Below are 125,348 nucleotides of genomic sequence, written 5' to 3'. Positions count from 1 at the left end.
CAGACTGAACGTTCACCCAATCATACTCAGAGTGTTTTTTCAAAGCCTCTGCCTTTTTCCAAACATTTCCTATTGAAGCTTTGGATGTGTGAAACAAATCCATCTGGCGTGTCAGGTTATGCTTTCATTACATCCCGACTTGATTACTGCAATAGCATCCTTTACGGCACATCCTCAACAGTCCTCAATAAACTTCAGTACATCCAGAATTCTGCTCACCCACACCTGCTCCCTTGAACACATCAGTCCCATCCTTCAAGACCTCCACTGGCTCCCTGTCTCATATCACATCAAATTCAAAATCCTCCTCCTCACCCATAAAGCCATAAACCAACAGCCCCCCTAGTCCATGTTAAAACTCTATCATTATCTCCTTAGACCCTGCATGCACATGAGGACATATGACATATTGGCTTTTCTACAACATAGTAATAATGTTTGCCATAGGATTTTATTTTTTTAATAATCTGGAATATCCATTGAGGTTTGAGTAATTTTTTTTGAAAAGTTGGGTGAATTTGCTTTGGTGGATATATAAAATTTATATGGATGTTTGGGGAAATTTATTTGGACATTTTCAGACATCACACTTTTGTATAAATTTAGGAAATGCACTGTAAGTTTTGAGAATTCTATTGAAATTTTGGGGGGGTTGGGGTGGTTAACTGTGAATTTAATTTAGTTTCAATTTGGGGGATTTGACTGGGAGTGTGTGTGTGTGTGGGTGGGTTATTTTTCATGGACATTTAAGGGAATTTGTGTGGATGTTTAGAATTTTACACAATTTTCGTGGAATTTGGGGAATGAATTTGTACATTTTTAGGAACATAAGAAATTTTTTTTGGGGGGGGGGTTGTATGGAATATCTGGGGACTTTTTATCAGATACTTTGAAAAATATAGTTAAGAATTTTCAATGAATTTATCCTAAATAAGAGGAGAACTAAAGGTGCATTCCAAACAAAAGCTCAGGTCTCAGGAGGATATGGCAGAAATGGGATGATATGAGATGTGAAAGAACGTACAGGAATGAAAACCTTTCTGCTAAATTAAAGTAGACTACTCTTACCTACAGATGGGTATTTTTTAACCATCTCAGTGCTAGGAGATAGTGATTGCTAAATCAGAAAAACAGAGAACAGAAACATTTCGTGTAAAAGCAGAGATAATGGTGCCACTCACTCAGAAAAACAGAGAAACATTTTCTTTCCTCATATGAATGCACTACGCCTCCGTACATGACCAGCTGAACTGACTGTAATTTATGACTAAAATGTCAGACTTACAATGCACAATACTACCAGCTGGAGGTGTAACTGAGCCGTCACACAGTTTTTCATTTTCACTGGAATCTGAGGAAACAATGACCTAGTCAGCCCTCTTTGTTTCAAGTCTGAGATAGTATGCCTTAGTTTTTATGGAGCCACAAAATAAATAGTAAGAGCAAAAACAGAATGTGGACTTGAGTCTAAACTAAACTGAGTTATGAGTAGTTCTGAGTAAATATTTGCTAGACCAGAGATCTTTATGCTTTTTATAAGGCACACAAAAGAGAAAGAGATGATAAAAAGTGGAACATTTAGGGAATACATCATCTGTTCAGTCCATGAAAGCAGGTTCAGGTTTATTATCCAGCCTTACTTCTACTTGTGGACTAGAAAAGAGGGAATGGAAAAGCTGATTCCTACGACAGAAAGCTTCTACATGTCAGCTATTATCATAGTGTTGCTGATGCTTTCCTATGTTGTATGGGAAGATTACGTAGAATTAAAATAATAGTGTCAATTTACTACCCAAAATCCTGAGTAATGCTTGGTAATAAAGATCTTAATTATTTGACATTTGAAGATAAAAAATGTCTCATTTGTAGTCACAGCTGTTGATTGTGCTACTCTAAATAACCATCCACTGATGCTCGATAGTACGTCAATCTGAAGTCTGAAAGCTTTGTACTCTGTCAAACCACTCTACAAGTTTGTCAAGCACAACCTTGTGCAAATAATTTGTATTATGTTTTTTAATACGCTGAATTGTCTTCCATGACACATAATGGCTGTCTAGATAGTTCTCTTTGTTATGTTATTTGAAGGTAGGGGATTTTGTTTTTTTTTAATTGTAAATTGTATTCATAAGGTTAAAGCTGTCGCTCTAATGATATTATTGGAATTAAGATTAGTCTCTTCCTTTTCATCATGCCTCTGTCTTTCACATGGTAAGACCTTCTGGGAAATTGAAGATTTTATTATTTAAAGCAAATAAAAAATGTAACTCAAAAGGGGAAAGGATGGCACTTTGCTTTTGCCTGTAGCTGTTGGTAGATTTAAGGTTCTGGGAGAAGTTTGCCCTCAGGCCTTGTTTCTGCTGGCAGAAAGGAACAACTGGAGCCATTACAGAAGCTCTGTGGGTCAAATTTAAGAATGAGCCCTAAAACAAGAGTGAACATGACAGTACAGCTGCAAAACTACACCGGGTTCGCAAATTTGTTTTTAGTGTCATAAACATTCAATTTTTTTTGTTTTTCAGTTAAACTCATGGATGGTGTTGTGTCCCAGGGCTCTTGGATCACTGAAATCAATCTAGGACACCTGTGATAATTAGTTTGCCACAGGTTTCAGCAATATTGGGGGGGGGGGGGGGGGGGATTTTAGCATTATCATCATACTGTGAAGAAATTTGTGGCTGATTTAGAGCACAGACGGGTTTGTGCTGATAAACACATAATGAGGAAGGTTTCTGCCTGACAAATTTATCAGATTAAGAGAGCAGATGCTAAAATGCCATTACAAAGCAGCAAACAGGTATTTGAAGCTGCTGGTGCCTCTGGAGTCCCACCAACCTCAAGGTGTGGGATCCTCCAGAGGCTTGTGGTCATGTATAAACCTACTATTCAGCCACCCCTAACCAATGCACACAAGCAGAAACAGTTGCAGAGGGCCCAGAAATACATGAAGACTCATTTTCAAACAGTCTTGTTTATTGCTGAGTGCCATGCAACCCTGGATGGTCCAGATGGAGGAGTAGTGGATGGTTGGTGGATGGCCACCATGTCCCAACAAGGCTGCAATGTCAGCAAGGAGGTGATGGAGTCATGTTTGGACCAGAATCATGACAAGAGAGCTGATAGGCCCCTTTAGGGTCCCTGAAGGTATGAAAATTACCTCGGAAAAGTATATAGAGTTTCTGACAAAAAGAAGAACAGTGCCTTCCATAGCAAAATTATCTACATGCATGACAATGCACCATCTTACATGGTGTTCAAAGTCCAGTGTAAAGTTCAGTTTCCACAATTAGTGATTGTTTGAAGTGTCATGTCATCTGCTGCTGTTGGTCCTCTGTGCTTTATCAAGTCCAGAGTCAAAACTGTGAGCTGTCTATCATGAGATTTTAAAGACTTTCATGCTTCCATCTGATGAGAAGCTTTGTGGAGATACTGGTTTCCTTTTCCAGGTGGACTTGGCACCTGTCGACACAGAAGCCCAAACTACCAGAAACTGGTTTGCTGATTATGATAATACTGTGCTGGACTGGGCAGCCAACTGACCTGACCTAAGCCCTGTAGAGCACAGGTGTCAAACTCAAGGCCCAGGGGCCAAATCCGGCCTGTGGAACAGTTAAATCCAGCCTGCAAGATGATCTCATATTTCTGTTATAACTGGCCCATCAGTATGAGGTCTGCAGATTTCCTCAAGTATAAAAATGTGAACATATCCTTGATGATTTAAGATATCCTTGATGAGTCACAAAATCTGAAAAAGTGAGGAGTAAAAATATTTAGATAGGGAGTCAGGAATGTGGGAAAAGAAATTAATTTGTGTTTTAATTTCACATTTTCAATTTTGTATCTCACAATTAGGACTCAAACTTAGGATTTTAACTTCTATTTTCATACTTTGAGAAATTCAACTCATAATTTTGACTTCTCATATATTTTGATCCTTAAGATTAATTTTTCCAATTTTTAAGTGATATTTTGACCTTTTTAACCAATTATTTTGTATTTTACTTCATATTTTTAACTCCAAATTTGATATCATAATCCCATAATTTGACATTTTAGACTCACAATTTAAAATTTTAATCATATTTTGACTTTTAATTTCATGATTACAAATTTTATTTCATATTTTGACCGTTAAACTCATGATTTTGACTTTCTTTCTAATATATTTGTCTTCAAAAAACCATTATTTTTCAATTTCAATTTCATGTTTTGACCTTTTTAAACTAATAAATTTACTTTTCTCTGATTGTGAGCCTTTAAACTTATATTTTTAACTTTTTAAATGTCAAAATCTTTTATCATCAGTGCTAAGTTTTTTTTTTTTTTTTTCATATTTTATTACTGGTGAAACAAGGTTGACAGTTTATGGTTGAAAAGGTTAACGTTAGGCCCTCAGGTTAGTCCTGAACCCAGGCCGGTCCCTGCTGTGATTGTGTTTGACACCCCTGCTGTAGAGAATCTCTGTGCAAATGTTAAGAGGAAGATGAGAGACAGCAGACTCAACAATACAGAAGAGCTGAAGGCTGCTATCAGAGAAACACCCCAGCAGTGCCACAGACTGACTGGCATCATGCCACATTGCATAAATGCAGTAGTTGGTGAACATACATAAAGAGGGCCAAAATTTCTGTTAATAAATCATTCATTCTGATGTTCCATGATATTGTAATATTATGAGATTGTGGATTTTGATTGTTAAGGTTTGTTTTTTCATGCTAATTTATCTTTCTGGAAAAAAGAACATTTTCATGCTATTCTGATTTTTGAGATGCACCTGTACCGTGCATTTAAATATCAAAGATGTAACATGGATTAATTCACACAGCAAACATTTTCATCACAGTTAAGATTTATTTCATTCAACATTTCACATTACAAATATTTAAAAATTATGCATACTGTTATAAATAGTTGGCTGCAAACAATTAAATAACATTAGATTTTTCTTTTTCATTTCACTAGCACTTCTACAGACCAACTCCTAGAAATATGGACATATCCGTATTACATAACTTAATTAGAAAGGAAAATACAAAAATAGGAACTTATAAAGTGAAATGACAATAAAAATTAAGGTGATATCTTAAGTAAAAAATGCTATTAATAAATACAACAACCTTCCCATACACAGTTAAAAACTATTGAAATCTTGCCATTAAGTAACATCATTAACAGACAAATATTTAAATATTTATTTTCCTTCAGAAAATGTGAACCATATATTGTGGAGCACAATATAGCAATTAGTAAAAACTAGACACTTTAACATATTAAAAGCTTCACCTCAAAAATATAACAAAAATCTGATCAAAATTATAAAAATCAATTATACATTCCAATTAAAAATATACCAATAAACAGCTAAATACATTGTTGACCTAATAATTACAATGCAATCAATCACAGTAGCTTAAAATAAACAAAATAAGCAAATGAGCACAAAACCTTTAATGTTTTAAAAATAACTTCAATTATTTATATTAGTACAAATAGTTTGATTTCTTTTCTTTTTTACAAACACCAGCATGAAAAGGATTACAATAACAGTAGAAAATGACTGTGAAAAACATATTAACATCTTCTTTAATTAAATGTCTGCAATTAAAAATGGCATTAAAGAATTACATTGCAAAGAGTCTTTATCTGGAAAAAGGTTCAAAAGAAGTATTGCACATAACAACTTGAAGTTAACTTGCAACATTTACCACATTCAAGTCTTTAAGCTCCCCTTCCTCCAGATAGGTCTATATAAGATCACCTCGACAGAGAGAGGGGATGAGTTCTCAAGTCTTTTTAAAACAGTGTTTTAAAGGATGCTCAAAAGTCCTGCACTGCCAAAAATGGATTTTTAACTTAGTTTCTCTCTTGTTTCTCGTCTTAGCTCTCTGTCATGTGCATCCTGCAGAGGTCTGCGAATGGGGAAGCGAGGAGATCAACACGTGGGGGAGGGGAGGTGTTGGGAGGGGGTTAGGTGAGGTGAGGTGAGATAGAGTGGGTTTGGGGTTTGTCCTTAACAAGTTAATAGTTTAGAAACATTTGGTGCACACCACAACAATTAATTTTAATAGCTAATTCATGTACTTGTCATTTTCTCTTTTTATGTCATGCATGCTAAGGATTACAATAGGTGCTAGTTGGCAAGTTCAAGAATATATATATATATATATACTTTTTTTCAATATTAAAATATCTAAACACCAAACATCCATTCTTGTGATAAGAGATTCAGCATTAAGCATGAACCAAATTTTGCATTCTCCTTATAATAAGTTATACTCCATCTATGGAGAGGAAACCAAGACAGAAGTATAGCCATGTTTAGAGACATTAACATCAAATTCAAATTACAACTTGTTTTTTTTTTTTCCTTTTCTTTTTTTTTTTTTTTAATTCTCGCCATGCTGTTATTGACCAGATTGACTGGAAACATCTAGTGTACGAGAAGCCAAGACCAAGAGAGCGATACACTTTGGTCTCTCCTCTGCAGATCTGAAGTCGCATCAACACAAGTGCACACTTAGTTGTAAAATTTCCTCAGCACTGAAATGTATAAAAAGCATAATTGAAAATAATATATATTGAAATCACTCATCTTTTTTTTCTTAAAATGAACATTTCCATATATGCAGATCTCTCAGTAACAAAAGTACAAAAGCTACCTTTCACAATGTGAAAAATTGAGGTATTGCAAAAAGGAGTTTCCCCATTTGTGAAAAATGTGCCTAAAATGACTGTTGGAAAAAGAAAAAATATTTAGAAAAGTAGTGCATAATAAATGTTTATATGTGCATGACAAAATAATTTAGCTAGAAAACACTGTACCAAAAATCAGCAGGCCATGTATAAAATAATCTTTTTTTCATCTCATTTAACAGCAAATTCTTCACAAAGTGTTTTAACTTCTAAAATGCTCACCCAACGCACCCACAAAACTGTCCAGGGTGCAAAAACTGGTGCAACGACACCCGTCGATATGAGGATACGTTTTCTCACTAGTGTGTAGAATCAAGTTTCTGTACTAACTCCCTGACATATTTAAATGCTCAGCTAGTAGGTTACCACTGAGTGACTGAAAATGTCAAACAAATGAGGATTAGTTTCAATTTTGCTGTGAATGTGCACTTTATGTTGAATTTTTCCAAAACACACAGACCTATCAGAGATTAAAACAACTAGTGGCTACCAGCGCGCTTTCATTTTTGAGCTATGGAGAGTGTGAGGCCTCAAATGTGAGTGTGCGTTCCTTCAAGCCCTGTAGTTCTTCCACTGGTGGTCTAATGGGTTTTGACTGCACTGTCAGATATATATATGTATATATATAAATATATTATGTTCAAGGCCAATCTTTGGTTTGCTGGGCTTGACAGTTAAGCAAAACTGGGTAGAAGTGACAGATCTTAAAAAATATATATATAAAAAATGTCCTTGAAAAAATGAGAAAGGAAAGTAAGAGTAAAAAAACCGAAATAAGAAATGAGCTACAGTATGACCCACTACTGCACAGCCATCTTTGGTTCCCAAGCACCACTGGGTACAACCAACTGTTAGAAAGAGCAAACTGCATGTGGGTAACAAGTGTGGAGTAGTAGAGCACACTGCAGAGACTATCTTCATTTATGCTTCAAAAACACTGGATGCTGAGTTGGATTAGCTTGGCAGGAGAAAAAGATAGAAGGGGTTCGCCGAAAGGGCAGATCCCTCCGTGACTCAAATGTGTGCTGACAATTCGGAAAGCAGACAAACTTTAATTGCTTCTTTCGGTAAATGTAGCTGACTCGGATGCGAAGCTTTTTTCCATTCAAGACTTGGGAGAATTGCACAAATGCATTAGAAAATAAACTATCAAAGACAGGCGTTACCTGTTGGTGATAGGAAAAACTGCAATAAAAGGCAGCGTTTGAGCAGCCTTCTCTCGAGGAGTTACCTTCACCTCAGTCCTGAAAAATCTGGATCCAAGGCCTACTGTGCGCAGGCTTTAATCCATAAATGAGGCCCCGCCTTCTGTTAGCTGCTAGCTTAGCAGCAGAAGGCTGCAGGCAGACATGAGGAGGGGGATCGGGGCTGGATTTATCTCTGTAGCAGTTGGCCTGTCTCTCTCTCATACAGCCTCCCTACACCATACATTCCCCGAATACACTTTATACTGTACGATACTCCGCTCTGTCCCCGGCACAACCCTGGGTTTGAGTACAAAAATAAGGAGGTGATGGAGCAAGTGAGTACAAAACTGTGCCAGTCACATCACACTCGGCTTGTTGCATCACTTCCCTTTGATTAGAGTTCTAAGGAAAGGAGAACACCAGCGGTGATAATGTTTCTGTCTTTCTTTCTCTCTTTTTAAACTGTATTCGGCACATTAGCAGCTGAGTTTGAGGTATTAGTTTTTGCATGTCAAAATGGAGATCAAAACCCAAATATGTGTTGCTAAAAATTTTGTTGTGGTTTTCAAGTAACATCAAAACATTTGTATGATCAGGGAAATCATAAAGAGAGAGGTTCAAACAATTTGATCTGGGAGGGAAAGAATTCATTTCTCTCTGCAGCGGGTCCTCTCTGTTCCTCAAAGTAAATAGAGATTCAGCTTTGGTTAACTACAACGGGTCTCATAAACTGGATCTGCACTCTTTGAATTGGAAATAAGTGCACTCTTCTTTAGCAACATCTTTTTCAATTCACATTTGCTCTTGAGCCTCTTAATTCAATAATTTAAAAAAAAAAAAACGTAGTCACACCTCTCAGGAACAAAAAGCCAATGAGACACTTTTTCAGCAGCATTTGCTCTGGAGACTTGATAGAAAATAAAAAGCAACAGCTCTGCTACAAAAAAAGTCAATCAAATGTCAAATGAAGTGTGTTTTCTGGGGCTTTCATATCAAAAGTAAAATTAAAGTCATACTTTAGAATAAGCCAATTGGATAGCAGAGTACCATATCACACCTCAAACTTTCCTATATATGTATCTTTTGAGAACTAATAAAAATATTTCAAAAATCAAACACATAAATAAAATTATGTTACACATCTTTTTTCCTTGCTGGACATATTTGGATATAATTCCAGTTTTCTTTTCTTTCTTCAAAATATAGATATATATTAACTTAAAAAATGAGAAAAAAGTTTCAGTGAAAATTAGAGCAAAAAGGAACCAGCAACAGAAAAGTGCATTTATTTGTACAATGATTTGCGACTCCTGCACTACCTGCTCCCCTGTTGCCTCTCCCTCTCCACCGACCGCTCAGTTCCAGCGGAAGGAGATGTGACGGGGTCTGTCACCGCCCTCCTTCACCAGGGGTTTGTGAAACTCTCGACCGGCGCGGGAGTGGATGGCAGCCCAACAGTACTCGCAGTAGTACTGCAGACAGGTGACGTTGGCGCAGAAGAACGGCGCAAACTTCCCGCCGCAGCGAGTTCCCTGGCACTCATCGCACAGCTGGTCATCCAGCACATATGGCTTCACTTCCACCTGCAACCAGAGAGGAGGATGATTTTAATTTTAAAAAGTTACTTTTTTCATCGTTTCTCTTTTTCCACCTGATAAAATAGAGAAAACCTGCAGAAACAAAACAAAGATGGTAACATAGAGACACTAAACGTGTACCTGAAAACATTAGTTATAGGTAACACTTTATTAGTGAGCCCTAATCACCTAGTAATAAAGTGTTACATTTTACCATGTTATGACTTTGAAATATGGTGATATTAAGGAAGTATTTATAGAAATAATGTATTAATTATTAAGTAGTTCCTTGTAATATTGTGGCAATGCTCTGTAATTAGGTGGAGGTTCACTTAGTAATTTCTTAGAAATAAGAAAATTTATCTATACAAAGTACTTGATAATTCTCATGTTTCTTCTTTATTTTTCAATTGAATAATTTCGAAGTATTTTTTAGGTAATTTTTGAATGAATTCAAAATTTATTTAAAGACTTCCGCTGTTCTCACATCATTTCTAGGTCTATTTTGTATATCAGTCTACTAAATTAGAATGATTCCTTCTCCCATAATTCCAAAGGACTGACTTATTAACACATGGAAACCTACTATTTTTTACCTTTTCACTCAAGCTGACCATTCTGACCATCGTGAACATAATTAAGATGTTATTATTGAAATGATGGCACTTTTCACCTAAAATAAAGCTCTTCTAAAACTTCCTACTGATTTCTGTCACCAGTACAAACCTTCTGATGCTGAGTGGCTTCAACTGCAGTGACCCACGCTGACTGTGGCATGACATTCATAACTTCTATTGCCATTTTGTCTTTCCACCAAGAAACAGAAAAGTATCAGTGGAAGTACTGCTTAGGATTAGGATGTTAAGAAGTATCAATAAGGGTATCAATATCAATAAAGATGAAGAATTCCCATCCTTAGTAACAATATTTAATAAGCTAAAGAACATGAAATCGGCTTATACAGTTAGAGAGCAGTATCACTGTATGTTCCTATTATCAGGCTTTGTTCTCTTCACTGCTGTTACACATGATCCTACAGTCTTCTTTTATCCTAGTCATAGACTGTAGAAAATACTGGATGCAGCTGAAGCGACACCAGCCATTTGCTCACTTTAGAGTCCAATCCACAGCGGACACAGTTTTGAAAACACTATCAACGTTAGCTCACCCTAGTAACAAGACAACAAGGGGGAACTGAGGAGGATCTTAAGCTTCTTAAAACAGCTATGCTGTGCTGGAATCCTTTTTAGACCAAAACGGACAAGCTCTAAAAGAATCCACTCCCTGTAAAGTGTGTGCCCTTAAAGGAATTACCAGTACCAAAATTGTTCTTAGAATTAGGCTGTAACATTTATTTCTGATTTAAAAGCAGCTATTCAAATAGGTATTTGTACATGCAGTGTCTATGTGACCTATGGTGCTTTTGCAGCAGTCTCAAGTGGACACTAGAGGAACTGCATTTTTTTTTTTTTTTGCACTTCCACAGCATGGAGGTTGCCTCTTAATCCTGCTGTAAACCTTTTCTTTGGTCAATCAACTTCTCTATAAGCTACCCCCACTCATGTCAAAGCTCTAACTTGAGAATTCATGCTGTGCTTATGCGGTGTTTATGTGATATTACATGAAAGATTTCAGCTTGCATAATGTGGAGGTTATTATTGCAGCTACAGGAACTGCATTTTATAGCAGAAGTTTGTATTGACCACAGTGACTCATTAAAACTGTATCCACAAAACAATGTCTTTGTAGATTCACACACTGCATAGTGTCAGAGAAGGAGAAGGAACAGCCATGGTGAGCTGTTCAATCAAGATTTGAAAGCAATTTTGTGGATTTTAAACTCCCTATTCAGATTGTATTGTTCACCATTCACTAGCATTTCCAACGGCTCAGTATTGAGGGATTGTGCTATTAGCAAGTGAATGTCACTAAGGCACTCAGTGTACAAAATTTGCACACCAATTATGCAAATGAGAAAGCAGCTTACTATTATCGTAGCAATTTATATTATGATGGTTTCTCCTCACTTGATATTTCTGTTCAGTTTCTGCTCTTTTTACTTCTTCATTTCCCTCTATTGTGCCAATAATGTTTGAGTTGATTACAGGCCACCAAAAGCGGTGTAACTGTGATTCTGACAACAGTGGATAAGTCCCAGATAGCTTTAGCTTCAAAGTTTAAACACATGACAATGATACAGCATGTAAATGAGTGTTAAGACATAAAATATAGTAAAAGAGTTAAGAGGTCATAGTGGACTGCTGTTTGACATCTTCAGGCTGCTGAACACAACAAAAGTAACATTAAAAGCTGATCATTTTTGTTGGTCGAAACATCCACTTCTTTGAACTAAATTCGCTTATTGGCTCCTTGGTTCAAGAATAAGAAGAAGCATAAAAGCTACATGTATCTGCCTATTTTTACAGTATTTTCTCCTCCACTCCCTTGTAATTAAACTCATTTTAAACCAGTGAAAACCCTCTTCTTGAAGCTTGGATTCAGCACAAATGTTGCCATAATAACCGATCTTCTACATGAGTGAACAATGATTTGCATTGTGCATCCCTCCCACACATCATCTTCCACTAAACACAAACAATCTGAAGACAGTGCTACATTTTGGACTCCTTAATTGTATCTGTGAAGACCTCCCTCTTATAGCACAACTCAGAAATGGGGCAAAGGGGAGGAGAGAGTGAGGGAAACAGAACAGGAAGTGAGGCAAGTGGAGACAAATGAAGAAAGATGGGGACCCAGAGGGGAGGTCGAAAAACACTGAGCTCTCTTTTTCTCCCCCACTCACCCGTTTATCGATTTCTCCATGCTGCAGCTGTACAAAGCGAGCACTGATAGCAGCAATGTAACTCTGCTGATTAGAGAAGGCGACCCGCCCCGCTCCCTTGGGGTACTTCAGCTCAGGGTCTGTGTCAATGCCAGCGTAGCAAACCCCACCGTATAGACGGTCCATGATCATGGCCAGCTCCACTGCAGAGAGGGAAAAAACACAGATGAAGAAAAACTGAATCATAAAAAAAATTAAAGCTTACTGGAACAAGGCCTAAACAGAAAAAAAACATTTTGGAAACTTTGAGTGATTGCACGAGAGCAAACTCAAGTTTAGAGCATGAGCTTGTGAACTTGCAGTCAGTGAATATAAACACAGAGATGATGAGAGTTGTTGGATCTGAGAGCTTAAAGCTGTAAATACAGATGCATTTAAGTTCATCCGAGTTTGATGGGGTAAATCTGAGAGCAAAGTTTATTTAGTGTTTATAGCAGAATTTTTAACAGCAGTTAACAAGGGTGCAAATTAGGGTGGGAAAACCCAGAAAATTTACAATGCTGCTTTGCTCAGTAAACATAAAAAATGTCAAATTAATATGTAGATTTAAAGCATGTTTTTTTATATCCAAAAATTAAAGAGGGTGATAAAACATTTAATGCACCACAGGGCCTTACGACCTTGGTCATTACACTAACAACAGCTCTAAATACAGGCATCAGAGGAGCTGTAAACAAGTCAACACAGCACACACAACATTAAAATCAGGATAAAAAGGAATTTTATATTCTACACAGCACAGCATGCCATAGAGGCTTGTTCCTGACAGAGCAAGTGTAGGTCAAAATTAACCAACATAGAGCCACTTTTAGCTCAACATGCTAGCAAACAAAAGCAGATAACAATGCAGTGTCTCGCAAAAGGTGTTTTTGTTTAAAGGCATCACTTCAAAGATTGGAAAGAAATAAGATATAAAGGAAGGCTACTTAGTGTCTCTTATTTGTTATTTACAATACTCCCTAAAGTTAGAGACAATAAAATAAAGCGCAAAAATGTGTTTAACCTTTTTGGAAAGTGCGTACTTCCAATACGAGTTCTGTCGGTTGTCTTGGTTAAAAATACATTAGAATCTGTGGAAAAACTTTCCCCAGTGTATAAGCCGTGGTCTGTTTCTGAAATCTAACAGCAGGGAAAAAGTTTGAACCATCCTCCAGCGTGATGATTTCCATTTCATTAGGCAAACTCCGGAATGTGCAATATCTGTGCAGCTGTGTTGCTCTTTTCTTACCATCTGTTTTGGCAGTATGGAGTTTGTGCATCTACTAGCTATAATACGGTAGATGAGCTTCAGCCTGCAGTGATCAAACAGACTCACAGTCTGTAAGTCATCATGACCTCCTCCTCCAAACCAGCACTCCACACTGTTTATTTACTCAACAGTATATTTACCGTTTAGACCTAATGAGGGGAAACGTAGCTCAGAAGTAGCACAAACCCCCACGTCGAATGCCTTTCAAAGTGCAGAAGTATCAGTACCATGCAATGGACTTTTGGATAAATTCATCTGGCTAGATGATGGTACACTGATGATGCAAGGCAACTTTTTTTTTTTGTAAAGTGTAAAATTCAATTCATATCCAAATGTTCAGATGATAATTGCAGTGTAGAGACTCATTATACCTGTACACAGTAAAAAGAGTGAATTCTCAGTCACATTAGGTCTAATACACCATGTGACAGTGGCAGCTGCATGCACTTGAGGTGATGACATTGCATCTTAGCACTTTAAACCAGTACAGGGTATATACAGAACATCTGACATTGTATTTAATTCTCTTTAAAACCTTTCAAATACCCTCTTCATATATTCCCAGAACTATCACATCTTTAATTCCAATTCAGCAACATTAAAGACCCATTTGCATAAATTTTGTGTTAATAGTAAGACAAGAATATGACATATTAAATATGAATATGAAAATATTGAATATTGAATATGAAAATGTTGGTTTCATTGTAGTATGAAAATTACACTTTCTTGGAGCATTTTGAGATTAGACTATGAGAAAAAAGAACCAGATACAATAAGCTAGCTGAATGGAAGGTCTTATTTTAATGTAGTGTCTTAAAAGAGCCTGTCTTAAAATATAGACGCATATATTTATAGGTGCTACTGTTAAAGCCAAAAAAAGAAGAAAAAAAAAAAACACTTTACGAAAAGATATTAAGAAAAAAACAACAAAAAAAGTTACAACTTCCAATTTCAGGATGCTTATAATCATTCGATGTGTATTCATTTTAATCATTTATCTCCTTAAGTCTGGGAAGATTTTGTCAGATATGACAGAATTTTAAAAAATAATGTGTGTTTAAATCTAAATGTAAAAAAACACAAGCAGAATAACTAGCCTACAACCTCTGAATAGGCTATAAGAAATTAAATAAAAAACACAAAATTTAAGAGCTACCAGTCTTGCCTTCATGACTTTGAAAAAGGCTTTATTTAAAATGAATGGATTTATCAACTTTTAATACTTTTTAGACCCTGCTGACACCCTGTGGTATAAACGTCGTCCAGGTATTTAAGCTGCAACCAACTTTCATGAAGGACTTTGAAATAAGATGAGGAAGATGAAAAACAGATTCCAGATTTTACAGTACCTGCACGGAGTGGACGAGGGACTCCTCCCACAAAGATGGTTTTCCTTGGGTCCAGAGGCTGAGATCCATCCATCACAAAATCGCTGTCATTTAGGTTCCAGGGTCGGATCTGAACCTGTCACACAAACAAAACCAACAGATTTCAGCTCTAGAAATAACAGATATCATGCAAGCTGTAAAACAAGCTGCTTGTTGGAGCATGCGTGTGCATGTGTGTGCTCCCACTGACCGGCTTGTCTTTGATGGTGGGGCTGGACACACAGAGGTACAGTTTGCCATCCTCCTCGATACAGGCATCGATCAAAGCCTGCACAGAGCTCTCATCCTGGAACAGCAGGAAGGCGTAGCCTACATAAAATACAACAGGGTTATTCATGCTGTCTGGGACGCACAGTATTGACAAAAGAGTCATGTTGGAATTTAGTGTGATGATTACTGTGACTGTATGTTTGATCACGACATTCTGTGTTTCATAGCAGGAGGGCATAAGCTTTCACAAATAGATGGAGAAACAGACAAACAGGCCTGGCATGGTTATAATTCTTCACATAAAAGTCGAAACACAAAAGCAGACTGCACCAACACTCACACATCAATAGTACGCCAATACAGGGCTGCACCAAAAGCCATTTCAGCCTCTTTTTAACCCAGAGAACCAAAGACATCAAAGTGAAACTTATCTTTTGATGTATTAAATTGAATTGGTAATGATAAAAAAAAAAAAAATCAAAAAGGCACTACAGCCTCCCTTACAGGACTGTAAATAATTACAAGAAATGAAGCACAGTTTAGGAGGCTGTGATGATGATTTGACATACCTTTGGGGGGAAAATAGGATTTGCTCTCTGCTTTGTGAGGCCAGTCCACAAACAGGTGTCCAAAACGACGGAAACTGGCTGTAATCTCATCTGAAAAAAAGCAGACAGAATACAAACTCACTGGCAGTCCTCAGGCTTATGTTGCAGGTTTAACTCTCTTATTGCATTCCCTCAAGGTCATATCTTCTAAGTTTTACTCGATTAAATTGAGTGAAATGGCAGCACAATTTAAGCAATTTGATGTAAGTGAACTGTTTTACCTTCATCTATGTCCGGGGGCAGTCCTCCCACAAAGACCTTGCGCGAGTAGCGTTCAACACGCTCTCCGTTCTGGTGTGGGAAGCAGTGTGGAGAGCCCAGACCTGCGAGACCCTGATCGCCACGCTCATCGTCAGGGAAACCATCCTCCATGGGGAAGAGAGAAGAGTGACCTGAGACAAAGAGAAGAGGAGGAGATGGAGAGCAGGAAAGGTTTATTTCAAGAGGAGAGAACCACCAGCAAAGGTTGAGAAGGGGGTTACTGTTGGCATAGTTACTGCACTAGGGCAGTAACAAAAATTGTGCATTAGCACGTTTGCCAGCACTCAGTATTTCAGCAGGCACCAGGCATTTCTTTTCAGAGTCTTTGTCCTTATCTGAGTATCATATCATGCTTATTATTAGGGGTGTATTGAAATGATTAGAGAAGCTATGAAGGTAGGTTAGCCTGAATAAGGTGAACATCATAAAAGCAATCCAAACAAAGTGCAAGAATACACAAGACCAGCAACAACAATGCGTATGGAGAACCAATAAAGCATGCAGGATCTTTAGAATTAAAGGCAGTGGCCCTCTCAGTCTAAACAGTTTCACGGAGCACTGTGCATCGTTGTGTGAGTGTGTTGTAGAGGTTAAGCCTTCCCTGGCCTATCTCTGCTCCCTTACAAACCTGCCCTGAGCTGCTTTATAAAGATTTATGCAAGGGAGTTAGCCTGAGCTTACAGTATGTGCTGTGTGCGAGTGTCTGTATGTGTGGGGGTGAGCCTGTGTGTGTCGTTCCGGCCATGTGCCTGGGCATGTGTCAGTGCTTCTGTTGCTGTGAGTGTAAAACAAACTGCACTTTTTCTTGTCTCTTTGCCTCAATAACTTCAGCTGAAAGCGACAAAAAAAAAAAGAGTCAAGCATTACAAAAGAAAGAAATGTCAAAAGGATAAGAGATGGATAAAGGTCAATTCACAGGCTTGTTTGCAAGGCTTAACACTCAAGACAATCATGCAGACAGACGTCACTGTACAGACACAATGTAAAGAGTCATTCAAAACCTATGTGAGCATTCATTAAAACAACCAGCGCCTCTGAACTAAAAAAAAATTAACCACAACAGCATGGCTTAACACCATAACATGAAGAGCCCTATAAAGTTTAAATAACGCAAGAAATGTGTCATAATATCCAGGATTATATTTTACCTCGTCTCCTGCTATAATTCCTCGCTGCATGTGGAATAAACCAAAGAAGAGGGTGATTATAAAAGATGCACGATACACTCAAGGTGCCAAGTGGTTCGTGACAATAGGGATGTTAAGCCTGTCCTCTTTTTTTATTTGTCAGCCTGTGGAAATGGATCATCTACAGCAAATCAGCAAAGCTCAGTGCATAGGCTTAACAGCTCTGAAACTTTTCCACTTTATTCAGTTTTACTGAGAGAACAATCTCCATGATTATGCTCCAGAAATCAAAGTGTCCAAGGACTGAACCTTGAGGGCAGAGGATGTGCTGAACTTTTTTGTTGTCCGTCATTTTGATGGAAAGGGTCGTAAAAATTCCGTCATGCCATTTTACAATCCATCATCATAATTTCCTCTTTAATATCTGTAATATAATATAATTCAATTATTTTTTTGTAGTGTTGAATTAATGAAGCACCATTTCTAAACTTATATTCAAAAAACAATCTTTGAGGTTCTGCATTTTAATGGCACTGAGAGAAAGATGAACACAGCAGCACGAGGTTTACTCCTCGTCCTTTTTACGCAGTGACGGTGGAGCAACAATCCCTGTCTTTAAGCAAGCAACTATGAACTGTGCCATTTAAGATATCACGCACAGTTTTTTGGATATTTTTAATATCAATATGTTGTAGTTTGACGACCACAGCTTACAAGTTGTTAAAAGGCTACACTGTGGAGCTGTGTGCATTTGTCTGCTCCACAGGAGTCGTAATCCGAAAAAACATCACGCACTCAGGTCTTGCACACTGAGTCCGTTGCATTTGTATTTGCCTTCACTGCCAAAATTTGTCGAATGTGGCAAATTGTTTCGTACTGCGAGCCTGTGGCTCTGTCACTCCTTTAAAATCCCGCTGGATCCATCCTGACACAGAGCTTCATACAGCACCCATTCGTGCGTCATAGCACAGAGACAAGTTGGAGAGATGGAGAACAACTTTTTTAATTCTGTCTCTGTTATGATCTGTGAGTAGGCTACGAACATATGCCTTCATCGGTTATATTTCCATGACTTATATCCACATAATACACAGGAAAACTACAGTGTTAAAAGTGAGATTTTTAGGGGGGGGGGGGGTCGGGCAGCGGTGAGCAAGCAAGAGAGAATAAAGAAACAGGTGCTGATCTGAATCGATATTCACCCGTCTCTTTGATATATTTCCATGGTTGATATCCGCATGATAAATGAGCAAATTTTGGTGTTTAAAGTGAGGTTTCGGTGGTGAGCAAGCGAGGTGGAATCAGCAGCAACTGTTTTGAATCATCAGTCACCTTGGACACATATGAAATTTTGCAAAAAAATCAAACCTGTTGCAAAAAACGGGAAATAAAATGACAATTTCGGCATCAGTGTGCAGACATGATTAGAACAACATGAAACGGGTTCATTGTGCAAAGGCCTTAACACTCTGCGTGCCGACCTGTGTACTGAGACACCTGCGGTAACCTCTCAGTGCGCTGTCAGCACAGAGACCGACGTGCTTTCATTAATCTACGATGTTGACGAAAATGGAAAGGGTCTATGCACCTGTGTGTGTGTGTGTGCAGGCTCATCCTCATTATTCCAGCCCATCAAAATGACGGACAGCCTTCAAAATTCTCCGTCATCCTTCCAAAAAATCCGCCAATGGCGGAGAATATTCAGTTAATGCGACCTCTGCTTGAGGGATACCTTGTCTAATCAGGGACAGTGATAAGACTATAAGATAGTCTACTCAACACATTACTTGAGCTAGTGAACCCAAATATGAGCCAATACAGCGCCAACGCTTCATTAAGGTCAAGAAGCACTTAGATATGACACTTAACCCTGATAACAGCAGCAGATTCAGTGTGGTCTCACTAAAAAACACAAGAATTTACATAAAAATGCAGCAATACCTCATATTACAATAAAAATAGATTCAAATACAGACATTTTAAATCCATTTAACAAAAATATATATTGCATTCATATGGAAGCCAGCAGGAACAGAATTACTTTTCTTCTAAATTATTTAGACTTATGGCCATCCTAAAAAAAACACACTGTAAAACTTGACTGTGGTTTTGAAAAGAGCTCCCAAAACTTGAGGGTGTTCTGAGAAACTGCACAGAATTTCAATATTTATTAAACTCTTTATTTCTCTGTCTCTGTAGTAGATAGAAACCTGAAATAAAAGCAACTAGGAAGCTCAAACTCTTGACTAACGGTAGACTAACTACTTACATAGTTATTCTTGTCTGGTCATGACTCAAACATACATTTAGCAGCACGTCATATTGAATATTCATGCATGTTAATAATGTGTCACATCCTCATTTCTTCACTTCCTATTGCTAGAGTTCCAATGAAAATAAAGATAACAGAAGCAGTTTGATAAGTCTGAATTATCTAAAGTGGGAGTAAAACAGACTGAAAATTAAAAAGCTCCATTAACTTAATCTAACAATTTTTTTTATCCTCTATCAGGAACACCTAAACACCTGCTTGCTAATAACACATCTGATATATAATGTAAGATACTTATTGTCTGAAACCATTTTGTATTCATTTCACATCTTTTCAGTAACTAAATGAATAATACTTAAAATTATAAAGAAAAACAATTCAAGGTACATTTTGTATTTTCACTGTAAGATTTTTTGTAAAATAATCTAAAATTGACTCTAATCTAATGTATCCTCTACTATGATAATAGTATGGCATCATGGATCATGACTAGAGTGTGTTTATTTATCCCGACCCTAACTATATATTTCACCATAATCAGAGCACTCCCAGTTGCAATGTTACTATCATTAATTCAATATCTGTGGGGACACAGGAGTTTGCCAACCATGAGGAAGCAGAAGAACCTCCAACCACATTACCAAGTGGAAGTGCCATAGCTAATAACATACCAGTCAGTGTCTCTGGAAATGGCCAGCCATTTCACAACATGTGTTTTGCCCTCCTTCAGTCATGCTTAGGACTCAAAAACAAGTTGCATCCATGACAGCGGGCGGTTACCGTTGCAACCACCATTGTTTCCAAACAGTGACAGTGCAGTAGTAGCAACACCAATGAAGGAGGCCACTATCTGCCTATTTTACACAAGTTGGCAATTCTTAAACTTTTCCAGGTAGCTGCTAATTTATATCTGTGTGACCATGGCAACCATAGAAAACACATCCATGGAACAACACAGTAGCATCCTCTCAGTCCTGATAGCATTGAATCTAAGAGCATAAATTTAACCTTCCGCATGTCCGTCAGTTGTCAGTGCTGCTTTAAAAAGTAATTCCTCACATTTTAAACTTTCTTTTGAAAAGGTGTGAATACATCCCAAAGACACATTGCCTGGTAGTAGGCTGGGAATGATTTAAAGTCCTATTCTGTCTTAAAATATGTCTATCTATCAGGTCCAGCAGCCCTTAATACAGTTCACTGTCAGATGTTAAGCAAAGAAATCGCTCTTTTTCCTCATTTTATCTAATGTGCTCTATGGGAAATAATGTTTCTTTGCACAGAGCTGAGATGAAATGAATTAAAACGTGCACACTGGAGAGACTGAAGCATCGACCCATCTAACAGTGTAAGGACACGGGGGGGGGGGGGGGGGGACGAAGGGGCCAGAACACACAGGCAATAATCCTCAACTCCCTCAGTGGACTTTCCAACCCAGATGGACATTAACTCTGGGGGGGAGGAGGTCAGAGGGAGCTAGAAAGATAGAGGAGAGAGAGAAACAGGGAAGCAGATTGAAAGAGAGCAGAGAGTTCTATAAAAAGACGTGTTTGTGTGCGTGTGAGAAAGAGAGTGAAAAATAGATTGGAAGAGATAGAGAAACAAGCTGATAAAAAAGCGGTGTGGGGGAGAGAGAAAATGAGAGTGAGAGAGAGAGCGATCAGGAGAATGAGGAATGCAATCTGTGTACGCTTATGAGACAAAGAGCAAAGAGAGAGAGAGAGAGGTGGTGTGCAACCTCTGAATCCTGCCTATCCGCTGGCACCATCTGTCTCAGGGCTTGATGACAGCTCCTGACCATGTGATCTAACCATGTGACTCAGAGATCTTGTGAAGAAACTGCTGGCCTCTCCTGTTCTACATCCTGGCCCTAGACCACAACAACACACTTACACAATGATGACGAGAGTGAGAGTGTGCAAGGGCAAAGGAGAGGTTGCTGAATATTAAACTGATGCTGTGGAAACTGCAGCATGTCAAAGGGATTTGTGAGGTTTATTCAACCGTTAGAGAGAGGCGCAGTTACTCAGAAAGCACGCTTCTTCTTCAGTCAAAGACTAAAATATCTCTGACATAGTTAACCATAAAGGCACTGGAAATTAAATCTCAGTTGCAGGGTATCTTTATGGTGCATTTCACAAAAAGGGGGCAAGGCTGCCCATAAGGGAGGATAAAGGGGGGAATTTCAGGGCCCAGCCAACCTAGAGGAGCATGGAGGTCAGCAAAATCATGGACCACTGAAAAGTGGAAAGTTTTTCAAAATGTAAACCACTTTTGTTGAAACAGAATTACGGTATCACTGGTAATGTCAACAACATGGATGGGCACACTGAACTAAACGATTAGGAAAGTAATGTCAGACTCCGAAGCTGAGGCATGACGTACACAAATGTCAGGATGCCATAGTAGACAAAACTAAGAAAACTTAAATTTAAATGAAAAGAGTCAAAAAGCAGCAAAAATGGAGGAATAGCAGCAAAAATGAGTAAAAACTGGCATTAATGGGCAAAAAAGAGCAAAAATTGGCAAAAAGCAGCAAAAATTGATAAAAAAAAATGGCAGAAGTGGAAAAAATGAGCAGAAGAGCCAAAGGATTTTAACAGAAGCCAAAAAAACATGACAAAATGGGCAAATAGGCAGCAAAAGTGCATTGAAGTGCCTAAAATAAGTAGAAAATCAGAGGCAAATGGGCAATCGAAGGCAATGAAGTGGATAAAAACCAGCGAAAATCAGTGAAAGGAGGCAAAAAGAAGTTGGAAAAAAACAGACTTTCAGCCCCGAAAATTGGTAAAAAAAAGTTGCAAAAAAGTTACGAAACTAACAGATAGCAGCAAAAAGGGTTAAAAGTGGCCAAAGACTGACAAAAGTAGGCAAAAAGAGGCCAAAGTGTGATAAATTGCTAAAACAGGTGGCAAAACAGTGGCAAAAATGGGTTAAGTGTGGCAAAGTGGTATTAAACAACAAAAAATGATTAACAGTGCTAAAAAGTAGCAAAATTGGGTGGAAAAAGTGGTGAGAATGGGTTTACAATACCTAGCAGAATAGTCTCCTAGAGAGAAAATGGAGTGAAATGTCCTTATGTGAAACAATTTACATTAAGCATGCAGTTTCTATATAGCTTTATACCTCTTTCTGATTAAAAAAACACAGTAACAGTAACACTTATAGCAGTGAAGTATGATTTTTAATGAGAAATCGTTTCCTCCAATCAGCACTTTATAAGATGCATTTACTTGACAGTACACCACTGAATATTCTTTAAATGCAAATGAGCGAGAAAAGTCTTTAAAATGTGGCCCCACCAGCCTGGTCTGCATCATTATGAATCCCAATCACAACAGGTCATGTACAAAGTGTGATGGAGGTGGCTGCACATATGGTAATGAAAGTGTGTCTCAGCATTTTACACTGGTTTATTAGTTACGCTGCTGTATGTATGTAGAAAGATGCCTTTCTAAATAATTCATGGGCATCTAATATGCTGGATTTTAAATTTAATGGTTAAATCCAGTGGGCATCCCCCACTATTTCTTGTCAGTTACTCCACATTATCCACCAAACAGAAGGAAAAAAACACTTGACCTTGAAAACTTTATCAAGTACAGACAGTTTTAATGTAACAAAGTTTATCTGGCCCACATTTTGCTCCAACACCATTGTTCAATCTTATTCTATCCCTCAATTGTCCTTCAATTACATGGTGTCAAAAACCTGTACATCCTCTCTACATCCACTCATCCCCATAACAGCCCTCTTTATCTTCCTGTTTATTTGAGCCACTACATGAAAGGTCATAAACAGAACTGCGTGTTTGTTGAAAACTACAGTCAGAAGGGCGAGCGTTGAAATGGCAGCTATGTTTCATGTTAACATTTCCAAATCAGAGAGGGCACGAGGACTGATCCAAAACTTTTTGGATGGATTCAACCCCAGACCACTGAGGGCACACAAGGATTCAAAGTCATCAGACATGAGCACTCATGGTCAAACTTTCAAGACCTGCAGTTTTGGTGTCACCTCGTGGAAAAAGGGTGAAAAAAGTGGCTACTTGTTTACTTACTGACTAAAAATCTATCTTGATACTTGTAATGAGATTAACTCAAATTCATGTTCAAAGACAAAACCATCTAAAAGTGTGATTTCAGATAGACAATATTATTTTAGAAGATTCCAGATTCTTCTTTCAGTTATTGTGCCTTTCAATTATTGCCTTTTTACTCACATTCTGCTAATAACTGACCCTAGTTTATAATGTTGTGGGCCCTTGAAACCCTGAGTAGGTATACATACCATTGAGGGGCAGAGGATTGTCCGCACCTTGATGGGGGAACCCAAGACGACCTGGACAGGGAGACACAGAACAGAACTACTAAACATTATGAGGGCTACAAATTTTTTAAAAATCCATAAGATTACTCCAATGTCAGCCCTTCTACAAATACTGTACAGAGGGCTGAAAATAAGCAGCAAATGATGAACGTTTAGAGTCATTATTCTCCATGCAACACCAAGATTCTGTGGGAACAAGGTCACCCTGGGAAAATATACCCACCATAGATTTTTGAATGAGTTTGATGGTCACTGTTTTAAGGTTGGAGTTAAAGGTCCGTTATCAGATAAAACAGTTAAAGGGGGCCACACACTACGAGATAATTGTGCCAACTGACATGCTAAATCCCTCCTTCTGACCAAAGTCAGCAAAGGCCTGATTATTGGATGGTTTTTAAGGCTATCTTGCCAAGTGTGTGATGTGTTTTGAATGTATTTTCTCTCTTCAACCTGATGGGAGACACTTCGACTCAAGATTATAAATAATAATTATGTTCAAAATTAATGACCAAAATTCCTGTTGTGTGACTGGAGCACTAAGGACAGCCGAGCAGACACAATCATCAAACGGAGCGAGAACCAAACAGGAAGCGAGCTGACTGAAGGAGGGAGTAAAACAAAAACCCAGCCATGGCTACAATAGCAAGAGGACAGCATAAAGTTGGAACGGACGTCAGACATGGAGGAGCAACTTTTTGACGACAAAACAAGTGCTCTGAAAAGGTAGGGAGCAGGACTGAAATGGCAACTACAATGGAATTAGCATGAAGCTAACCGCAGTAGTGTCTTCACTCTAAAGTCACATTTGACCACACCAGATTTTGTGTTTTGAGAGATGAAACCAGGCTGCGACTCTGGCGGTCCATGAACAGAATCTGTTAGTTTGTGAGTGTGCTTAGCTGATCCTCTTGTTCTACATCACACACTATACAACAACATGGGAAAAGCTGTGATTATTTGTTGCCATGTGTGGGTCTCTCACACTGAAAAACAGTATGTGTATGGCAGGGAGAATCGACAGATTTACAGATGTACTAGAGGTGTAATCCCATGGTAATATATGATACAAGGCCTATAAAATAGCAATATTACAATTCAGCTTTTCTGCTTGGTACTTTAAAATAATGATACGAAATCAAATCACAATATGTGGTTGAGTGAAGAAAAAAATCCTCCTCATAATGGTTGAGTAATGTTTAAAAACTGCAATTTGGTGTCAGTCTAACTTCTTATCAGCACTATCCAACATTATCTCACTCTCCATTATTCTTCTTTATCTATTCTGTTGTCAGCCTCCTCTTTGGCAAGTTAACTTCCATCCCTGTTACACTCATTCATGTCAAAAACATCACCATGACAAGTCATGAATATAGTAAGTCAAGTTGCCAGAGAAATCTGTTTAAAGTTGTGTATTTTTTTAATTCAAATACCAGTTTTTGGAACAAGGGGTTTGCTAATTATATCATAAGAATCAGGATGAGGGTACAATGCCATATTGAACATTTTCTTAACCACAGGGGAAAGCTAGTCCGCTATCAATTTGTAATTCTACAAAAGGCTGTGACCTTGACATCTTTGATTATTATTACTACTTGTGCAGAGATTCCCTTTTATTAACAATTCTGAAGACAATGTTGGACATATTCCAGATGAAAGGAGAAGGGTTTGGTTTGAAAAGTGGACTGATTATAGGCAGAGGATCACAATTAACAGTGGTTGTTTGAGACAGTTCATTAAGAGTGTGTGTACCAAATAGACTACAACAGATATGAGCATACTGAGAGTTGCTGCCACATCAATCTCATTAGAGAGTACATCTGTGGGACTCCAACTATCTCTCTCCCTCTTCTCCTCAACCTCCATTTCCCTATGTGTGCCTCCCTCTGTCTTTCTCTGAGCTTCATATCATACATTTTATATTGAGCCATTTGCCAGGCCCGCCTCGCACGCACAACACACCCGCACCCACACACAAATACATGTTATGATGCCAAACAAGCTTCAAAGTTATGCAAGGCCTCGCTCCCTGCAGCAGGATAATGAGATGAAAGAGCTGAAATAGTACAACCATTGTTGTATGGGTACGGACCGCCCTGTGATTGGTGCATTCCGATGCCTCGGTCACATGGAAATGTGCTGGCCCCTCCCCCATAGCTCGCCTATTGAGCACGACAGTTCTCAGTAGATGTGGCGCATGAAACAGAACTAGGACTCTGACCACAGAAACTGGAATGGCAACTCGTGGCTTTCACAATCCATAAAACTATATTATACTCAACTATATTATAATGTAAATTCTTCAACATTAAAACGTGAGCTTATATACTTAAAAGAAACATGAAATCAGCTTTTTAAAACTATTGGTAAAACACTCAGTTTAATCATACTAAAATCAGAGGTTCAAAACAAAACCAGGTCACTCAGACAAGCTCAGCTCCTCCGGACTGCACTGCAGAATTCAGCCTCTCTCTCCCTGTAATTTGGCTTGGTATCATTCAGACTGTGCTCATAGGTGCACCACCCAAAATCAAAGTACATCTGAGCACAACCCGTCACGTTGGGCTTTAAAAGCCTTTAATGGTCTCTGTGGAGCAAGTGTGCAGGCTCGTCAGCACACCACATCCCTGTGTTTCTGCCGGCTTGTGTGTGCCCGCTCCATGAACCTTATTTGCATGCTGCTGGCTGCCTACATGGACAGCACAGTAATAGTTAAGGCACACGCATGCACAAGGACACACAAGGCAGTGGTGTGTGTGCTTATGTGCATGTGCCAGTATGTGTGTGTGTTTGTGTGGTAGCTGAACAGAGAGATCCTTTCTGTCAGTCAGGACAATGCTGGAAGCGATTCAAAGCCACTTTCTACAGTAGACATTTTGCCTCGCCTGTTCCCGGCTTCACTTTGTTCAATATGTTGTGCTGGAGTAAGAAATTTGTGCTCTGCTTATGTGTGGCTAAATGTTCTTGTGTATGCATGCTGCCTGTGTTAATTATATTTTTATGTACATATGCATGAATGTTCATGTTTGTTGGGGAGCAGGAGAGAGCAAGAGACAGTTAGCCTGAAGAAGAGTCAGTGCTTAAGGAAAATGTGCTGTAATTATGTTTCTCCTTTACTTTGCTTTAAGGGAAAAGGAGAGGAGTCACTCCAGTCATGGTTACACTCACTGTGCACTGTACAAGCCCAGAACATAGTTATGACAACAAGGAATAAACATGCCATTATTTCATAGCAGGCCAAGGGCTGCAGGTCAAAAAAATAAGATATGGGATTATGGGATGGAAATGATGTGAAGCCTCATGTGAAAGGAGTCAAGGATGTTTAGAAAAAGTCTTTAGGGGAGTAAGATGAATTAAAAAGACAGCAGGCTTCTTTTTCTCTAAGCCTAACATATGCTAGAGCATTGATAACTTTACTGTTACTGAAATAAACTGTATTTAAATGATGAAGGAAGGGAGGGTTAACAACACCTCTGCTTCACTGTATATAATAAACTAGGGCTGACAACAGATTTAAAACTGTAAACGCGATTAATTTCTGAATTTCTGTTGTTTATTGTGATTAATAGCATCTCATTGCATATCAAAATCCACTTTTTTGCATACAAAACTGTTTTGTGGCAATTCAAAATTTTTCTATTGTCTTAAACTAAGGGTAATTGACTTCCTGTTTAGATACAGACCTGCTTTTATAGGTATATCAATCATTTTAACATAAACTTTACCACAAACAAGGAAGTTGTTATGGGCTGAAAAGGAAATGTACAGGATTTTTAATTGCACTACTTTTAAAGGGGACATACTTTACCTTTTCAAGACAAGTTTATATTGGTCTCAAAGGTCCCCAAAACATGCCTGTGAAGTCTGTTGCTGAATAAACACTCCAGTATGCGACTTTTGTATGTCTAATAACCCCCTCTGTTCTCTGTCTGTGTCTGTGGCTTTAAATGTTACTGAGTTGTCTGATTCCAACCCTCTCAGTAAATGGACGTGGCTTAATGGATGTGGCTCTCCTGATCCTCTTCTCAGCAGGCAGCTGAGGGGAGGATCAGGAAAGGAGGACGGAACTTTCTTCCAAGCAGGGAGGGCCAACCAAAGCTGGGGGAAGCTCTAACTCCCCACATGACATCATGAGGGGAAATCTGAGAATGGATTGCTTTAGCACAAATTCTCTGAAAGGTTGGGGGGGGGGTTCCTGTTACTTGAGGGGATTGTGGACAGGCCAGGGGTACATATTTTGTTAGAAAAGCCTGAAAAAGTTATTTTTGCATAATACATCCCCTTTGAACCTCTTTTCACCATGTTTTATGCCAAATTGTGATAGTTTTTCCTCTTTTTACCCATTTTAGCTACTTCTTGTTGCCACACATAACCTATTTTTGCCACTTTTAAGCCATTTATGCTATAAATAACCCCATTACCAATTTCTGCCCATTTTTATCACTTTTTTGCCACTTTAACCTATCTTTGCTGCTTTTACCCCATATGTGCCCCTGTCTTGCTGTTTTTTATATCAATTTTTGCTCATTTTTGCTGTTTTTGGTCAATTTTTGCCACTTTTAACCCATTTTGCCAGCATTTGACTCTTTTCACATCTATTTAGTAATTTCCATTAAAGCTGTCTCAGGTTTTCTACTTTATTTTATCTCATTCTGACATTTGTGCACATTATGGCTTACCTGTGAAGTCTGACATTACCTTCCTAATCATTTACTTCGATGTGCACATCCACATTGTTAACATCACAAATAAAAAGGTAATTCTGTTTCAAGAAAAGGGGTTTACATTTTGAAAAAGGCTATAATACCCTACAACATAAATTATACGACTCATTTTTGTTGCTTTGATAGGAGTGGTTATTATTCTCGCTTAAAATAAAATATGGTTATCAAAGCTTAGGTTTTCAGTGAACCTTGATTTTGCTGACCTCCATGGGTCCCCAGTTTGGCTGGGCCCCAAAAAGCTCTCCTCTTTATCCCCCACATGGGCGGCCTTGCTGTGGGAGACACTGCAATGGCTTAACCAAAGTGTGTTGAAAGGGACAATAAATCATGTGAATAATCAGGATTTCAGAAAAATTAGTGCACCAATTGAGTTCCTTAATTATTTTTGATTAATACAATTAATCTTGACAGCCCTATTATGTACTTCTGTCAAAAGCCTTCATAGAAGCCTTACATTTTTAATTTAGCAGAAAACTCATTTGTTCATCTGGTACCCAGCTTTTGAATCCAACAGATGCAGGAATCTGTGCCAGCATGGCTGGAGCTAAGACACCAAAATGTGCTTAATGAGGTAACCTTCCAGTCCTCCTCTCTTATTATTGAGGAAAGATTTACTAAAGCTTGACAGCAGAACATTAGATCACAGCTGGATGTGGCTGAACCCAGTGGGTGTGAGGCTGAAATAAATATGAGGTGATAGTGGAGTGTCTGGAGCTCAGACTTTTCACTCCTCTCGTTATTCTGGTACTGAGACTAGTGAGAGAGTGTGTGAGCATGTGAGTGTGTGGGTCTATGTGCCTGTGAATGTGTGTACTACATGGCTAGGTTTCATTTTGCAGCACTGCATCAAAGATAACAGATTTGGATCTATATATCCTGTTTCATCAGCCTATTATGCACATCAAATCCTTAAGTTTGCATTCCAGTGTCTTTGACCCTGGATATACAATGCACAAAGACTGTCCATTTTGTCTTTGTTTGTTTTAAAATCTGTTGCTCCAGCATTTAGGTTCATACAGAAACACAAGATAATCAGGTTCTTGTTCTTGGCCTACACAGACGGAGCTCAATTAACTCCTGCCCACACAGAAGGGTTAGAACAATCCATGGTCTCTTATTGACTTTGTGTTGCGCGAAGGTGCCTCCTCTTCATTTTCGTCTGCTTGCTAATGACAGAAACCTGCTGAGAAAACTGTGGGATACTGACACTCAGTTATTTGGTCAGGCAGACTGTAGTGGTTGAAGCTTAGCCAAGCATGGCCTGGATGTGATCTTATTGAGATGTAATGATTCACATTTCAAGGTGATTCAATCAAACAGTGATACATACCAAACTAAGTATCTCCACATGATTAAGTGAGATCATTTCAATGAATAAGGTAGAGAGGTGAAGCAAAAATATAAGCCTGTAAATGTATTATTTCTTCCAAACAGAAGGGACTTAGAGGATTATAATCCAGTTAAAAACATTACAATTTCATTTTAATGCTAGTCAAAAACTGTCCAAGTTATAATGCTGCCACTTGCCACTGGCTGAGACTGTAGCATCAATTAATGGGTCTTCTCTGTTTGTTCTACTGTACTGATGTAAGGCAGCACAGTTGATGAATGTCAACTCATAGCACTGAGTATTTTGATGTAGAAAATTGAGATAATTTTGTGTATCTCTGTGTCACATTCATTTGTGTTTAAGGTAATTTAAAAATAGTCACCTAGGAACATCCCCAGTTTGCTGCAATCATTTATTTTATGCTACAGGATTGATCAACAACAATGGCTTAAAAAGGATATACAGGTCTTAGTATCTACATTAAGCCTTGAAATGTGACAAAAAGTGTGACAACTTAAACTGCAGTCTGTAGCCAATCAAGTCCCAGCATTTTGTTTTAAATAATGAATATTAAGAGAAGTCCTCCTTTAACCTGCTCCTTCCAGATCAATGTCTTATAAAGGCCAAAGGCCTTTTTGTTATCTTTGCTCTCCCTGTCCATAAAAAATATGAGGGACAGCTCTCAAACAGTAAACAAAACAGAATACCTGCTTTATTCAGTTACTTATTTATGGGTTACCATTCAGCAAAGACCTTTCAGCCAATAACAGACATCCGCTTGTCTCTATAAATCAATAACAGGTGTCAGTTCAATCCAATTTCCAATTGATGATTGTATTTTGTTGGTTCGTTAACAGCTCCAACTGTGTATAGTAATGAAAACAAGCTTTTTACCCAAACATTATGCCCACATCAATCATTTTGTTCAACCTGTTTATTTAAAATACAGGAGTACTACACAAACCATTGCCTCCAAGACCAGAGGTCAAGAAAGTTTTAACAAATACTGAACATTGAACTGAGTTGTTACTGTTTTTAGAAAATGATTATTATCCTTCAAAATGGGTCACTCTGCAGCTGTGATCATTATCCACTAATGATCACCAACATATTCACTTCAGATCAGTGGGAGTCCTTCCATCTCCCGTTCAAATCCCCCCCTTGAATACAAAGCCTAAGCCTCCATCGGCCCCGTATTTTCTACTCTGCATCTCTTTCTTAAAACACTTGAGAAAAAGAGGTCAGACTTACTGCACTACACTTTGGCACACAACCTAAAAAATGAATTTTCTCATGAGTACAAAAACCTTTCTTTTCTTTCAAAGTGAAAAAGAGAGAAAGAGAATAGGAGTTGTGAGTTGCCTGCTACACACACTAACCTTTCTTATAATTTTTTATCATAACACCAAAGAAGACACAATGTCTGGTTGTCTGACCTGCGGAGGAAGTGAAACTCCACTGCTAAAAACTGAGGTGTTGAATTGTAAATGACTGTGCTTTTTATGCCATAGCTTAACATAGAGATATAATTACAACAAATATATCTTAAATAATACATGTTTTGTCTTGATTTATAAAAGAGTAGTATAACACTATGCCATCTATTATAATGATGCTTTAAACTTTTGGAGGATTAATCTTTATTTTGGAGATACAAGTCAATGTATTAAACCTGCATATAAATCATGTTGGCCTTGTTTGCTGATCCAACAATCGCTAATAATATGGGTTAAATAAGGTTCTACTAAAAGTAACATATGCCACATCTTTCAGTTCAAAAGACATAACTACCCTATCACACTTTTGCTTAAAATACACCCAGAGAATCCCTGCCAATAGTCGAGTGTGAAATGAAAACGGATGTACTGCTAGTTTGGGGCTTAGTGTTTCATGCTCTTGATTGACAGCTGGCATTTTCACCTTTCAGGGTGTCCTGCTCGGCCCTCATGATGTCGATCAGGGAGCTCTCCAGCTGGTTCATGTTGAAGCTGTCAAAGGATCTGGTACGTTCCTAAAGAGGGGAAAGAAAGATAAAGAAATGACTTTTACTTTCTTTTTTTCTTATTTAAAAGGTTTCACTGTTGACTTCAGTGGTGGGCAAAGAAGGGGTCAGGAGCAATTAGATTTTCAACATCAATTAACCCAAGATGACCAAAGAGAACACACTGAGCGCTTTGCTGTGGAATTACACAAGAAAATGTACTATAATGCGAACAATCAGGGCTAGGGCTGTCAGGATGTCAGAGCTATCAGGATATTTTTCATTTGAAAAGAAAAAAAAAACAAAACACTTGCGTGTATTTTAAAATGTAAGAAATTTGGGTCACGTTCAGTCAGTAAGGACTAGAGTGGGTCCTGACACTAGACCAGTTGAACATCACTGCCCTAAACACCCAATATTAAGTACTATCTTTTTTATCACTGAAATTTTTCTAATAAGATACACTGACCACATTTAAGACCCAAGAAATGGTCAACATATCTATGCTACTTAGACCAGTGGTTCCCAACCATTTTCCTTGATGCCCTCCCTGCTTGTGTCAGAGAGAAGCTGAGCCCACCCAAGACCAACAGAAAAAAGAAAATGAACACATTGTTGCCAAATATCAACATCCATTCAAGAATTTTCTGAATTTTATAGGTGTTTGTCTTGATAATAGTACCATTTAAAACAAAGATTGCATCATTTTAAACTTGGGGTATCATATTGAGAATCTGACAATCTTATCAGGACAAAAGCACATGTTAAATAAAAATGCAAAAACACTTTCACAGTTATTAAATGTGATTTACTTTATTCTTTATTTAAGTTAAATTCAGAGGAAAACACATAAGAAATGACTGATTCCCTCATTAAAAAACTTTTTACTGACTTACCTATTCAAATGCAATGCCACCTTATTGTTACAATTTAATCCTCAGAGGTTCATTTATTTAATACTGACACTTCTGGCATTTGCCTTCACAGACAGATTCACAAACTCAACAAATAGGCCCAAGTTTGCATACAGATCACCCCACTCTTGTGTGAATCAATAACATATTCTGTCAACTCAAGAGGAAAAGATAAACAAGAGGCATCGTCCTCATTTACAACGTTTTACCTCCGCCAAGGAGGTTATGTGATCGACAGGGTTTGTTAGTTTGTTAGTTTGTTAGCAACATAACTCAAAACATTCTGGATGGATTTTCATGAAATTTTCAGGTAATGTCAGAAATGGCACAAGGAAGAACTGATTAGATTTTGGGAGTGATCCGGATCACCATCTGAATCCAGGAATTTTTAAAAGGATTCTTTACTACTGGGAGATAGGGCTAATGGCAGAGGTCTGCGCTCTCCAAGTGCTTTTCTAGTTGATTCTGGGGAAATATTTTTTCTCTGCTTGTGTTTTCCAGACGTTCTGCTTTGAAAGATTAGCCACAAACAAAAGTGAAAAAAGCCTGATAACCATAGTACTGCTGTGTGATCAAACTGAGCAAAAATGAATATAAAATTCATCCTTTTTGTTTCTTTAACCTTAGTTCTCTATCATTTCTCACCACAGTCACCACCTTTTAATTGTTTAATACGCAGTTAAACTTCTTTGTTAATTGCCGAGTTAAGTGAATGACTTAGTAAGTTGTAAACTCCCTCAGTCAATGAGGCAGATTGATGGCAGTCAACAGTAAAATGAGCAGAGGAACCCAGCAGAAGCTGAGCCAATTCTTGAGACAGCTTTGTCACTTACAAACAAGGGCAATCCTTGGCATACCAACCATACTGGAAATGTCTGTATGCACAAACACAAACACACACCCATGCAATGTGTACACACAAAATATGTCAAGGCATCAGAAACATTTGCACACACACAAACACACAAGCATATTCCGAGTGCCACGCTGATAAGGCTTCTGTTTTGACTCCACCTCAGCCAAACAAAATACGCAACATCTGACAACCACTCAGTAACAAACTGAAAAACTCCTCTGGCTTCCTTCTGTCCAAATAAACACTTCAGACTGACAAAAGCCCATGAGGACAATCACAAAATCATTCTAAGATGAAGGTCACAACATCATGTGATTGACATTGTCTCATTTCTTACTTGGGTTTTTCCCCAAAATTGTTTCCTTGATGTTCTCCAATTCATGCCTCCTAAAAAGCAGAAATACTGAAAAAAGGGTTCTATTCCTTCTTTATGTGTCAGAGATCTCACACAGCACACTGCTAATGACTCTGCACAACATGACTAAAATTTTCAGTCACGATTCTTTTTTCCTTAACTGTCTGGTCATGACTAAAATAAACTTTTTTTCCTTTCTGCATCATATCTATCATACCAACCACTTGGTCTTTTTAGGTACAATAGCAGAACAAATACAATGAAACATTTGTCTATTAATTGAAGAAACCACAACCAAAGTATGTATAATGTGAAAGAAGTACTCTTAAATATCTGTAATACACACAACTGATCAATCTGAACACCACAGTATAAATACTAAGCACAGGCATCAAAAGCCGTACTGTGAAAAATGTGCTTGTAATATTAGAATACATCTCTCAGGCTCGTAGATTTAAGTCTGCAGATCATTCTATAGTTGACTGAGCCTGACAGGATGCTGACAGACCAATCAGTGAGTTTTTAGACAATTTGATGACTCATAGCCTCCTCAGCTTCACAACTCTTTGAAATTACTGTTTCAAAGTATCAGCCAATCAGCACTTCAGCCTGGGGCTGACACTGTGAGTGTATGCCATTATTTTCAGTTTTCCTGCTGCTATCATGTTACTATATGCCATTTCTCATGCTGATAGAGCTAAGGCTAGAGTGTTTAGTTTCCTTCATTTTGTGATGATGCAATTTCATTTTTGCCACATTAAGTACATTTTGCACTTCATAATAAATGCATATCAGTGCCAAATCTCACTTATTGATCTCACAACCAACTAATAAGTGGCATCAACTCTGAAATACCCAAATTAACCCTGAAATACCCAAATAAAAAAATAAATCAGTACGATAAACAGAACAACCAGCTGACAGTGACTGAAAGTTACAACTACTGGTCGACAAGGAAACACTTAGCATATCAGAAACCTGAATATCAAAGAAAGATCAATCATTTTATGCAGACTAGCAATGCTAACAGCTATAGATTAAGTTGATTTATATTTTTCAGTATTAGTTTGCACACTTCATGTCAAAAAAGGTCAAAAAATTGCATGGCACAGCACTTTTCTTTTCCTCTTCAGTGCAGGCTTAAGATAGAGTTAGACTTGATGTTGAAAATAAAAAAGACTTTATAATCGTAAGATTCAGCATTTATTTGTCTATGTTTAAGTCTGATGAAAAACAGCATTTCCTTCTATTTTTTAGCCTTGATACATAGAATTACCAACAGCATTAGCAGTTTCATTTCTATTTGACCCTGTTGAAAATTTTGAAAAGCTTTCTGACATCAGCACACATGATCAGCTCTGCCCTCCACATGACTGATAATGGAAAGGCCTTGCACAAGAAGAATTACCCAACAAGTCTGTCAACTTGCAAGTAAACTGTAGTTACTCTTCGTCTTTCCAACACATGCAAATATGCCTAACCTATCTTATTATCCACAACCAAAGTTACATCCCTTTCATGGATTATTTTTTAAATGCTGTTGGTCAATGAAAAGAAAATGTGAAAACAGAGCCTCCTAGCCAGAAAATCTTAGAGTATGTTATATTACACAATGAACTCTAAAGGGGTCAAATGCTAAAGGGTTCAGAAAAACAAACCTGCTACAGTAAACCGTATGATCAAGGGTCAGGCAGGCAGGCAGGCAACTCACTTTTTCATCTACAGTCTGCTGTCTACTGCAGCATCCAAAATTCAATACCTACTTTTATTATCTGATCAGCCAAAGCGCGTGGTTGGATGTCTGCCACACTTGCTGATGAAAGCGCCAAACTTCACAGCTGTAGCCAAACATTTTTACCAGCATTCTGGCTGGTGTAGATTTCCCACACTGACTGAAGCAAGGCACATACAAAACAGAAATGACATGGTAAGAGGAACACACCCAGTGCACACGCTCTCCCTCAAAACAAATATCAACACAGGGATGTAGGCCAGACTATGTGGACTATTTTTCTCATATCCGCCTCAGTACTGTATCTTATGTGGACTTAGGCTTCAGGACAAATAAACTAAACATTAAGGGCAGGTGAACACGAGTAGGGTTGGGACAAAATAATGATATGGCAATAAATTTTCTTCCTGTCTTGTGTGATACAATTATCAAGTCTCTGGTGCCAAATATAGATATCTTAATCATAAAGTAAGCACAGCATTCATAAGAGATTTCCCTGCCCATTTTCTGTCACTGTCTTACTCCTGAGGACTCTTCACAGAAGCATTTTTGACTCGAGAGAGGGAAATGTGAGGTTAAGAGGCCAAAGTTGACAGTTGATAGCTGGATAAGGAAAAAAGTTAGAGGATCAACATGGTAAGAATTGAAACTGACAGAAACTGTAGTAGATAAATACATTAATCCTGTAAGTTACCTTTAGGGGATTTTATATTTTTTGGTTAACTTGATGTTTTTGATTGTAAAAAGACTATTATTTCAGAATCAATGTGTTGTGATATTGATACAGTGTGCCCCAAATCACATATGGCACATTGTATCATATCCCATTGTATCCCATGTCCTATCCTGTATTGTATGGTGAAAGAAGGTAGCCTGTGATTCTCACTTCTACTGATGAGTGTTTGCAAGCCTTGCACTGTACAAAACCTAGATAGTAGTGGTGGGTAGTAAATAGGTATCAGCACTGTCCCCAGCCAGGTAGCAGGTAAAACATTAATGTCTGTGTCAGTGTAATCAACATGAAGCACAGCAATGAGGTAAAATTACTTTTTATTCCTCTCCAAGTTTAATGTATAAAACAATAGACACATTAAACTTAACAAATACAGTAACAGCAACATACAGCAAGTGTGCTCGCTCTGCAAAGCGTCTCTGTCAGCCGGTCTACAAATGTAACACAAGCTGTGAGCTGCAATGGATTGACTAAGTTTGTCTCCAGCCCAGTGCTGCAGCAGTATTTATAATAACAGCTTAAACTACTGTTCAAAGATGTATTGTAACTAGGGATGCACCGAAAATTCGGCCACCGAAAATTTTCGGCCGAAAATGGCTCAACAGTGCATTTTCGGTTTTCGGCCGAAAGACGACATTGTGATGACGCAAGCAAAAAACCACGGCCAGCACACGCTTGGTGCAGTGGTTCTCAAACAGGGGTACGTATACGTGAAGGCACTCCAGGGGGTACGCAAGATTTTAAATACATGCCGGCTATTTAAGAAAAATAGCGCCTTTCTTTGCACGGCAGGAGCGACACGTTTTTGCGAGTATATTACGTAGATTCTAAAATCACATTCGTGCTGCGAACGTCTGCGGTGTGTTTTCTCTCTCCTCTGATAAACAGTGATATTTACTGAAGCGGAAGATAAAAGGAGGTTTGTCCCTCTCTGTCCTTCACTCTGTGCGTAACGCGGTACTTTTACGTACAGCCAGGACGTCAGTGCCGTTTTTTTTCACGGTTTCATTCACTGTGCCAGCCAAGTTTGTAAGAGGAGGGACTGACTTTTCATTCATTCTATGTCAAGTATGATCAGTAAGAGTTATAATATTGCACAGCTGAGGAGAGGAGTTAACTCTCTCCACAGCACACAGACTGGCTCACCTGTTTGTGTTCAAGACTGTCCAGAGGAGTCATTTAGCTGGTTGATCTAGAGCTTTTATAAGTCGTATGTCTGAGGTCAGAGGAGACTGTGTTGGTAAATATTTCACTAAAGTCCCGTTAGTTTAGAAACAGCTCCAGCTGTGTGAGTTTTGCTCCGACGAGCGCACATAGTGGTGGTGGTGCCCATTTTTAAGGTAGACAGAGGAACAAAAACGTCCTCCTCTCCAACACCACCTGATGTTTGATATCTCCTCATATTTGTCTGTATCAGTGCTTGTGTTTTTGCCTCTTTTTCTTAGCCTGGTAGAGAGGGAGGCAGGCAGCAGGCAGCCCAACATGTCCACATGAGAGCAAATTCGCTACTTAAATAAGTGCAGCAATGTCGCACTGCGAAATGGTGTTGCAGGTGAGGAAGCTTGCTTTGATTCGCTACAGGTTCTAAATGTAAATATTTTGTGTAAATAATTTGCATGAAAAAATTGCGTATAGGGTGTAAGGACCTTAAGTTTATAAACCCGAGTTAATATTTTGTAGGCTCTTAAATTTAATCACCCTAAAACCCCCTGAGTCTCCCCCATGGCAGAATGGTTTGACCCACACTGGCACATGCTTGTCAATCACTGTATTCACAATCACTCCATTCGTGAAAAGGTTTATGATTTATTTTTTGTGAAGAAATGCTGATCTATAACTAAGTTCATGATTTCAATTTGAGAAAAGAGAAGTCTTTTTAATAATTTGTTTATTATTTACAGATTTTTAGTTCTTTCTAAGTCTATGTTTTTATTTCCAAATTGCTCCAGAGAGACCGCTGCAGCCAAGGAGAGTTGTGCACACTTCTGGGTTTAAAACCTTTCCAGTCACTGTTTTCAATAGCTACATTAATTTGAATTCCCACATTTAGAAATGAGAAGATGTACCATGACTTTAGTCATGCATTTTTAACATTTAAAATGTATGAAAAAAAAATCTAATATTTGTATTTTGAAAGTGTTTATCAGTTACAAAGTTTGATAAATCAGACGGCTATCACAGCACTCTTTAATGTCTTTCTTTTTGACCAAAAAGCTTTGCGCTGTTTAGGGGGTACCTGGCTGAAAAAATACTTCACAGGGGTACATGAATGAAAAAAGGTTGAGAACCACTGATGTAATGTATACATGAGTGGGGTCAAGTTAAACATTTTATTTTGTATTTTATTTTATCTTATATTGTGTATTGTTGGAATGAAGTGCTTAATAAATATTTACATAATTTTGTAATTGATTTATTCTTTGAAGCATTAATATTAATTTTTGCAATTGCAATTGATTTTAGTGAGGTTAATACACAGTCATAGCCATAAATGCAATGGTACTAATAACTGGCAAAATAATTTCTTTCGGTGTTTCGGTTTTCGGCCTTGTTTCCTCATCTTCGGTTTTCGGTTTCGGCCGAGAATTTTCATTTCGGTGCATCCCTAATTGTAACCCATTACTTGCTGGTTTGAAATCTGTGGTGATTCAATAAAAATGGGCTGTGGTGTTAAACCAGGTTGGAAAGGCAGCCTTTAGCATGTTAGCCCCACACGCACACCTGCACTTCTGCTAAGGCAAGTTAAATCAGTGATAAGCAGGATATTTCAAAAAAATTCTTCACATTAAGTGTCTGTTATTGCCATTTTGTTTGAGTATTATCATTGTCAACGCGCACATCAGGAAGTATGCTACTGTCATGAGCATTTTGACAAAACTCAACAGGAGAGAAATGAAACTTACACTATATGTGTGGTTTCAAAGAAGTTTCATTTTTCTGTTGTCTAACGCTCAGACATGAGTTCAGGATGCAATCATGGGCTTGTTTAAGGGAGGAGCAGGAGTTTGCAACTAGGGGTAGACCGATTATCTGCCTGGATGATAACTGATGCCAATATCTGGCTTTGATCCAATTAGTAAGAAGGTTGCTGGTTCGCTTCCCGGTCAGGACCTTTCTGTGCAGAGTTTGCATGTTCTCCCCGTGCATGAGTGGGTTCTCTCCGGGTACTCCGGCTTCCTCCCACCAGCAAAAGCATGCTCATTAGGTCGACTGATCACTCTAAATTGGCCGTAGGTGGTTGTCTGTCTCTATATGTCAGCCCTGCCATTGACTGGTGACCAGTCCAGGGCCACAGCTGCCCTAAATTAACAGCATTGGTGATTACCAAAATCATTTTTTATGTTTCTGCAATGGTTAATATACAAATATGTAGAAGCTCTTTAACCCAAATGATATTTTTAATGCTAAAATATAATTATTATTGTTATCCATGAATTTTCAAATCTACTGATTACAAAAAAACTGAAAAAAATAGTAAAGCACATTATAATTTCTTGATTAATATGTCAAATTATAGTTATTTACTTGCATTCCTGAACAGAAAAAATAGTTTTAGTGGTTGAATTTTATGCTTGATTCATTTCTGACTTCTCAGAGAAGCCCAGTGAGCCGGCTCAAATTTGGGTAAAAAAAAGGTGAATTCAGTTTGAAATTCCTCATTCCTGTGCAAAATGGAAAAACGTGGAGAGCTCACTGCAAATGAAAGAGTCCGCATTAAAGCACTTCATGATGGTCTCTGAGACAAATATGACAGGTGGTCTAATAAATTTGTTAAGCACATATATATATATTCTTGGCCATAAGATACTCATGCTTTCATTTAATGTAATTATACTTCATTGTAACATTTCCTTGCTGCAGTATATTTTAGCAACATTTTAATTATGGTGCAATTTACGATAATTGTTTCACAAAAATAGGGTTTCTTTATGTAGCTATGATGGACTTGTACGGCAGACACGAGGCTGGATGGTGCTCTGCTGTTGCTAAGGGTTAGCCTGGAGAGGTGCAAGCTGTGATTAATCATCAGATTCGTGCTTCCTTCTCTCTCTCTCTCTCTCTCTCTCTCTCTCTCTCTCTCTCTCTCTCTCAGCAACTGGCCAGCTGACCAGAGAAGTACTCATCCCTGACAGATTGCAGGGCGTGCACTGATAAACATGCTCTCACAAACACAGTTATGGTCTCTTGTGACATTCAGGGACTAACACACACATACACACACAAATTTGCTGCAAGCAAGACACACACAATTTAATGTGTAGCCCATGTCTGTGCATCTATGTTACCTTGCCCACACTTACCCAAGGCCATAGGTATAAACATAGCAGACATGGCTTGACAGACGCTAGTGTTTGTAGACAGCAGTGAAATGTAGCTCAGTGCTCCTGGAATAACAGCTAAAGTTTGACAACAGAGCTTGCAGTCAGAGATCAAATGTGAGACACACCCCTCTTCACCATGACTGTTGATGAAAAAGGCCAGCATGATTGATTTATTTGCGCCAAACTGTATGGCCTCTACACAACCTTGTTGCTGTTTCTGACCCTGAATCAACAGTTGTGTTTTGAACTGATCTGCATGCTGAACTAGAAAAGCACTCATCAAGCACAGACCTCTGCCATTAGCCCTATCTCCCAATAGTGAAGAATCCTTTGAAAACATTCCTGGATCCAGACGGTGATCCGGATCACTCCCAAAATCTAATTCACCGTTACTCCCTCCACGGTGGGGTAAAGATACAGTAAGGCAAAGTATTGGCTTTGCTATGTGTGGAAGTCATGGCAGAGGGTGAATATTCCTCTATTCCTCCCAGCATTATGAGTATTCTTGTTACAATTCGCTGTCTTTCTCTCTGTTATGCTCCGACTCAACCGGGCGTGCGTCTTTCAAACTCTATAAACTCCAAAACTTTCAATAAGTTACTCATGTCCGCCACCTCTTGGTGTAAAGTGGTAACAGCACAGACCTCCACCATTAGCCCCATCTCCCAATAGTACAGAATCCTTTAAAAAATTCCTGGGTCCAGATGGTGATCCGGATCACTCCCAAAATCTAATCAGTTCTTCCTCATGCCATTTCTGATATTTCCTAAAAAAATTCATGAAAATCTGTCCATGACTTTTTGAGTTATGTTGCAGACAAACAAACAAACAAATCCACCCGATCACATAACCTCCTTGGCGGAGGTAATAATTCTAAGAATGACACATTAAAAAATATTAAAATCCTTTTTCTAAAATGTCAAAATTCAAAAGGGAAATTACTTCAGTATATTTTCTCACAATAAGAGTTCTTGAGATGTATAACACAGATATAATACCTTTTTAATGACATAAACTACTCTAACTGGACTTAGTAGATGTCAATCTGCAGATTTAGAAAAAAAAAACACTGAACTCTAAGAGATATCTTTGTCTAACATGAGTGGTGTGGGTGTTTTTGGTCAAAACCTAGACTAGGCTGTACTTTCGTACAGAATACATCATAATAATACAATCATAGCATAGTCTGCCTACGTCATATTGAAAGAAGAAGTGGGCAAAATGCTGTGCAATGTGCTGATCTGGTGGGAGATAATTATCACAATAGTGGAATTTTCAAGTCTAGAAGATAATTAGTGATATTATCAGTGTTTGTTACCAGGATAAAAAAGTAGATGTCCTGGGCACCCAAAATTTGTTAATTTCCTTTTATTAATTACCAAATACACAGACAAACTTGTCGTCACATTGTCTAAACAGCAAAATTTCATTTCCAAGAGCCATAGATGTAACTTTAGTATCAGTATTGGGTAAAATAAAAGTGACTGCAGAGCTACAGTTTTTAATCTTCTGTACTTTCAATCGGTTCTTTACTGATGACGTCACACAGCAGCAGAGAATGTGCTTTGGGGGCAAGAAGTAACTTCTTCATAAAGAAAGCTACCAAAAAGGCCATGTTTTGAGCAATTTATGACAATGTGAAAGCATTCAACGTGCAAAAAATAGAAACATTCTAAATTATAAGGTTACTTTTGTTACCAAAAAGTAGTAAAAGATTCAGACAAAACAAAAACAAAAAAGCCTCTGTCTAAAGCCTGGGCAAGCAGTGTCACACAACACTCGTGTATGGTCTGTTCTCACAAAGTGGTCTGGCTTGGCTAAGTAGAGTTTTTGTCATGGTTTAGCTCATTAAACTCTGATCTTACTCATGTTTCCTTAGCTGAAGTTTGTCTCACCAAACTCCAACCTCACAAGTTGTGTCAGAAATCCATCTCTTTAAAGAAATCTCAATTATTTGGCTGGACTCAGTAGAGCTTGTTGTTTGACGGCTCTTTATTTAGTGACAGTTTGGCTGTGTAAATGTTTTATAAATAACACCAAAGGATGGAGGAAAGGAAACTGGCACTCAAATGGGAGCTAACAAAAAAAGCCTTTTTATTGCATATGTGATATTGATCACCTCCACACCAGGTAATGTGTTAAACTGTGGTAATCCTTTTTTAGTTAGTGTGGGGATCGTATTCCCCACACTAGGGCCCTATGACTTCTGTGTGAGCGGAATCGCGGACAGAATTGCGGAATTGGCCGATAAAAATGGAATTTACAATTTCACGAGGAAATCGCGGAAGTTGAATGAATTCGACTGTAAATGCTGTGATTTTTAGAAAGAAGAACATATTTCTGAGGAATATGTTCCGGGGGATCACTAAAGTGTGGCACAACTTGTGCCTCACTTCAGAAACGCTCACCCTGCCCCCTCCTAAACAATGCAAAGCATGTCAAAGCAGCCGCACGAAACACCGGCAAACATCACGTAGCTCAACATGGGGCAGTACAATGCGACATAATGTTGCACCTAAGAGAAAACTCATCCGTGCTTCGAGTTACTTTACCCCACCACACCAGAGAGTCACGGAGAGAGAGAGAGGTGTGTCTGAGCACAAGGCACACAGCCCTCTCGAGGGCTTCAGACTCGATTAGGGCGGACTGGAGATTTTATGAATTCCCCTTTTGCTAAATGATGTTACATTCGAGTTTCAATATAATTCCTCCCATAGATCTCTTTGGTTGCTTAACGAGCCAACACGTGTCTGCATTAACGTAGCGCTCTGATATGAGGCAGACAGCAATGTGTGGAGGGAGATGATTAGAGAACTGGTACAGTCAGGAGTAGAACAATGCAGAATCAAACTGCATGGACTGTTACATACTGTGAGAGGAAAGAAAAGTTTATGTAACAGGTTTACTTTTGACCATTTAATTTTTATGTGACCTTCTTAAGTCACTATCACTCTGTGTTTGAGAGAACAGAAGGACTTCTTCATTTACATTATAAACATCAGTTAGGATGTGATTATACACATGGATGTGTCTTAAAATGTCAGAAATATCTGACTGTTACACTGGTTATATTTACTTTATATCAGGGTTATCTAAACAACAGCTCCTGGGCCAACTGTGGCTCTTTTTCATTAAATTTAAGGTTGTTTCTATTTAATTTAATTAATAATCTATTTCATTTGCCTAAACAAGAACCTCTTTTTATGGTAAAACTTGTGGAAAAGTTAAAAAAGGGAATTTCAAGAAAAGTATAATGGAAAAAACGGAATTTGGCAAAAAATAAAACAGATTTCATAGGGCCCTACCCACACTAACTGTCCCCATTCATTTCTAATGACCTTCTCTCACTTCCTGACCTCCAGCGGACATTCAGGATCACGTGATTGCAAACAACCTATACTATTCATCAGAGCGTACTTCCCTTGATAGCCTTTTCTTCCAATAAAGTACAACATCACCTGCACTCTGCTGAGAAAACACTGAGTAACCAGCAAGGAAGAAGTTTAGTTGAGAATGTCTGAGCTAGTTTTGATCAAAGGTGAGACTGGTCTCAGCCAGCTTGTTTTACATACCTCTGTGCACCATGATTTAGTCAGAGCTAAACAGTGCAACATGATGTTACCTGGCTTCTAAATAACCTTAACTAAGCATATGTGAAATCAAACCCCTTGAAGCTACATCATGTTAACTGTCAAGTTAAAAATAGGGCTGAAATAGCAAAAGTGTTTCAGATGCATTATAATGTATGCGTCACAGCCTAAATAGGCTTTAATCTTATGCACCACAGAGCAGATAGGGCAGCCTCCATCAGATTCTGATGACGTGTAGTGAAGTAAAGAATGATTAAATACAGCATGCTGTGGGTGATTAATTCAAACATTAATCTTCCGTGTCACCTGCCTGTTCTTGAAAAATGGAAGCAGAGGGAAGGTGAAGGAGTGGGAAAAGCAACAGAGTAAGCAGCTTAGATGTACAGTATATATGTTCACAGGGATTTTTTCAAATTTCCTTATCCACCTTGAGTACAATGGTGGGAAAATTGCAGTTTTGCCCAATATTATCGATATATTATTATATATTATTATATATATTATAGATTTGCACTTCTAATCACATGCTTGAGACAACAAAATGAGAGCATGAGGAAGCCCAAAGCAGTGAAGGGAAGAGGCAAAATGGCAGATGAAAGAAGGGGGATGATGGAGAGAGGGAAAGTGAGTTGTGAGGTAAGGCCAAGTCAAAGGAGAAGAAAGGAGGGCAGGAAAAGGAAGCAGGTTGAGCTTTTGATGCCTGTGATTATGTTTCTTCCTGGTCAAAGTATTTCAAAGGCCAGCTATGACATTAAATACCCCCACCTGTCAAAAACAACCCATTACTATGAGTACACTGAATGGCTGAATGGTGTGTGTATGTGTGTGTGTGTGTGTATGTGTGAGGTCAGGAGTTCTGACACTGTTTGCATTGCTTTGGGATTAGACCTTTATTGTATGCAGTGAGCTAGGCTAAATACAATATGACACCTCCACATAGACTCTGCTTTGTCTTCTTCCTTTGTTAAGACACATGTGGAGGAGACATAGGCCAGGGACTAATTAGGGCTCACACACACATGGGTATGTGCGCATACACACATATGCACACAAGCTCTCTTTCTTCCTGTTTCAGAGCTTCTGTCAAGGGTGTGAGAAGGGCACAATGAGGCTGTATGAGCAGCAGAGTTATGCGCTTGCCAGCACCGCTCAGTCTGCCCATTAGTCTCAAAAAACATTTCTCTCATTTAACACCAAAGTCACAAGGACCATGGGTAATTGGTAAAGCCTGATAGTTAATGGTTTGGAGTTTGGGTTAGTGGACACTTGGGATTAGACAACATATTGATACCAGAATACATTACTGTACTGACTAGTGTGATACAAATATTATATTGCTGGTGCCTGGTATCAATACTTTAATGTGGTACTCCAAACAGATTTCCCTGCCAGTTTAGTCATTTCTCAAAGCCAAGGAAGGATCCTGGAAGGGTTGTTTTTGAAGGCTTCTACATCATCGACAGTGGTCGGAGAACTGTTCTAATGCCAAGGAACCTCAGAATTCATCCAAGAACCAAGTCCTTCAAGAATGAACATATGAACAGTATACTCCACTCGCAGGAATTACCCACAATCCAATGCATTATTTTCCTTCTCTCAAAAATTTAAAAAAAGCACCATATCAGGAGAGGAAGCTGTGTCCTTGACCACTCATTACTGTTTTAAATTTAAGTACTGTTGCCCCCATAAATATGCTATCATCGTTATTTTATGGCATCAAAGCATAGCTAAATGGGTAAAATCAGCGCCATAGAATATGATTATATTATATGATTATACTATATTATATGATTAATATGATTCTATTATATATAATATGATAGCATCTTAGACAGCTTTGGGTAAAAGTTGTACAACACTGCCACCACCGGGTATATGGGCACATCCATTCCAATGATGTAATCCCGCACACTCGCTAGCCTGTTCCAAATCTGTGTTTAACAGTTGCCAGGAAGGACTCTTTCCTCGCCCTCCGTAGGACGCGACTTGGAAGGATCCTTCCTACAGAGGAATCTTCAATCAATCTTCATCTAAGGATGTGCTAATCAAATAGTACTACATATTTTAGCTTAATTTGACTTTTTTTGGTAGTAACTTACTTAATTTTGATGATTAAACAAAGAGATGTTCACAACAAACAGGTGTTTGCTGTGTTTTTCTTTGTCTGACATATATTTAAGATGTATTTGTAGTATCTCACACCTAGTTTACTTCCCGTTTGGAAAATGCTCTTACTTTGACAGACTACAAAACATCTAGTTTATTGTCAGTTATAGCAGTAACTTAATTATGACAAACAAAATAAAGACACTTTTTCGTGAAAAAATAACCTTTTCTCTGATTTTCATCTATTTCATCTGCCATCTGCACCATCCTGTTGGCCAATGCACTATATGTATGTGGGGGGGTGTGTGTGTATGAATATACATTCCTGAACAGAAAAATTAGTTTTAGTGGTTGAATGTCATACTTGATTCATTTCTGACTTCTCAGAGAAGCCCAGTGAGCCAGCCCAAATTTGGGTGAATTCAGTTTGAAAGTCCTCATTCCTGTTAAAAATGGTAAACCATCGAGAGCTCACTGAAACTGAAAGAGTCTGCATTAAAGCACTTCATAATGCTGGATGGTCTTTGAGACAAATATGACAGGTGGTCTAATAAATTTGTCAAGCACTGTATATGTAGAGGTCTTATCCCACAATATATTAAAGTTCCAAACATTTATTTTCCTGCATTCTGACCTATTCTGTCTTCTGGAACCAATTTCTAGATTTTCTGCACCACTTTAGAATTATTATGTGTGTCTGTGTGTTAAAATCTACTTTATTGTTTATTAAGCACATTTTGACACTTTGATTTGCATTTTAAAGTATATGCTCTTTGAAAAGAATTCCTGCAGCTGAAGCTTTAAACAAGTAGCCTGGTCATACAGTATGCAGTTTAACATCATTTACTTCAGCCTTGTTTACAGACTGCCAAATACAGAAAATATAAATATGACACAAATTTGAGGAATTTTTGAGAATGTGGTTATGCAGTAAAGTCGTGACTGTATGTTATTTTAACACAATTTTGATTTTTATTTAAAAAAAGGAAGTAGAAATGAAGGAGAGAAAAAGAAGGAAAGGCGGGATTACGTGCTGCAGCAGTAATTGAATGTAGGCCAAAGAAATGTATGTAAATTAATGATTTTACTTTTTAAAACATTTTCTAATAATGATCCATGTCTGGACGTCGCAGACATCACCGCCTCCCTCCATAAAATGACGCTGATGTTATAACGTTTCACCTGTGACTGTGGTATCCTGACGTTTACTTGCCAGGTGGAAAGGCTTGTAAATAACTCGGAAAATAATAATTGAAAGCAAAACAATGTCGGCTGAAACAGTTATAACAGTAGGCTTTCTGCCTCAGACACACTTTACTCCTCTGACCACGGTATGCTTCATCTCTCACCTGTTTGAACCTCAGCAGACCGGAGGATGCTGTCTTTAGAGCTCATCAAAAAAACGTTAAGCTTTGTGCAGATTGTGCAAATAAATATTTTTTTGCACACTGATGGTTCAGAAATGAAGACGAAGCTTCGTATAAGAGTTAGAAATTGTCATGAGAACTAAATCTTAAGTTTCACTGTTACTTGTAGCGTCAGGCTCCTCTGCATCAGGGAGAAGAAGGGGAGGGGGGAGGGAGCAAAGAGTGACAAGCAGTAGAGCCGATCCTACGATAAAACAGATTAAGCAGATCGCCAATACATTCTACTTCTTTACGATCTTAGATCGTCTTATCACGCACCCCTACGGTCCGGTACAGATGTGTACCGAACAGACACATGTGGAACGAAGCTCATACACAGACAGAAAGCCAGAGCGCAACTCACACTGTCCTGGCAACCACACAACCACAGCAAATCGCAGCAAAATCCTGAGTATTCCCAGATAAAGGTGTCCTGTTTAGGAATACTTTGTTGCCCAGTAAAATCCAACAGTGGACAAAGACAACAACAGTAGCACTGACATTATTCAGCAGCTGTGTCGCTAAAAGCACGTTGTCCAGCAGACCAATCAAAGCTTTTGAAAATGCTCCAGTCAAAAACGTCACTGTAAGGAGGAGGAACAACAAAAAGTCTCACCAGCCAGTTATGAATCTCTTATTCTTTAAGATTGTTTCTATTGTAACATTGTTCTCTGGCTCTGTGAATTACATTAATTTTACCTTCAACTATCAGCCTCGGAGCAGGGGGAGAGCAGACTCCTTAATGTCTGAAGCTGCGTCATATAGATGAAGTTATCCTCAGATTTCACATGGCTCTAACATCTTTATCCGCCTAGACAGGCTGTGAAAAGTTCTCCCAAACGTTGTAGTAGGTCCCATTGGTAAAAGTAATCCAGTGCTGAAGTCCTTGTTGAAATCAGCAGGAAAGACGCTAATTTGCATACTTAACAAGCCAACACATGGTTGTATAATGATGCACTCAAGTTGGCTGGGAAATTTTAGTGTTTAAAGAATGGGTATAAATATGTAAATATATCAATTTAAAAAACTAGTAAATCAAAATATATTTATTTATTAATATTTTTAATCATTGAAGAACTTTTGGAAGGAGGTCATAGCATTATTAATAATTTAAATGTAATTTATTCAGCCTATTTATTGTAATACAATTTAATTTTTTAAAACATTAAAAATTTCATTTCATTTATTCGCTTCAATTACTGTACTGACCGTGACTTCAAAACCGATGTACGTACCGAACCAAAATTTTTCTGTACCGTTACACCCCTTGTAGAGAGCATTCAGATATGTCAGTTTTTTCTTTATTATATTTTAATTAGGGCTGTTAATATAAAGGCGTTAACGCTCGTGATTAATCTTGAAACCTTAACGCACTGAAAAAATAATAACGCAATATAATCATATGACTAAGTTTGTCCACAACTTGCTCCCGTAGTCCTCCAGCGCGGATGTTTACGTGCCTGGGGTGAAGCAGTGAGAGGTTGGTCACACACAGCCAGCACTGATGAGTGAAGAGACAGACCCAGGTCTGCTTATTGGCAATTTTCTCTTTAAAAAGCTGGCAAATAAAAGTTGAGATAAAGCCAAAGCTGTGTGTACACACTGCAGTGATGAACTGTCTTTACATCAAAGCACAACGAGTCTAAAGTACCACCTTCAGGCAAAGTGCATCTTTGCTAATGTTAGAAAGACGCTAACAACAACAACAACACGGGATCAAGCCATGGTCGTCAAGCTACACTGGCGGAGTCCAGCAGACCTGGATTTGTCCACAAAACATTAACATCTAAGCTAACTACCGCGATCGGTGACGGGCCGCCAAAGACCTCAGACTATTAACATCTTTGACGACAAGGGCAACATTTATTATACTGACAGGAGACCACTAGATATCAGTCAGCAACCACAGCTACCTCAGGGTAACAGCCAGTGTTGGGAGTAGCGTGTTACTTCAGAAAAATAACTAGAGAAAAAGATTAGACGAGGGATAGGACCGCCATGTAGAAAGATATGTAGAGAGCAGCTGGGATTTAATCTTTACTCTGCCAGTAGAGTATATCTATTTGAGACTTCTTAAACAGTGTAAAAATGCTATAATGCTGTCAAAAGTTGAGAAAAATTTCTACTGAGTTCTATTGTTTCACCACGTTCCAACATAATGATAATGGTTACAATGTTATATGAAAATAGTTATTTCCTCTCACACTGCCACAACAACACACATGAATGTGATGTGTACAATAATGAGGATTGAAGCAAAAAAAGTAACACCTGAGTTACTTTTCAAAGTAACTAGTTACTTTTACAAAGCAGTAACTCAGTTACTAACTCAGTTACTTTTTGCAAGCAGTAACTAGTAACTGTAACTAGTTACTATTTTTCAGTAACTTGCCCAACACTGGTAACAGCACACCTGATCATTCACTTTATAGCAGAAGTTATTTTTTACTTGATGTGTTTGTCTGCTGGGCCTGTCTGCAGATTGTAAATATTCCTGCTCAGAGAATTAAGACATTCTTATTTACAAACCATTACAACCAAGCTGAGATGTTAAAGTTTAAAAACTATAATTTGTTAAATATTTATTTATTCAAACACCATACTTTCACTTTTTTAATCTGAAACAAAAATGCAAGTAAATGGTAGTATTCAATAGGAATAATTTATAAATAACTAGAAAAGTACTCCAAAAGCGCAGACCTCCGCCATTAGCCCTATCGCCCAATAGTAAAGAATCCTTTAAAAAAATTCCTGGATCCAGACAGTGATCCGGATCACTCCCAAAATCTATTCAGTTCTTCCTTATGCCATTTCTGGCATTTCCTGAAAATTTCATCAAAATCCGTCCATAACTTTTTGAGTTATGTTGCTAACAAACTAACAAACAAACTAACAAACAAACCTTGTCGATCACATAACTTCCTTGGCTGAGGTAATAATGTTTTTTATAAAGTGCTTTCAAAGTGCGGTAAATAGATTTTAGAGAATGAAAATAAAACACTTGACAATAAGAAAGTTTAAAAATCTTAAAATGTATTCAAAAAATACTAAAACTACTCTTTACCTCCACCAAAAAGGTTATGTGATCAGCAGGGTTAGTTAGTTAGTTTGTTTGTTAGCAACATAACTCAAAGATTTACGGACGGATTTTGATTAAATTTTCAAGAATGTCACAAATAGCATTAAAAAGAACTGATTAGATTTTGGGACTGATCCGGATCATTGACTGGATCCAGGAATTTTTTAAAGGATTCTTTACTATTTGGAGATAGGGCTAATGGCGGAGGTCTGCGCTCTCTGAGTGTTTTTCTAGTTAAAAAATGCTGGGATTAATCATGATTAATCACAGCGTAGTGATGTGATTAACTTGATTAATTTTTTTTAATCGATTTACAGCACTATATTTAATTTACTTAAAGTAATGACAGTGTATAAATATGCATAATTGACGTTTATATCAATTTTACATTATGGTTAATGAAGTTAGTTCAACAAATAAAGATGTTTTGTTTAAAACTAAAGACATTTTAATATATAGACTATGCTAATTCAACTAGCTGCCCAAATTAATACTGAACACTGCATTATTTCTGAGGTTTTCCAACTTTCACAGTTGAACAGACACAAGGCTTATATCAGACAAAAGGTGCTCAACATTTAAACTTAAGGCCTTAAGACTGAGTTTATTAACAACTTCATATACCAGCAGCATTTTAAAAGGCTGCAGTGTAGGTAAGCTACACAGACAGTGAGGGGAGAGCTGTAACCCACAGTTACCCAAGTAGCTTACTGGGACAATATCCTGTCCTGGCTCACTCGCCTTCAGGCCCTGCAGGCTGCAGGCCAAATTTACCAATCCAAATCAGCCCAGCACACCTGACACAGCAGCAGGTGAGGAACGACGAAACAAGGAAAAACAAAAATTTGCGTGGGTTTTCTCAAGCTGCTCCTATTTCCTCCTGCAGTCCAGAGCCATGAAGGCAAGGTCAACTGGTAGATCTACAAATGCATGTTGTTAGAGCTGAGAGTGTGTATGGCTTCTTTCTCCATTGCTGGCATTTTCAAGCTGGGACTGGCTTGATTCCTACTGCAACCCCTCAAAGAGGCACAGCTCACAGATGGTTTAATGTTAAAGAAAACAAGACAAGTTAAGGCTCCCTGGTGTTTTAAAAGTACAGATCTTTGGTTTTAGGTTAGTTACTTGCTGAACACAGTATTAGCAGTTAACAGCAGTGTGCCTGGCCTGGGGCCCATCCCAGATACTAAAGCTGCTCTAATACAGCAGTAGCCTGCTCACTGCAGAAGCAGCTACAGTACTAAAACATGTTCTCCCGCTAAGTGTCACGGTGCTGTGCTGTGCTTTGTATAAAATATGCACAAAATAGCACAGATCTTTGCAGTCAAATTGCATCTAAACGTTTGTTCAGATGACTGTCACGCCTAAGGCAAACAAAATATAATACTAAACCCCTTTACCTTGTGTGGACTGATCCTGGTTTTAGAAAATAGCTATTAAACAGACCTGGCCAGTGGCATATCCTATTTTCATTTATGTTCCTTTTTAAATGAACAGAAACTTATCTTTAAGGTTACAAAAGTGTGACGCTATTGTTGCTAGTTTTTTGCTTTTTCATAGTGAAGTTGTATGTTACAAAATGATCTAATCTTTAAGTGTTGAAAGACACTGACACTGACAAACTAACTGAGGTTGTACACAGGCAGAACAATGAGACTTCTAAAACACATGCTACCTATTCTTCATCTGTTGTGTCAGTGCTAAAATGTGAGGCAGTCAGAGAAGGCCTACAGTGAAATACTGTGACAACAGGTCCTCATGGGGTACTTTAAGTTGAGAGTTACGGAGCTATTTTAATTACCAAACCTGGGGGGCCTTGTGTAAGGCAACATGTGTCATCAGTCATCTGAATGGTGTATGATCTCAACAAGTGCTGACAAGCACCATTTTGAGTGCTAATGTTTAAAAAGCAAACAAAGTTATGGCAGCATTAGCTGGATTAAAATAAATCTACATTTAAGAAAAACAATCAGCCCCCATGTATTAAAAGATAGCCAACACTAAGGAGGCCTCTGACGGATGAACTCTACACTATGCTTCAGGCATAATGATTTAACAGTGGTTTATTTAATGACAGCTTGAACCTCACAACATGGCCCATAATCATGATGATATATAGCATACATTGATGTACCTTTTACAAGCCAACATATCAGGGAGACAAAACCCTAGTTTCAGAAGTATATATGGTTGCATTTGTGCAACATGTGGCAATATTTATAAAGAACTTTAATCCAGACATCAGTCCAACATGTGATTATAGGCTAGCCTTTTGGGACACACAAAGTGAGGCAAAAACAAGCCTGCTCTAGTTTGAAATGACCAACCAGATCACAAGTACTTAACATGTAAGACCAAAGCTCTTTTACCAGAGAAAGAAAAGAATCCATGGAAATAATGGACTGTAAAATTTGGAATATAAGTCATAGTGGTTTATGAGGGGCTGTATGTTTTAGGGGGTCACCCAGAAAGACTAAGTTTAAGCCGTCTTTCTGAGTGACCCATGATTCCACCATGCTTAGTTAAGTCAACAACACGCAGTTGTGTGGCTCTTTCTAGTACCATCTGTTTTTGCTGAGTAGTGTGTGCAATCTTGTTAACTACTGGTATGGTAGTTGAGCTGCCAGCCTACGATGAAAGCTGTCTTGACCCACAGCCCAAGAGTCACACTGACCACGTCTACTGGTCCCATGTTGTCTTTGAGGAGCCTTTTCAATCAATCTAGATCCATAAACGTTTCATCAGTTAACATTCTACCACAAGCATGCACGATTACTGCTGAATGAAGGAGACAAGATGGTAAAAATTGGTGCCACCAGTCTGGTCTCTTTATGAATCTCAGCAGGCTTAATGCAGAAGAGTGGCTGCTTGCAGTACACAATAAATGGCAGAGAATTTTCATTCATGACAGGTTGAATTCAATGTGACATGGTGCTGGGGGATGCAAATGCCAGCACATGTCACAGTAGCCCAATTTTTGATGAAGAACTGTTATCAAAAGTGTGTCTCGAACCTGATTTATGCTCCTATGTATGCACTGTAGCCTACACAGTCAGTCCATGTAGCCCTGAACCCTGTACAGAGGCTAGTATGCATAGCTAACATGCACCTCCTCTAAAAGTGAAACTATGCTTCAAAACGACGCAGATTGCTAGCCCTGTGATTGGTATGCTGGTGATGACTGGTCTCCATGTATGTCTACAAGCATGTTACCCTGTGCAACTTAAACGGCTACAGATGGGGATGCAATTGGTCAAATCTACTAGCAGACATCTGAAAAAATAGACCTGTATTTCCTTGTTTGTGTCTGTCAGTGGCCAAGCAAGTGCAACATATTCCTCTACCTCAGTAGATTTAGGCTCCATTTGGGGATGGGGGCAAAGATCTCAGAGGTGGTGCAGAACACTGTCTGCTTCAACCTCAAAATTAGATGTACATACAGTGCTTAACAAATTTATTAGACCACCTGTCATATTTGTCTCATAGACTATCCAGCATCATGAAGTGCTTTAATGCAGACTCTTTCATTTTCAGTCAGCTCTCCACGTTTTACCATTTTGAACAGGAATGAGGAATTTCAAACTGAATTCACCTTTTTATACCCAAATTTGGGCCGGCTCACTGGGCTTCTCTGAGAAGTCAGAAATGAATCAAGCATAACATTCAACCACTAAAACTAATTTTTCTGTTCAGGAATGCAAGTAAATAACCATAATTTCACATATTCATCAGGAAATAATAATGTGCTTCACTATTTTTTCAGTTTTTTTGTAAATCAGTAAATTAAAAAAAATCATGGATAACCATAATAATTATATTTTAGCATTAAAAATATCATTTGGGCTAAAGAGCTTCTACATACTGGTGTATTAACCATTGCAGAAACATAAAAAATGATTTTGTTAATTACCAATGCTGTTAATTTAGGGCAGCTGTGGCATAAACCTTACTTTGGGTGGTCTAATAAATTATTTAAGCACTGTATAAGCATGTTTTTTTAAATCCAAGTTGAGAAACATAATGGTGAAAAAAAGTCATTTTGAAAAAAAGTTTTTTGAGATTACAAAGTCATATATTTACAAAAACAAACCCAAAATTTTAATTTTTCAAAATCCAATTTGCAACAGTGTAAAGTAAAAAAAAAAAAAAAACAATCGAGTAACGAAACAGAAAACAGTGTCTTGATTTTTGACTTAATAAGCTCAATATTTTTAAGTTTGGTTCAAATACATTTACAACTTCTAAGGTCAAAAAAATCTATTTTCTTTCTTGTTAATTAAGGACTTTAAAAACTTGACCAGTTCTTCTTTTTTATAAAATAACAGACCCTTGCTAATACCATTTTTTTCTCAGTGTGGCCCCAATACACAAAATGGATAGCTTATACATAAATCTTTTATCATGAACAAATGTATGTAGGCTTACTACAATGGGATTTTGTCAATGAAAAACAACATACATTTTTTGTGTTCTTTTTCCATGTGGGTCTGGGTGGGGGGGGCTTTTCTTAGATATGAGAATGGGGGCTCTAAGGAAAGGGGTTGGGAACCACTGTTTCACAGTATCAAGAGAACAGGGCAATCCTACTCTAGCTGATCTGATTCAACCTGAAATGACATATGGTAGCTGCATCAGTTTTATCTAGATCTTAAACATGAGTAAGAATGAGAGATCCAATTATCAAGTCTTGCTTAGGATATACTGATTTTTTTATGAAGTAAGCCACTTGAAAAATTTTACCACTATATCATTTGACAATATTAAGGATAATGATTTAGAACTGGCCTGATTTGAATCTGATCCTATGACTAACAACAATAAGGCTGTTAGCCTCAATGCCTATACAGCAAAAAAAAAAATACCCAAGACATGTCCAGACATGTCAGAACAACACCCCTATAGTTAGCCCATTTTACACTGTGAGTCATTCATTGCACTTAAAGATGAGGAAAACAGTATTAAGAAATGGAAGAATTACATTTCTTGTAAATACATATCATGGACTTAGCCCACCAATGAACTTGTAGACTCTAACCCAGTAACAAATGTTGTTCAGCTATTAACAGCTGAAAACACAGAGGCAAGTAATTTTTCAAATAATTTGTAACACGTCAGCTGATGCCAACCAAGTACCTACAGCTGACAGTGAGTTGAAATGACAACAAACTGAACTCATCTAAAAGTACAAAGGCAGAGGATATGACCAGCATTTTAAGAAACCTTTCATCAGGTCATCAGGCTAAGCAGAGCCTATAGAAAGCTCCCTCTCTTCAACCCCCGCCTCCTTGTAACAGGCAACACAATCAATCATGAAATAGATCAATATAATGAATTTATCTCTGTGCTCCCTATACCTCTCTCTCTAAATCAATCCTCTCAGCTGTTTTCTACATGTGATAACACTATTATTTGAGTCATCTTCAATTTAAAAGGACCAGGCTATGAATATTACACTTTGAATGGCCTGGCATTTTGAAAATCAGTTGCTAGGCTATGGCAGCCATGACCTGGGTGATTAATAAAGCAGTAATCCTGAAAAATCATTAGGCATTAGACCCGGGCCATCAATCCACTGTATTACCTTCATTTTTTTTTATTTGCTTCGAGCCGCTGTGATATAAATCCCTTGATGACTTCTTTTCATTGGTGCATCTAGATTTTTATTCACATCTCAACCTTCTCGTCACATCCTCTCGTCTTTTCCTTCATATCTAACCAGCCTCTCCCATTTTTCTCTCCATCCATGCTGCCTTCCTTACTCCCCAACCCCCCCACTCCCCTCACCCCCCAACTCCCACCCCCCAGCTTGTATATGTGGCACACACTACTGCAGTGACAGAGCCACATTAGTCATCATCAGGGGCATACAGCTGTGGAAGTACTGAGCCCAAGGACTGATCTCTAAGCTAACGTCATAACAAATGCAACATGTAAATCCTTGCCCTCCCCCACTGCTAAAAATAGAAGCGATACCACATACTGTAATAAAATTAACAGCTCACATAAATGACACCCTGATGTTTAATCATTTCAGGCAGGAAGCAACCACTGCTCAAAGAAGCATGAATGTGGAACGCACACACAGAAATATATATTATCTTAGTTAATATAAGGGATAGGGGACCAGAATGAAAGAAATCATACAACTGATGATCACAGGTAGACTGACCTGAAAGGGGAAGATGTTATCACTACGGCCAACTCCATCATCCATCCAGGACTTGGGGTTGAAGCCTGCAGGACTGTTTCGCGGGTACTTCTGGGACGCCACATGGTTGTTGGGGAAGGTCTTCTTTAGTGGAGAGATCGAGTTGATGGGGGTCATCCCACCGTTCAGCCCTCGGCGATAATCTCTGCCCTGAGATCCTCCCCAGCCGCCGCCACCGCTACCATAGCCTCCACCAGGACTCCATGAGGTGGAGGAACCGGGGGAAGGAGAGGGGCTCTGATAGCTAGCCGGACCCCAGGGGGATGGGGGCTTGTTCAGGCTGTTGGACAAATGTGGCAACTGGCTGAAAGCAGGATTCCTGTGAGGAAAGGGTGGTGGAGGATGTGGGGAGGCAGGGGAGCGCCGATGCTGCTGGTGCTGGTTGTGGGGATGTTGGAAGTGGGGGTGTGGTGGGGGAGCAGGGTGGTGTTGGGACAAGGCTGCTGCTGGTCCAATCTGGGGGGAGAAGTTCCCACCAAACCCTGGACTGACATGGTGTGAGAAGTTCTGGAACAGCAGGGGCCCATTGTTGGCAGACGCAGGGTTGAAGAAACTGACGTCCTCATTAATGATGGTCGATGGTGCCGGTGGGATGGCAGCTGACCAGTTGTTGAAGCCAGTAAGTGATGATGAAGTTGTACTAGACTGGACCGGACCAGTTCCCCCAAGACCAGAAGTCTCCTGGTAATCAAAGCCTGTCAAGACAGGAGACTCGAGACGTAGCTGCTTCTCCTTTCCATTACTCCCTTCAGACACACCACTGTCTGTCTTGACTTCCTCTGACCGGGCTTTTTCCAGTTCTGAAATGATCCCACCACTTCCAGCCTCCTGGTGACTCCCAGGGGACAACTGCTGCTGCTTTTCTTGCGTTTCTTGCATTTCCTGTTGCTGCTGTGCTTTGGGCTTCTCTTGGCCCCCCAGGATTTCGTCTTGCACGCTGTTGTGGGTGGCAGAGGCAGGGAAGAGCCAGGGAGAGCCTCCCGTGGTGCCATTCCCTGCGGCTGTGGTGCTGTTTATGAAAGCAGCAGGGCTCTGCGACACATTTTGGTGGTGGTGTGGGGGCTGCAGATGTGGGTGGATTCGGACCGGGAATGCAGACTTGTTGCCAGTGTTGTTTTGAACTAGGACTCCGAACCCGTAATCCCCCATTTGTTTTCTCCCCCCACACACAAATACTATCCCGTGATCGTTTGGTCCTATTGAGAGAAGAGTACACAGGATGGCATGCACTGAGTTAGCATTCAGCACCTCTCTTTAAAACCACAGATCAAGGGATTCTCAAACAACTAGGTGATGAGCATTGATAATTTCAGTGACATAACTGACATTTTTTCCATTGGCTTGTCTTTACTCCCCCAGAGAACTCCTGGACATACTGTATGATTATTACACAAGTTTGTCATGAGCAGACTCTTACACTAAACTATCTTTATTGCCCTGGGCAGTTGCAAAAAAAGCCAACCAGTTAACGTTTCATCTTTAGCTAATTATAACCCCGTGACGTTGCCAGCTTGTAAAGCTACAGCTGAGCTGCTGGCAGCCACCAATATAGCTTGAAATACTGTTGTGTCGAGCCGACACATTCTCCATTTGGAGACGTTTTCCTCATAAAAAATAGCAGACAGAATATTCAATGACCACACAGTCCCTACAAGCAGACACGGTAGTGCTGAATATATAAATGTTGAAAATGTTAACAGTTAACCGGCATAACATTCAGAAGAAAACAGCTCGACCTTGTTTGACAGCTGTCAGGAGTCTATGAGAGTCCAACCTCAAAAATTTACACATAAAGTCAAAGACTAGTTCACCTTAGTCAAAATACATCCAATGAAAAATTCCACATGTAATTGTTCGTTATTACATTTCCTTAGTAAAGGAAACGTCGACAGCCAAGCGGTTTAAATCAACTAGACGTGTTAGCTGACCAGCTAACATTTCCAACCGTTGCTAACATTAGCTTGTGAGCTGCTAACCGTTAGCAATAATGCTAGCTAGCTGGACAGGCTAAAAACTGGAGAATTAAATTTCCAATCACCTTCTGATCACCACCTTCGACCTCGGCGAAGTCTTTTTCGAAATCCTCCCCTCGGGTTGAGAAAAGGGTGGTGTCCTTGAAAGAGTCGGGCAAAGCTTTTTAGAGGCTATTTGATAGCTGACTCGTACAGTGCAGTCGGTCAGCTCTTTTTTTCTCTCCCTTCTCCTGACGTGTCCTGCCTGCTCAATGACACAGCTCTCTATCTGCTGCCTTTAAGCTGCACTGTGTGATAAAACAGCTTTGTTAACGTGGCAGTGTCTTTAAGAGATTCGGCCGCGGTTCTTTCATAAGCTCTGCTCGATCGGTTTCATTGTTCGTTTGATTTCGGTATATTTTCTCGCTTACAGTTTTCCTACAGAGCCAGCCTATTCCTGTATTTGCTTCTTGGCTGCCCCTCTCTCCTGGAACCGACCGTGGCCGAATGACAGCGAGAGATCAGCCGAGACACACTTCCGCTTCTAGGGCCGCCCCTCAAACCGTGGTCACGCCTCAGAGAGCCACACCTCGGTAGACGATTGGCCAAACGACTGGCAGCTTCGCCCCATCTCTACGACACTGATCGTCAATGCACCAATAATACACACATGTCATCCTTGAGTACTGCCCACTGAGGTCAGTAATGATGAAAAAATCCTCCTAGCACGGTCCTGTCCTTTCACGATACAGCCGGTATCAGGTCGTGAGAAAACTCAGCTACCCAGCCCCCCCGATAGGATATCAAGTAGAGAGCCAGGCTGAGGCTGTGAATGTAGCGTTTTTAAGACATCGAGATGCATGGTACCAATTTATGTAAACTGTATTCATTTTTCTACGTTTTCATTAGCAAGGTCGCCAATGGGGGGGGGTATTCCGTAGTACAAAATCAGAGTATAGTCCTTTTTTAATAACAGAATTGCCTCTTAAAGGCTCATTTATGCTCTATGCACGCATGAGCCTACTACAGAATAGCCCCCATCCCATTGGCGACCTTGCTAACATGGAAGGGTGGAAAGCTGCAAAAGTGGCAGAAAAAAAAAGGTAACAAAAATGGGCAAAAAGTGGCAAAAGTGCGATGACGGTGCCAAAAAGAAGTGGCTAAACAGTGGTTAAAATGGGCAAAGGTGGCAAAAAGAAGTGTGGAAAATGAACAAAAAACAGCAATAATGGGCAAAAACCTGAAAAATTTGGTAAGACGTCTTAAAATTGGCAAATTGAGCAGAAAGCAGCAAAAGGGGTTAAAACTAGCAAAAAAGTGACAGAAACGGTCAAAAGTCGGCAAATGGGCAATAAATGTGCCAAAAAGAAGTTGCAAAACAGTGGGAAAATGGGGTTAGGGTTAGTGCAAAGTGCAAAAGCTTGCAATACAGCGAGTGTCCACTTGAGGCTGGCTGCAGGAACACTGGGAGTCCCGTCTGAACACCTGTTAAAAAGCTGGTTTATACACAACAAATTAACTGGTTTACAGCCTGGTTAAAAAAAAAACAAACATGTCTCATTAGCCAATGGTTTCATGTGCTCGCACTGTAGGGGGGTTGAAATTTTTTTGTACCGCAATGGTTTAGATTATATCTAGGAAAAACCTCTCTGCGGACTGATTGGCGAGTCTCATTTGACTGAAAGATAGCTCGACAGGCAAAAGCTACAGTTCTGTCAACCAGAATGCTAGCTAGCTAGCTGACAGGAAGTCGAGCTTAGTGGGCGGGCCGTGAGGTTGATCCAAAGTTCGGTTGAGACCACGATTTCAATATGGAAGCTGCCGTGGATTGGCTTCTGAAGCATTTTGAGTCCACCTATTGTAAGCAGACAGCTGATGTCAAATAGGGTTGTCCAATTCTTTATACAGTATGGTCAAACTGTCAACTCCCGTGGCCTGTTGAATTCTCTGGTAAATTCAAGTAATACGTCCCTTTATCATTGCAATAAAAAGTGCACATCAGTGTACACATAAGAAGAGAGAAAAGACCATGTCTTCTAGTTTTTAGGTCTGCCTATTGTAAGCAGACGGCTGACGTCACACAGGATTTGGCCAATTCTTCCTACAGTCTATGGTTAAAAACCAGCAGAAATTGGTCAAAAGTGGCAAAAAAAGAAGTGGCAAAAACTGTTGACCAGCAGCAAAAAGGCTAGAAAATGGCTAAAAAAAGTGGCAAAAATTAGCAGACAGTGGCAAAAAGGGTTAAAAGTGGCAAAAAGTGACAAAAATATTCAAAAGGGTGATAAAATTGCCAAAATAAGTTGGAAAAAATAGGTAAACCAGCAGAAATGGGTTAGAAGTGGCAAAAAAGAAGTGGCAAAAACTGTTGACCAGCAGCAAAAAGGTTAGAAAATGGCTAAAAAAGTGGCAGAAATTAGCAGACAGTGGCAAAAACAGTTAAAAGTGGCAAAAACGTGACAGAACTGGTCAACGAGCAGCTAGGGTGCCTCAAAAGTGTCAAAAAGAAGTAGCAAAATTGGTCAAAAGGTGAAAAAATGGGTTAACAGTTGCAAAAAGAAGTAGCCAAAATGGGTGGCGAACGTGGTGAAAAGGTAACCTTGCAAAGCAGATGGATACGCACATTTCCTTGTTTTTCACTGGTGAATCCATCTTGTTAAGCTCCCATCTGAACAGTTTGGGCCCGATTAGAAAGTGACAGGACCAATTAGCGATGATGGGCAGTGTAGGAGCCAAACATGTAAGTTTGGAGATGCCTTTGGGTGTAGGTGGGTTTTGGTTTACACACGGATTAGTGGGTGTGGTGATTGGTGGCACTGTGGTGATCAGTTAACTTACTTCACCTGTGCACCTGTGGGGTGCTTCTGCTGAAAGTTGGAGTGGGGTGAGCACAGGGAGGACATTTTCTGTTGGCCGCACGTTCTTGGTTAAAGTTTGGCCTATTACCGGGTTTTGTTCGGCAAAGCTGTTAAATGGTAAGATGCAACGCTATGTAAATAAACTGGGTTTGGTGCGATAAAGTAAGGAGTGCGCGTCTTCACTTTGACTCCCGTGTTTAGCCTGCAGCGGCTTTAATTTTGGATGGATCGGCCGCTATAGGCAGTACTTTCAGGCATGGCAGAGTTTTGACGTAAACAAGCAGCAGCAAGAGGCTGGCGCAATTATGGCGGAAGAGCTTAGCGTGGATGCTGCTAAAGTGTAAGTTTTATCAGAACTTCACAACAATTCTTCATTAAAAAAGAACAAAGAACAGCAATGAGTTGTTTTCTTTTACTTACATGTCTATAGCCGCCATGTTTCGCGTTATTCCTCAGTAGCTGCGCACACGCAGCTCCATAGCTGCTACGTCACGTGTTTTGTTGCTCTGATTGGCCCGTAGAGATGTGACAGACAGAACGTTCATCCAATCACACTCCGAGTTTTTACAAAGGCTCTGCCTTTTCTCAACCGTTTCCTGTTGAAGCTTTACCAGATGGATGTGTGAAACACATCCATCTGGCATGTCAGGTTAGTGAAAAGGGGTTAAGAAGTAGCACGTAATAAACAATTCCAACATCCCAGGATGTTAGCACCAATGCTACTTAACCAACACACGAGTTGATATTATCAAAATGGATTTTTTAGGGGCCCAACCAATTCTCTGTGCAGGCTTGTACATTAGAATGTATACAGTTTGTTGTGAACTCTGCTTTCTTTCATCATTATTTTCAGTCGTCAAGTAATACTCTAACATTAATATTACTGATCAAGAGTTGCTTACAGTGGCATTTAGTCAAATCTTTGTTGTTATCCTAAACCACAGCATGTTTAATTAATGAGTAACTTTAAAAGATCCCGTCGAATGTGAAAAATTCCTGCGATGTAATCACAATACAATCTAATCAGTTCTTTTAAAGATAGTTGTTGAGATTTAATTTGATTGGATTAACCTAAGTTGCGTAACTGCCAATTAGGTAAGAAAGAAAATTAAGCCATCAAGACTTTTTTACCTTCAATCACAAAAGTTTTTGGTACCAAGGTGTGATCAATTTCCACAAAAACATCAGTTCTTGCTGAAATTTGTAAAATATCACATTTAACATGAGTGCAAATTCCATTAAGTCACCTAAATTTTACACATGCAAGTATTTCCTACAGGTTTTTTCCGGTTCTTACCTTCAGACTTCAACCTTTTCTCTTCCTTTTATACCTAGAGATGTAAAGGCAGTAAGCCATCTGATGAACTGCATATTACAGTGATCAGCCTTATGTCTTGTTATCTCAAGATAACACAAAATTTTCATTTGTTACTAGTCAAGTCCAGTTTATTGTAAAGCACATATACAGTTTCAGCTAATCAACGTGTTGTACACTGCATAAAAGAAACAATATGACAATTATAATACAGTTATAATGGTAAACCAACATCTGAGATACTGAGATAAATAAGTGTAATAAATGACTGATACAGTCTAATATGCCATAATCAGCATTTTAGTTTTGCAATAACACAAGTCAAGATTTTTGATAAAACAACCAGGAATTACTTGCTATCATGGGAAATTGAGGAAATTAAATCTATGTAAGCATGTTTGCTCAGGTCTTCCCCATAAATGATGGTATTAGAATGTAATACATTTTTATATGCACTTCTATGGCATTGCTTTATAAATTTCTCGGATATTTTGGATGTTAGAACTGACTGCGTATAAATCCCAGTATGTGAAACTGTTCCATCACATAACTGCCTATTTAGTTTTAGAAATGATAAACAGTGCAGGTATTCCTTTCACAAACAATATCTAAACCATTTAGTAATTTTAATCTTAATCTCATCCTGTTTCAGTACACTGTGTCAAGCTATTTACAGCACATCTTAGAGTATGCCTATCTCTCTCTTCTCTGCCAGATGTTTGACCATCCAGCCTTTTTATCCTTCACCCTCCCACATTATTTCCCCATGTCTCTTTATCTGTGTCCTCCTCTGTGTCCTTCTCTCCAGTACGGTCATTATCACCTCGAGGTCATCAAACAGCTTTGACTCTGTCTCTCTCTCCGACCCTCGACTGGCAGCATTACATGCAGCCGCAAATGGCTATCTAATAAATCTGTCACTTCAAGTCCAGCTGGGAGAGAGTGATAAATTAGGGAATCTGTGGTGTTCTGCATTATTAAGAGTGTGCCGAAAGGATGGGCAGGGTGGCAGGTATTGGCAGGGTTAGAAGGTGACTGGCTTAAACTAATCCAATTTAAAAATAAAGATTACAGATGTCTGATAGTAAAACCTTTCACATTAAGCCTGCAAATTGGTGCAAGCTGTCCAAACACCCTCACATGTATTAGAAATTTGTAGTCAGATAGCAAAAAAGTGAATCTGGTCAACTGTTTTGACATCAACCTGAAAATTCAAACTGGGCCTGGGTATAAAAATTTGAACCATCAACCAGTATTCTACCTGTGATAACTGTATTTGTACAACTGTTTTAGTTACATCTGTTGCTTGCTGTCTAGTTATAAACAAGGCCGTCCATAAGGTTGGATAAAGAGAGCGCTTTCTTGTGCCTGCTAAACTGGGTCTGCAAAATCATGGTCCATTTAGCTGTGATGGCCATATTTTATTTTTAACCTGAATAATAATCATTCTCATTAAAGCAACAATAATTAATTTGATTTATTTATGTTGTAGTGCAACATAGCTTTTTCGAAATGTAAACCCATTTTTTTTTAAACAGGATTACTTTTTTATTGGTAATCTTAACAAAATGGATAGGCAAACTCAGCTAAATGTGTTGGAAAGTACTGTCAGACTTCATAGCTAAGCCATGATGTGCACAAATATAGGATGACAGAAAATGCAAATGAGACAGTATTAATGGAAATTAATTTGGTAATTGTGTAAAGTGGCAAAAAATTGGTTAAAAATGGGTAAAACCAATCTGAAAGAAGGATGAAACATGGGCCAAAAGTGGCAAAAATAGTAGTAAAAATAGGCAAAAAGCAGCAAAAATGGCTTTAAAGTGGCAAAAAAGTGGTAATAATGGATGGAAAGTGGCAAAATGGGCAACCATGGTGAAAAGAGATAAAAGTGTCTGAGGGAAGTGGCAAAGATGGGTGTAAAATTATTTTTAAAAAGTGGTAAAAAAGGTCCTTCCCACAGGCCAAAGACAGGTCCATTTGTGTAACTGATGACTCCAAATAGACTGTAGGTATCAATGTGAGTATGGCTGTTTGTGCCTCTATATGTCAGCCCTGTGAGTGACTGTTGACCATTCAAGGGTGTGCTTTCCCCATGACAGTTGGTATTACCTCTAGCCCCTGCAACCCTGAATGGGATAAGTGGTATAAATAATGGATGGATGGATTTCCTTGAACAAAAATTAATATTAAGCACAGAGCAATTTAAAACAGACCCTACAGTCTCTACAGAGGGAAGCAGAGGTGCCGTGTGCTAACTTTCAAACTCTAACAACAGTAAGCACCAGTGAGAAGTGCTCTGAAACTTGGTTGTGATCTGGCAGGACAAAAAAGCTGTCAGTGGACACAGTCTTTAAAGAAAGACCCGAATATAGGATTTCTATATTTTGCAGTTTTTAAGTTAGGACAGTTGCATGTAGGCTGACCTCTTATAGCATAATGCATTTGCCGTAAGCAGTCAAAAATACTGTGTCTGTAATACCAAAAAAATCTAAATGTAGATCATTAAGTATCTTAGAATAAGGAAGTTTATGAGGTTTTTTTGCCTCTGGCTACTAAAGAAACAAAAAAATCTGAAACCTTAAACTGACCACTTTTCTTTTACGATTCCTGTTGTTCCAAACAGTTCTTTTAAGTCCCCTTGTGTTTGAGAGCCAATTTGATACTTGTCATCGATGGATTACTTTTTGTAATGTAAAAGTAGCAGTTAAAAAAGCTATCACTTCCTGATAAAATAAAAGATTTATAGATAGATTCGTTAGATCCTTTGAAAGTTAGTATGAAGCACTTCTTATTGATAGTGTTTTTAAGGGAGCATTACACATTAAGAGTGCTGAATTTTCTGCCATCTTTATGTTCTCTGGAAGAATAAAAAAAAAGCTAATTTCATGTCTAATAATGTAATTATGGGCCAGCTTTCTGATAATTTTCTGCTTACTTTAAGACTTACATGAATTATCCATTTATATCTTACATTGTCATTCATGACCTCCATTTCCTCTCCTTATTCCTAACATCTTTTCAATCCACAAACAAACGTGCTCGGCTAAAATCTTAACCATACACTGGAGGGCAAGACTCAGCAGGAGGATGAAGAACTGTTTGATCGTCCTAAATGTGCTCCAGATTTACAGTATCTCTGAATATTCCTCTCACAGCCGAATGGATGATCAGGCAGAGTGCTCGGTACTCTAAATGGATTTCTAGGACAGAATAACCGGTCTTACTGGCCTTAGAATGAAGACAACACCCTCTTCCTCTTTCTGCTCTCTTCTGCCTGCCTTTCTCTCTGTGTTTTGACACATATGGGGGGAGAAATGGCATACTGTGTTTATTAAATTATGAATGAAATCTATATGTCCATAGTTCAGCCCAAATGTTATGTTGTCATAAGCTGTAGAGATATATGATTGGGCTACTTTATGAAATAGCCAGTGCTGTGTGTGCTCTGCCATGTCCAATATGGATAGGTGCTATGAATAAAACATTGAATCCATTAAAAAATTAATCGCCTTTTTACCTTAGGCATAATTATGGTGCGGCTCCTCCTAGAGTGCCTATGTGAGGGTATTTGTATTCAGATAAATGCTAACTCTGTACATAGTCCAAAGATGGTTTGTGTCTTTAAGAATGTTTTTAACAATTCTGTGCTGCTCTTAAAGAATGCTGCAGCTATCTCATTTGAATTGTCAAAAAAACAGAGAAGACGGATATATTGATCCAACTAAATACATGGCTGTTTTCCAAGCTGACATCTTGGGAGACAAGCTTGAACCTTAAAGTGATTGTGTTTGTGTAAATTAAGGAGATGTTTTCATGTCTGGTCTGTCAAGAAAGATGGATGTTTTTTGAGACATGTAGTAAACTCAAACAGTACTGCTGTGAGGTTGTGTGTTCTTCATGTAATATTAAGGAAAAGTCCATGTTCAAACAACACAGTAATGGACAACAACCTTGGGTTTTGTTTTAACCATGACACACCAAGGACCTCTGTGCACAAGGTGGGATGGAAAGCCAGGTTAGTCTGATTAAGATTATCCAAAATGGAAATTCGCCATACTTATATGGAGTGGAATAAGGATCAGAAATACAGTCATGTGCATACGTTTTAGGCACGTAGGGCGCCAAGGAATCATCAACGACATGTGTCGCTTGGCAGCCAAGGTCAAGCTCAATGGCATCGCTATTGTCCGGGCTATATCATCCCTGGTAACACGCCCAGACCTCCGTCAGTTTTCAGGCCCCTCCAACATCCAAAGCATAGGGGCTCGTAGCAATCCTACTACCCACCCAGATGGTACCCTAGGCTGTGTTTACTCACCGTTTTGACCCCTTACTCCACCCTAAAGGTGTGAATGTTCTTAATTTTTCCAACAGATTATTAACTCATGCCCCTGGTAAAATATAAGGACATCCAGAGCATGACCAGCGTTGTGTCAATTTTCCTTCCCACCTAATGGACAGCTCACTGGCAACATCAATGCCTTACTTTAGCCTCATTTTTCTGCCCAAACATCCGTAAGGCTAAGTGTCCATAGCAGGCTTTTTAAAAGCTATCAGCTCTCAGGACCTCAGTTCAAGAGTGCTTCTCGCCAGTGCCTATTGTTGCTATGTTACAAAAAATGAATCTCGCTTTCCATGGTAGAATCTGACTGTAACGTCATTCTGAAATAGCTCTGTGATTTATATTTCCATTTTGCAAGGCTAAATTACATAAAAGACATACAGACAATGTAAGGGAGTCCTGTCCTGTCACAAGTAGCAGCTGCAGACCTGAAAACTACCCACAAAAGAAGACGAGTCAGAATGTTTTTTTTTTTTTTTCACTACTGTCAGAAATCCCGCCCCTCCTTGTGCGACAAAAACAGCTGATGCTGAGGGCGTTTTTTTTTCTGCCCAGGATGCTGAGAGCTCAGAATCCTGGACTTCATTGCTTTTGAATTAAAAATAAGTGCTGCTAGCACTAAAAATGCCAGCTATGGGCACAAGCCCTAAAAGTTCCACCTACTACTATTTATTAAAACAAATAAATGACTTTATACATTTTTAAGGTCAGTCCCTTTGTGAAACATCTCATCCAGTCCCAAGCCTATGGCAGATGTCTGTCTACCAATGAGTCTTGTTCTGCTGTATCTGCCTGTTAATAGGAAGATTTTCCTTGCCATTGTTTGACAATGCTTGCTTACATTTGATTGAAGTTTATGTGTACAATATTCCAAATAGTACAGTCCAGTCCTTCCCTATTTTTACGGCATACAAGAGTTTGTCTGGATCAAGTAATCTGATTTGACAAGAGGCATACCATGAGTGATTATATAAATCAATATCAACTAGATGTCATAGTCATGTCAAGGCACCTGCACACGCATACCGATGACAGATTTACAGTGGAAAAAAGTGGAGAAAAACACAGTGAAGCAGGTAAGATACTTGATATGTGTGAGAAATGGAGAAACATTCATATCAAATACTGTGGAATACACAATTTGAAACAAACCACAGACATTCGGTTGTACATGCTATAGCAGGGAAGCAGGGCCCCTAGCCAGGTTGTCCTAAGATAAGAGCTTATTAGTTATCACTTATGTCAGATCAGGTAAGAGAAACAACAAAACCACAAACGAAAGACAAATGTATGGCAGTTGTGGCGAGAAAGTAATCTCCAGTTTTGTAGGAAATTGCTATAACTTTATTAATGATGATAGCAATATGTGAAAAATGAGCAGTAACAGCTCTGATTGATAGAAAACAGAACAACACAATTTTAAAATTAGCAGCTAGGATGATAATGAAATAGAGAACTATCATGAATAATTATAGCAGTAGTGTAGTGTGTATTTTAGATCTAAATGAACTGTTCTAGTAAAGATAATAGACACTTGAAATATGTGGCAGAGCCTTCATGTTTAATTAATGTCATATTGGTCTGTCCTAATCAATCAATCATAACCATTAGTAACACAGTTTTAGGTAAAATTAAGAACATCTAATGTCTTCTTTTTAATCACAGCAGCTCCTCTTCTCTGTGTTTTTTTTCTCTATGACAGACTGACACATTTCACATCCTTCATCCTTCCTCTGTGTTTGGCCCGGCTGGACTCTCCCCAGGGACTCTAGTCTAATTAAGCCAAAGAGGTCTCTGTTGGTCAGTGGGCCGCAGTGACTGTTTGAAATAGACACACGGACTGAGAGTGTGTGAGTGTGTGCGTCACAAAGGCCAGGCTGATTCCATGCCTCCACTGGGTACAGCAGGGATAATAAATTACAACAGAGCAGCAGCTGGGGGTCTGTGATGTGAGCGTCAATATGTTTAGTAGAGGGTGTGTGTGAGTGTGGGGGTGGGAGGGAGGAAGGGTTTTGCATACAATGGATTGAGCAAATATGTAGTTCAGTGGGCTGACAGATATTTCAACATTTTGGACTTTGGCAAAACTTAGAAAATTTAATGTTTGCTAATTTCCCAGTCCAAAGAATTTCTGATTAAAAAAGAGTAATATGATAGCTGATTAAAATGTGCTTCATAGTTTATCTACTGCTCCAAAAAGTTTAAGTTTGATTTAAAGAAGAACCAACTTCATGAAAGAATCAACAAATTTTGAGGACCAATTAAAAACCAGTTTTCTCTCTAGTGATCATCACAATAAACATATGTATAAAAAGTGTATTTAAACACATACAGTAACAGTGTGAACTAGAAAAGGTCAGCTTTTCTACCTCTCCATTAAGGTTCTAAAAATGATGTCTGATCTCGCCCTCCACCTCGATGATGTTCAGTATATTTGTGTTTTTCTATCTTTGATTCTTTCACTAAACTCCTGTATCTTGAGTGATTCTTGTACAATATATTACAGCCTGCAAAGTGCGGAATTGTTGTTGCCATGGCAATGTCATATTAGGACTACTTGTTCATTCATCCACTGTTGGTGACATAAAACGGGTTTGGGATTCTGCTTATTTAAATCTATTTGCATATTTATTATTCTTATGAATCAACACAAGGGAAACATTTGGTCACAAGTGTGGATTTGCCAGAGGCTCGTGTGTGTGCATGTGTGTGATTGTGTATAATTAAAAAATGTGTGTGAAATCAATTGAGGAACTGTGCCTCTAAAGAAGGAATGGTTTCATTTACCTCCTGGGCACTTCTCCATGGCTGATAAATCTGGCCGGGTGACAGGCTGAAAGAAGGCTGGACAAAAGCAGCTGGATGTGGAGTCCAGATTCAAGTGAGAAATCTACCATGGGAAAGATAAATCCAAGTCCCAATCACAAATCTTCACAGGAAGAGTAGCAGTACGTATTTCAGAGTAAGCAACAGTTAATGTCATAGTCTGGTGCCATCACATTTTCTCTATGTGTCACAGTTTGGGTCTTAGGGTGTTAACAGCATGGTTCTATGTTGGAATAGTGGTCAAAACTCTAAACCATGAATAAATAGATGGATAGATGGATGGATGGATGGATGGATGGGTGGATGGATGGATGGATAATTTTTCCAAAATTTGTTTACGCATGAACTCATTTTGTCACTTTTGACTGACCTTTAAGCACATCTGCTAATTTTTGCCTCTGTTGACCCTTTTTTACCTCCATTGACCCATTTTTGCTCATCTTTAACAACATTTTACCATTTTATTGCCCATTTTTGCCAATCTAAGCAATTTTTTGCCATTGGTAATCGAATTTGCCTTTTAAGCCAGTTCTCCCATTTTTAATTGCTTGTCACTATTTACTGCCCTGTTTACCATTTTTCCTTTCATAACCCATATTTGCCACTGTCCATTTTATCCACTTTTCCCAATTCTTGCTTCTTTTAACCCATTTTTGCCCCTTATAAGCATTTTATCATTTGTTAACTGCTTTTACCATTTTTACCACCAGTTGTTGCCACTTTCAGCCAATGTTTGCCTCTTTTAACAAACTCTTGCCTATAATAAAACATTCTGCCACCTTTGAACTCTTTTCACGATTAATTCTGCCCTTTTTTTGCCACTAGTGACCAATTTTGCCATGTTTAGCCAATTTTTGCCCTTTTCCATCTGCTTTCACCATTTCACCAGTCTTTTACCATTTATTTCCACCAATTTTTTCCCCTTTTAACCCATTTTTGCCCTTTTATAACCAATTTTCACCATTTTAACCACCAACTTTTGCCACTTTAAGTCTATCACTGCCACTTTTTACCCATTTTTCCCCATTTCAACATTTTCACCAGGTTTTTTCTGTTATTTTTTGCCACTTTAAACCCCTTTTGCCCATTTCTGCTTTTATTCTGAAATTATTTAATTATTTGCCCTTAAAAGTATTTCTGTTCCTTCTATTTTATTTTCTGGTATCCTGGCAGTTGTTAGACCATAGCTTATCAGTCTAACATTTCTTTCCAAATGGTTTAGTCAGTGTGCTCATCCATGTTGTTAACATTACCAATAAAAAGTTAAAACTGTTTCAAGTAAACACACATGTGTGTGATAGTTAATTTTGGAGCCACTGTCACCTGGTTTTTCACTGCTTTCATTTAGCGAGTTCTGCTGCTGCAATGTGATATAAACACTAGGAGGCTGACATTCTTGTTAATCCTCTCTGAAAACAAAAGTATTGTAGCTGCAGTTGGTGGACAATTTATTATCTCAACTTACTTCAAACAAAAAATCATCAACCTTGAGTTTTGTGACTTACAACAAACCTGGAGTTTGCTTACATCAACATTTCATATCCATTTAAGCTGCTAGAAACTGTCCTTGATGTTGAGACTGTTGTCTGTTGACCTGTAGGTTGTACACAGACTTGGGCTGCAGTCTCTTGGAAGGCTCGTCTCTAAGGGGGTCATTGTCTGTTTGTCTTAGTCTAGTTTGCTCCTCCCCATGTGTCTGTACAGATACACACAGAGAACACACACAGACCTCCACACACACAGTGCTGACAGAGGCTAAAAGAAAGAGCAATGGACACAGGAATGCTGAGTCAAGCAGACCTGAGCCACCCCCTGCCCCAATAAAGGTACAGAGCATGTGGCCTCATCAATAATGGAAAGTCCTTCTTACAGGGCTGCAAGCTTCAATGAAAAAGTCTCTCTCTGTGTGTGCCTTTGAAAGTAGAAAAATAATATGTGTTTGTTTGAAGTAATTCAGTTTATTCAGACATCAGGCTGGTTTTCACATGACATGTTATCTATGAGCACGTTCATGTGTCTGTTTGGTCTGACAGGGGTGGTTGTGCTTATGGTATTTCCAGATCACTTTTACAGCGAGGTGGAGCCCCAAGTATGTCTTATCAGTAAACACAGCTGCACCTCTGAGGATTCTGGGATGTACTGTGAAGTCAGCCCACAGATGTAGCAAAAGCCAATCAGAATGATGTGCAAGGCAGCACTTGAATCCCATGCTCCCACTATATTTTTATCTGTAAACTGCTGTAAATTTCCCCAAAAAGTTCCTAAAAGTTGAACTCAAGCAGTCATAAATTCATTTCACAATAATTACTCAAGGCTAGCTTAATAACTATAACTAGCTTGATTTGTGTCCTTCCACTGATTTTCTGATCATTTACAAAACTACATGACTTTAAGATTCAAAGTTATAGGTACACTACAGCTTTTATTTGAATGTCTGAAAGACTTTAAAACTTGGATGACCTTGAACTTTCTAAATCTAAATGATAGCAAGACAGAGGCCATTGTGATTGGGCAGCCTGGTTTTTACAAGTGAGCACTCTTGGCTCTCGTGCTTCAAGTGTGCACTCTTCAGTGAAGAATGTGGGTGTTTATTTTGATGATGTCTAAATTTACAGGCAGATCACTTCAGTGCTCAAGTCAAGCTTCTTTCAACAGAGGCTAATAACAAGAGTAAAAGCAGATTTCCCTATTTAAGGTCTAGGGAGGGAGATACACGCATTTCGCTGTCAGTGGGTTTCAACAAATTTAAAGCAAAAAAAAAAAAATGTCAAAAGATGCTGACTATGACCACTTAGGGTTTAATTATATGGACAAATACAGCTTTTTTTTGTTTTACTTTCCTTAAAGGGGTGATTTTGGAGCTGGAAGGTTTTGGCCCAATGCCAGCAATTTAAAACATCTTGACTTGACTACTGTAACTCTTTGGCTCTGGACTATTCATCCATCCAGCACTTGCAGCTAGTTTAAAATGCTGCTGCCCTCCTCCTAACAGGCACAACAGGCACAAAAAGAGGGGGCACATTATCCCTGTTTGGCTCTCTTTTTACAGGCTTCCTTCCTGGCTGCACACCGTACATCTCTGCAGCCTCTCTCACAGACTGTTCACGTCAGACACCATCTCTGTCAGAGCAGAAGTGCCATAATTTGCCAGTGCTATGAATTATTACTTTCTTAAATTTAACTTTATTCATAAACCAAGTCTGGCAGTTAAATTCATGAAATAACCACATTAAAAACATTACTGACTGAGCAATATTAAAATAAAACAGAGAAAAAGGTCAGAGGTCTAATCCAGGATAAAATTATGTATCATGTTTTAGAAGCAGTAACACGAATGGTGGCTTGTTTGAGCTTTTTACCTTTATTTAAAGCTAACCAAGCTACGCTTGCTACAGAATTAAAATTACCACATAGGCCAATATAGCTATGCTTTAGCAATGTGAGCTTTAACTTACAGTGTTGTGAAAAAGTATTTGCTCCTTTTCTGATTCCTGAGTTTTTTGCATATTTACCACACTTAAATTTTTGGGATCATCAAACCATTTTTTATATTTCACAAAGACAACCCAAGTAAAATAAAATGCAGTGTCTGAATAATTATTTAATTTTTAAAGGGGGGAAAAATCCAAACCAATCTGGCCCTGTGTGAAAAAGTAATTGCCCCCCAGACTTAATAACTGGTTGTGCCACCCTTGGCAGCAATAACTGAAATCAAGCGTTTGTGATAACTGGTGATGAGTCTTTCTAATCACTGTGGAGGAATTTTGGCCCACTCTTCTTCACATAATTGTTTTGACTCAGCCATATTGGAGGGTTTTTCAGCATGAACTGCCTGTTTAAGGTCACACCACTGCATCTCAAGTGGATTTAAGTCCAGACTTTGACTTGGCCACTCCAAAACCTTGATTTTGGTTTTGTTGTTGTTTTTGAGCCATTCAGAGGTGAACTTGCTGGTATATTTCGGGTTGTTGTCCTGCTGCATAACCCAAGAGTGCTTGAGCTTGAGGGTACGAATTGATGGCCAGACTTTCACTTTTTTTTTCTGGTAGACAGCAGAATTCATTACTCCATCAATCACAGCAAGTGGTCCAAGTCCTGAAGCAGCAAAGCAGCCCCAGACCATCACACTGCCACCACCATGTTTGACTGTTGGCATGATGATCTTTTTATCAAATGCTGTGTTATTTTAATGTCAGATGCAATGGACCGCACACCTTCCAAAAAGTTCAACGTTTGTCTTGTCAGTCCACAGAATATTTCTCCAGAAGTCTTGGGGATCATCAAGATGTTTCTTGGCAAATGTGAGATGAGCCTTTGTGCTCTTTTTTTTTGTCAGCAGTGGTTTTGGCCTTGGAACTCCCTCATGGGTGTCATATTTGCCCAGTGTCTTTCTTATGGTTGAGTCATGAACTCTGACCTTAACTGAGGCCAGTAAGGCCTGCAGGTCTTTGGATGTTGTTCTGGGTTCTCTTGTGACCTCCTGGATGAGTCATCGTTGCACTCTTGGAGTCATTTTGGTTGGCTGACCACTCCTGGGAAGGTTCACCACTGTTCCCAGTTTTCTCCATTTATGGATAATGGCTCTTACCGTGGTTTGTTGGAGTCCCAAAGCCTTGGAAATGGCTTTGTAACCTTTTCCAGACTGATAGATTTCAATCACTTTGTTTCTCATTTGTTCTTGAGTTTCTTTTGATCATGGAATGATGTGTTTCTTTTTGAGATCTTGTAGCCCACTTTGTCTGACAGCTTCTATTTAAGTGATTTCTTGATTCAACAAATCTGGCAGTGATCAGGCCTGGGTGTGGCCAGTGAAACTGAACTCAGCTTTCCAAGAACTGTGGTTAATCACAGTTAACTCATGATTTAACAAGGGGGGCAATTACTTTTTCACGGCACTGTACATAGCTGCTTTGTCAGCTTAGCTTTAGCTACGTTACCGACATAGCTTATACAGCTAGGGGAGCTATGTAGGCTTTGTTTGCTGCACTTGAATGTTTTCATGGAAGACAAGCTTTTTCTCTGTAAGCAGAATGTTTACTCAGCTTCATACAATGAATTGTAATTAGGTTTTGCAGGTCAGATTTTTAACTTTTAATTTGTAGTATCCTAACTCTTACCTTAACTGTTATTCTAAACCTAAATGGAAGTTTCATCTAATTTTTAGGGAAAGTTTTAGCGTGTATTTCTGTTCTGACAGAGATGTTAGCTGCAGTTAAATTAACAATTTTTTCACGGTCTGATTAAATCTGTTCTTATCTGAGATTTAAAATTTTCTGTCCACATGAATGCTAAAAGATTAGGTCCAATTTAGACATGCGTGCTCATGCATCATACATTTGATCTGCATAAAACTGCTGTGACATGCACAGTATCATGCCACTGGTACTGTTGTGGTGCTCGAGACAATCTTGGTCTCAAGACCGTTCTTGAGACCATGTTTTGAATGTCTTGGTATCTGAATCAAGACCACTGTTACTGGGTCTTCTCTTGGTTTTGGACTGGCCTGACTCTGGATTTTTCATCAAGACCAGTCAAGGTCTTTAGCAACCAAACCTCTGCATTTTCTAGCCATGGTGATGAGCTTTGATTTTTGAGTATTTTTTAGTGAATATTGTTGCTGGGTATGTGATGTCATTTTCAGTTGAACTGTTCCTGATTAATTAATGTTGTTATTTGACTAAAAACAGCTGTTGTTAGGTCACTGATTGTTAAGCCTCCTTGGAAATCTATTCAAGTTCCTCATGGGTCAGACACCTGCAAAAACTCAGATCTTAAACCAGTCCATGTTATTTCTAGTCAGAAATACCTCTTAACAGTTAATCTTACTCCTCATTCACCTGTAATAGAAAAACATCTAATATTCATATATCTAAAACAATTCCAGACTTGTCATTGGCTTCTTGATACATGCAAGGACTTTTTTTTTTTTTTTTTTTTGTACAAGAAGGTAATTGAACACATTTTCTGAGATTTGAGTTTTGCTTTGAAAACAGAGCTGCAGACAACTTGTTTTTTGCTGTCAAATTCATTTAAAAGCAAACTAAAATTAAAGAGAGAGTTCTCTTTAATGGTTCAACCTTATGATGATTTTTCTTAAATATTTTTACAGTCTTGGTATTGGTTTGTCTCAGTCTTGGTTTCAATGTGGTCTAGACCCCTGAAAGTTCTGGTCTTGTCCTGGTCTCAGTGCACTCTGGTCTCAGGCATATCTTGGTCTCAGAAAGTGTGGTCTTGACTACAACACTACCCGTCAGTCAAACTGGCTGTAGAGGAAGAAATTCTTTTTCTAGGCCTTTGTTGTAAACAAAGACCTAGAAAAAGAAGATCAGACTTTTTTCAACACCTCCCTGCATAAATATACTGGATTGTTCTACTCTCTTTTGTCTGTACCTCTCCTGATCATCATTTCTGAGCTTTTTTTTTTTAGTTTCAAGTAAAAAAGACAACAGGTCAGTTTGGTTTTGCTCCCATCGTGTTTCTGTGCATTCCTGGAATAACAAGGCTAAAAGACATCATGTCACAAGGGGCAGACATGTGCAGTAAGACAAAATCACCCCAAACAATAAGAGACGATCAGATTGAACATTTTCATGGTTTTCACTGTATCATACTTTCCCTTTTATTCTGAAAACCACTTTGGTCAACCCTGGTTGTTTTAAATGTGTCATAGGTAGCTGGACATCTAAACATTATCATTGACATATTTTGATTTTTTATCCATATATACATTAAAGCAAAAAATAACACAGCTATAGTTAAATGTATGGGTTGCAGTGATTTGAAGGCTTTTTCATGACTTTTCATAAGAATAGCAAATAAGAACAAAGTAGGGAAGTTGCATTGGAAGAGAATTTTCCAGTATGTCAATGCTGTACTATTTTCCATTTATATTTGGAAAAAAATTTCGAAATATTATTTCAAAAAGGGCCAGCTTTACAGGCAACCATTGAAGACTACGGGAAGATACTTGTTGTATTTACTGTAAGACAAAGAGATAAATCAATCTTTTCTATAATGGAGAACTGCTCCTTTGAGACGAATAAGACCTCATCACAGTTTATAAAAGAAAAGCAGAAGTGTATCAATGTCAGTCTCTGATGAAATGCACTATCCCTAACACTTATGTTTAAATTCACATATGCTTACTGTGGTTATACAAGCCTCCAGAGAAATTTAAATATGATGGGTTTTATCAGGTTCATTTGGCACAGTCCTCTCTATTTAGATTCAGCGGGAGACGAGAGCTTTGGAAAGAAATAAGTGATTCCTTTCTGTCAAAGATTTATAATGTGAGAGTCAGATTGTTCCATCCTAATTACTTCTGCAGATGTTTTTGTCCTCGCCGGGGTCCCTTCAGACCTTAAAGCTCTGCCAGCCAAAAGCAAACTGGGGTTAACTCAGTTTGGAAGCTCAGACTATTTTAAGAACAATTCAAGCTGTACTTTTAAGCCTGTACAAGTTTGAGCCCCTCAGAACTCTGACCTAGTTTTAATTAGATGAGAAGAAACTCACTTGTGTACTTTTTTCCGCAGAAGCTTACATCAAAAGAGCAGGACTTGCTCATCTTTTTCTGGCTGGTAATGAAAGGGCAAAGTTACATAACGTGATACACAACATGATCCCCTAATCTGTAATCAAAATGCTGATCTCAGACTATATGTCAGGATTTTCAGGTTTCCTTGGGGGGGTACAGCCAAAAGAAGGTCAAAGCTGCTCAGGGGGGTCACTGGACTTTACAGGATTTCATTAATCCTATTCAGTGATGATTGCAGTACTAGCTGCGTTGGCATTATGATCAAGCAGAAAGACTTCGTGACCTTTCCAGTGAGTGACAGTGCGAGACGAAGGCCTTTAGTAAAGAGATTGCACCCCCACACACCTGCCCCAACCCCGCCTTCATTCTCACACCAGCCCCACAGGGCCCCCCAGGATCTGTTGTGTTTATTGACCCCCGTTTGCAAAGTTCACAATCTGGCCCATTGGTAGTTAGAATCATTGATTGGAGTATAACACATTGATGATCAATGTGTTAAAAACGCACAGGATGGGAGCTCAGCCAGTCACCAGCCTCTGGGGTCAGGAGAGGAACACAGCAATGTGACTGCTGGGGAGGGGGGGTTGCACGGACTCTGCATGCATGCAAACAGAAGAGCATTTTGTGTGCATTCATGCATATCTCTTCATTATGTATTCATCTAGCACACAAACATATAGCATATGCACTGTGTAAACATACATTAATCATGAGCATGCCATATACACTCTCCAAACACACTTTTCATTGCACCCAACAATCAATACCTCACAAAATCTATTAGACTGTTTAGCATATTCTTTGATCATATGCAGAACTGGCCTCAGAGGAACATTTTAAAGCTGATGGATGGATGAAAAATGTCCCAGCAGTCTTTCTTCTCTTTCACTGTTTATTTTCAGCTACACAGGCAGCATAGCTCTAGGGATGGTGAGGTCAGCTTGGGTTGTCCAGAACTTCTATCCAAAGCAAAATGTCTTCACAATTACTTGACTGAATGTGATGAGCACTTCATGAACCAGTGGCGCTCAACAGGCCAAATTAAACTACTTACTTTAAGCATTATTAAAGCATCTGTAACTATTTAGCATCATTTAGTATTTCTATGTCATTTAACAAAGCCATAGATACCTCATTGATGCATTAGCAAAACATCCATTATCCAACCCTTTCCCCAAAGGCCTTGGCAAACTGAATCTGTTGTTTTTCGTCTGAAATTGCTGTACATAAAGATAAATTTGATCTTAGGTTGTTTGATGCTTTTGTCCATCATTACTTATCAAAGTGTAGTTTGGAACAGCGTTGATTTTTGGCATTTTTTCACCCACTGATTTAAACTGGCTATTGCCTATTCAGAACAGTGGCTGCAGCTCACTGTCTCTCTCACTCTCTCTCTCTCTTGTTTTCCCTCTCCCTCACACTGAAACTTTACTTTAAACACTGTGCTTTGCCCATTAAATATGAAGATATCAAGCATGGCACATCATAGACAAAGGCTAAAATTCGTACTCACAGCCATGTAACAAAAGGGACTGAATGCTAGCAGGCACGCCCCTCCCCATACACAGACCACACAGAGTGCCTAGGGCCTCATTACAGCAGGAGGCCTCACTCCTAGTCTCTCTCTCTCTGCACACCGTGCTGGTGTTTGTATGATAAATATGATCAAGGCAATGTATATCCAATGTTGACCAAATATAAACTCTACCTGGGCTTCAAACATTAGTAAATTTGCCCTAAAAATATCTGTTTATGGAGATCAGTGTCAAACAACCATGACTAATTAAGTGGAGAAGTTCAACAGCAGCTCTACTTTACTGCTATATTTATAACTCTCTATTTCATTATGATCCTGGCTGCTAATGCTAATACTGTTGTTTCTCTTGTCCCTCTACTCTTCCTGCTTTTCTCCCATCCTTACCCTTCTTTCTAGTCTTTTCCAACCTGGCAGAGAGCTGTCAACATGAGTCTGCTCTGCTAGACAGTGCCCTAAAGTTAGGCAAGGTTTATGTCCTCACTACCTGAGCTAAATACTATAAGCACATGGTAATAAACGCGGGTCTTTGTTTTAATAGGGTACAGTCTTTGTTATAATGTAAATGTTTAACACTGGTCTATTATAATAGACCACAACATAGGGTACGGTCTAAACCTGCCCTCTTTGTAAAGCGTCTTAAGATAACTTTGGTTATGAATTGATTCTATTGAAAGATTGATTGAGTGATTGATTCTGCTCATTTTGCCACTTCTTGCCATTTTTGCTTTTCACAATTATTCAATTATTTCCATTAAACCTGTGTCGCTCTTTCTACTTTATTCTCTGGCATCCTGATGTTTGTGCACATCATGGCTCAGCTTTCAAGTCTGGCATTACGTTCCTAGTCGTTTAGTTCAGTGTGCAGATCCACATTGTTAACATTACTAATAAACATGTAATTCTGTTTCTAGAAAAGGGGTTCACATTTTGAAAAACGCTGTGTTGTACAGCATAAATAGATAATTTCATTTTTGTTGCTTTGATAAGAGTGGTTATTATTCAAGTTAAAATTAAAATATTTTCCCAGTTTAACTTTTCAATGGACCATGGTTTTGCTGATGTCATGGGCCCACAGTCTGGCAGGGCCCCAGAAAGCTCTCCCCTTTATCCCCTCTGGCAGGCGGCCTTGCTATAGTTTTTAAACCCTTCCCCTGAATTTTGAGAGTCCATTTGCAGATTTACAAAGAATAGTGTTGAAATCTTTCCTACAAAACAGGATGACTCTTCCTGTTCCTGGCATCGGCTGTTGTCAACAATATTTACGTAAACAGATGGGATGACAATACCAGACATTTCTACTTTGCCTGACACTACGTCTAGTTGTGAAATGTGCAAAATGTAGGGGTAAGGCTAAGCGACAACTGCTGGCTGTTTTGGGATTGAGCCTATTTCTTTATTTGGGACCATACATTCAAGACTTAGTCTGTTTTGCATGGGAAAGATTGCACGTGAGCTTTCATTTATCTAAAAGATCACAGAATGCAATTGATATGAATCATGTGGTTTAAGAACATTAATCAGAAGCTTATTGTAAGGAAAAAATATGAATTAGCTTTATTGGGTACATAATCATGATGCTATTGGTGAACTTCTCTCCATTATTTATGTATAAAGCACTTGACCAAAGGATGAAAGCATATAATGTATAATGCCAGATAATACATTTGCCAGTGTTCTTCTTAAATTCCTTTTAAAGCCTTCGATCGTGAGTATTACTGAAATCATACATTCAAAGATAAGTGGGCTATGCATGCTAAGATCTCTTCCTATCATCTCTCTGTTACTCTCCTCCTCTAAGCCAGCAGTAGTGGACAGATGGTGGGATCAAACCCCATCAAACATTTACAACCTCACAGACACAGCCTCATCATGCTCACTCCCTGACATCAGAGAGGTCTACCCATATCACAAACAGACACGCATAGACACGCACACACCTGCTCCAGCTCCCAATCTTCAAATTAAGAGTTTGATGGAGCTTTGATAGAAGCCCGAAGGCTACAGTAGCTCTTCATCTTCAGACTCATGAGCACTGACCAGCTCAATTTTTAAAGGAAAATGATCCCATGCGCTCAGTTAAGATTAGCTGTGTGTTCTGTGTGATATTGATGATCGAGATTTTGGTCAAGGACTTTCATCAGGACATATTGAATCCATCAGACTTGTTTTATTGCAGCCTTCAGTCCCCAAGGTCCTGTATCTCAAACAAAAGGAGAAGGACGATGGAGACGAAGGGAGGACAAGGATGATGAGTCAAGGGAGAGACGGTGAAAGAGAGTGAGAGGAGGAGGAGGAGGATGACAGTGAAGAGAGAAACACAGATGATCAGCAGGCGGGGGAGAAATAGTGGGAGGAGGAGGAGGAGGAAAAGAGGTGGAGGCGCAGAAACTAAAATGGATAGCTGCACTGCTGTCATGCTACAGCGTCCTTCAGGTTTTCACTGAAACAAGCACAGTGATAATGCACACAAAAGTGTGCATGTTGAAGAAAAGAGATAGCTAATCCAGCATGACACAATGTTATTTTTTATGCCACTCTGAGCTGCAATTACAGGGGTTTAGTTGCCACAACAAGCACAGCCATCATGTTGTCAACTATGCAGCAGGTTGTCTTCCACTTACCTGCAATAATAAACAGGCATGTCTTGCACCAGATATGCAGACATTCAAACTTAGTCTTTAAATGGAAGATCTAACTTAGAACAACGTTTACACTCTTGAATATTACATCGACCTAGTAGGTACAAGGTCCTCCATAAAATATGTTTGACTTTGTGATGGTTTTGAGAGCTGGGACGTCCCGTAGGATGATGAGAAGCTGAGGGTTTTACCAGCTGTTTGTTGTCAGCAGAACATTCTTTATAATCGGTTTCTACCCTTTGTAATGTATGATGATTTTCTTGGGACTCACTGAAAGACTGATAAATTGTTTCATTTTATTGACAGTTTCACCGTTCACTCTGCATCCATCTATGCGACAGAACCATATCATCTGCAAAAAGCGGAGATGAAATTTTTCTCCCCCTGACTGCGCCTTTAGATCCTGAAAATGAAAATCATAAACATAATGAGACATAAGTGGCAGCCCTGGCGGAGGCCAACAAGCACAGGGAACGTGTACGACTTTGTGCTTAGGATGCAAACACAACTCTCACTTTGGTCATACAGGGACCTGATGGCTCATCGCAGCGGCCCTGGGACTCCATATTCCAGCAGTCACCCCACATGGGACATCTTCATAAGCCTTTTCCAAGTCCTCAAAACACATGAAGACAGGATGAGCAAACTCCAATGTTCAAATAGTCGAGCAAGCTAAAAGAGCACTGTCCCATGACCGGGATGGGACCCACATTGTTCTCCTGTATCTGAGGTTCGACAATTGGCCCAAGTCTCCTCTCCAGCACCCTAGAGCAAACTTTCCCCTGGAGTCTGAGTTGTGTGACACCCTGAGAAGTGGAACACATCCTCTGGTCCCCCTTTTTAAAATGGGAACCTCCACCCCAGTCTGCAACTTGACAGGTTGGGTGCAGGCACAGGTGGGGAATGTCACCACTCATTGTCACTTTTATACTGACTATAGGTTTAGGTCATAGGCTTAATCACAATGCTATCACATAGTTTCTACATTTTCATTGCCATTTGTTATTTCACCATTTGGTCAACAGAAGTGAAACAAAGAGCTGTGATAATATTCTGGTAAGTTTGGGCGCTACACTGTACTTAACAATGAAACAGCTTAGGTTATGTCTTAAATGTAAGGTTTAGTGAGGACTGATAGTTTGGCCAGAATATGTCTGTCACTGGGCAAAGCTGTCTTGCAAAGCTGCAATCTGAAAGTAGTGTGTGAGGTTCGAGACCGGACTGGACTAATCAGTGTCATTAGAGGAAAACAAGGCAGTAGCTATGGGTGGGGTTTAGATGTGCTGGAAGCAGGTAGTAATGGCTGCCACTGGTGTAGCTGTTAGCTCGGATGTAGCTAAAGTATAGAGGCAGTGTTATCAGAACTGGATCACATTTCTTTATTTAAAAAAAAGAGCAAAGAACCATAATGAAAGCTTTTCATGGCAGAAAAAATGTTTTTGCTCTTCACCTGACCTGCTTCAAACATGAGTTTGCGGTAGTTACGGGCAGGCTTTAGTTACACTGTAAGCCGGTATATGGCTGCTGTTGGAGTAATTAGCTCGCAGCGGCAGGTTCATTTCAGGCTCTCCTTGTAAGGGAGTATAAAACATTTAAATATTGGCACCTTCTACTGGGCCCTTGAGCCTAATAGTTTCACCTTGATGCAGACACAAGTCAGAGCATAATATTTCAACTCTAGATATGGGTACTATTAATGCTCAACTATCCCCATTTTGTAAATCAAACTAACAAGCCTTACTGGCTGAGCAACATGAAAGAAAATCAAGGAAATGTGCGACACTCCTGATTCCTTGTCACCTACCTCTTTTCTTGTTCCTTGTCCATCTCAACAAGAGAGGCGGAGAAGAAAGTAGGAATGTGTGATGGAGAAAAATGTGTTGCACTGCACCAAATTGCTGATCTTAAGGTTTTGCATTCAAAAGCAAGGGTTAGACATGAGGCTCAGTAATATAGACCTTTGACTTGTAACCTGCAAAATCCTGTCAATCCATCCCTGAGTTAGAGTTGACATCTGTGCAGTGTCAAGAAATCCTTCAGAGTTTTCCTGAGATATCATGCCTTGAAAGGATTAACATGAGACCAAATGGTGCTGACTTCTAGCCTCTAAATCTAATCAGTTCATTCTTGAGTCAGAGTGATCATTTATGCAAAGTGTGAACTATTGGCATTTTTATGTCTATTTTCAGTTTCCCCATGCTTTAACCAGGTATCTCAGGAACAGGAGCAGGTGTTTCTTCTACAACCTACCTACTTCAGTTTTAAAAAACATCTCTGGACTCAATGATGAACTGAAATTTGATGGTTAAGGTCATTGAGATTTCTCAGGGACATTTCTGGGCATTACTCCATCATTTCTTCATTTACCAAAAACAGATTTACACTGACATCTACAAGGGCAAATAGACAAGGCAATAATATTTAATCACTTTTAATAACACCATAAGTACTGAGAGCATAAGAACTTCTGTTGCCAGTCTACTGTGCTAGAATGGGTTTTCTTTTTCAAAGTTCTTCAGTATATTCCCTGTCCATGCTTTATTACACTTTTTAAGTATACAATCTGAACACAATCCCAATTTCGCCCATAACGTATGATGGAGACCCAAACACTACATCCTATTTAAGATTTTGATCAGCAAGGGCAGTTTACAGTAAAATACTACCTAGTGGTGCATATATGATTAGTTGCCTTGTGTTAAAAATAGTTTAAAATTCACAAAAGTTTACTGTTAAATGCATTAAAAATGTTCACTGCATGCAGTTTATAGCACAAGCTGGCTGCTACATGTACTGTAAAAAAGGTAAGAGATAAAATGTGACCTGACTGGTCTCAGTTTTTAATGCATGAAGGGTTCTACATTTTTCTCTATGTACAGGCTTTAAATGTTTGAAGAGCTTTAGAATAACTTATTGCATGAACATATCCAAGCCACGCATAAACTACAGAGCACTGTGCACACATGGATGGATTCACTCACTCTCCTCTGACATAAACACACCCACTTTCACTCTCCACGCTGCTTATTTTCACACCTTAGACCGTAGAAAGCTATGCGAGTCATCATGCCAATTTTTCTGGCAGGTTAGTGACCCAAAAAGACACCGGGCACGCTGGTCATCAGGACAGCACAGTGGCAGTGTTACACAGAGGTTACAGTATCTATGGCTTTGGTTGATCAGCAATTTAACTAAAACCAGCCTTTATCTAAAGTTTAAAGGAAGCACACATCACACCATTTTTAAAAGTCACACAAATAAGACCCTTTCATACATAAGCTACACTTCTAAAATAATCCCTGACCTTGTCTAGGCTGAGTTTATCTTTGAAAACCACACACTGTATATAGTATCTGACAAAGTCTGAGTGACACCACCCATTTGGTTAAAGAAGCCATCATCTGAAGATAATCCATGCTTCAAAAACGCTGCCTCAAACTAACTTTAGCTCAAAATAGACAAAGATGTGGAGCTGAGGCCGCCTGACAAATAGTTACAACACTCTCAGTCCTGTAACTTGTAGTCATATCAGTTATGCTGTTAATTATGCAGAACTTGTATCCTTTAACAATTCAAAACAGACAAGTTAAAAAGAAATTCAGCTCTTGTACAGTACCCATATAATGTACTATTCCCACTAACTTGTAGCGTTTTGTTTCTGCTAAAAAGAAAAGGGCATTGGTGTGTATGTGACTTACAATGCTTAGACAGCCAGGCTCAAGTGGGTGCTCTAGGAACTGCAGCCTTTTGCACTTCTACAGTAGCTTCATTTTTACGCTAAAGGTTGCCCCAGGAAATAGATGTGGCTTAATGGATGTGGCTCTCCTGATACTCCTTTCAGCTGGCAGCTGAGAGGAAGATCAAGAAAGGAGGGCGAAACTTTCTTCCAAGCGGGGAGGGCCAACCAACCTAAGGGCGGTGTTGACTCCCCACATGACATCATGAGGGGAAAATCTGAGAATAGCTTGTTTCAGCACACATTTTCTGAAAGGTGGAGAAAGAGAAGGGGGAGGGAATGGATTTTTCTGGTGTTTGAGGGGGAAAGGGGTACATATTTTTGTGAGAAAAGCCTGAAAAAGTTATTTTTGCACAATATGTAACCTTTAAAATATCAGTGTAAAGTTAAGGTGAGCCGATGTTATGCTGATGGTATAGTGGTATTAGTACTGAAGTGCTGATGTATTGCACATGGTTACAAATGTGCTCGTGAAAATTGCACGTTTACTCTTGCCCTGTTTATTTAAAGTGCTGGTGTAATTACTCTTAGCCTTATTTCACAGAATTAGTAAGCGTATCTATGTATGTAATATTGCACAAAAGATGCATACATGGTTGTTTAAGTATGAACACAAAGAGATAATGAAATGTTAAACATGGTCATCTAAGGAGTATCTCGCAGTCACCTCTAACAGTGGCTCTTGTTAGTCTGATTGAAGAGTCACTGATTGCTTTCTGTTTGATGTAATCATTTAGTGGAGTTGGTGCCAGCCCATGTAGGACGTTATACATCAGACAGGCACTATATGTACAGACAGCTCATCCACTAGTTTATCAAATTTAGATGGCTACAAAATATAGTCAGAATGCGGGCTGATAGTGATTTGAAATTTCATTATAACTCATCCTTTACAAATCATTCGTACAGTTTATTACAGTATAATTCTTTAAATGATAATAAAATAAAACTGACAACAGCAGATTATGTGTTTAATAGTTTTATCCTTTCCTTTTTCTCTTCCTGAGTTGCAGCCTTTGGCTGTGTCCACTCACAAACGTCATGATGCAAATATATTTGAAGGCATACAATTGGTGCAACATAACTTGTGGTAACAGGTCAGGGATTTTTGTTATGAAACATTTCTGGCCTAAACTATTACTTCTTTTTTTTTTTTTTTTGAGAAGCTTTACTCCACTCTGTATTACATAGAGGAGGGATATGGGGCTTTGATGCCTAATGTCAGCACTGCAGATGTGGCTGTTGAACTTTGGAAATGGCAGAATAGCCTACAAAACACACCTACCAATAGTGAAATGTACTAGGTTTTGAGATGTCCTTCTTAAACACTGTGCTAAAAGTTCTTTTTGACAATGCCTGAATGCTCCGTTGGCCGCTTGTGTCAGTTAGCGCTACATATTTCCTTTTGAGCATACTCTGTGACATAATGTGTCTTGTAAGCTGCATGTGTCATGTTATGACATGATGGCGTATCCCAAGCCCAGGTGGAATTGGAACAATGTGAGTGCAGGCCAGCAGGGGACTGTGGAGGGGGACAATACTGTTTTAGTATGGTATGGGGTAACTGGTCCATGTTAGTGTGCCCTTGAATGATGATTAGATAGGCTACAGATAAAATGCTGCATTGATTATTATTATCTAAAAATTGGCACCATTACTCTGCTGTAGATGTCAGTTACTCTGACCTACTTTGGGGCACTTTGTTCCAGACAGTCACCATGTCTCCTCCTGATGCTGCAGCTGTGAGTGGCAACTCATGAGCAGCTCACTCCATACAGATAAGGGACCCCACTTTCTTCAGGTGTTTTTAAAAGGAGAAAAAACATCCAATATTCAGGCCAGTGCAGTATTTGGAGTTCTAAAAGAGCTTCAGTTCAGTAAATCTGCTGTGAGATGTATGAGTAAAAGGCCTCAGAGACTGAATGACCTAAAAATGAAAGAAAAGTCAGGAGTTCACATGTGCAAAGGGCTCATTTAGGTCCATGCACACATTAGCTTTCAGATACCCAGACTCAGTAGTTAGTCTGAATGCTCTCCCAGTGTTGACAGTACTTGACTCTTTTTGCAGTGTGTCTGCCATCATTGAGATGCATAGCGAGGGCTTGACAGAGTTCTGCCAAGTTGTAGGCTGCCATTTAACTACCACACAAACACGCATGCAGACACCGTAACCAGGTTCATGCAAAAAAGCATCTGATCTGAACCTTTTGCTTCTGTGATGGCAATTAAGAAAATAGTATCTATATTTTTGGTTAATGCATGTAGGGAAAAAAAACCACAGTAGAGTGTTTAGCATGTAATATTGCACAGGTGGTGCATTGTTTTATTTCTACTCATGTAAATTACCAACATTTGCTCGATGTGGTCAGGCCTGCCCACAGAACTGAATGGGCCCCTGAAAAACCCAGAGAATGAGCCCTCTACAATTGTGAATTGTTGATGATATCGGTGTTTTTGTGTTGGAAAAGTAGCATTAGTGCTGGCAGTCTATCAAGCAATTTCTTCATTCAGGAGCAAAAAATGGTTCAAGCTATTATTGGGTTCTGTTGTTCAAATTATTTATTTGTGACACTTTTAACCCCTTTTCATCACTGTTCATCACCATTTTAACCACCCATTATTGCCATTTTTTCCTTGTTTAATACCCTTTAACCTGTTCTTTCCACTAATAACCCATTTTGCCATTTTTAACTGCTTTTCCCCATTTTTACTGCCCATAGAGGGATAAACAACTTTTTACCACTCTGGAATTTTTGCCAATTTTAAACAATTTTTGCCTCTTTTTAACAATTCTCACTGCTTGTTTATTCAGTTTTAGCAGCTTTTAACCCATGTTGCCATCTTTTACCTTTATTCTGCAAATATTTAAAAATTTTCTCTTAGAGTTATTTCATTTGCACACTAATACCACACTTTTCCCTTCCAGTCAACTTTCCATGAATATGCTTGGACACAGCCTCTGAGAACAGCCTTTACTTTCAATAGTGGCTTTCTGTGGCTTAACCTCCACAAGGAGGGAGCCAATGATTGTCCTCTCAGTATTTGTTAAGTCAGCAGTCTTCCCCATGATTGTGGTTGTGTGTACTGAACCAGAGTGAAAGAATGAAGCTTGCAAATTGGACTTTTCCACAACATTCTGATATTTTGAGGAGGTGGATTTTTTTTTATGAGCATTGAGCCAAAATCATCACGAATAAATAATATCAGGTCTAGATATATTATGTTAGGTGCACCTGTACATGATATTCAGTGAGGTCAATGTGAAGCATTCTCAGTACACACAGCATTATTTCACTCATTAATTCCTCAAAGCCTTTGATAGGTGAAACCATTTACAATGTTGTGATATGCACACATTATTAGATATTGCTAACTAATACAGATCATTCACCATGACACTTGCTGAGATCTCCACAAATTCTCATCACACTACCGCTTAGTTTCTCCCTTTTGGCCATTATTTCTCCAAATCCTGACATGTTCCTGGTCACGCTGACATTTTGCAGGTTATATAATCAAAACATGTGATATGCTTTATTTATAGGAGTATATATTTCCTTCCCTTTCATTGATAAGACTGGCAATTAGATCCATTTCTAGTCATGTTAAACATAACTGAAATTAGCAGGAATCCCATATGTTGTGTCACATCCTATTGTCTGTTTTTATGCAAAAGTAAATGCAGATTTCTGCACAAGGGGATCAGTTTTAAAGTTTAAAAAAGAAAAACATAACCTGGTGGCTTGTGTGTATTTCACCTGCCTGTCCTCTGCCACAGTAAATTTATACACATTTTTCTTGGCACTATAAAGCAAAATTTGCCACAATTTTACCCTTCTACTTCTTTGAAAAGATACATATTGTAGCTCCAGTAACACACGCAACCTTAAAATTTCCTTCTGAAGATGACGAAACAATGCAGAAACAGTACGACACACACGTCTAGAAAATACATGTTTTTTTGAAGCAAAGGTGATGCATGAGTTAAAGAGTTTTGGTAACACAGGTCTGTTATTCTGGATGATGTTTTAGACAGATTCACAGTTGAGTGTTTTGGAAAATGGGCATGATGTTTTTTTGTAAGGTTTTTAGTCCCAAACTTGTCACAACAAACTTTTGGTTGATGAGATCTCAGTATCATAAACTCAAACACATATTTAGTAGGTAAACACTAAAGCTGAAAAGAAAACCTGATCTGTAATCTGTAGGAATCTAGTGTGTAACAAAGGTCACAAAGAAGCAGTTTATCTGCAAGTATGTCAAGGGGAAAGGTTGGCATGATGAAGTGGTGATCAACCAGCCAGTGAAACATGATCTACACTGATAAATTCACATATTTCAGAATCCATCCATGCTGATGTACTGAACAACGTTTTTGTCATGTTTGAGCTTCTTCTCACTCATTCAGTGTTGTAGATGTACACTACATAGACAGAAGTATTTGGCCAACAGGGGCTTGTATCCAAATACACAGACTCCAAGGCAGGCCAGTCAAGTTCTTCCAACACAAACTCATCAAACCATGTCTTTATAGTCCCTCCTTTGGTTGCTGGGGCACAGTCATGCTGGAATAAAAAAAAAGGTCTTCTCCAAACTGTTGCCACAAAGTTGGAAGCATAGCATTGTCTAGAATGGCTCGGTATGTTGAAGCATTAAGATTTCCCTTCTCCCAGCCCAAAGCCTGAAAACAGCCCCATACCATTATCTCTCCTCCACCAAACCTCATTTCTGGCACGATGCAGTCAGGCAGGTAACGTTCTCCTTGCATCTGCCAAACCCAGACTAGCCCATCTGACTGAGAAAAGTGTGATTTGTCGATCCACAGAACACGTTTCCCCCATTCCACATTCCAGTGTCAGTGTGCATTACACCACTCCATCCCACACTTGGCTTCGGACTTGTTAATGTGAGGCTTGCATACAGCTTAAACTTGGAAACCTATTCTACGGAGCTCGGAGGAGACTGTTTTTGTTTTGACCCAGCAAAAAGTCCATCCTGCAGCCATGAATGATAAAAATCACTTTTTAAGATGCCAGCAACTTTGCTCTTCGTATCTGCACATCTAATACAGCTCAGAGGATTAAATGGGCTCGCCCTGCACAGAAACAGCAGTTTTTGAGGTGACAGGAGACTTTTATTGCCTTTGCACCTCCCCTCACTGACTCCAACTTGTGTTCATCTGTAAGGTGAGTCACAACAGACCATTTATTGACTGGATTCTGATTATTTCCACACACTATTGAAGAAAAATGTGAACAAACTGCCACGCTATGGAAAGAAGTTTAGCTTATACAATGACGTCATAAAGCTGATATGGCGCTCTGTCCCGTATCCGGGCACGGTTGCATTCACATCTCATCCAGACCAGAACCAAAGTCTACTTGAATCACGCCCGAGACCACCTCCCCAAGTGTGCCTGGGCCCGGTACCCAGGCGCGGTGTGTTTGCATTTTCACTACCAAAATGAACCGGACTTTGGGCTCAAGTGCACTTGGATCCGGGACCGGGCCCCCAATGTGAAAGCACCCTTACTCAACAAGCTACATGTGGCTAGCTGTAAGCTACCTGCTACATTCAGTGCGCTAGCAATTCAATCCAGTCCCTGTATTTGTCAGCTTGATTGCAGTAAGTTTAACTGGACAAGTAAACTGTCCTCGATTTCAGACATCATTCTAACTTTATGCTGCTCATTTACTATCATTGTTATGGCTGTGTTTGTTGTGCTTCCTTTTGCAGTCAGCTTGCTTCCTGATTGGCTGTAATTCTGTTCTATGTAACAATCCTGCTTGATTGTTTTTGATGTTCCCCACCCAAAACAGGATTTCTGATTGGGATTATAAAACATTTTCAGTATTTTCAATATTACTCAAAGCAGCTCTGGTCGTCTTTTGGGAAAAATCTATCTTAACCCCACACATCACAGGAAAATTTGGCAGGCTAATCTTGAGAACCATTCAATAATCAGACGTTTGCTGACTTTGGTCTGTATGTTGAAACTTGAAAATGGCTCTATGATCATGATAATCACCACTGTTATCATTTATCCTACATAACTTTAACACCAGCTGTACATTATTAAAAGCCTTTATGCTTTATAATGATACGTTGCTGTGTTGGCACTGTAAACCTAGTTTAATGTGAAAGAGTCCTCCTTTCTTTTCATGCATCAGTCACTTTTCAACTGGTTAGTAGTCATTTATGCCTGTCTGTGACATAGCAGAACAGTTATCTAACTCTTCTTTGTTTTCCTCTTATTTTTTTTTCAAGAAAAATGATAATCGCCTGCTCCTGCTGTTATAATTGGGGTCAAGGAGAACTCATCATTTATGAAGAAATATCCCCCTCTCAACCCTTCTTCTGTGTCTCTCTCTCCATTTTATCATCCTCTGCTGAGGGTGTCGCGGCACCCGGAAAAAAAAAAAACACACAGTGACCTTGCTGTTCCACTCCAGTTCTTATCCATTTACGCGTGTGTTGGTTGTGTGTGGGTGTGTGTATGAAGTGAACATGTTGGGTTGTGCATGTGTGTGTCTGTGGTCATCTAAAAAAGCCCAGTGGAGGTTTCTGTCCCACATAAGCACCTGACAGAAATGTCTCAGAGGTCCCAAACAACTAGACCACCAAAATCACACACATATGAATACACAAAGAAAAAGAAAAGATACACACTTGAGGGAATAAGACCAGAGCAGTACCAGTGACAGAGCGGCAGTTTACATTATTCTTTCATGTAGCTTTACTTAAGCAGGTTTCTGTCACTGAAGTCCTGATCAAACACAAACAATGATCACATAAGTCATCTGCACACAGATGGTGTGGGCTCTGAATATTTAATCATGGATTTGATATCATTCAAGTATGTTTTGTAGATTAAGATCTGTTTATGATTTTTTTGGATGTACACAACAAAGATATTTTTAAAACACTTCAAGGCAGATGTTTCTTCTTCTCCATGTTCTTTTAGTTTGAAGCATTATTATCTGCTTTGAATGTTAAAAAACTGGATTTGTCAGTGGATTTGAGTTTAGAAAATGTCAAGCATGACCTGTCAGTTTTTTACGCTGAGCTATCATGTAGTCTAGTTGTTCACAATCCACCTGCTTGTCCCTTGCTTGCTTTGCACAAGTTTCTTGAACAAATGTTCGCCCTGACTCAAGGATGAACTGGTTGGATTTTGGAAGTCACAGGTTGAGGTTCAAAATCATCTGGGGTCATGTTCATCCATCTTTGGATTACCATACCTCAAGAATTTTCTGAGGGATCTTCATCAGACCCGACACTGTCATCTATTCTGACTCATGGACGAAGAACTTGTATTTTGGAGGTTGAAGGCCAAGGTCAGTGGACCTCACGCATTGGGTGAGTTTCTTCAAACTTTGCACAATTATCCACTCTGACTAGAGGATGAATGAATAACATTTTTGAGGTCAAAGGTCAAGATCGTTGGGCCTCATGTTCATCTCTTTTCTGTGAATGCAAAACCTCAAGAATGCTTTCAGGAATTTTCCTCAAACTTTTCACACTTGTCCACTCTGACTCAAGGAGGATCTGGTTAGGCTTTAAGTCTAGGTCACTGGGGTTCATATTCACCCTTTGCTTACTAGATTTCTACAAACCACACTTCCACAAAAACTCTCTGTCTCTGTTATGACCTGTGAGTTAGCTACAACTTAGGCCTTTATCTGTTATATTTCCATGGCTGATATTCACATAATACACCAACAAACCACGATGTTTAAAGTGAGGTTTTGGTGCGAGAGAGGGAGAGAGAGAGTGAGAGAGTGGGGGTCGGACGGGGTTGTGCAAGTGAGGAGGAGGCAGTGGGCACTGTACTGAATTTAAATGACTTGGACTGATGCAAAATTTTGCATAAAATCAAAACCTGTTCCGAAAAAAATGTGACAGACGAAGATTTCGGCATCAGTTTGCAAAAATTATTGGAACAGTGTGAGCTAAATTTTATTTTCTAATGTGCAAAAAATGTGGACGAAATAAACAGACTCAGTGTGCAAAGGTCTTAACAGTGCTTACAGGAAAAAAGCTTCTCCCCATAAAAACATTCTAACTCAGCAAGTGTAGCTAACATAGCTCCATGAGCTACGTGAGCTACCTAGATAATGGAGCTGCATAGCTGATGTAGCCAAAGCTAAGCTTAAAAAACAGCTATGTAAACTACATATCTACATAATATGTGTAGCTAAGTTAGCTTGAACTATGTTTGCTAAAGCTCAGGTTGCTAAAGCTAACATTATTATTAAGCTAACATTATTTACGTGGCTACATTAGCTTAACTTTACATTGTAATAGCTAACTTATCTACTTTGGTTTATTTAGCAACATTATGTAGCTAGGATAGCTATGTTAGCTTTAGCTGAAGCTAACAAAGCTAAAGAAAGCCACCGTTTGTGTAACTACTTCTAAAACAGGTCTATAACGAATGTAATCCCAGATTAGACCTCTGATCTTTTTCTCTATTTTGTTTAGAACATCTTGCTTTGTCTGTAATGTATGAGATGTTTTTTGTTTCATGAATGTAACTGCCAGACTTTGTTTATTAATAAAGTTGAATTTAAGAAAATGTTAATACTTCCTCTTTGAGATATACCGCATCTCAGACGAGCGGTCTGTGAGAGTGGCCTTCAGAGATGCACCATCCCGATCTTTCACTGTCTGGATGTTATGGGGGCATATAACAGTTAACTAGTTAAATCTCAAAATACACATGAAATTTTTGTGCAAACATACCAAAATTGAAGTCTCTGTATGCCCATGCTGCGTAGATTGTTCCAAACAACACACAGTATGAGCAGATTGACTAAAAACTTCCACAAAATTCAATGAAGACTTTTGGAACAACTAATCCCACAATGTGCAGAGACTCAAAACTGTGATTTCCATTTTCAACTTTAAGATGGTTTTTAATTAAGTGAGAATTAAATCATATAACACAGGGAAGGCAGGTTTCGTATAAAACTAATAGACTGTATGAATTTGTATGAAGCCACTCTAATGTCAGTGTTTGGTTTTCAAAGCTGCCTTTCTGAAGACTTTCGTTCAGCATTTTGCTCACCACCATATTGGCAGGAAATGGACAGTGGCTTCTTCATGAATTGGCGTCTGAGTTAGTGTACCAAAACTGGGAAACATGCTGTCTCTGGTGGTAGCTGTCCAGAGTTTTAATTCATCGAATCATAAAATTATCCCTACATTTTCAGGAGGCCGTTCATAAAAAGAGGCTTAATTCTCTCAGTTTGTCAGTCTCTCTCCACCACTGATAACTCAACACTTCAGTATACAACTCTCTGGTAGTAAAGTAGTTAATATGACTGTCAACACATACTCTTTTACTCAGACATGCTTTTCTCAACCACACCCCTCTTATCTCTTCCTCATCCTCCCTCTGTTTTTAGTCTTTTTGTAATCTTATTGCTTTCAGATTGCTTTGGGTGGCAAAAAATAAGGCGATGAGATTACCATGACAACATGAGGGAGTGACGTGGAGGTTATTTCTGAGGCCGCACAGTCCGCAGAGACAAACTCGATGACACTGATGAGTCATGAAGAAAAAAACAGAACCAGTAGTATGACACTCTCCATTCCTCCTCCTCCTCTTGTTTAACATGCTTATTCAGTGTCAAATAAACATTTTTACCAAACGTGCAGTTCATATCGGAGGTTTTCTAATAGGGTCATTCTTTTTTTACATTAAAGAGTAGTTTGTGAAAGGTGAAGTTCATATTTTTTTCCTCATATATGAAAATGCTGACACAAAATCACAATGAGAGTTGTGATTTGCTTTCCTTAAGGGCACATGTGTTTGTGGTTACCAAGGTATGCTTGCTAATTTTCTATTTTTAGGTTTATAGCAGAGGTGTAGACTCAATTAGCATCCGTTAGCTTCACAATCACAGCCTTGTTTCTACAAACCGTTCTAATTTTTGCCTGTTTTTCCTCATCCTGTTTTGTCCTTCACCACCTGCCGTCTCAGACCTGTCCTCAGCCATAGTTGCCTCAATGGTCATCTCTCATCATCACCATCACCATTATTGTAGCCTTCCCCTGTCTATAGTCCTCCATTTTTCGCACCCACAGCCTTCGCCATAGCAACAGAAGTGACTGCGTGACAGCCTGCATATCAAGGAAGGAAAAAAAAAGAGAGAAAGGAGGAAGATGGAAGACAAAAAAGAGGGATGAGAAAGCAGGCAAGAAAAAGAGACAGACACAGGCGGATGAAGGGAGGGGTTCAGAAATAGTCATCTGCTCGGGGAAAGATAGTGAGGGGGGAAACACCAAGCTTTGGTATCCAAAAAGATAAGTAGGTCAGTACTAATCTGGGGTTGATTTTAGCATATAAATAAATAATGAAGTCAGCTTCACAGGAAAAAAGCCCCATCTAGGTGGAGAGCCCAGTAAATATGAAAGTCCTCTGTACAGCTCTGTGATGTCCTCCTGGGAGGATGGACATGAAGTGATGGAGGCAAACACAGAGCACAGCCTGAAGAAACTCACTGCTCCAGAGCTAAGATACAGAAGATAGCAGGGAGGTAATCAATGGCAAATTTTCTAACCAAACATGTGTGTGCAGTGTGTAGAAAGAGAGAGAGCCTGCACTTTATTGTGGAGATGGCAGTGTTGAAGATATGAGGTGCATTAGACAGATGGGGCATGTGATACGTTACGTCTGTTACTGAGAGATGGAGATGTGGAACAGATATAGTTTGATTTTTATGTAATTAAAAACAATAAAAACATACAAAAAGGTCTAAAAAGAATCTTGTCTCTGCTCAAAATAAAGATATAAACAAAAACCTTACAAAAACATACCAAAAGCAACATTTGTGTTTATATGCATGTTTACTGATATCAGGCTCAGAATAGGCTCAGACTACACACATTTTTATCTGTTGTGATGGAACCATGTCAGACTGTGCAACAAAATCTTATCCAGTCTTGGCCAACAGACTGGCCACTTTGAAGTATTATTGCTGTCGTCACTACTGTCTCCGTGACTGTGTGCGAGTTCACAGGTCAACAGGACAATCATGGCTACAACAGAAGCGCTCTGTCTGTGTGATGCTAGTGGTCCTTTGCTCTGAAAATTAGAAGAAAAAAAAAAACAAGAAGCAATTATGGGCTTGTCCTGTTGTATGAAGAGGAGGAAAAATGGACTAATTTGGCTAATTTGAATAGAACTTGAGGAATGATAGTGATAGCATGTGAAGGAAATTAGCCCTATAAGCCTTGCTAATAAATACAGCTTTGCTGTATGTACACAAAAGAACCCCAGAGGAAGATGAAGAGGGGTAATGTCACTCTCAGAATACATGTTGTTGGCGTCAGGTCAGGGTGACAAAGTCAGCAATGATAGAAGAAAAATTTCTGAAATGCTAGTCTTGTCAAATCATGGTCTTGGGTAATCTTGGATGTGTTGTTGATTATGTAACACTATAAGGGCATGTATCATTTCCAAGGCCCATATTCAGGCCCAGTGTTTGAAAATGAGAAGCGATAATGCAGCCAGGCCAAAATCTGGCTGAATTTGTATAGTCTGAGTCAGCCTATTATCAAAAATTTCTTTAACTTTTTGGCAATTTTGTGGACATAATTGTAATTTTAAGAATTAAATCAAGGCCTCTTGGAGAATCAAAAGTAGGTCTTGATAAGCTTACTAACAGGATTAAAAAAGGAGAATAATATATTTGGATCTTAACTTCAAAAAGGTCAAATTGTATTTAAATAGGGCTGTCAGCAAAGAAGTGTCATAAAATGCCATCATTAGTGCATTAATTCTTTTGTTGACATTAGTAGATGCTTTACTGTCCCTTCCAGCACACTTTGGTAAAAACCACTGCAGTGTGCCTACAGCCACAGTGATGTAAAACAAGTCCATCACTATGCCATCAGGTCTCATCTCAGTTAAAGTCTAAGAAGCAGCTCAGTTGACAGGTCAAAGTCATCTGCATCTTATTTCATCAATCATTTCATCTTTTCAATGTTCTATGAATTCCTTTTCAATCCATCTCTGTTAGTTATTGGTCTTCAATCAAACGCATAGTTCCATATTTTCTTTCAAAATAAAAGCAGGTCTGTATCCAAACAAGAAAATGAAGAAAGAAACTTTTTGAATGAAAAACAGTGGAATTTTAAAAATGTGACAAAAAGATGGACAATTTACAATTTAGAAAGATTATTTTTTTTGACAGCCCTAAGTTCATTTAAACATCTCTGTGCTTTCAAATATCAACAACATAAAAAGGAAGCTGGAGTAAATGCTCATTTAGCTTAGCTTAGCATTAGCACTACAGTTGAAAGAAACAGCCTATCCAAAGGTCAAATACAGAGCTACAAACCAGTCTGTACTTTCATATGACAAACTCGCTAAAAGCAACATTTTGAGAATGAACTACAGCAGTGTAATAATTTGTAAGTTATCATATCTTTAGCCTAGCTTAGCATTAGGGTTAAAGGATGAAATTATTAGCCTAGTTTAATTTTTAAAATCATCTAAGGATATTTGTCTTTTACCAATATGTTTTCCAACTCTTATGCTCAAAAGCACCTTTCAGGAATTTGCATCACTACCTTTTTGTTTAGCTTATCTTAGCATTAGGACTGCTAGCTTGGGCAACATTAGCCCTCCTGAAGTTCAAAAACAGACCAACAAATGCTTATAGTAATATATGCGTAGCTGTACTTTATGGTGATGAAATCGTAGACAGCAACATTTTATGATGTTAGCGTCTTTGTCTGAGTGACGACTTGTTTATTTCAGCTTTGGGACAGTAGACAGGGGTTAGTCTGTCCTAGTTTAATATATAAAACCTACAAAAAGGACATATCCTCCATAGCAATGTTCAGTATCAAATAAGCAACATATTTTTGATTCATGCATGCTAACTGCAAGCTAATTGTTTACAGTTTGGGTGTGTTTATGCACTTTCACCAACAACAACAAATGCGGATAAAGGAACATTGTAACCTTGCAAAGCAGATGGATACACCCGTTTCCTTGTTTCTCACTTACGAATCCATCTTGCAAAGCTCCTGTCTGAGGGGCAGTACTTTCAGGCGCACAGCAGAGTCGTGACGTAAACAAGCAGCAGCAAGAGCTGGTGCAGTTATGGAGAAAGAGATTAGCGTGGATGCTGCTAAAGCGCCAGTTTTATCAGAACGTGACAACATTTCTTCGTTAAAAGAAGAACAAAGAACAGCAGTGAGTTGTTTTCTTTTCAAAAACGACAAAAGTCGAGTACTTACATGTCTATAGTCGCCATGTTTCACGTTATTCGTCAGTAGCTGCGCACGCACAGCTTGATAGCGGCTATGTCACGTGTTTTGTTGCTCTGATTGGCCCGTAGAGATGTGACAGACAGAACTTTCACCCGATCATACTCTGAGTTTTTCTCAAAGCCTCTGCCTTTTCTCAAACGTTTCCTATTGAAGCTTTGCCAGATGGATGTCTGGCATGTCAGGTTAGGAACATTAAGGGTTTTATGAACATGTGCTGGAGTAGAGCCTTATTTAGCTTAGCATTAGGCCTGAAAACTGGGGGCAACATACCCTCTCCAGTTTTAGATGAGTTATTTACAGGTCTATTTTATATTATTTCCCACACACACCGAAAGAAAAAGGTTCCTTCACGTGTGACCAGACTTATAGTGAAGAAGATGGCAAAATTACCCACCATTCTCTGCCCTAGAATAGTCCGTCGTCTATCTCAAATGGTGCCAACCATGAATTGTGGGGCATTTTATGTCAGATATAGATGAAAAACGGAGCACACTGAGCAGTGATTATAAAACAGGGACGCATGGTTGATGTCACACTCTCATGAACTTTCAAGGTAATAATTTTCCCAGAGTCTTGTCCTGACCCTGGAGTCAGCACATGGCTTTTTTTTTAATAACCTGGTTCCATAACATACATCTTGTTCTTATAAGAACAACACCTGTACTTAACCTCACGCTGATATCTAGGACACTGCTGTGCTGCCTGACACACTTCTTTGTCACCATCAGCCTCCACTGATTGGATCCATTTTCCTTTGCTCTAATAGGGTATCATACAGAAACCTTTCATGAAGGAGCAACACCAAACAAAGACCGCGGTGAACTCAGCCGACACCTTCCCTCCTGGCATTAGCCTTTAGTTTCCTAATCTCACCTCTCAGCAGCTCTGTCATGTTTTAACCCCATTCACACCAGCACTGAAATCTCAAGGGAGAGATACATCAGTTTCAGTGTGTAGGTAATGAAACTGAATATATAGGTTGTCTCTTTAAACACAAGGCTCCTATTATCATGGGGTGCATCATAAAAAAATACGGTGATAGTTATGTCATAACATCACTTTCAATGGCGTCAAAGCTTTAATGTACATTTTGTCCTTCATTGGCTTTGTGCATAGCAGCAACAAAGAAGTGCTTTTACTGCACTAAACTTTGTCATCTACTAAATCAGGGAATACCTGAGCTAGAATTGGACAAGTGTTCTGCTGATGTTCAGTTGTACCCAAAGTAAACAGGATGCTTTTATCTGCAGCATCTGCTGAAGGAGACTTTTAAAGCACTTCTACAAAGTGGTAACTTTATAATGGACATGCTGAACTATCAAAGTGCTTTATTTTGTTTTAATCGAAGCTCAGATATTCTCTTAAATGGATTTAATTTAGGCTTTTTATGTATTTACTGATAGAGACAGGACAGTGGATAGAAACAGGAATGTGAGAGAGGGAAATGACATGCAGGGAGGGAGCAACAGGCCTATATAAAGTATTCACATCCTTGGATGTTTTACCCTTTTATTAATTTTATAAATCAAATATGGTCCGTATATATATATATATATATATATATATATATATATCTATATATATATATATATATATATATATTTGTGTATATATATATATATATATACATATATATATATATACTGACAATTAAAAAGCCCTCTTCAATGTCAAGGGGATGCTATGTTTGGTGGACACCCAACACTGCACATCACTCAGGTAGTTCAAAATTAAAGACCAATACCTGGGTAATCAGAAGAAGGTGACCGTTTTTAAATTATGTGCTTTTATTTTGATAGCTGAGGAGAGACAGGAAATGAAGGGAAAGGAATGAGGTAAACATGCATCAAACAGCACCAGGATCAAGATTCAAATTTGCAACAGATTTCCTGGTGCAGATTCTGATGTGGAGATATAGAGAATGTAAATCGGTCAAATTCAAAACAAGTCTTTAAAAAAGTACACTCTTCTAGGAAATCATGTATTGTGCCGTGTTGATGCTGCAGAAAACCTTTTTTCTAATTCCACCAGCATAATGAAAAAGAATGAAAATGACTTGATCATGTCAGGTTAAAATGTTGTACGGATTAAGGTTATGTTCAATAATGCAATATTATGTAACATTTTAATATCAGTAAAGCAAATAAACCTAAATACTCCAGATCTCAGTGGGCTGGCTGTGATGGGTGATTTGATATTTGATTCCTCAGGACAATGAGTGACCTCACAGTGTGACTGAACACCAACACTAGTACCTCTGGTTACCGTCGTCGTAGCAACGAATGCTAATGCTTCATGTCCTGATCTGTGTTGATAATGACGGCCTGGTTTGGACAGCTAATCCCATCCTATCAGCAGAATCTCTCGTTTTCTGCTTTCCATTAACCAAAACCTTATCCCCCCACTTTCTTCTTTAGATATTCACTCTCACCATGTTTGTTTCTGTCACTGTGTGAATGTGTAGAGCTTACTCAGACATTTTGTTTTTTTCCAGCATGGCTTCCTAAATATCTTTAAACATTAAAGAAAACAAATACTGAGCACATTTTGTTTCCTGTGCCAGCATTTCAACAGGCTGATGAAGCTAGTTTTTATCATTTCCTCTGATTTCTCCCATGAGCTGTGGAAAAAGTCAGTGTATTTTAAGGGGGATTTGATCAAATATATGGAAAACACAATCCTCGATTAGATATGCCACCGAGAAAATGCACCTAAAAAAGGAATCTGACCAATTCAGAGACCTCACTATTATAAAACCTCTATATTTAACTGATAAATTATTCAGGCTCCTGAGATCTATGTATGGCTTTCTTCAAGTCAGATCAGTTTTTTAACGTCAGTTCAAAAAAAAAAGATCCTACAAACCACTGTTAACACTATTTATCCCTCTAATATCATCGTATGTGTTTTGGCTGCTCATCAGTATGAAATGTTTTTTGGGGGCTTGTATACAGAAAGGATTGAAAACAAGTTCCAATTTTGAAAACAGCACAAGAATAAAGTCAAAAATTTGACAAAACAGTTGAAATACTGTTTCAAGATTAAAATGTTGAGAAAAAAAATCAAAATATCAAGGATAAAATCAAAATTTTGAGAATTAAGTGGAAATACAATTTTGAGGAAAAGGCAGTTTTGATAATAAGTAAAACCTTCAACAAACAACAGCAGTTATTGATGAGCTTAAAGAGAGAGGTTTTTTAAATAAACTTTGTTGTTTAATCTAATTCTGAAGTATAGTTTCACAACTTCATCAACTAGAAAAGCACTCGGAGTTCGCAGACCTCCGCCATTAGCCCTATCACCCAATAGTAAAGAATCCTTTAAAATATTTCTGGATCCAAACATTGATCCGGATCACTCCCAAAATCTAATCAGTTCTTCCTTATGCCATTTCTGACATTTCCTGAAAATTTCATCAAAATCCGTCCATAACTTTTTGAGTTATTTTGCCAACAAACAAACAAACCAACAAACTCTGCTGATCACATAACCTCCTTGGCAGGGGTAATAAATGGCTGCTTGTTATAGTCTAGTAATGTTTGATTTTATTTCATCCTTTTGACTTTTCACTTGTCATTTTTACTTTTATGTCAAAGTGCATAGAGCATTTAGTTTTTCATAATCCTCTTCTGTACAATACAGAGTTCCCCCTGACAATAGAAACTTATGGTACTTTCTAGTTTATCTCTGAACTCCAAAATTCCAAGTTACTTGTCTGATATGTATCTCAAATGTTCCCTGAATTCTGGATGGTGACTCGGAAACTTGTAGGAACTCCAGTGGTGAGTTACCAATAGTAACTACGGAATCCAATCAGCTCAGGTGCAATGTCAGTCCCAGCGCTGACATCCAACTTCAGAGGTTAACAGAACGCAGCATTAGACACGTCCAGTCAAGCTAGAGAATAATTCTAGTTCTAAAATGTTTCGTCTAAAAGTAGAGGCTAAACTTCTATCACTTTCTACATATTAAAACTGAACTAAAAGTGGACTTTTTTGTCGACCAAAAGACTAAGGACTAAGACTAACCTCAAATTTCCACATAAACAGCTGTGCCACGATCTGCCAGAGAACGGTACTGTGGAACAAATCACTCCATTTCCAGCCAGTTGTATCAGTTCCATCGGCTGCACTCCAGTCCGGCACAGCACGTCCCAGAAGCGCCACCCCGCTTCACTGGACATACACTGCAGTTCAATTTTTGGTGCTGGCTACTGCCAAACTGTATCAATCCACATAGAGCAGATAGATCCAAACAGCCAGAAAAACATGCATAGTATCTGGTCAACTTCAAAATGCAAAGCAATACACAGACTCCTGATCATAAATCATCACTATATCAACATTAATCCTCATCCTGCAGCGAGAGCAAAAAGTAACCGGGAGGTCACAAAGCTACTACAGCACCATTGATAAGGAAAAGTTCACTTAAGCCACAGAATTGTACATAAAAACCACAAATCCTTTTGATGAAACATGAACCTTTTACTGCATAATGTACTCACTCATGGCAGAAGCGATAAAATTATGGAATCATGTTAGAAATCAAGACAATTCAACCCCAAAAAGGCTAAATAATCTGCTGATGGCAAACCATTCCTGCGTGAACTTGCAATTCCCCCATGATCTCTGTTTTCTTGTCTGAAGCTGATCAGGGCTATGCTTTGTTATGCAGCACTCAAAACACACTTTCAGTGTGCGAAGTCGCTCGCCTTTGGAAGGAGCAAAACTGTGGTGCTGCAGAGCATTGCACACCCATTGTATATGTAAATTGTGCGTGAGCGTTGCCAGACTGGAGCATTGGCAGTGGAACTGCTCCAATAGACTAGAGTTCAAAACGAATCGCCCACGGATCACAGCACAGCCGTTGTACGTAAAAATTGGAGTTGAGCCTCAGTATCCACAACCAACTCCTTATGAATAATCATTACCCAAATCAACCAGTCACACTAATTTAATAAAATGTTGCAGAGTGGAAATCAGATGGAACTAAATATGACTGAATGAAGAGACAGTTTTGACTGTTTTGTCGCAGAGACAAATAAAAGCATCATAACAGAAGCACTGGAAGAACATGCATGCTTTCATTTCATTTTAAGCTATTTTTCTGCGGTAGCGTGGAAACTTCGTTCATTTTTCCAGTCATCTTGGAAAAAACAGCTTTATCACTCAAAGAAAGGTACGTAAGAACATGACCTGCTGTTGGTCTCACAGGAAATGTTCTGGTGATATCAAAATCTTTAAGAATAATTCTCTGGAGACCAAAGTTTAAGTCATTACCCAAACTATTTTGTTTAATACCACAGAATATTTGCTGAGGCTTCCACTCAGAGAGATGCTGCCACCCCCGTGGAGCACCGCTGCCAGTGTGGCTAAAGGTTGAGTAAAACACCTGTAAAATACATGTATAAAACACAACCCTGTAGCTTTAATCTCCTTTATGTGTTTCTGTGCTGCACTCTGTCACCTCAGAGTGGTTTTCAGAAGATCAGCTCTTTGCTACACTGCACTGTGTGGTCTGACCGGGCACAGCTGCTGTTTATGATCTCCTGTTGTTATTCCTGCCTCATTAGGACACCACAGAGCAGCTGAGGGAAACAACAAAGGCTAACACACATGGAGAAATATTCAAACACATGGGCAAAGAACTGATTGAATCTAAATCTGGAAACTGCACAACTGTTAAATGAACTAATACAGGAGGAAAATTTCAAGTTGTCTCTAAAAAACCCAAATGATATGCACAGTTGTCTGTCTGCTGGGTACTTCTAGCTAAAGATAATGCAGGTAGACAAAGTGACTAATCACACACTTCACAACCAGCCTTGGTTAGTTTACATTATCTCTATGAGGAAACTTCTGACTGCTAAAAAAAAGTGTTGAAAACCACTACTCACACATTTAGTAGAAAAAAAAATCATGATTCCCAACCAGTTAAGAATAACTTGTTTAAGGCTGAGAAGAGGAGTTTGAACACCTGAATATGCATTTGAACACATTATCTCATTTAATTTGTAATATAATACTGTTACAGCAATGAGCAAAAAATACAGTGATACAAAGTTTAGGCTCCATCGGCCGGTTCTAGATCAGAGATTTCACTTCATCCACAGGGGTTGCCAAATTCACTGCAAACCAGATGATCTGTCCAGGGAGTAAAACAAAGACACAGATTTAGACAAACGTAGAGACAGGTGCAAAAACATGCTAAGTTTGACATGTTGCTGCAGTAACCATTTGATTTAGTTTTAAAATATGACTGCACCTGAAAAAATGCAAATTAACAATGTTACTTATGATTTTCATATCTTTTCAAAAATAAAGGTATAAATACACATTAAGAGAGCCCTGGACAGAGTTACCATTCACCTTTTATAAGTGCAAGCCTTGTGTGCCTCCCTATCGATCGAGCCCTTTCTGTCCCACTCTCTCAGCCTCAGACATGTTTCACAGAAGCATCCTTTCATGACATCTGTGACCTTCCCTTCTCTCCTTTCATGTAGCTTGTCCTCTAGTTCTTTTCTGTACCTCCTGGCCCTTTGACTTTTACTCCCCTGTTGCTCTGCGGTCATTTAACGGCTTGTTCTTGAGGGACGTTGTAGTTGGAGTCAGATAAGAGCAAACAGACAGAGTCTGATGGATAGAGAAATAATCAGAAAGAGGTGTGAGGAATTTGAGAAACATCTTTTTTGTCCAAAGAAAGTAGTTCAAACTCACCCAAACTCCATGGATGCTAGACAGACATGGACAGGCACTACAAGAGACATAGCTATCTGTACTTTTACTCTACATGGAAGCTGAACCATATACTCCCTATAATCCTTAATTTCTAAAATTACTGTCATTACCTAACCTCTTCACTATGATGCCAAAGTAAGATCACCCGAAATTCATGCATGTTGAGATGCTGGTGTCTAGACTGTCACCCTAGACTCGCAGACTTTTAAAAGAGTTCCATGTTTTTGGTCCCTGTTTTTGTTTTTAGAGGCCTAAAGAGCATTAGCACTCATTTGAGAAAAACCAATTCATGTCCATTTAGTTACCTATGTGGGCAAATGTTATTTCCTTCCTGATTTTTACTTTTAAACAAGATTTTACCAGCAAAACATAAAATGTTTGGTAACGTTTTATTATAGTGGGCCCTAATAACCTCATAAGTTTATAATAATAAGTGGTAATCATTTAATAATTCCTCAAGAATGAAGTGGTATTACCTTGTAATGAATTGGCATTTTACCAAATAATAAAATATGGTGATATTAAAGAAGTTTTTACCTAAAATGTATTAATCATCAAGTTATTCCTTTTAATATTGCTGCAGTTCTCTGTTAATTAAGGGTGTTTGTTTTACCCTAACCCTAATCCTAACCCTAACCTCCATAATCACTTGAAAATTATTCAGGAAGGACTAGGGATGGGAATCAAGAACCAGTTCCATTTGGGAACTGGTTCCACTTGGTTCAATCCATTAACATCATTCACATTTAATCTTACTGATTCCGTTATCGAAAACCAGGCAGACAGTTTCTAAAACAGCGGTCAAAAGTGAGGCTTCATGTCACGAAAAATGATGCCGAAAAATGAACAGCTCAACTTGCAACGTCTGTCAAACAATGATTACATGCAAATACATCTATTTGTACAAGAACTGTTCATTTTGTTAAGATTTCGATTCATTTCATACGTTTGGAGATCTAGTCTCCAGAGACTAGATTTATATTTATTTTAAGGTTTTATCTTTTAAAGAAAATGAGCTAGTTAAACTAGTTAGTGACATCCCCCTGCATTAGGTAATAAAAATTTCACAACTGATACCATTCTTGTATCAAACTACACTGATACCTGTTTTAATGCCAAAAAAGAGGGATTATCTTGTTTTAGCTACTAACAAATTGAAAAAATACCTGCACACTGTTGACATTGTGCAAATATATAACAAATGTCTGGTACCACAGGTGTGGTGTTACAAAGTACTGAAGAATCAAAACTGTTCTCAGTGAAATGCAGTGCATCAGTGACGACTGGAAGGAAATGCCAGTGACCATCTTTTTAGGTGTATCTGATGTAAAATTCAGTGAGGAAATATTCTGACATGCTCTTGGCTTTGGGAGGTGTCTGAAGCACACATTCAGTTACAGACTGAAAGTGATATAAAATGCAGTGTCATGAACAGGCTTACACTCATCCTGATCCTCATGAAGAATCTGGAAAGACTTGTTATGGAGCTGAAAAAGAAGTTTAGTTTCTCTGCATTTGCCTCTCTATACTTACAGTGCATTCAGAAAGTTTTCAGACCCCCTTCACTCTTTTGTTCTTCTCATGTTGCAGCCTGATGCTTCAAATAAAAAACACAGTTCTATTCTTATAAATCAACACTCAGTTCCCCATCATGGCAAAGTCAAAACAGAGCTGTAGTATGCTTGCAAATTTATTAAGAATAATAAACTGAAATATCACATTGACATAACAATTCAGACACTTTGCAAAAACACTTGAAATTCAGCTCAGGTGCCTCCCATTTCTCTTGATCTTTGCTGAGATGTTTATACACCTTGATTGGAGTAAATTAGATTGATTGGACTTGATTTGAAAAGGCACATTTCTCCATAGAAGGCCTCACAGCTGAGGCTCTGAGCTCAGCGACAGGATTGTTGCAAGGCACTGATCTGAGAAGGCTACAAAATCTGGGCTTCCGCAGAGTGACTAGACTGAAGCCTCTCCTCAGAGAGAGCCTGAATGGAGTATGCAAAACACTCCATGTGAAAGCTTTCATTATATCATGTAACTAAACGATTTTTTACAGATCTGTTTGCTTTCTCTAGCGTTTTCCTGACATAACTGTAGCAGCATGTTTACCCCACTGCACTGCAGGTGATAATGAGTCTAGTCTGCTGCTGGGGGAAGTAGATCATCAATGTGTATTGTGGTAATTTGGGTCTGTTTGCCTGTGTGAGGTACTGTAGGTGTTGCCATGCCTTAACCTTCAATCGTAAGTGTTCATTAAATGTCCATGATATTGCTTCAGATATGCATGGGGAAATGTATTTTTGAAACTTTTAAAAATTGCCCCAAATTAGACAAGGCGCTGCAATTTTGTTGCCAGAGACAGGCTCACTACAATCTTGAATTGTTGTGCCCAAGGCTGTTATCATCCCATAAGCCCCATGAATGTCAGATTTAACCATTGTGTGTGTGTCTACATTTTGTAGTTGAAATAACTGATTACACTTATTTTAAGCCTGAAGTCCCCTGGCAAGTCCAGAAAAACACCTAATTCCAAAAAGACCTGCATTGCAAAATATAATTATAAGTAAAAACTCTGTACTTCTCATTTTGATACCCTGAACCATTGAAATTGCCAATTTTCAGTCATTACATTATTAATTTTATTGATTTGCTTTTTATATCTTTAAATAATCTCTATCTTGCAGAAAATATTTTAAATGATGGATTTTTTTGTAAGAAATTCGACAAATTCACTTAGAATTGAGTTGCTGCAGTGTTTGTCTGATCCCAGCATTGCTAATGTAGCTCAGGTTTGAGTCTACTTTTACCGTCTTTGTTTCATTATTATTTTTTAATCAGAGTTCATAGTTAACTCTCCATTGTGATTTATGACATCATTTTCAGACAAATTTCCATTACTATCCCTTCTTCAGTCCATCCCAACAGCCAGACAAACAGTAAAGAGAGCAATCACGAACAACACACAGTGAGGCACACTTACACTTCAGTTTTTATCAGCATAATCACACACTGACACAAAAACACACACACAGTGAGAGGATTGTTGTGTGAAGCCTGTACAGCAGGCCTCAAGCAGAAGCACATGGTGAGCCCATGTGACCTCCTCCATGTGACCCTGTCTCTCTCTCTCACTCTCTCTCTCTCTCTCTCTCTCTCTCTCGTCCTCTCTGACACATCTGCATTGCCTGGCTGGAGGAAACAGCACATCTGATTCCTACATATGACTGTGCTGTAAATGTAACACTTACACAATAAACCAGCCCACCGACACACAGAAAAGCCCACATTATAAGATGACTCAGATTAAACTTCAACCTGAGCTGTATGCACAAACATCTACTCTTAGTTGGTCAGAGATTCATGTGACACTGATCACATGACTCACTTTCACCACACTGTGAGGCTCTCAAGCTAAAGTCATCTTCATGCATAATAAACCCCTTTAACTCAATAATGATGGCAGATAATAAGTGCTGTGTAGTCTTGGAAACAGGCCAAATGACCATCTGCAAACACTAAAAGACAAGCTGATTGTTGTCATCTAAAACAAGATGAACGTTGTAGTACTTTATCGTCTTTCTAGCAGACAAGTGTGAGGAGGATACAGCAGCCCTTTTAAAAACAGAGGGATGGACACGCTACAGCGGGTTTCTAAAATGACAATTTTACACAAAGAAAATAGAAATCCCTGAGTAATATAGTGGATTACATAAAATTCATTAACTAAATCTTCCTAACATCTTGGACATGAGCCGCATAACCACACATTTTTCACCCCAACTTATCCCAGTATTTTTCTTAAGTAACATTTCTGCATGAAATCAGGATGAGCTCATGTGAGACTGCAGGAGGAAATATCCAAGAAATTCACTAAAAGTGAGTGGGAGGGGCTGATAATGTTGACCGCTACCAGCTCACAGCATCCATTGTACATGCACATAATGAAACCACTTCATATATTTTCTATTCACAAATGTGCTCTTTTCTGTTTCTTTTTATCACAAATAGGACAAACTGCACATATTTTGATATAAAGGCAAAAATGATCATGCTTGCATCCTGAGCTGAATATGTCAACAACCAATTCAGGGAGATTTTAGGAGCAGGCATCATGAAATGTCAAGAATTATTAGCAGAGCATGTGTAAAAAAGGCTTTACAATAGCCCTTTATAATAACTCGGCAATCACAGGTTGGTAATGTAACTTTTGAAAAGAGCCTGATTTATGCTGATAAATGGTCAATTTGTGAAGCTGTAATTGGCACAATATATTTTATGTTCACAGAAAATTATTAATTAAAAAAAAAATCATACCTGTTGTCCCTGCATATGTTCATAGCTTTTAAATTGATGTACAGTGCATTCAGAGAGTATTCAGAACCCTTGACTTTTACATTCTTTTTAGTTGCAGCCTGACGCCACAGTTGAAAAATAGTGATTTTTATTCTCATTAATCTACACTCAGTACCCCATCGTGACAAAGTGATAACAGAATTTTAATAAAAGGAAGCTCAGGTTCATCTTGATCTTTGCTGAGACAATGTGACACCTTGATTTGAGTCCACCTGTGGTAAATTTAAGTGATTGGACATTATTTGTAAAGCCTCACACCTTTATTTGCACTATAAAACCAAACAAGTTGAGCTTTCCCAAAATTTTTGTCGAAACTGATTACACTCAAGTTTTTAAGTAGTGGAAATTCAATTTTTGGGTAGACTTTTGAGAAACTTTCCCACACTGAAAAATTCTGTTTAGATTCAACTCAAATGATATGTTTAAGTATTTTTCATAAATGTTCTTTGCTGCAATTTTTCCTTATTTTTATCACATATATTGATCTTGAACATAAACGTCACTCATAGCAGGACAACTTAAGTGACTACAAGTAGCGATAGCTGAAAGATGCACACTGAAGAAGTCTTCTTTAATCATGTTCAGTGAACCATCCACTGTATATCGTGATTGCTAATTAACAGGTGGGACTTCTCTAAATGAGTCAGTAACTTCACTCACGGTGAAAAAGGGTCTAATGCCCAAAGGCATTCTGGGAAAACTGCGAGATGTGAAATAACTCGAGTGCAATTACAATAAAATGCTTCAAGTGATTGAGTACTTTTTACTAAAAAACTAAAGAATGTGCTTGATCAGTTCAGGAAAATAAAACTGAAATGGTTGTTTTTGGTTTTAATTGTACCACAAGTAATTTTTTGACAAAACTGTTCAGTCTGACAGTGAAAGACTGAAAGGTACACTCTTCACTGACAAAAAATACTTAGAATGATTGAGTCTTGTTTACTTAAAACTAAAAATACCTTCAATCAATTCAGAAAAATAGAAATAGCTATTTCAGACTTTTAAGTTAACACGACTCAATCTTTAAAACAACCTTCTATTATTCAGCCTTACAGTGTAGATCGCCTCACAGCTTACAGCCCATATCAGAGCAAGACACATGAAAGCCTGCTTGCAGTTTGAAAATACTTCAAATGAAAGCCAAATGGGCTTTCATGCATTTTGCACTGAGAAGAGGCTTACATCACTCTGAAATAAGCCCACAAAGGTGGAGGGCTGCAGTGATGGTTGTCCTTCTACTTGGTCCCATCTCCACACTGGATCTCCAGAGCTCAGTCAGACTGACCATCAGGTCTTGGTCATGTCTCTGACTAAGGACCTTCTCCCCCAACTGCTCACTTTGGCCTAGCGACCAGCTCTTGGAAGAGTCCTGATTGTGCCAAACTTCTTCCATTTGAGAATTATGGAGGCTGCTGTGCTCTTGGGAACCTCCCTCAGATCTGTGCCTGGCAACAATCCTGTCTCTAAACTCTGCTGGCAGTTCCTTTGACCTTATGGCTTAGTTTTTACTTTGACATGCATTGTCAATTGTGAAGCCTGAGACAGAGACAGATTTGAATGAGAGAGTACCATAAAACCCAGATTATAAGCCAAACCGATTAATAAGATGTAGTAAGTTTTTAGGGATCTCCTTAAAAAAAGAAAGTCAAGATTTAGGCTGTCATCCTGCATGATTAATTTCAGTGCATTCAGAGGTCCACACAGTGCAGTTTCTGTGAAGCTGTGTAGCTGTTTCAGTACCATCTGTTTTCATCAGGTGGAGTTTGCACCCCTGCTAGCTAACAGGACAGTAGCTCAGCTCTTAGCTTTGTGAGAGTGGAAGTCATGCCACTCACCTCTACCTGTTACTTGTTGTCTTAAACTCAGGAGTCTTTTTAAATCAACATCTGATAGTTGACATGACAGAAAATGTGGCATTCTTATCATTAGATTGCACATTTCAGAAACGTTTATTAAAACCTGAAAATAAAACACATCAGGTGTTTCCTTTTGTGTCTTTAAAACTACCAAACCCTGACGTCAGCTGAAAGTTAACTCAAGCAGCTGACTAAGAGTAGCTACTGGGTTATAAATTAAGTTTTCTTGTTCTGTTTGCATTGACTATGACCTGATGTCACAAACCATGTTAGTCAGTTGCTGATCTGTTAAAAAGTAGTAGAAAAGTACAGTTTAGGACAAGGTACACACAGATGATGATGAAATTTGTTTTTTGTTTTGTTTTTGTTTTTAAGTGATGTTTTGTGCAGCACTTTGGAAACGTTCAGTTTATAAAATGTGCAATATAAATAAAGTAGCTTGGATTGGATTGATTGTAGCCCTCCTGTGAAAATTTCAATTCTCCCAAGTCATATTTTTCAAGTGCTGTTAAACAGATCAAGGAGTTCTTAACACAGCTTTTCCAAACATACTAGTTTTATTTTGAATGCTTACTTTACTTTGCACACAGAAACAAAATTATTGGAAAAACAAAAAAAACTACCAGGGTTTAAATAATCAGCCCCCCTTATGCTGCCCTGAAACACTGTGATAACTTTGCATGCACTTCTGCTTTGTTAGCATCAACAATTCTTTTTCTCAAATCTAAACTGATTTAGTTTGTTTTTGCTATGATGCTTTCTCAGTGACAGCTCAAACCCTAACTTAAGTGTTTATACTGTGCATAAAGTGGAAGATAAACCTCAATTTAACTAGATATTACAAGTTTTGAGCATTAAAATATAAAGGCACATCATCACAACAGTGGTTTGTGCTATGGCTTAACATAAAGGTCAGCTCTAAAAGGAGCTTTTAATAAAATCATTTTGTTTCTATGTGCAAAGTACAATAATGCAAGCATCCAAATAAAACTAGGATGTTTAGTAAAACTGAGTTGAAAATTCTTTGCTATTTTTAACAGCACTTAGGAAATACTTTAAAACCTTTCATGGGGGGGGGGTAATAATTTTTTCCTCATCTGTCTTGTTGAAAGTTATACTAGAAACTGAATTTTACAGCATATGGGATAACCTTATAGAGAGACAGCAGGACAGTTAGTGTATAAGATCCTGCTGACCTCCTGACGGAGTGTAGCTGCGGATTTTGTGTGTTTTGTTGATGGTGTGTATGACACCGCTTTTGTGAGGATCCTTTGAGCACTTATAGAGGATGTGCAGAATGAAAGAAAGGGATCACTGCTTATCTCAGGACCCCAGGGCCTCCTCTCCTCTCCCCCCTCTCTCTCCATCTTCCTCTCTATGTTCCTTCCTCTTTCCACCATCCTCCCATCATGTGTTAGAGCTCGTTTCGTGGAGACACAAAATATCATTTTTGCTTTTCCTTATAGTGAGAGGAGCAATAGAGGGCAAGTGCTCTGAATGGATGATGTGGTTTGCTGCATATGTATGTGGATTAGCAGCTTACCAGAGGGTGAGAGGGTGTTGGATGTAGGGAGGCAGAAGTGCTATGAGGAAGAGAGAAGGGGAGACTTAATGAAGGATGACATCATGGCAGGACAGAAGAGGAGATGTGAGGGGAACTGCAGCTCCACAGCTCGAGCCATGTGTCCAAGCCTGCAAGACCTAATTGATTGAGACAGCTAACTTCCAGTAATTCAGCTGATGAAGCTTTTCACTCTCAGGACTGCTGGCTGGACACAAACAAACTCTCCAGCACGGCAGCAGAGAAGCAGAGACGAAGATAGAAGAGTAGGGGAGAGTGGGAAGCAGTGTGTTTTGTTAACACGTTGAACCAGAATCCACCCCACTGCACTCACATAGACACACACACACAGCCACAACGACAACTGAGCGCAGACAAAGTGCTGATAGTGCTGTTCCCATTTCGTCGGTTGGTTGGTGAAGGCCCATGCATGGCTGGCTGGAGCTGTGAAGATAATATGGCATGCTAGGCCGTAGACAGTCCAACTGGTGCTGCAGAGGAATGTTGTCTGACCTTGTTTGGACTACGTTTTCAAGACTAGCCGCAGCTTGAGCTCTCTCAACCTGATTCAAACTATCTAATCTCGTATCAGCTGGAGCAAATCCAACCAAACATGTGCGACAATCAACCCAAAGCAGCTCAGTCCAACACGACCCAACCAAATTCATGCGGCGACGGCAGGCCGATTATAACCAGTGCTTTCCATTCAAGGCAGCCCTGCACTTCTCACCCCCTCACCCCTCCTCCCCCTCAAGGCTCTCCCAATCCCCGCCCTGCTCGCAGCCATCCTGCTGCATGTGCATGTGTGCCATAAATAGCATCAGTGAAGCTGCAGAGGGAGATCTGCAGATGAGAGACGCATGACCCTAAGATTACCATAGCTGCTGCAGTCCCCCATGCAGCCACAATCTGCTCTAATGTTCTGGATTATGCTGTGTGAACGAGGGGAAGGAAGTAAAAAGGGAAAGGGGAGTGAAGTAAAAGAGAGACGGTGAAGAAGCAGAGGGTAGCACAGAGGACAAAATAGGATTAGAAATGCTCCATCATATCTGGGATTGGCTTTCTATTGCGGTTTCCCAAGCTTCTTGGTAGATATTACACTGATATTTCATCATAGCACTATAGTAGATTAGATTTCTGTCCTTAAATCTCTTTTCATACTTGAGCATGAAATGTCACTGGTATTAGTTGGAAAGCAATAATCTGGCTTGGTGTGAAAGCCAGAGCACACACATTTATGAAACATGTGAAACAATGTGAGAGACAGAGAGGTGAAACAAGGGGGTGTGATACAAGGATGGTTAGAGGGAATTGTGCCTCTTTTAGCCTTGTTTTTGAGCTTTTTATGAAGGTCTTTGAGTGGGCGAATGAGGGAATCTGTTTGGTCTGTTACATTACATGTAAGATGGCAAATGGAATTTAATAACTGTCAAAATACCCAAATGCAACTACCATTACAATGTATGTATGTTGCAGCATTTCCCACTCATAGGCTATTCTTGGTCAGCCCGCCCAGGTTTACTGATGCCTGCCCAACTATAATAGGTGATTCTGGCAGTTTTATATTTACCTGGTTGTGAGAAGGCCTCTGCTGTGCGTTGGCATTTGAGCCTACTTTGCTCTACAACTCAGCTTTCATACACTCATTGTCTGATCAACAGAATGAAGAACAGACTTGATAATCAACTGATGCAGATTTGAAAACAAGTATTAGGTTCATTTCTCCAGTACAGGTCTGAATTTTGACACAGGATTGTGGGAATTATGCACAACATAATTCTGTAAAGTTTTGCATCTCATAGTACAGGAAATTCCTGCATATATTTGTAGACTTACAATGTTTTTTTTTTCTTTTTACAGTGCTCCATTATGCCAAATAGCAAATGTTCTGAAAATGTATAATGAAGGAAACAATAACACGAAGCTCCAGACTCATAATTCTAGGTTACCATTATTCACTACTTTTAACAGACAGTAGAGCAGCTTACACTTTGCTCTATCTTGTGTTTAACTACCTGGAACAGTTTAAACAGCCTGAAACAAATAAGAGGAAAACAAAACAAAAAAAAAAGTAAATAAAAAAGTATCACAGAAGTATCATATTTCTAAATGTATGAAGTGTGCCATGACACCATCAAATAGTTGTTAGAAAATAGCTGATGAAATGGTTCTCTATGGCTGCATACTTGCATATAGATCTAAAGTATATTAGCATGGGTTATGTCTTCAACTGTTTGCTTTCACATCCAGAGGCTTTTTTAAAAAACAGCTCGTGTAAGTTGAGGACAGTGATAAGAATCCGTTGTGTGATTATGTGCACTGAACACTGACTCCTACTCCATGATAGTTTTTTGTAGCAACCATTTTGGTCTATACATCGTGCAAACATTCAAGTGTCAACTTTTTTAGAATAGTTCATTAAAAAAATCCTACTTTCCCTGTTCTTGTTTAGAATTTTCTTAATCAAAATGAGAACGACGTAAAGAAAATGATCATTACCTTCAACAAAATTCGTGTCAAATTTGTGAGTCAGAAAAATTGATTAGATGTTTTTTTCAAAATAACTGAGCCCTAGTTTAATCTGTTCATTATTGTGCTGGTTCCTATTTCTGAGGTAACGCTCATGTTTAAATCTTTGATCCATCTCTAAAAGTAGGTCTGTATCCCAACAAGAAGTCAGTTACCCTTAGTTTAAGACAGTAGATATATCCTAAATGATACAAAACAGTTTAAAATGCAAATTAGTGGAACTTTAAAATGCAATAAAAAGGGTGCAATTGATTGCAATTAACTACATGAAATTCTGAGATTACTGTGTTATAAACCTTTAATTTTTTGACAGCCCTAGTTCAAACATCTGTTTGTTCAACAGAAAACTCAGAGCTTTATTTTGTTGCCTCTCAACTTATACAACAAAAGAGAATGCTACTCTCAAAGACCCTGAAAAATAGAACAAATGGACACAGAGATATAGATAGATAGATAGATAGATAGATAGATAGATAAAAATGTGTCAACAACATAAAATCTACATATTTTTATTGTCAGCCATCATGTTGACTCTTACCCCTCATTTTCTCACTAATTGTATCCCCTTTATTAAAACTTGTTTGACTCACTGCTTAGCGAGATCTTTAATGGAGCACAACAGTCTGACAGTCTAACAATAACAGTAGTGGTTGCCTAATAAGTTGAAAGTCAAAGCATTTATAGAGTTGACACATTAATAGGTTGAATTTAATAGCGCAGACTTCATTCTAGATTAAAATGTGTTATTAATTAATACAGTAATTATAAACACAGCTGACTTAGACGTCTTTGGGCCATGTGTCACTCAGGCTCCATTGATCTCAAGTAATGAAACACAGTGGACGGGAACACCACAAGGCCATTGTGTCACAGTAATTACAGTGAAAAATAGCTCAATTAAACATTGGGTGAATGGGAGCAGTTTGGGAATGGAGCGAACGATACATTTCCATCCAGTAGAGTTGGCTTTATTACTAAAAGTTCAGAGAGTGTAATTCTAGATTTTAGACCTGCCTTTCCTATGTAACATGTTTTTAACATTGTATTGTGAAAAAATGATTTAATCATTAGAACTTAACAGCAAATCAATTGCAAATTTGAACATACCTAAGTTTAAAAAAATCCTAGAGAAATACCACATTTAATTTGCATCAGAAGAAAAGAAAAAAGTACCATTTCAGCTGAATACCTGTCAAATTAGCTCAGTATTGACAGAACAAATCTGTGCCACAATCACAACAAAAACCTGATTTTTAACTTAACAAACCTCCTATTTATTGGCAGTGGCAGCCCTCAGAAACAGCTTATAACCAAATATCTAAAGCCAAAGCACAAATATGCTTAGCCTGGGGCACTGAGCGCACAGTATGGACCACTGAGCTTGAAACACAGTGATATGGTCGATATGGACTTGTAACCTTTCCTCTACATCCATAATATTTGGAGAATATCAAACAAAGCCAACAACCAGCAATGTTTCCTGCATCAATACGGTGGATCTGTTACAGTATGGCAGCCATCTCATGAGAGTCATTAGACCTGCTGATGGCTCTGCAGAGTCGTAGAGGGAGTTCATATTACACTAGCAACAGATACTATTATCATGCAAATACAGTTTCCACTCAGTATTTGCATATTCAAAGTAGCCCACGTGTAAACCTTTGATGCCCTTCCTGATCCCCTCTGTCCATCAGTCTACCGCAGGTTTACTCTAAATACAAGAACAATAACACACATTAGTGACTATTTTGTCAAGGTTACCAATTTTTTCTCAGAAATGTAAGGAAATAACTGATGAACCAAGTCTGGACGTATTGGGGATGTGAAATATATATTACTGGTTCTTGTAAATGTTGGAGATCTTTTGGTGCTAATGTTTGTGCTGAATATGCGTTTTTTCTACTGGATGATAAGACACAAAAAGTCATTCATAATTTAAGGATAAATATCCTCTGAAAGCTGCATCATCAGATCAAATTTTACCTACTGTAGGTCAGTACTGGGTTTATGAACACTGTAACAGCTGTACAGTGTCAAGATCAGTATTCTTGTAATCTGATATATTAAGAACCTTTACAGAGTTATTCATGCTCATAGCAAACATTAAATTTTAACATGTTGAAAACACCTGCAGCTCAATGACGTTCTCTACTGCGTGTTTTGAGTTTAGACACTGATGTCTCCACAGTGGGTTAAACCTGTCCTTTCCTTCACATTTCAAACTGCAATTAAAATGTCATCCTGTTTTTTATACTCAGGAGAAACAGTGTCAGAGGAACATGTATGTGTTGTATCTGCCAAAACAGTGCCAAATAATGAGGCTTTTTGATGGCAAAGTGATATACTGTTTTGATTTAACATACAGTGGCATCCGTCTGAGGGTGGGTTCCTTAAGGGGGACGTATTTTACCCCTTTGAGACAAGTTTATATTGGTCTCAGAGGTCCCCAAAACATGCCTGTGAAGTCGGTTGCTGAAAAAACACTCTAGTATTGGATTTTTGCCTGTCTAAAAACCCCTCTGTTTCAGCCCTGCTCAGAACGAGTAAATGTTACTGAGTTGTCTGACTCCGACCCTCTCAGGAAATGGATGTGGCTCACCTGATCCTCCTCTCAGCAGCCAGCTAAGAGGAGGATCAGGAGAGGAGGGTAGAACATTCTTCCAAGCAGGGAGGGCCAACCAAACCTGGGGGCGTGGCCAACTCCCCATATGACATCATGAGGGGGATATCTGAGAACAGCTTGTTTCAGCAGACATTTTCTGAAAGGTGGAGAAAGAGAGGGGAGGAGGGAATTGATTTTCCTGGTACTTGAGGGGATTGTGGACAGGCCAGGGGCACATATTTTTGTTAGAAAAGCCTGAAAAAGTGATTTTTGCATAATATGTCCCCTTTAAAAGTCGCCAAATTATGTGGTACCAGTGATCCCATCTGCTGTGGTGCAGAGTCTAACCTTTCTGTCCATTCTGCAGCTAGTTTCGAAATAAAGCAGGGGTACACCACATTGGATTTTTGCAGATATCTGATATTTACAAATTCATTTTTGCTAACACTGATGTCCATTCTGATATTAAAATATGTTTCTCAAATCTTAAACTTCAGTCTTTTGAACAAAGCTTTGGATGAACAAAGAAACAAAACTTGAGCCTGCAAAATTAACTTTACAGTTTAAAGGGGCTCTATGTAAGTTTTTGCTTTAAAACTTCCCACTTTTGAGTATATAATGGTGCGCATTTTATCCCGATTTTAAGAATGAGGCTCTTTATGTCTTCCTTGTTTGCCTGTAAAAGCCTGTGGAGTCGTTTCTCTGTGAAGAACTCAGGCCGAATTTTCCGCGAAATCTCAACGGAAGTGACGTCGGATACTACGTAATGCGCGCACCCAGTTGCTCTGTTTATACCTGACAATGGCATGTAGAATGGAGAAGGCTGCTTCCGCGAGTAAACGACCAGCTAGCTCAGCCCAAACACCCACACAAACTCCTCGAAAACATAAAAAACTAAGACAGTTTTATCTGCTGAAGCCCGTCAAGCTAAAAGAGAGTGTGGCCGACGCAGGGGGAAATGGAGGATAAATATCAATGGATCATTTGAGAAATAGAGGGAGCTACGTTTGGCGCTCGGGATAAATACCGATCCAGAGATGGCCGTCTTTCTGTGGAAAAGGTAAAGCATCACTCTGGACCATGAAATACAATGTAGTGTTTTATGTTGTATAAACCATATGCTACATCACGTTAGCTTGCTTACAAAGATGCTATCCAAACAACGAGAATGTCACATTACTCATTTAGTGTTTTCCAGATAATATTTCATCTTTTTCTTGCTTCCTGGCACTGGACTCAACTTACTGAGTTTATGTTTTGATACTTAGTTTGTAAAATATCTTCAACACATAATGTCAGCTGTCTGATATCTGTGGTCGAGGCACCATTATCAGAGTTCAGCAACGTTAGCCCTGTTGCTTCTGCCCTAAAACGCGTCCCATTCAATACACATCACACATTACACACGTAAAAAGACAATTAAATTGGTCAGTGTTGCACTAAGTCACTAAGTTTTTCATTCATAGAAATGGTCGCGAAAATATCGTCCTTTTTTAATAGCCTTTGTGCCGTGTCCGCACTAGAGGTTCAAATATGCTTTATTCATTTTCATTTTTAGTTGGTGGAACTTTTAAGTGTTACTTCACTAACCTCCTCTGTATTCACGATGTCTGTAACTCACCTTGGTCTGCATGTGTATCACCTGATAAACCGGAGGCTCATTCATGAGCAAGGAGCGTGCTGTCGTGGACGAGCAACACTATATTGTTGTAGTTCGCCTAATGGCCAGCGGTGTCACTACACTGATATTTTTCTAAATCTTGCATAGAGCCACTTTAAAGAATGAGGATGAACAAAGAAAAAAGACCTCAAATGATGTCAGTCTGTCGATCCTAAGGTTATAATAGTTTTGGATTTTTCATCAGTTTTTATTCTTATTTCATTTTCACTTTCTGTGTTTGATTTCAGTTTATTTTAATACTTTTTTTGACTGCTGGTTTGTTAGTTTAGTGTTTTTTTTTTTTTTTTTTTGCGAAAATACTTGGTTTTAGTTTAGTTTTTATTAGTTTTGGAGTTAGTTTTTGTTTTTTTCCCAGATACATGTCAGGGTTGAGTGAACATCATATGTTTCTAAAAACATTTTCAAACAAACTACTCTCCTCTTCTAATTAAAGATTATGTTTGAATACAACCAATAAATTCAGAGAATTTTACACTATAGGTGCTCGTCAGTATGGTTGTGTCAAAGACTAAAAATAATGCTATTTTGTCTCTATTTTTATTTTATTTTAGTAGTTTTGTGAGCGCACTATACAATTGTAGTTAGTTTTCATTTTTTGGTAAAGCTTAGTTTTTATTCAGTTTCAGTTAAATACAATTATTTTCAAATTTTAGTTTTAGTTATTTAGTTAGTTTTAGTTAACTATAATAACCTTGGTCGATCCATCTTAAAACTACACTAACTGATTAGTATACATGGCCAAAATTTGTAGTTGATATATGCGCAGCAAAAGTATAGATTATAAATATTATTATTTTTATCCACCAATACTGATAATTGCTTTTGTAAGCTAATATCTGCCCGTACCGATAGGCTGATAATATTGTGCATCCCTAAATTAAAGGGGCAGAGCTGGCTTGTATCTTGTGTGGCTATTACACTTACCATCGACAATAGAATTAAAATATTTTCATTGTGAGCATGTTTGCACGCTGTCTCTGGCACTTAGCAGCACTGTTGAATGTAATGATGCTGTCATAAAACCTACAGATCATGTTTAATCCGTAAATAAAGGTCAGAGGAAATGTTGCACTGTGCAAATTGAAAAGTTGTGTGCAGCCAGTCTGTTTTCAAGTTGTTTCTCTGAAGTGCTTGAGTTATTCATAACTCTGAAACATTTCTTCTATAGAAATGACCTATGTATCTGCAGTCAAGGAAGAGATGATGTACTATTAAAATACTAGACTACTACTTGACTGCTCCAAACTAAAGTGGATGAAGTCACATCTTCTCAAAAGGAATAAATAAAGGACTGAATGAGATGCAAACACTCCTTTGCTTTAATTCAAATGAGTATGCTCAAAAGACATCTTAGCATGTTTATTAGGAAGCACAATAATTATGCCCAAAAGATAATTTTACAAACCGGATCATTACTCAATCTCTGTGCTTCTGAAAATTCATTGCATGCTTAAGTGTCTGTTAGATTGGTTTTGACACGTTGTATTCCTTTAAAGTTTTGAACCATGGGCTTCACAGACTTTCAACATTTCAGACAGAAGCTCTATGACAGAGGAGGGAGACACATAAGTGGGCACAGTGGGAGTTTGTCAAGCGCTCCAAGGCAGGGAATGAAGGAAAAAAAAGGGATCCCAACACTCAAGGAGGCAGAAAGGCAGGCAACATATTGGTCTGCACTCATTACACTGTCACCATGAGCCCCCAATCTGGGACTGGCTGGCATAAATGCAGCTTGATCCCACCCTAGATTCGAGAATTTGTGGTTTGTTTGGTTCAATATGTAGGTTAGATGAATCTGTCCTGGTAAAACCAGGCCATGGCAGCTTTTCCTTTGGGGACAAAATAGGCAGAGCTTCATATTAAACCAAGGATTACACTAATATAAAGCCACAGTGTTAGCTATCTGAGTGCATGTTTGTGTCCACACAGCATTTCTGACTCTCTCTGTGTGTGGCCATGAATCTGCAGTACATTCACATGGATGGTTGCTCATGTGTGCTTTTATCCATGCTGGTACATATGTGCAGGCGTGCTACATCCACAGTGTTGTATGATCCTCTGCTTGCTTGTAGGTGGAGGGATCGGGCCACGTCCAGCCATGCTTGTGCATGTGTGTGTCAGAGCATCGTGCTGTTGCTGAGGGAAGCTGCCATTTGTTTGCCCTTGGCCCGCAAAGGACGATCGGCTGCCAAGGACCAGCTCAGTGGAGAGAGGAGGAAAGAGGAAACAGAGGAATTGAGGAGGGGATTGAAACATGAATAAGAGGAATAGGAGGGCAATGTCAGTTGAAATGAAATTAAAGGGTCAGTTCACCTAAAATCATTTACCTCCACTTTCTCAAATTAATATGGCAGCCATTTTCCTCTGATTTCACCTAGCTTGAAAAAGTGTTATAATACTAGGACTGCTTTATTGCTGGCTGAAAGTCATACTAATATAGTGAATAAAATAATTTTGGAGCATTTTACTGCCTTTTTGGGTGATCATCATATGATTTTACTGTTGGAAGTTAAAATCAAGATGGTCAAATGCCCTTTTTAAGGGTCAAAAAGACAATTTTCCCTGATTAACTAAGGTCAGATAACAGCAAGTGTTACGATTACCATTCTGCCATTTCTTTAAGCTAAACATTTAATGATGATGATGAGACGTGATATACACTATAGGAGGTGGCTAAATGGACCTTTAGCTGTTGTCTGATTCTTATGAAGAATATAGGCTAATACAATTTTTAAAGCAGAAATTTTGCCTGATGCCCATCCTTTGTGCAGTTCATTGCTTAATCAATTGTTGATTGGACTGGAAGTCAATAATTTGCCTCTATTAATTTGCCTCTATTGATATTATAATTTCTACATTTAAAGGTGTCCTTGTATAGAACACAACAGTATAAATTCACCACAGCATTTGTGCATCAAACTCTGACAGGGAAAAAACAGACACATATGGTCAAAAGCACAAACAAACACTCTAATACGGCTTTAAGAGGGGAAAAGTTCCAGTGGATTATTCATGACATTATCCGTGGAGGGGAGACAGAAGGTTCTGAAACATAATTTTGAAACTTATACACAATAAATAAAAATGATTCTACTATGGCTAGCATCAGAGGTAAGTCCAACCTCTAGATGTAAAAGTTTAATGAGAGCTGACTACATGTTTTGAAGTTCTCTAAACATGAAGAACCTCAAATTAAAAATCTTAAGTCCTCCTCATGTTCATAGAGATCATGACACACATGATCAAATAAACTGACATGCTGTTTTACACATGTACAAAACCCATGAAAATTCCCTGACATTTTCGGTTGAGGTGCATCTGTAACTCTGCCAGCTTGCCAGTAAAATATCCATGTGAGGTCTGGGATATGCCAGCATCTGAAAGCAGCAGATAATATTCCGGAAAATGTACCACCAGCAATCGAGTGGTGCTTATGGTTTTCACAGAACGCCAGTCAGTGCCTCGTGCCATTGTTGTGAAGCTGCTTCATAGTAGCTTCCTCTGGCTAAACACTCATGAGCATACAGTATACTGTCCAGGTACATACAGTGCCATGAAAAAGTATTTGGCCCCTTTCTGATTCCTGAGATTTTTGCATTTTTATCACGCTTAAATGTTTTGGATCATCAAACTAATTTTTATATTTCACAAAGTCAACCAAAGTAAATACAAAATTCAGTGTCTGAATGATTATTTAATTCTTTAAGGGGGAAAAATCCAAACCTATCTGGCCCTGTGGGAAAAAGTAATTGCCCCCTTGTTAAATCACAAGTTAACTGTGATTAACCACAGTTCTTGGAAAGCTGAATTCAATTTCACTGGCCACACCCAGGCCTGATTACCACCAGATTTGTTGAATGAAGAAATCACTTAAATAGAAGCTGTCAGACAAAGTGAAGTAGGCTACAAGATCTGAAAAAGAAACACATCATGCCACCATCAAAAGAAATCCAAGAACAAATGAGAAACAAAGTGATTGAAATCTATCAGTCTGGAAAAGGTTACAAAGCCATTTCCAAGGCTTTGGGACTCCAGCGAACCACGGTCAGAAAACTGAGAGCAATGGTGAACCTTCCCAGGAGTGGTCAGCCAACCAAAATGACTCCAAGAGTGCAACGACAACTCATTCAGGAGGATACAAGAGCCTGGACCTGGACCACTTGCTGTGATTGATGGAACAATGAATTCTGCTGTCTACCAGAAAATCCTGAAGGAAAACGTCTGGCCAGCAGTTTGTGCCCTCAAGCTCAAGAGCTCTTGGGTTATGCAGCAGGACAACGACCCAAAACATACCAGCAAGTCCACCTCTGAATGGCTCAAAATAAAAAAAAATTAAGGTTTTGGAGTGGCCAAGTCAAAGTTTGGACCTAAATCCACTTAGGATGCTGTGATGTGACCTTAAACAGGCAGTTCATGCTGGAAAACCCTCCAATATGGCTGAGTTAAAACAATTCTGCAAAGAAGAGTGGGCCAAAATTCCTCTGATGTGAAAGCGATGTGAAAGACTCATCACCAGTTATCACAAATGCCAAGGGTGGCACAATCAGTTATTAGGTTCAGGGGGCAATTTTTTTCACATAGGGCCCGATAGGTTTGGATTTTTTCCCCTGTAAAAAATTTAATAATCATTCAAACACTGCATTTTGTATTTACTTGGGTTGTCTTTGTGAAATATAAAAATTGGTTTGATGATCAGAAAAATGTAAGTGTGATAAATATGCAAAAATCTCAGGAATCAGAAAGGGGGTAAATACTTTTTCACAGCACTGTAGAACATTGCTATGAAGGCAGTTAATGTCTCCTTAGCATCAGATCCTTTGTTCTTCATTTCTGTGTTGTCTTTTTTATGACACATCCTGCCTGTTTAGATGCTGCCATCTTACCCCATCTAACATGGTAAAGTCTTTTGCTGCATAGT

At 38.8% G+C, this 125,348-nt stretch overlaps 1 protein-coding gene across 2 annotated transcripts; it reads right to left on the bottom strand.

The window, feature by feature from the left end:
• Nucleotides 1-4,863: 4,863 nt before the first annotated feature.
• Nucleotides 4,864-59,517, bottom strand: cpeb4b (cytoplasmic polyadenylation element binding protein 4b). Of its 2 annotated transcripts, XM_041800912.1 has the most exons (11): nt 59,112-59,517; nt 57,035-58,269; nt 31,715-31,805; nt 23,705-23,755; nt 17,167-17,190; nt 15,979-16,149; nt 15,719-15,808; nt 15,130-15,248; nt 14,901-15,015; nt 12,261-12,442; nt 4,864-9,463 (listed from the first exon to the last, which is right to left on the bottom strand). In XM_041800912.1, the coding sequence occupies exons 2-11, from the start codon at nt 58,220-58,222 to the stop codon at nt 9,236-9,238; spliced, it is 2,259 nt and encodes a 752-aa protein (XP_041656846.1). In that variant the 5' UTR covers nt 58,223-58,269; nt 59,112-59,517; the 3' UTR covers nt 4,864-9,235. The 2 variants fall into 2 exon arrangements, with proteins under 2 accessions (XP_041656846.1, XP_041656847.1); XM_041800913.1 differs by lacking the exon at nt 17,167-17,190.
• Between the last annotated feature and the right edge of the window lie 65,831 nt (nt 59,518-125,348).

This window comes from Cheilinus undulatus, linkage group 12 (assembly GCF_018320785.1).
Source record: "Cheilinus undulatus linkage group 12, ASM1832078v1, whole genome shotgun sequence".
In the NCBI taxonomy this organism is placed as follows: domain Eukaryota; kingdom Metazoa; phylum Chordata; class Actinopteri; order Labriformes; family Labridae; genus Cheilinus; species Cheilinus undulatus.
This window is presented reverse-complemented; position numbering and strand designations above follow the sequence as displayed.

Coding starts and splice junctions, on each gene's coding strand:
- cpeb4b (XM_041800912.1), bottom strand. CDS start 58,222: ATGGGGGATTACGGGTTCGGAGTCCTAGTTCAAAACAACACTGGCAAC. Junction 23,756..31,714: donor CGAGCAGGACACCCTGAAAG/GTGAAAATGCCA, acceptor CTCCCTGTCCAG/GTCGTCTTGGGTTCCCCCAT. Junction 15,809..15,978: donor GCCCCCGGACATAGATGAAG/GTAAAACAGTTC, acceptor GCTTTTTTTCAG/ATGAGATTACAGCCAGTTTC.